This window comes from Nicotiana tomentosiformis, chromosome 11, assembly GCF_000390325.3.
Source record: "Nicotiana tomentosiformis chromosome 11, ASM39032v3, whole genome shotgun sequence".
Classification (NCBI taxonomy): domain Eukaryota; kingdom Viridiplantae; phylum Streptophyta; class Magnoliopsida; order Solanales; family Solanaceae; genus Nicotiana; species Nicotiana tomentosiformis.
In genome coordinates, this window is record NC_090822.1 from 49,568,258 (window position 1) to 49,712,436 (window position 144,179).

A 144,179-nucleotide genomic window follows, 5' to 3' on the forward strand; every position below is an offset into this window, starting at 1 on the left:
TTAGCTTTTCTTTTTAGTAATCAAGCTACTATGAACCCTCGTTCTGCGATTATGACATGTAACGAAACCACTGAGTGCAATCTCCCGAATTATGAGGAGTATAACGAGAGCATGATGCCCGATAATCTCCCATCGGAGATCGAGCAGTTGGAGAGTCAAAAAAAGCCCAACCTCGAAGAAACAGAAGTGGTAAATCTTGGAAGTGAAGAAGATGTAAAAGAAACCAGAATCAACATTCACTAGAAACCGAGCAAAAGGAAAAACTGGTAGAGCTCCCCCGACAGTACATCGAGGTGTTCGCATGGTCCTATGATGACATGCAGGGATTAAGCACTGGCATTGTCTCGCATCGACTGCCCACCAATCCTACCAGACCTACGGTCAAGTAGAAACCCAGAAAATTCAAACCTGATTTAAGTCTGAGGATAAAGGAAGAAGTGACCAAACAGATAGAATCGAAAGTAGCAAGGGTCACCAACTATCCAAGTTGGCTGGCAAACATCATCCTAGTACCCAAGAAAGATGGAAAGATCAGAATATGTGTGGACTACCGAGATCTCAACAAAGCTAGTCCAAAAGATGATTTCCCTTTGCAAAATATCCACATCCTCATCGACAACTGTGCGAAGCACGAACTACAGTCGTTTGTGGATTGTTTTGCTGGGTACCATCAAATCTTGATACATGAGGAAGATGCAGAGAGGACGGCTTTCACCACACCTTAGAGAGTCTACTGTTATAGAGTTATGCCGTTCGGTCTCAAGAACACTGGCGCCACCTACATGAGGGCCATGACGACCCTCTTTCACGACATGATTTTTAAGGAGATCGAAGTGTATGTGGATGACGTCATCATAAAGTCTCGAAAAAACTCAGCGCCCTTGGACGACTTGAGGAAATTTTTCGAACGCCTGCGAAGGTACAATTTGAAGTTGAACTCAGCAAAGTGCGCGTTCGGAGTCCCCGCTGGAAAAATATTGGCTTCATTGTAAGCAGGAAGGGGGATAAAACTAGAACCATCAAAAATCAAGGCCATTCAGGAATTAACGCCATCAAAGAGCAAGAAAGATGTCATGAGTTTCCTGAGTAGATTGAATTACATCAGTCGTTTCATAGCCCAGTCCACGGTAATCTGTGAACCTATTTTCAAACTGTTGAAGAAAGATGCCGCCACAAAATGGACAGAAGAGTGCCAGAAAGCCTTCGACAAAATCAATGAGTATCTACCAAACCCGCCAGTGTTGGTTCCTCCAGAACCAGGGAAGCCATTATTGCTCTATTTGTAAGTCTTGGATAACGGCTTCGGCTGTGTGTTGGGGAAGCATGATGAAACTGGGAGAAAGGAGCAGGCCATCTACTACTTAAGTAAGAAGTTTACGCCATGCGAGGCCAAGTATACCCTGATAGAACACACTTGTTGAGCTCTAACTTGGATTACTCAAAAATTAAGGCATTATATGTCGGCACACACTACGCATCGGATATCTAGGCTCGACCCGCTCAAGTACATTTTCCAAATGCCAATGCCGACCGGAAAGCTAGCTAAATGGCAAATTCTCCTCAGCAAATTTGACATTGTATACATAACTCGGAAGGCTATCAAAGAACAAGCTTTAGCCGACCACCTCAAAGAAAATCCAGTGGATGGTGATTACGAACCCCTTACCACGTATTTCCCCGATGAAGAAGTACTATTTGCCGGAGAGTATATTGTAGAATCATACCCTGGGTGGCGAATGTTTTTCGATGGAGCAAACAATTTCAAAGTAGTCGGAATTGGGGCAGTCCTGATTTCGGAATCTAGACATACTATCCAGCATCGTCAAAGATAAGATTTCCTTGCACTAATAATATCGCTTAATACGAAGCATGCATCCTTAGGATCAGAATGGCAGTCGAATGAATATCAAAGAACTTTTGGTCATAGGAAATTCCGATTTGTTGATACACCAAGTCCAAGGAGAATGGTCCCCCAAGAATGTCAAGATACTTCTATACATGCACTATGCGAAGGAGATGTGTAAGAAGTTCACAAAGATTGAGTTCAAGCACGTCCCCAGGATTCAGAATGAGTTCGCCGATGCCCTTGCAACCCTATCATATATGATTCTGCATCCGGACAAGAACTACATTGACCCTATCAAGGTAGAGATCAGGGATCAACATGCCTATTGCTTCCATGTAGATGAAGAACCAGGAGGTAAACCATGGTATCACGACATCAAGAGATTCCTTGCAACCAGAGAATAACCGGAAGATGCTATTAATGGTCAAAAGCGAGCCCTCGGGAGGCTGGCAAACCATTTTTTCCTCAATGGGGAATCCTGTACAAGATGACCCGAGACATAGGTTTGTTGAGATGTGTAGACGCTGCTGAAGCAACAAGACTATTGGAAGAAATACATGCAGTGACGCGCGGACCCTACATGAATGGGTTCACATTGGCCAAGAAGATTTTGAGAGCTGGATACTTTTGGATGGCTATGGAAAGCGACAGTATCCGCTACGTGCAGAAGTGTCACCAATGCTATATTCACGGGGATTTCATCCAGGTTCCACCAAATGAGTTAAATGTAATGGGTTCACCTTGGCCGTTCGCCACCAGGGGTAGGGACGTGATTGGACCTATAGAACCTACCACATCAAACGGACATCGTTTCATTGGTAGCTATCGACTATTTCACCAAATGGGTCAAGGCATATACTTACAAGGCCCTCACGAAAAAGGTAGTGGCATATTTTGTCCGTAACAACATCGTCTGCAGATTTGGGATACCAGAATCTATCATTACTGACAATGATGCTAACCTCAACAGCAACCTCATGAGAGAAATCTGTGAGAAGTTCAGAATCATCCACTGCAATTCCATAGCCTACATACCACAAATGAATGGGGCAGTCGAGGCAACCAACAAGAATATAAAGAGGATTCTGCGAAAAGAAGGAAACAATCACAGACAATGGCACGAGAAACTACCTTTTGCTTTATTGGGTTATCGGACTACCTCTAGGGCAACGCCGTACATGTTGGTATACGGCACTGAAGTTGTGATACCCGCATAGGTTGAGATACCGTCTTTAAGAATGATTCAAAAGGCAAAATTGGATGACGCAGAGTGGATACGGGTCAGACAGGAATAACTCATGCTCATTAATGAGAAAAGAATGGATGCAGTATGTCATGGTCAGCTATATCATAACAGGATGTCCAGCGTATTTAACGAGAGAGTGAAGCCTCGCCAATTCACACCGGGGCAGTTGGTTTTGAAGAAACTATTTCCCCATCAAAAAGAAGCCAAAGGAAAGTTCACACCAAACTGGCAAGGTTCTTACGTGGTTCACCGAGCATTGTTGGGTAGAGCTCTAATCTTGGCAGAAATAGATGGAAGAGTCAACACGAAGCCTATCAACTCAGACGCAATCAAGAGATACTATGTCTGAAGATAAATAGAGTTAGGTTTTAATGTAATAGAACTACGTTCAACCTGACTTTCCACTGAAGAATACGAAGGCAACCCACATAGGGTTCGGTTTCTCTCCCCCTTTCTCTTGTAATAGAAAACCCAAATATCACTTTTGTACGTTGCTCAGGAACTATGCCAACTTGATTTCCTTAGAAAAGGAATGCATAGGCAATCGTCATCGTATTTAGTCATCTTTTGTAATTGAACTACGTTTTGGCCTGATTCCACTTGGATACATAGGTTGTCTAAGTCAGACTCGGCCATTTTCATTCTTAATCTCATCATTTCGCATATGTTGTAATCGAACTACGTCTTGACCTCATTCCATTTGGATACGTAGGTTGTCTGAGTCAGGCTCGATCATTTTCACCATATTTCATCATAATCCACAAACTACGTTCATACTTGAATCCATTTCGGATACGTAGGCAACCTGAAAGGGTTCAGTCATAACCTTAGGAAAAGCCTTGTAATGCATTAGTTCAAATTAGGACGTAGTCATGACAGCAAGCAGCAGCTTTGTCAGAAGCATCACGGAAGATCGGTATCAACAGGACAAAGGCTTCAAGAAGATACGCTCACGTGTGGAGAACCTTTCGTAACATGTCATAATCCGGAATGATGGCATTTGCCTTAAAAAACAAGCTATCTTCAAAATGTTTTCTAAAACAAGATATACCTATACAGTAAATTGTTCCATCTACCAAACTTCACGGCGTAATCATGTCCCAGGTCGGGACAAACCAATACTGTGGTCGACACAAACCACCCCCCCCAACCACTAAGAAGTTTTCTTTTAGTGCAGGGTCGACAAGGAGTAAGGAAGCACTAGGACCACACTAGGGCAATGATATATCCGCCACTTGCCTAAGACTATCTCTTTTCCTTTTCTCTTAGAATTTTCTAGTACAGCTAAAGCTAACTTTTGAATCCTTTACAGGTACCATGGAGTCAGACCGCTGATACGGGAAAACTTGTACATAGCAAACCGCATGTCAACTAATCAGAGCACCTTGTACAAATGAGTCGTCGGCTTTGCCAATTGAAGTCTTGTATATAGGAAATCATCAGCTCAATCGGAACGCCCTGTACAAATCAAACGTAGACTTTACCAGTTGAAGTCATGTATGTAGCAAACTGTCAGCTCAATTAATCGGAGTGCCTTGTACAAATCGAACGTCGGCTTCGCCAATCGGAGCCTTGTATATAGCAAACTACAAACTTTGCCAGCAAAGCAATTCGCATCGCCGCTCTATCGCAACGGATGCCAGAATTGACAATCGCAAACCTCGTCGCCGATGTTCTGCCAATCGATGGCCGCAACTTAGTTTCGCAGTCAAGAGTATCTCTTGGGCATGCTTTCATTTCATTTACAATTACCTTGAATGTTTTAACATTTTGCTCATGCAGCTTCAGGCATGATTACGGTAGTCAATCACTCCCAAGCGGAGATTACTTTACATTTCAGTGTAAAGATCTCCCAACAAGTGACGACGCACTTTACAAATCAAGCTCTCCCGACAAGCGGAGACATTTCTCAGTACAAAGCTCTCCCGACAAGCGGAGATATTTCTAAGTACAAATCTCTCCCGACAAGCGGAGACATTTCTTAGTACAAAGCTCTCCCGACAAGCGCAGGCGCACTCTACCAATCAAGCTCTCCCAACAAGTGTAGACAATTTTCAAATGCTCTGACAGCTGCGGAACGGTACACATCCAAGCTAACAAATTGAGTCAAGACCAAGTATCCCATCATCTCGATCCCAAATAACGACTCGCCGACAGCCATGCATCATCATTCCTGCATCATTTACATTGCATCTTAATATATTCTACATTACAATATATTGGTATGCGTGTATTTTATTTGCTTTACAGTAACAAACACCGCAACGTGAAACTTTTTCTTAGCAGCAGACCAAACTACAACGGTATGGGGATAACCAACCCATTAGCGGGCCTAAGATCCAAGCTCAAGACGATCAGTGAAACTCAAAAATTTCAATTCCTTCAAATCAAGCCGTAAAATTCAAGCTATCATGAGTGCCCAATCTTCCGTCTCATCGTATCGTCATAATACGATATTGGGTCGATTCCTACGAGTGTCGCTTTCTCAAAGTCTTCACTCCAAAACTATATGAGGCTTGATCCTCGTTAAGCCCGAGGTACGTAAAAGCAATTCAAAGCCAGAATTTGGCCCCAATATCTCACAAAGATTCCCCAATATTACCAAAATCTTCCCAGATTCTTCCTTAACTTAATCCTGCAATTCACCATCCCCACTTCCTGCAATACGTGCTTAAAAGTCGGGACAAAATTGGCTTTGATTCCATTTCTTTGCCCAAAAACTCTTTCATCGTCTCCGGTCAAAGAGGGGCAGCTGTTGACGGTCAATTTTGACCCTCCCTTTTTAAATTAATTTATTTATACTTAATAATTTAAAATAAATATTTTCAAAGTGTTTTCTAGTAAAAAATACTTATTTTTATAAATTAATTAAATATTAGTTTCTAAAATTAATCTTGTAGTATTAACATTATGTAATTACAAATATATTTACAATAGTTTAGATTATTAAAATAATTATTATATATACATTATATAGGTCCTATAATTAATTTGATAAATTACTCTTTAATTTTTAGTTAATTAGATTATTATGTGAAATTTGAAATTAGTGTTGATATTTAGGAAAAACAAAGTGTTTTACAAATAGTTAATTAAATAATTAGTAGTATATATATAGTAATTATAATTTTTACTATATTTTATTAAAAATTGTTAAGTTTATTTAAATTAAATTCAAAAGGCGTTAAAAGACTAAAGGGCCACAATCGCAATTCTCAAATCAAAGACAAAGTGGCCATTTTTTAAATTATTTTTGGCCCAATTAGCAAGCCCAGTCCGAAAATACACCCAACCCAAACACCCATCTCTTTCCACTATGGTGATACCAGCCACTCTCTTTACATCCATCGGCTTGTGACACGTCACCCTCACTCTCAACTCACCGAACAAACATACCCACATCTGAGTTGTTGATCCATCTGATCAATGGCTCACGTTTATTCTATGATTTTTTCTTTTGATCTAAATACCCGCCCCCATAGATCTAATCTCAATCGTCCAAAACCCTATTATCTAATGGTCGTCGATTTTCCCACTTGAATCATTTCTACAAAACCTAATTACCAAATAATCGGAGTCGTTGATCAACAGATCCAACGGCGCCCGTTCCGTCTCTCATCTTTAAGCCAAAAGACCAAATTAACCCCCCTAACCCACCCCCACCCCCAGAAACCCTAATCATTTTCCCTCACTCGGCCGCCCTAGTTTCCCAAAATGCTCTCCACTCTCCTCTTGCCCTAACCCATCAGTCTCAAAGACCTTGCACAAAATTATGCAAGGGAATCTCAATCAAAGCCTGAAATGCCTATATGTCCTCTACAATCCGCGAATCCTGCTACTCTTTCCCATTTTCACCGATAGAATTCAAAAACCAAATCAAACCCTAAGACCCCAAATTATGTTACTGAGTTTGCATATTCCTTCCTTTGTTCTTTCAAATCCATGGCATGTATGGTTGAATCTCATCAGCACCATCATCATTATTCTTGTCCAAAGGTCAAACGCAATGACCTCTGGGCATTAGGATTTGTCAGTTGGTTCTTTGCGTTCAATGGGCGATCCCTCCTCTCAGGTAAACTCAACACTATTTTCCCCTCCTTTTATTTTTGATTTCACTCAATCTTGCTATCATCACCGAACATGCGTCCCTCTCCACTACTGATTCAAATTTGTGAAACCCTAGAGCCTTAAATGGTACTATAAAAGGGGCCTTTAATGTTCTCACCAAACACACGAAAAACACACACCTAACACTGAAGAAAAACAGCTTCACTATCCTCTAAAAATAATTCTGATTTTTGAAACCTAGGGTTTCTTATTGAATCATGTTCTTTGTTTCTGAGTATTATCGTTGCTTCGAGCTTGAAGCCTCTAAGGTCTAAAGCACTAAGAGAGATCCTCGGTTGGTCTGTTGCCCTCAAAAAGATCAATATATTCCTCGTTTCTCTCTTTTGCTCATCTCCTTTAAATGCTATAAATGTGCTAGTTATCTTCTGAGAATTACAGTAGTTTATGATGTTTGTAATTAGTATGTGAACTCTTATGTTCTGATTATGATAGTATATTGTCTGCTTGTGATCATTGGTCATGCCTTTTGAGTCTTTAATAGATGATTGATCAAGTAATTAAGTGATTCTCGATGGTTTTTGTTTCTGAGTTCCAACAGTCTACATGTTTAAGTTGTAATGTGCCTTGAGTGACTGCTCATGTCTTACTTGAACTTCATAATCTTTCATTAATGATTCTATTGTGATCTTCACATCTGCGTATTGTTTTCCCTGTGTTCCGTTTGTCATATGATCGAGTATATGATTTAATAGTCCTAATTGAGATAAACTTGAAGGTTCCTGAGTTCATATCACCTACAATTTAACTTAAGCATGAAAATCTAAGTGTTTATATGCTCTTCCTCTCTATACTAGTATCTGTTAACTTTGAAAACAACTTCTGGGTTGTTACTATGGCATTCACATGACTATACCTAACTGTTGGATGCATTTGCATGAAACAATCTTGTTTGAGTTAAACTGTCTTCTTTTCATGAATCCCAATAGTGATATTGTATACATTTTGTTAAGATGGAGTTATCCTTTCTTCATAAAACAAGTCATGATCATGTTTTGTTATAAGTGATTGATAATTGTTGTACAACTAAACTTAGTTGTCTCATGATCAGTTAAAACCTGCAGTTACATGTTCAATTCAAAACCTACTTTGTGCAGTACTTCCTTGTCTTTAATCTCTTTAAACTACTGCTCACTTTGTGAAGCTTGCATGCATTTATCTTTAAGATTATCTTCCATAAAAGTAGGACTTAGTTATTCTGTTATAATCAAGTGATATTTTTTTTTTTTAAAAAGCTGAAGCATGACTACTTTACACTTAGATACGAAGATAGACTTATGTCTAAGTTAAACTTGTTTTGATACAATGCTTCCTTTATCTGTAACTCCCTCTCTTCATGACATGTTTAACTTAATCTTGTAATGTGCAAGGCTCCCCCTGTCTATATGAAGTCATAACCTCACTTGAAGTGTTCATATAACTGACTGAATACCATACGTTCCTGTTTGATTCCTGATATCATGCTCTGTCCCGAACCACTCTAGTCCTTTCCCTATTGTTAATTTGAAATTGAACCTGATTCTTAAAACTTATGAGGTCCTTTGTTGATACTGTCTGAACATGATGACTTGTTAAGGTTAATATTGTTAGGAGTATGACTCTGTTGAGTCCTTAGGGATTCCATGTTCAAATCTGTGAACTTCTAGTCATGTTGAGAGTTCAATCTTGTTTCTGATGTCTTCTGTAAAAGTGGCCAGTCATAACTATTTGTCTGAATCTTTATTCATGAACTTGAAAGTGCTAAGTAGTGTCGTCAACCCATGAATGTACTAGAAGCAAACCAATCAGTTCACATTTGGTTTGCCAGGGACATGAGCATCTGTATCTTTGTGTTGTTGCCAATATGAACCCTGTATAGCTTGCCTTAACTTTGAGTGTGATCTTCCCTAATGTTAGTATGCTTGTGATGTGTCTGCCCCTCCCTTGTGTGTGTTTGAAAGTCAAACCTTTAAATTTGCTTGATATGTATTCCTTTATTTGGTATCAAATGTAGACTGTGTGTTCTTACGTTAGGAGGGAAGGTATATTTTTGGGGGTTAGTAATGCTATAGCATTTAATTTACATTGAAAGGGCCTCATTGGCATTTAAACCCATAGGGAAAATAAGTCATTAGTGGTTAAGGGTATTTGGGAGTGGAGTTTAGCTCTAGGTTGGGTAGCCCTCCCCGGTACAAGCATTGCCCTGGGCCTTGAGTCCCTTGGGAACTTTGAAGTGTCGGGGGATTTAAAGGGGGCATCGACCTTGAGTAGAGCTTTCTTCTTAGCCCTTAGATCATTGACACTTTGGGTTCTTTAGGGGTTTAGTGTTTAATGACAACGAAAGGTTTTCGATGCAAATTATTTGCCATGTATAACCACCACATTGGTATATTTTCCCATAATATTTAAATATTGATAATTTGTTGTTCCAGTCATCTGTTTATATATGTTTCATGCATGTTTGAATATGTTGAAAATATGGAATATACATCTAATGACTTTCTTTCTTTTTGGGCATGTACACATTAGGGCCTGCTAAGTTCCTAAGGAACTCAGACCCAAGCCAGCCTTGTTGCATTTTTTCTGGAGGGTCCAGTCAGCTGTAGTCGTATCTTTCAATTGTTGGGCCTTCCTTCTTGAGGCCCAACCATCAGAGTCCAGTCTTCTTTCCCTCCTTTCCTTCGTTATTATTTAGTGCTTCCTTAATCTAGTTTACTACTTCATTAATTTTACCTATTGCCTTATCGGTATATCATATTTTGTTATCAGGTATTTAACACTCATACTTTATCTTCATGCTTTAATATCATATGAAATATAGGCAAGTTTTAAATAATATTGGATTTAAAAGAAATTAGTTAGTAACTAATCCTCATTTCACTAATTATAATCTTCCCGTACCATTTTAATCTCATCGCTCACTTGCCTCTCTAAAAAGATTTTTGAAGCCCAGATTTTAGTCATAAACAATGACCCCATTTTTTCAGAAAGAAAAATTAGAAAAGAATTGCCAATTTTACTAAACAAGGGGTAAAATAAGATTTTTATAAAAAAAACGGTGAAGTATTATCGCCCAAAATGGATTTCTAAAAGACCGCCTCTTTTCAGATTTTAAAATCAAGGTAAATTTATGTTCACTTTCTTACAAATATCTTTTAGAATTATATAAACACTCATTCCCTAAATCAACTGCTTTCACAACTTAATCTCATTTTTACAAGCCTTATAAAATATGGACTACTTTCAAAACTCTTTTAACCTATCTCTAGACCCTTTTATAATTTCACATCCCTCTTAAGTCTTACATCCCTTATATATACCCTCCCTTAATATATATATATATATATATATATATATATATTAGAGTAAGTCATGCTCTTAATAGTAATTAAGCATAGTATAAATAATTGATTCCTTAAAATTAGTCTAAGTCATATGGAGCTACCTGAGGTAGATTTCAAGGGGTGCCTAACACCTTCCCCGTAGAAGAATAAGAACGCTTGCCCATAATCTCACCGCTAGCAGACCAATAAAAATATAACTTAGTAATTAAATAAGTACCCTAGTATACCTTTAAATATTAGGTGGAGACTTTCTTTCATCAACAACAGAGAAATCACAAGTTGAAACATGTCTTGACTAGTGCAAAATAGGGTGCAACAACATGGCGACTCTACTGGGGATTCACACTTAGGTTCTGAATTTAGGAGACTTAGACTAATTTGGCATCAAGATTTATTTATACATTTCTTTAATTATAGATAAATTTGCAATTACATGCTTACCTGCTTTATTTGTTCTTTATAGTTATTGCCTCTACACCCTTGTCTGTTACTGCTTTATATACAATGTCATTACATTTCTTCCTATCGAGTCTTGGTCGTACACTATCACACACAAGCCCCATTATCTCGCCGCATGTGCATCAATAAACATCACACTTATGTCGTCACATGTGCATCTCATTCACAACACAACAATCAACCTACAAACCACGCGCACATATGCCACAACATCGCCTAGACAACAATACCAAAGCCACAACAATATATAGCCCACAACTCAACAATAATGTGTATAAGAATCACAACAATAACACAAGGGTAAGGGGAGTGAATCAACAATAACACATGCTTCATATATTAAACAATTCCAAATCAAGGGATATTAATAGCCTGAGTTCTAATATGAACAATTGCCACATATACGCCCGTGTACATAGTCATCATCTTATGTACATATCGTTTCACATAGTACAAATAATGCAAATAGACCAAATCCTAAGGGGTACTTTTCCACACAAAGATAGGCAAGATACTTACTTCAATTAAGCCAATTCAATTCTCTAAAAATGTCTCTCCTTTAAAATTCACCTCTACTCGGTTCAAATCTAGCAAAAAATGACTTAATAATATTAAGCAATGCAAGAGAAACCAATTTCGATTAATAAAGTTAAGACCTTTACCCAATATTCCAAAAGTTAACCCTGGGCCCACCCGGTCAAAACTCGAGTCGAAGGGTAGATTTCGACAACCCATAATCCCACGAGTCCATTAATGTGTTTGATTTTCAAATCCGAGTCCGATTCGACTCTCAAATCTCAAATTTTCATTTTTTTCAAAACATAGTAAAACTTTCCCAAATTTACTCTTCAAATCTCCTGATTTAGATGTTAAAAATCATAAACAATCATGTTATATAATTGAGTCAAAATTACTTACCCAATAACTTTGTATGAATATATCCTCCTAAAATCGCCTCCCACCGAGTCCAGGACTCCAAAATATGATAAAATGAGATTAAGTCCCGAAATCTCATTCTTTTGTTCAGCTGCAGATGTTGCAAATATGACATGGGGAATGTGACCCCACACAAATGCATAAAAGGAATCGCAAAAGTGACGCCTGAGAAACCCTAAGAATGTCGCAAAAACGTCTATCTCTTCGCAAATGCGATGACAGACCCTTCGATAAAGCAACCGCTTGATCGCAATTGTGGACACTCCCTGCCCAGATGCCCCATCGCAAATTGCGATCCAAAAGTTTGCAAAAAGAGAACATACCAGCACCAGCCTACCTTACAAATACGAGGTCCACAAATGCGAACATGATCTCGCATTTGCGAGACCTGCAGCATCAGCCAAAAAACCAGCAAACTGAAAACATCACTCAAATGATTTGAAATACGTCTGAAATTCACCCAAGCCCCCGGGGCCCATACCAAACATCCACACAAGTCTAAAAATATCATAAGAACTTGTTCGCGAACTCAAAACGCTAAAATAATGTCCAAAACCACGAATGGGACACTAAAACACAAGAAAATTACAATGAAACTCAAGAATCGCTAAAATCACAATCAAGCGTCTGATTCCTATCAAACCAACTCAGAATGACACCAAACTTTACATACAAGTTCCAAATGACAAAAAGGACTCATTACAAGTCCCAAAACTAAAGTCCTAACCCGATAGCCATAAAGTCAAACCATGGTCAAACTTAAGAAATTTCTAAACCTTCAAATTGCCAACTTTCAACAAAAGAGCCAATTCAACCTAGGAACCTCCGAATCCAATTCTGAGCATACGCCTAAGTCCAAAATTACTATATAAACCTATTAGAACCACCAAAATACCGTTTCGAGGTTTTTTTCACAAAATTCAAACCTCGGTTAATACTTCCAACTTAAGCTTCCAAACTAAGAACCAATTGGTCCAAATCAATCCAAAAACTCTCAAAAATTAAACCAACCATCTCCGCAAGTAATAAACTATAAATGTGCATAAAAAAAGCTTTAAAAGAGGAAACAGAGCTCAAATACACAAAATGACCGATCGTGTCGTTACACATTGAAGCAAGAGGATAATTGTGTCGTGTATAAGTCAACAAAATGTGTGACTATGGTTGTCTGAATAATGGCGGGATCACAAGTCCAATTCACCATTGTATCAAAAAGCCCAAGGATATAATTTCTGCGACGTTGTTGAGTGGTGGAGATGTGGAAAAACATGTATAAACATCACCATCATTAATCCATTGTATTCTAGATTTAAGCTTCTAGAAATACTCCTCATTTTTTAGAATAGTATGAAATTTAGTGAGCAGTTGATTTTTAAGATTGTAGTGAAAACTATTTTTGAGGTTCGAATCTATTTTTTGAAGGCCATGTAGTCGTGCTAAAGTAATTTTTTTTTTTTGTAAAAACTATTTTCTAAAGTATGTTTATTACAAAATTGTGCATGTGTGGTAAAAAGTTGTGGGGCTAAAAAGTAGTCATTGTTGTGGGACCAATTGGAGGCAACAACAGATTGGAATTTCAGATGATTAAGCCACATAGTTTCAAATTTAAAAATAGGTGGTAGTCTTGAGGTAGCCCTAGTGAGGTTAAGAAGAATGGGGCAGTGATCTCATAGAGTGCAGGGTAAGTGTAGCACACTGAAGTCGTGAAAAAGATCTAGTCTCATTAGCGTAAAAGTTGCCTAACTGTTCCAAGATTAATTTATGGGTTGCAGTACGTTTGTTAGTCCATGTAAAACGGGAGCCCGTAAAACCCAAATCAATCATATTAATATATGAATACATTTAAGGAAAGCATATATTCTAGTTGTTTTGATGGGTTTACCTCCAAACTTTTCTGCACTTGACAATATTTCATTAAAATCTCCACATAGGAACCAAGAAGCTTTATGTTTGTATGCAAAGTATTCTAGATTTTTTCATAAAGTTTTTCTAGATATATATGAAGTACTTGCATATACTAAAGAAATAAGCCAAGGTTGGTACCAGAATAGAAGCATGCAACTCCTAAGTAATGATGGCAATGGGATCAATAGTTAGCTCATGAGCTCGCCATAAAATGACAATGCCACCTGAGTATCCCTATGTTGCAACCTGGATAAGGTCAGTGAAGTAGAAAGCATCAAGGAGAGAAGTGTGATCATCCATCTTAGTCTTAGTGAGACATAGTACAGTTGGGTTGTTCCAGTTGAGGAAAAACTGTAGGTGTCGTTAGAATTCTAGACTGTTGGCCCTACGATAATTCCATAGCATGATCTTCGTGGATCTATTGGTGGTGGGGGGTGAGCTCCCTCCCGGAGCTAGTGACATGGCCAAGTGCATGGTGAGATGATGTTGAGGTATTTCCAGTAGTGGGCCTGGTTAAATCGTATGGATCAGGAGTATTACATATTTCAGGTCCACAAAGTAAGGGTCTAGGCGGATATTCAAGGAGGCCCCCTGTAGCGTTAGTGGAGCAAGTATTAGATATCGTCTTTCGATATTTTCGTGTATGGAAATGGTTAGTAGAGTTGTCAGAGTGAGCATTTCCATGAATGCCTCTTGGCGAGGTGGGTCATCCTCGATTATTGGGGCGTCGCCATCCAACGGTGGTGATGGTGGTAGGGGTATTTCTTGGTGCTCCATTGGTGGTGGAAAGGGTGGCAGTTGTTGTGATAGAGGAGGAAGAGGTTTTTTTAGCTGTTGAGTGTTGATACCCAATTTTGCCCACATATTTTCTAAAAAATATATATACCTTCAAAACATCATTTTTACATTATTATTTAGTTTGCAAATCTATACAATCATTTTTTTATAATTTTCTATAATTTTTAGAGCTTTAAAATTAATTTTTCTGTATTTAAATTGCTTGAATATTTATCAATTACTCCTTTAAATTATTTTATGATGACTTAACTACTTAAAGTTATTATTTTTGCATCTATAATACATGTTTCAAATATTTTACTTCATTTTATGTAATTATATTAATATTTTTAAGTTATTGGCGTAATTTTGCAGTAATAGCATATACCTGTACAGAAATGCTCTTTATTTATATTATTTATGTCAAAATAGCATTTTATATTTTTTATAATACAAAGTTATTATTTTTAAGCATTTCAGCGTATAAATAATATTTTTACTTATTTGTCGAGCATTTGTATAAATTATTTCGTGTATATATATAATAGCCTAGTTTTAAACTAATTTTTGAACCAAATTGGCCCAATATCCTTAGCCCAATAGACCCCAAGCCCAAACCAGGCGACCCTTGTATAATACCCGGTCGGTACCCGTTTTTATGACCCGCCCCGTTCGTTTTTGAATCCCAGCCGTTGATCTCTCAAGATCAACAACCTTCGTTCACTCTCCTTCTTTAATTAACCAAACCCGCCCAAACCCTATCATTTTCTCTTAACCTGCCGCCCCTAAATCCTCTCTACTCTCTCTTCTTCTCTGAGAAACCCTAGCCGTTGTATCGCTCAACTTCTCCAAATCCGGCTCTAAAATAGAATCAATTACTGATTCACTTACCTTATTGGTCTCCTCTCACTACTGGTCGTCCGTTTGTGGTGTTACCTAAGTGCTTGCCTAAACATGGAAAGCAATAATCTCTAAAATTGAACAAAAAGGGGGTTCGAATCTTTTATTTTGAGCATTGTTTTGCCTACATACGTTCAACACTATATTATGTGGGTCCGATTTCGTTTGAATTTCTATAATTTACACTTTCCCTTAAAAAAACTACGGTTTACCGGATTTCTCTCCTAAATTGATTTCGAACGGATTTTGCATGCCTTCTTTCCTTATTCTATGATTGATTTATTTTGTTTCCTTGTTTGTTCGCTTAATTTTTACTGCTATATAAACCCCTCCCCATTCCCCTTTTAGGACAGACTTTGGAATCGATATACTTTCACTAAAAAAATAGAGCTTTGTTTTGTGATTCCCTCATTCTCTTGTTCTATACTTCATTTTGGTCGGCTGAAAGCCAAGGCCACTGAGATTCTGTTATTCGAACTTTCTCATGGTGCGAGCATTGCCCGGAGTTCTTTTGAAGCTCTTGGGAACTTTGACGCATTGCGATTCTGGGTTCTTGTGGAATTCTGCTCTTTACTATTCTTCGCTTAACTAGTAAGTTACTTGACTTTTGCAATTTCATCCCTATGTGTCTCTGATTGGCATGTGTTCTTACTTCTGAAATCAATGGCTTAATGTGTTTCTGGGTTACCTTTATGCACCACTCTGTTAACTTCACACGTATTTTAAGTATATTTAGCATTTAAATACTCCTAATGCTGCTAGTTTTGAGATTATCTATGTCTAACTTGGATAATCTGAACCTTCCTAAGCTCATTTAGCTAGTGTATTGACGCCTGAATGTTCATGACTATGCTTACCTGCTTGGCCCTGAATCTCTGTAACGAATGCCTCATATTTGTAATAACATGTGTTAAGACTTTCGTTGTTAATTATAACTTGTCTCTCTGCTATTGTGTCACTCAGCATGCTCACTCGATCCCATACCCCTTTAGTGATTGCTTGTGATTTAGAACATTTATCTCGGCTTGTTTCCCCTACCATGTTTGAATTATTGTTTCATGATATTAGGATGAATCCTTTGTATAACTTGGACCTTCTTTACTTAATTAGTCTACTGCATCAAAGCCTGAATGCCTACATTTGCTATTTGACATGAGTTTACTTTCCACTTTGTTCTGAATCTCTGTAATGATAGTCTTGCATATGTAATGTGTTTAATTTGTGTTGAGACCTTTCTATAGACTATGATCTTGCCTCTCTGCTAATATGTCCCTCAGTATGTCTTTGACTCACGTGATGCCCTATTCCTTCTGTGATTACTTGGCTCATCACAATGCGTGTTCCCCATCATGTCTAAATGTTGTCATGTTTCCTAATAATGACACTATGATGTATACTCAGCATAATTTGAACCTCTCAGGTTTCAACTTGTTTAGTATTGAGCATATGTGCATGATAATCTTTGTCAATCCTGCAAACTTGTTCTTTCCTTAACTCTTTCAATATGTGACTGTCTATGTGTTAAGTGTTGAACATGCTTCTAAGTCGTGTGACCTGTTTGATTAGCTGCTTTATATGCTCAACTTTGCTATGTCTATTTTAAGTTATAAGTGTATCCCTCAATTCTTGTCCCTCAACCATTGTCCACTCTCCCTCATTTGTTACCTATGTTATCTTGAACCTCTCATTCTTAGCCAGCTGAAAGCCAAGGCTGCCAAGGCTCTTACTACTGACCTCCCTAATGTGAGCACTACTCGGGATTCATTTGAGACCCTTGTGAACTCTGACACACTAGGATTTGGGTTCTTAGTCATTCCGTAAAACTTAAACTACCCTCATTCAACCCCTTTCTTTCTATTATCTTTTGTACATCTAAGTCGGTTGGTTTAAATGATGCAATGCTTGGCAATATGGTTATATGAATTGACTTTGGTCCCTCTATGGATTCTAGGGTTGTGTTGATGAATACGGCTCCTTGTTAGAAGTCTGGGTATGCTGTGTGAGAATTGCTGAAGGCCCAAACAATGTTGGGTATTTCATTTGGGCCGGCTGTGGTCCTATTGTCATTATTTGTATAACATTTGTATCTTACTCATTAATGGGCATGTAATAACTTTGTATAAACAATTTGAGTGTTAATAAAGTGGGGAATGGGTAGATTTCTAATATTTGCATACCAAATGGGTAGATAATATGCCTATAGGACTTAGTGATTTACTTGTTATATATATGCTATTCCATCACTATGTGCACCTATAGAAATTATGCCATTAGGGGAAATACACACACATACACAGTCTGCTAGCAAACATGAATTCAAAGTGCTGCAATTATGCTTACTGCTACGTGCTACTAGAAAACTTGCCAATAGGAATAAATGTCATTGATTTCAATTCGCATCAGCATTCACTAGAAATCATGCCTACAGTATTCTGACTATTCCGTTTGCCATTGTCACCTAGAAAATATGCCTATAGGATTAAGGTATGACGATAAAATCAGCTCTAAGTGCTGAACGTTAGAGATCCTGCCTATAGGATATAATTACTTGCCATAATTTGTTAATGTTAAATCGCTCAAACATTATTTAACGTATGTTATTGTTAGAAAGCATGAATAATTCTGGGCTTTCCTCCAATAGATTTCATTGTCACTTAGTGATTCACACCTAGACACGGCATATATAGGTTAAATAACTGGAAATCTGCAATCTTAAATCAACATGCAACAATCGTATAATTATTTGGAGATAAGCATCGCCTAGACTTTGAAACCGCTTATATGTTTTAATGCATAGTCACATAGAAATCATGTTTATAGGGCTTAAGGTTCTTAATTCTGAAACTGCCTAACATGAAAACCTGTTTCGCGTGCATTTATTACTTAAGTGTGGAGGCTAACTTGAGCCCCTAACTACCATATTTGAAGTCCAATATGTGTTTTGTTTGTTGCCTAGTTTTGCATTTTTGAATAGCCTAGATAAGATCTAGAACCATCCAAATAGAGGTCCAAAACCTCTTGGACCATAGGTATGGGACGGGTAGTGCACGCGTAGGGTACGACTTAGAATTGAATTAGAACGCTCTTAGGTAAACAACTTTAACATAGTAATCGGGTAGCAGGAGATGATAGTTTGTGCCCGCTGGATAAATATGGGTAACACCCTATCTCAAGGGAGTTACGAAATATTATTTATGTTGCACGGGGTGATCCTTTAGGCTAAAAAACTTAGGACCCCCCCCCCCCTTTTCTTTCTTTTCTATTAGAATGAAAAAATAGTTGCACCTCCCTATTCAAGATCTCTTTGTAATAAAATTCTTAGATTTTGTACTCTCTTTGCTTACTTGATCACATAGACTAATCCATATTATTTAAGTTCGGCTGGGACCCACAGTTGTGGACCTCGAGGAGTGCCTAACACCTTCTCTTTGAGGTAACTTGAGCCCTTACTCGATCTTTGGTAGCGTTGACTAGTTAAAACCGAGTTATTTGCAAATAGGTGTCCTAACACACCTTAAAAATTGTTAGGTGGCGACTCTACTCTTTTAATACCTCCTTAAAAGAGTTGTCACATATCGAAACCCGATTTTGCGAGAAAAAGGGACGCGACAGCATGGCGACTCTGCTGGGGAAACTTAGGCTCTTACCATAATGAACTTGGCTTATGTGGATTAGTTTTGTTTGTTATAAAATGCACATTCCTTTTCCATCTTTATTTGTTAAATTTTCCTATTACATGCACATCTCTTTCCTGTTCATTTTTACTTGTTTAAACCCGTTATAACATGCACATCCCTTCCCTTCTCCACCTTTATTTGCTTAAATTCGTTATAACATGCACATCTCTTTCCCTATTCGCCCTTAGTTGCTCTAATTGCTCTTCATTAGCTATATCATGCCTCTCCCGTCCCTACTCCCTTGCTTACTTTATTACATTCCCTATATTCCACGGACTAACTTCTTCCTTTGTCTTTCTTTTATGTTTTTCATGTTTTATCTTAATACTGTATTTACCTCTTTTTACATATTTATCATGCAAATACTTGGCAATGTGTTATTATCTCTGCATAAAGCATGCTCCACATCATACTCCACTCGTGCCAATTATCCACATAGCGGCGCTTGATGAGTATCCGCGCTCTTCCAAAATTACCCTTCTAAATCGGAAAGGCTTATTTGCGGTAGACTAGTCGATCAACGGTGCAGTCGACGGTCCCGTGCCTTTCCCTCTCAAGTTGTCCAGTTGGGAGTACCAGTCTAGGCCATTCTAGAAACCTCACTTCAACATTAAATGTACATGTATCATGTTAAACCTAGTACGGGTTAGAACATTGCTAACGTGATAGCCCGCTAAGATAAGCCTTGTCCAAAGTCCAGCGGGATTTCCATAATCTCAATGAACACCATCACGTTATGTGCATTACTTGGAGAAACCATGCTGGTATGTTGATCATTAATGTGTAAATAGTTAGATCCAGAGGGGTAAAGGGCTAACTCTATTTGTTTGCAGAAAATAAAGCACAAAGTCCCCAGGTTTGGCATGGTTCAAAACATCCCACCTTTGCAGCTTGATTGGTGGAAGAACCTCTCACCTAGTGACAAGAATCGTGTGAGAAGGGTCCTTGGTAATTTGCCATCCTTGTTAGACATCCGACCGAATAGAGCATTGATTGAGGCCGCTACTATGTTTTGGGATGAGAAATGGGTCATCTTTCGCTTCGGTAACATAGAAATGACTCCTCTCTTAGAGGAAATAGGAGGTTTTGCTAAGCTGTCGTGGGATAGTCCAGGGTTATTAGTGCCAGAGAACCGCACCCCTCGCGGTTTTCTGAAAATGCTAAGTTTTAAGAAAAATGATGAATTGCTTTGTTTGAAGAAGTCATACATCCCATTTGAATTCCTTTACGAACGTTATGGGCATAGCAAGTCATATCGCCTTCATCGTGATGAACTTGCCATCACTTCCTTAGGTTGGACGCACCGCCGAGTTTTTGTGTTCATTATCTGTTTCTTGGGATTGCTGATATTTTCGATGAAATGGGGAAGTATCCACACTCGCTTAGCCATGGTCGCTAGGACTTTAATGGAAGGAATCGAGGGACAAACTTACATTATCATCCCCATGATCTTGGCCGAAATGTATCGCGCTTTAGATCGATGCAAGCAGGGGTATGGACACTTCGAGGGTTGTAATCTGTTGTTGTAGGTTTGGTTATTAGAACATTTCCAGAGAGGTGAATATCGCCAAGAGCTTCTGCGATGACCATTGAATGACTACATAGCTTACCATCATCCAAAGAGAATGACATTTATCCCAGATAGGTTTGCGCAACCTGGAAGTACTGTGAGCTGGGTGCGTTTCTTCATCAATCTGACTGACGAAAAGGTACATTGGATATTTAAATGGTTCCCTAGCAGTGATTTCATCATCAGATCAAGAGAAACTACTCATATAGTGTTGATCGGGTTAAGAGGGATCTATCCTTATGCTCCTATAAGGGTAATGAGGCAAGCGGGAAGAAAATAGGTTATACCTCGGGTTTCCAACATGGTCCAATACAAAGCAGATTTTAAAGGGAACATCATTCCGTTCAAGTTCGAGGCACAACATATGTGGAATTAAAAGGTCATTATGGAGAAAGATACTATCGAGCCAGACAGGTATCATCTCGGCCATGTGTACTTCTACCCATCATGGTTGGTAGATGATATAGCGGGGGATGTCAAGCCAGGAATTAATCTGAAAAATAGGGTTATAGATAACGCTGTTGAAGCACAAGTCAAGTATAGGATGCTGTGCAAGAGGGTCTTCGAGACTGAAGCTAGGCATTTGGAACAACACAAAGTGGATATGGAAGCGATCAACGAATGGAGAGAAATTACTACTAAATCAACAGAGAGATTGGAATATTTGGAGCAATATGGAACTTGAGGGAAAGATGAGAAAGAGACTCTCGGATTGTCAGAACACGGAAGGTAATGAAGGAGGGCATCTAGCAAGGGCTTACTTACTATTGGATATGCGCGACCTGGGGAATCTGATCGATGGATCCAAGAAGGCCAAGCATGAAGAAGGTCCTTCTGGGGCCAAATAGATTAGGAAACAATGTCTTTATTGCTTTCTAGATTCGTTCAAATTTTTTAATTGTAATAAGGCAAATGCCATTGGTGACTTTCTCATTATTGTCGTTTTGGTAAAGATTTGACTCATTTTCGCATTAATGAAATGACATATTGGCATCAATTGTCTCCAAGTCTATGTGTCGCTTAGGACTACCTCGGGCACAATGAGGTCCCTCAAATTAGGACGTGAATTTATTAATTCTGCAATACATGTTCAATATCGCAAACATTCTTTTAATACTCCTTACTTACTTGGTTACCTTTTTGTTTTTTCTTTTCTTTAGTTTATACCCATTCCCCAAGGTTGGTTCGTGCATACTGCATCGTCAGCATATCATACTAGATCCAGAGGTCCTCCACCTCCTCCTCCACCAAGTGATCCCAATAACAAAGGAAAAGCGAAAATGGATGATATGAGTGGTATTAGAAAAGACAATGTTACCCACGCAGAGAACATTCAAACTTTAGACGGCCGGAGTATGCCAGCACAGAATGATTTGGTCCTACGTCTGGAACAGAAAATATTGGAGCTACAAGGGGAACTTGAGCAGGTTCGGAACTTGGCAAACCTTTCCCTCACCCTAAACGTCCCCGACACCAACCAACAAAACACAAACGCCCAAAACCCGGTACCTTCCCAAAACACACAAAACCAAAATCCGCAAAATCCTCCCGCACCTCATCAATACGCCACACCTCCTCAAAACCATAATCCTCCATCGATACCTACCACTCCACAACACCATCACCATCTGACTTAAAATCCATAAACCACCACTTATCACACTCCTCAGAATGCACCACAGCCTACCCCTGATCCCCAAAACTCAACCAATGACCACCATTATGCCCATATTCCCGGAGTCCATCAAAGCAATTCCATATATGTGGAAACTTTACCCCATACCCCACAACAGACCCTATATATACCCGAATTCATCGAGAAAGACCTGCTCATCAAGAACATGGCGGAAGAACTCAAGAAGCTTACTGGCAGAGTTCAAAGTGTCGAAGGTGGCAAAGGCATTGAGGGTTTGAATTATGAGGATTTGTGTATTCAGCCAGATGTAGAACTGCCAGAGGGTTACAAACCTCCTAAGTTCAAAATGTTCGACGGAACTGGTGATTCGAAGGTGCATTTGACAACGTATTGTGACAAACTTGTAGGGGTTGGCAAGGATGAACGAATCCGTATGAAGCTGTTCATGAGGAGCCTCACCGGAGATGCCTTGTCTTGGTACATCAGTCAAAACCTAAAAGAGTGGGTTAATTGGGTGAGCATGGCGTCAGATTTCATGGATCGGTTCAGGTTTAACACAGAAAACACACCAGACATTTTCTACATTCAGAATCTCAAGAAGAAACCAACGAAAACTTTTCACGAGTATGCTACTCGGTGGAGGTCTGAAGCCGCAAAAGTAAGGCCGGCACTTGAAGAACAGATGAATAAGTTCTTTGTCAGAGCTCAGGACCCGCAATACTACGAAAGATTGATGGCTATTGAAAACCATAAATTTTCTGACATCATCAAGTTGGGAGAAAGAATATAAGAAGGAATCAAAAGCAGAATGGTGACAAACTTTCTAGCACTCCAAGCCACAAATAAAGCTTTGCAGTCATGAGGTATCTCCAAGAAGAAAGAAGTAGGTGCAGTAATGGTAGCCCAAGGTCCAAAGTCTCATCTCACATACCAAACACCTCCACCCACATATCAGCCTTCACCTCCCAGATACCAACAACCCGCCGCGACTTACCATATCTATAACACCCAAACCAACATACTACCACTCACCACCAGCCCGCCAAAATTACCAAAAACCAAGACCAAATTTCGACCGCAGACCACCCAGACAATACACTCCAATTGTTGAACCCATAGACCAACTATATGAGAGGCTAAAGGCTACCGGTTATGTCACTCTCATTCCCGATGTTGCTATGGAAAACTTCAACAGTGGATTAACCCAAATAAGACAAGTGCCTATCACTCAGGCATGAAGGGTTATATTATTGATGAGTGTCGCACTTTGAAGGATAAGATTCAGACATTAATTGACACCAAAGTCATATAGGCAAAGGAGGCTGCACCTAATGTCCGTAACAATCCTCTCCCGGATCACAGGTGTGAAGGGGTAAACGTGATAGAGACCGATGAAGAATGGGAATTGGAAGGGTCAATTGGACTCATTCGAGAAGGGGATAATCCTAAAACATCTCCAGTCACTCTCACACCTATCGTGGTACAAACTCAGGCACCAATTGAAGTTGAGGTAGTCGTACCAACTCCGTTTGAGGTTGAAGTAACAACAACATTCACTGTGATGGTAGCACCTACGCTGTCTTATAAGTCTAATGTTATACCATGGGATTATGTTGCGGAAGCAAGAAGGAAAGAAAAAGCAAAAATGGAAGAAACAGGTGCAGCGCAAGGCATGAACAGAACTGGTATGGTTTATACACTCGAGCATTTAGGAGGAACGAGCAAAGAAGCTGCATCTAAGCCGCCTGTCATTGAGACTAGCCCGGATGACCTTTGGAGAAAGGTGCAAGCAAGAGAATATTCTGTGGTTGATCATCTGAATAAAACCCCTGCTCAAATATCCATTTTATCACTGCTGCAAAACTCCGAGGCACATAGGAATGCCCTGATGAAAGTGTTGAATGAAGCCTATGTACCCAATAACATCACCAGTGGAGAAATGGCCAACATGGAAGGGCAAGTGTTGGAAAGCCACAAGATCACTTTTCATGAAGACGAGCTGCTACCGGAAGGATTAAGTCACAACAGGGCACCGCATATCACAGTGCAATTTGAGGACAAATTCATTGCCAGAGTCCTGATAGATGGGGGTTCGAGTCTCAACATATGTCCACTAACTACTCTAAAAAGATTGGGTAAAGGCCTGCACGAGATACGAGCAGGAAGTATGAATGTGAAAGCATTTGATGGGTCTCAAAGGGATACAATTGGGGAGACCAACCTCAGCCTACAGATGGGCCTAACCTGGTTTGATGTTGAGTTTCAAGTGTTGGACATATCTGCTACCTACAACCTATTGTTGGGACGACCTTGGATACATGCTGCTGGGGCCGTAGCTTCTACTCTACATCAGGCCGTGAAGTTTGAGTAGAACCATCAGGAAGTGATTATCCATGGAGACGGAAGTAATCCCATTTATACCAATCAGACTGTTCCGCTCGTCGAGAATAGAAGGAAGTTGGGTGGAGAAACATACCATCGCATCGAGCACGTTAACGCAATTGAGAAAGACAAATGGTGGAGCAGTAAGATAGAAAGCATATTGTCATGGACATGGTATGAACATGGCAAGGGTCTCGGCAAGAATCTTCATGGGATTACCAAACCGGTAAAGTTGAAGCATCATGGTACAACTTTTGGTCTTGGGTATGAATACACCTGGCAAGAGTGTTAGAATTGGTCGCCACCATGGCATGGTCCTTATTATCCGTTGGAATAACCGGTACCACATTTACACTAGACATTTCATCAAGCCGACATGATGTGGGGGTCTGAAGAAGATGAAGCTCTAGCTGGCATAAGAAAGTTATTTCTGGATGATGAAGACATAGACTGCAGTGTGATAGTTGAGGAGGAAGAGGAGGAAGGCCTTATTATTCAAACCGTGGAGAAGGGAGTTGTTCTCAAGAACTGGACTACTGTACCATCAAGGGCCCGTCGAGTTCCTGGGTAGCCTGGCAAATTAGCATGAATTACTTTTAAAATAATTTTGAGCATTTGAGACATTTTTCAGTATTCTGTTTTGAAATAATTACTCGAGCCATCAAGCCACACTTGTTGACGTTTTTAAGATTTTTTTTAATGCATTACTGCTTTTCGTATTTATTAATATTTTTACATTTTTCTTTTCAGCATTATTATTACCTATCCCGATGAACCTACGGCTGTGACATGAAATGAGAAAACGCAACATGAGGATAGTGATTCAATCAATCATCACCGACAATGCCGCCAACCTTAACAGTGATTTGATAAGATCCATGTGTGAAACCTTCAAGATCAAGCATAATAATTCCACAACATACAGGCCGCAAATGAATAGAGTTGTAGAAGCCGCCAATAAGAACATCAAGAAGATATTAAGGAAGATGGTAGATAATCATAAGCAATGGCATGAGAAGCTACCATTTTCCCTACTTGGATATCGTACCACGGTTCGCACATCAACCGGGGCAACTCCTTATTTGCTGGTCTATGGTACTTAAGTCGTTATTCCAGCCGAAGTAGAAATTCCTTCTTTGAGAATCATACAAGAGGCTGAACTCAGTGACGCAGAATGGATACGAAGTCGCTATGAACAACTGGCTCTCATTGATGGGGAAAGAATGAATGTGGTATGTCACAGTCAACTCTACCAGAACAGAATGTCCAGAGCTTTCAACAAAAGGGTCAGGCCTAGACAATTCACACTGGGCCAGTTGGTGCTAAAGCAGATCTTCCCGCATTAAGATGAAGCCAAAGGGAAATTTTCACCCAATTGGCAAGTGCCCTACATGGTTCATAGAGTACTAACAGGAGAAGCACTCATACTTGCAGAAATGGATGGAGAAATTTGGCCAAAACCTATCAACTTAGACGCAGCCAAGAGATACTATGTTTAGACTGTTTACATTTCTTCATCTGATATAACTGAACTATGCTTGACCTGATTCCCATTTAAGAGGGGATATGTAGGCAGTCATGTGGGTTCGGTCACATCTTAATAAAATCTTCATTTTTGCCATGGTCAGAAACTGGGGCCGAATTTTGAGGAGGACCCTCAAAATTCTAAAGCAAGGAGGTCGCAATGTCTCTAAAAATATCACAGTCATTGGCTCATCTAGATTACTTAATATTGCCTACTGCCATATTTCAAATAACTACACTCATCAAATGTACGCATATTTTTGGAAAAAACTTTATTTCTATAACAGCCAGATGCTGCCCAGGGTAACTCAAACAGGATCTCAAGACAGGAGCAAAAGCAAAGCAAGAAGGTGAAAGCATATACCAACCTTCCCCCACAAAACTCACAATCTTTCTTTGGATGTAGGCACAGTAAGACAACAATATCTGCAGACATATCAGGTCACTACCTTCAAGACAACAAATTATCTATCACAAGCATCTCCAGCTAAGAAATACTCTACTTTCTCACTATCACTCATCGTTTTTTTTGCATGAGGCTAAACACTGCCTCCTTAACTGCATAATGCTAAGTACCAACTAAGCAGTGCCTCCTATTTGCATGAGGCTAAGCATTGCCCCCCTAATTGCATAAGGCTAATCATTGCCTTTTTTCCGCATGAGACTAAGCATTGTCTCCTATTTGCATGAGGCTAAGCATTGCTTCCTTAACTGCATAAGGCTAAGCATTGCCTTTTCTGCATGAGACTAAGTAGTGTCTCCTATTTGCATAAGGCTAAGCATTGCCTTTTCCTCATGAGACCAAGCAGTGTCTCCTATTTGCATGAGGCTAAGCATTGCCTCCCTAATTGCATAAGGCTAAGCATTGCTTTTTTCGCATGAGACTAAGCACTGTCTCTTATTTGCATGAGGCTAAGCATTGCCTCCTTAACTGCATAAGGCTAGACACTACCTTTCTTTGCATGATACTAAGCATCATCTCCTATTTGCATGAGGCTAAGCACTGCCTCCTTAACTGCATAAGGCTAAGCACTGCCTTTCTTTGCATGCGACCAAGCATTGTCTCCTATTTGCTTGAGGCTAAGCCTTGCCTCCTTAATTGCATAAGGCTAAGCACTGCCTTTCCTGCATGAAGCTAAGCACCACTTCCCTTACTTGCATGAGACTAAGCATTGTCTCATATTCATGCATGAGGCTAAGCATTGCCTCCTTAATTCCACAAGGCTAAGCACTATCTTTTCCTCGTGATTAAATGTTATCTCCATTACGCCATCTAAGAACTAGCATTGTCCTCTACTCACTCATGGCTAAGCATTGCCCTCATCTTACCCAAGACTAAGCCTTGTCTTGTCTCATTTCGCATACGGCCAACATCATATTTTGCATTTCATGGGCTGAAATATCGCCATTTTGTCCAAAGGCGTCATGGTCTGAAGGCATCATCCTCATAACCGGAAGACACTGTTCCATGGCTCGAGGATCTCTTAAAAATGCACATCATTATTCAAAGGCGTCATGGTTCGGAGGCACCATTCTAATGGCCCGAGGACATCATTTCATGGCCTGTGAATCCCTTATCACATGATCCATGGCCCGGGACATCATGGTCTAAGGACACCATCCTCACCGTCCAAAGACAACCCTTATGGTCCGGAGGGAATCTGCATCATGTTTAAATTCTTGCAATAATCTATATATACTTGCATGCATCGTGTTTTAAGTTTTGCAGGTAATCCAAGAAGTAACCGTTCTCCTAACGGGATCAATCTTCGCTCCAGTTTTCGTTCAATGTTCACATCCTGCAATTATTTCAAACGTAACTAACCACCATCAATTACCCCACCCTTTTACTCTATGACCGTTCAGATATTTGCTCAGTGATACATCCATAACGTTTCAAATTCGCATTTATGACTTTGCATAAATGCATCCAATACTGTCCTACCCAAAGGAACCCTTTCCGAAACATACGACCATTCCTATAACAACTCCATCAGTTCCGTTCACCGTTGGATCCAGAACTACACACGGCCTGATCCCCATAACATCAGGGATATGTAGGCAACTCAGGAACCAAGGTTCGGCCCTCACTTTTTCCAAATCACATCATCCCTCATTTAGTTCGGCCAAAATTGGTCATCATTTTCTTTGCCCGACAACACTTTCATCATTCCCGGGTAAAGAGGGGCAGCTCTTTCTCATATTTTTCTCAAAAATATATATACTTTCAAAACATCATTTTTACATCATTATTTAGTTTACAAATCTATACAATCATTTTTCTATAATTTCCTATAATTTTTAGAGCTTTAAAATTGATTTTTCTGTATTTAAATTGCTTGAATATTTATCAATTACTCCTTCAAATTATTTTATGATGACTTAACTACTTAAAGTTATTATTTTTGCACCTATAATACATGTTTCAAATATTTTACTTCATTTTATGTAATTACATTAATATTTTTAAGCTATTTGCATAATTTTTGCAGTAATAACCTATATTTGTATAAAAATGCTCTTTATTTATATTATTTATGTCAAAATAGCATTTTATATTTTTTTTATAGTACAAAGTTATTATTTTTAAGCATTTAAGTGTATAAATAATATTTTAACGTATTTGTCGAGCATTTTTATAAATTATTTTCGTGTATTTAAATAATAGCCTAGCTTTAAACTAATTTTTGAACGAAATTGGCCAAATATCCTTAGCCCAATAGACCCCAACCCAAACCAAGCGACCCTTGTATAATACCCGGTCGATACTCATTTTTATGACCCGCCCCGTTCATTTTTAAATCTCAGCCGTTGATCTTGAGAGATCAACGACCTTCGTTCACTCTCCTTCTTGAATTAACCAAACCCACCCAAACCCAATCATTTTCTCTTAACCCGCCGCCCCTAAATCCTCTATACTCTCTCTTCTTCTCTAAGAAAACCTAGTCGATGTATCGCTCAACTTCTCCAAATCCGGATCTAAAATGGAATCAATCACTGATTCACTTACCTTATTGGTCTCCTCTCACTACTGGTCGTCCGTTTGTGGTGTTACCTCAGTGCTTGCCTAAATATGGCAAGCAATAATCTCCGAAATGGAACAAAAAGGGGTTTGAATCTTTGATTTTGAGCATTGTTTTGTCTACATATGTTCAACACTGCCTCACATTTGTAATAACCTGTGTTAAGACTCTCGTTGTTAATTATAACTTATCTCTCTGCTATTGTGTCACTCAGCATGCTCACTCGATCCCATACCCCTTTAGTGATTGCTTGTGATTTAGAACATTTATCTCAGCTTGTTTTCCCTACCATGTTTGAATTATTGTTTCATGATATTAGGATGAATCCTTTGTATAACTTGGACCTTCTTTAGTTAATTAGTCTATTGTGTCAATGCCTAGATGCCTACATTTGCTATTTGACATGAGTTTACTTTCCACTATGTTCTGAATCTTTGTAATGATAGTCTTGCATATGTAATGTGTTTAATTTGTGTTGAGACCTTTCTATTGACTATGATCTTGCCTCTCTACTAATATGTCCCTCAGTATGTCTTTGACTCACGTGATGCCATGTTTCTTCTGTGATTACTTGGCTCGTCACAATGCGCGTTCCTCATCATGTCTAAATGTTGTCCTGTTTCCTAATAATGACACTATGATGTATACTCAGCATAATTTGAACCTCTCAGGTTTCAACTTGTTTAATATTGTGCATCTGTGCATGATAATCTTTGTCAATCCTGCAAACTTGTTCTTTCCTTAACTCTTTCAATATGTGATTGTCTATGTGTTAAGTGTTGAACCTGCTTCTAAGTCCTGTGACCTGTTTGATTAGCTGCTCTATATGCTCAACTTTGCTATGTCTATTTTAAGTTATAAGTGTATCCCTCAATTCCTGTACCTCAACCATTGTCCACTCTCCCTCATTTGTTACCTATGTTATCTTGAACCTCTCATTCTTAGCCAGCTGAAAGCCAAGGCTGCCAAGGCTCTTACTACTGACATCCCTAGTGTGAGCACTGCTCGGGATTCATTTGAGACCCTTGTGAACTCTGACACACTATGATTTAGGTTCTTAGTCATTCCGTGAGACTTAAACTACCCCCATTCAACCCCTTTCTTTCTATTATCTTTTGTACATCTAAGTCGGTTGGTTTAAATAATGCAATGCTTGGCAATATGGTTATATGAATTGACTTTGGGCTCCTCTATGGATTCTGGGGTTGTGTTGATGAATACAGCTCCTTGTTAGAAGTCTGGGTATGCTGTGTGAGAATTGCTGAAGGCCCAAACAGTGCTGGGTATTTCATTTGGGTGTGAATCTCCCGTGCTGCGATGTCTTGGAGATAGAGTATCTGCATGACATGATCCTGGTGTAGGTGATTTGATACGCCATCTTTAGATAAGAGTCGTTAGCAAATCGTTATTGTCTAGTATTGTTGTTGCATGCTGCTGCAGTAGTGGTAAGTTCCATGGAAGGTGAAATAGGGGGGATTGTGTTGGTGAGATAATGGTTGAAGGGTGTTGGTGATGGTGGAAGTAGGTGTTGTGGAGCAGTGGTTGACCCATGAGATAGGGTGCATATGGTAGGGGTTGGTGGAGTGGTTGTGGGAGTGGAAGAGCATAGTGGTTGATTTGTATGCTGTTTATAGTTCGCCTGCCTTGAGGGTGGTGATGATGAGGCAGATATATTGCGGTGCATAGGAGCTGGTGGACTGATTTCTGGTGATGGGAGAGGGTGATGTGAGGGATAAGGGTGAATGGGGGATAAGGGTGATAGGAGCTGGTGGACTGCCTTGGTAGTGATGTTGTGGACGTAAGGCGTTTGTGAGTAGCCTGATATTCAGAGAGAGGGGGGTCATGATGATTCTATGTTTGGGGGAGTGGCATGGAATGGTTTTGTGGTTTTAGTATTGTAGTGTGTAATTGAGACAAATTATGAGCTGGTGTATTTGAAATTAAAGTGGGCTAGATAGGAGAAGTAGTAGGTGGTGGGGCCTTTTTGGTATTAAGGATTTTTGCGTGCGATGTAGTAAGGGTAGTGGGTGATGTAGGTAATTTGTGTGTAGTAGCAGTCGTTTAGAGATAAGGATGGGGATTTGATTTTGGAGATCTTTGATGGTACTTGAAGTGGAAGTGGCAGGGTGGACATGTGGGGTAGGGGAATGTTAGTAATCATTAGGTGTGGTGCCTGGGGTAATAGAGGGAAATGTGAAGCAGTTTGTTAGGGTAAGTAATGGTGTAGTGTATGTTGCTAGGTTATGGGGTGTTTGTGTAATAGTTAGTGTTTCTTGAAGGGTGAATTTGGGTGTTACAAATATAGGGGTTGTAGCTCTTGAATGAACCAAGGTTTTCCTAGAGTTTTTAGGGTAGACAACAGTGTGCCATTGTCAGCGGGGGGAGATGAAGAAGTGGACGACTTAGAAGAAATGTGCAAGGAACATGGGTGAGTTAAGGCAGCCACATGTTTTGCACAAGGAAGTGGTGTCTTCATAGTGGATGGGTTGTAGGTGGTTTCCTAATAAATTTTTAGTAGGAAGAGGTGTGCCTGGAGCGGCAAGAATACATAATCATGCATATCACTCCCTAATAGCTTGACCGGTACAATTATCAATTTTAAGTAGGTGTCCGATGAAATTGTCAATTTTTTGTAGAATTTGTAAGTCATAAAATTCAGTGGTAATTATTGTACGCAGATCCAAATAGTAGAGAAGTTAATATGTGTTGCTGCTGGGTTAAACTTAGGTTCCCACTAACGAAGGGAAAGGTATTGGGCGCTAATGAACCATGGTCCTTGTTGCATTACTTTAGTGTAGTTTTCTCTTAGGGTAAATTTTATTAGGTAGTAGTCATGCCCAAGATCAATGAGAGTGAGCAGTTATGATGGTTTCCAAATGGTGTGTAGTTTAATTCTTAGGTGGCTGTAGGAAACCCTTTGTCCAAGGAGTTTGATAATAACTACTTGGGTCCAGGGGAGATATAAACGAGTTTTGTCCATTTTTGAAATGTGAATAAAGTAAGGGTGGTTTAAAGGGTTGTCGTTTTCATCACCAAGGCTTAGTTTATGGAAGAAGTCAGTTTCGTAGTCGATTGAATCAGAGGGAGGAGGGAGAATTGATTTGGCTCTATTACTTACTTGATCTGATATATCAGAGTTGGTGTTGGCGTCCTTGGGTTTATTGGTACTTCGTGCAAGTTGATCTTGTTCTTGATCAGTGAGCTCAACATCCAAGGGTGAAATTATTGATGATGGATAATAGATCTAGGAAGTTGTGATTTGGAGGTATATGTTGTGTATAAAATGAAACAGTAGTAGGTATTTTCTCCCTCTAAAAGTTAGAGAGAAGGCGGAGAAACATGAACACACTATGAAATAAGAAAGAAGCAAACGAATCAAACGCGGTTCATTTTACACCAAAGTTTAGTCAAGGTTTAGTATTTTCTTTAATTATAAATTAAATATTTTGATATACTAATTACTTTTCCACTCAAGTATCAATTCTCTCTTCATCTTTTTTTTATATGTAATATTTTTAAATTACACTTAATAATGAAAAGGAATAACACATCAAACATCTATAGTCTAATAATATTTATATGATTTTTGAAGTTTGATACTTATAGCTTGTTTGGATAGTTGTTATATATTGTATTGTATCGTATTGTTACTTTAAATACAATATTTATTTTGATTATTACTTAAATTTTATTATATATCGTATCATTACTTTACTTTTTTCCCTCATTTTGCCTTTTCTTATTATTAAATAAGTATGTTTTATTCTTTAGTCTATTTTTTTATATAGTAATTCTATTTCGTATTTTAATTTTTTTTTAGTAATATTATAAATTTATTATTCATATTGTTGGTGCGTTAGATCATGAAACGCAAATGATACATTAGTGAAATATACGAAGTGTACCCTTTTATTACCAAAAAAAAAAAAAAGAAGAAAAAAGAAGTGTACCCTTTAACTAGTTAAATCAACGGAAGAAAAACAAAGAAAATAAGAAAGGAGAAAAAGAATAAGGACGAGTACTTGGGGCCTCCTTTCTTGTACGCACTGGGTCCGAGACACGCCGGTGTTAACACGACTCATTCGCTCGCTAGGGTTTATATTTGTTTTTTGCAGTCTCACTCTTCAATCTATCTCTTCTCAGCTTTACTGAATCTTCTTTCAGGTAAATTCTTTATATCCATCTCCTATCCCTGCTCCAACTTATATTGTCAGTTTTTTTTCACATTCCCTACAAGTCCATAGTTGGTTACCAATTTGCTGATTTTGCAAATTTTGTTCCTTTTTTTTTTTTCTTCTTTACAATAGTTTTAAGATCACCATCGATTCACTTTGGTGCAATTTTTGTTGTATCTGAATTGACGAGTTATATAAATTTTGTTTTTGACCTCTGTTTTTTAATTTATAAACTTTTTGTATAAAAAACAAATGCAAGAATGTCCACTATTGATTCCCGGGGGTGGGGTTGGGTTTGGGGGGGGGGTTGCCGTGTTGGTATAGTATGATGTAGGAGCCATATCGAATGAAGAAAAAGAGTTATAGTATGTTACTTTTTGAATATGTAAATTTTATTTTAAAACATTTGAGATGAATGTCCAAACTTACTCCAAAAATTAGATGATTTAACCCTTAATACTCCGAATCGTGTCCTTTTAGGTCGGAGGGAGGGTTGATATTTGCTTTTGCTAATCATGTATTTGTAATGTGCAGTTTTTTGTGGATAGTTATATATGTGCAGACATGGCCAGTAATCCTCCGCCATCTGGTCCACAGGTAATTTCTCTAGGTGTATTATCTTTGTTGTTGAAATATCTAGTATGCAACTTATTTTGCTAAAAAGAGTATGTATTGCTGCACATCATCTGGAAGGGAACTTTAATTTAGTGTTGCTGGCAAAACGAGTTACTTAAAGAACATGCCTAACAAAAAGCATGAGAATAGAATAATGAGAAGAATGTGGATGATTCTGCTAAAAGACGATTAAAGAAATGAAAGTGGAATACATATTTTTAACTTGAACATATTCAGCGGAATGTTGCAGAGTTGTGTCCTCAATTGTAAGCTTGAGAACAATTTTTGCCTGCCAAATTGTGGCTCACTAATTTTAAGTCTTATATTACCGTTTTAAGGTTATCTGGAATTCTGTGTTTACTGTAACATTTTTAGATGGTTGACATACCACTAAGAGGGTGTCAAACTGGCTAAGCTTATAAGCTGGTCAAACTAGCTTATAAGCACCTTTTGGCTTATCTACGCGTTTGGTAAACACTCAAAGTGCTTATAAGCCAAGTGCTTATAAGCTAAAATCAGCCACAAGTCATAAGCCGGTCACCCCCAACTTATGGCTTTTCAACTTATAAGCACTTTTAGTTTGACCAACACTTTTACTAGTTTATCCTTAATAATATTTTCTAATTCACAAAATACTTTTCCCAAAATAAATTTCTTAACTTTCTCTTCATTCCATATTCGTTATTAATTCTTTTCTTTACAAAGAAATTTTTAATTTATAATCTTTTGAAAAAGATTCAAGGGTATTTTAGTCATTTTAACAAAAGAATAGCTTATCAGCATTTTTTAATCAAACACATCATCTGCTTATTATCAGTTTCAGCACTTCTATCCAAACACGTAAATGCTTATTTTAAAAATCAGTTTCAGCATTTAAAAAAACTTTTCAGCACTACAAGCTTATCAGCTATTTACAATCAGCTAATCCAAACGGGCTCTAAATGCATATCATCCCTAACTTTTGTGATTAACATGCTAGTCATGCAGCTAAATGTTTATCATTTTTATTTGGAGGTCTTAATCTTCAAATCTTGGTATTTCATTTTACAGCCTCTTTGGCCTCCTTCAGTTGGATCCACACCACCTCAAGGTTTTGGTTCATCATTTCCCATGCAAGTATGCTATTGAACTTGCTTTGTGCAAATATTTTATCTGTTTCCTTGCAAGACTGTTATCCTAAGTGCATCACGAGTGTGTCTGATATCACAGTTTCGACCTGCTGTATCAACACAGCAAGGCCAGCCCTTTGCTTCATCAATTTCAGCCTCTCCACAATATCGCCCTATTGGACAAACACCAAATGCTGGAATGCCTCCTGGTCATGGTCAAATACCCCAGTTTTCTCAACCAATGCAGCAGTTTCCCCCAAGGCCCAGCCAGCCGGGCCATGGTATACTTTCATCTCAGGCAATTCAGATGCCATTTATCCAATCAAGTATGCCACAGCCTCAACAAGTCATTCCGCCTTTGAATAGTCACATGCCTGGTGTTAGTGGTGCTGGAAATCCATTCTCATCATCATATACGGTAAGAAATAGCACAAGGTTCCTTGAACTTATGGCTTGGCCTACTTTTGGCTTCTTTATATTGTTAGTGATTATTTTCAGTTTGCACCACCTCCTTTTGCCCAGGCACTAAGTGGCCTGAACATGCCCTCTCAGGTTCAATCGTCATCCCAAATGCATGTTCCTCCTTTCCCTTCGGGGGGACAACCTTGGCTGTCATCTGGAAGTCAAACCACACCAGTGGCTGCCCCTACTTTACTGACCAGTCAGCAATTGTCAGCTATAGCTCCATCCGTTCCGGTATGCTTGTTTCCCATAGCGATTTGATTTTTTTTTCAACATTACTCAATTAAGAACAAAAATTGGGGCCTCTGAATTACCATATTCTTGCAAAATGTCGCTGTTTGTCTGTTCTTTTCTTTCAAGTAAGCATAGGGTCTTGGCTATGTTTGTATGTTCGTTTATGATCTGTCATCTATATATTAGTATATCTTGTATATATTTGCAGCAAAAAGGTGTTGCCAGTTTGTGGATATCGATTGATTTACGTGGAAAATGTCTATGCAGCATCTTCATGCATGTTAAATGGTAGTATCATCTTTTTTCCGGAACAGTCTTGAACTTGTAGCCAAATCATCCAAAAATGCGCATGCTAATGTTTTTCCCCTTGTTAAACTTGCAATGGAGGAGTCTTCGTCTGCAATCTGATGGACACCTACTATCATTGATAACTTCTTTTAATAAGTCCTATTATCATCGATCATATTGTTATTAGTATCGCTGCTCAGTGATGTGTCAATTGCTGAATCTGAATAAGATGAGATCTTTGTGCATTCCTCCAGTGGTTACTTGATAGGAGATTTCAAAGTATGATTTCCTATTCAAAGTCAAGACTTAATACTTAAGAGGAAGGACAGCTAAGCAACTATGCTATTATTGGCAGCCTAAACTAAAAACTACTGCTGTATAACTGACTTTAGAGTTCCATTATGATCATAACTCATTTTTTGGGGAATTTTATTGACCTAGCATATAGCATGAGGAATCTTGTTAGAGTCGTATATAAGAATAGAAGAGTAAAATACCTAACTGGACAGTATTCTAGAGCAGATGCTTAGCAAGTGACAAGCTTAAGTAAATAAGTTTCTTTAGTTACTTAATTTTAGTGGTAAAAATGTTTTTGTTCTTCCGTTCCCCACCCTATAGCTTTCAAGATTAAGTTATTGAGATAGGTGAGAGGTGCAAGTATGTGAAGTGTGAAGTATCGTACTAAAGACAATGAAATTATTTAGATAATAAGAGATTTATAATAGATAAGTTAAGCACATTGTTGCAAAACAACCCTGAATGACAAGGATGAGATTTTTTCTTGAAGAAAGCTTCGTGCGCAATTGCATGCGTATCAATCGGAATGAAGCATTGCAGATGCTATCACTGGTTTTTTTTCCCTGTCCCATCTATTTGTATGTGGTTTGTATTGTCCTCATCTTTAGTAGGACTGAACTAATTCAGGCTGACATTGGCGGGAAAGCCATTGTTTATAACAAGAGGATTGCACCACTTGTGAAACAAATCTGACAAAAGTTGCCAAAAGGAGCAGAAACAATAGTTTCCAAAAATCCGTTTCTATGTCTAGTACATGCTCGACTTGGTTGGCAATTATCAATTAAATGGATGCAAACCTTCCGACCAGGGCTCAGATTCCAATAGAGAAAAACATTAGGTTGGCCTTGATACCGTCGTATTTTTTCTTATGTGTATAAGCCTTGGTGGGGACAGAGCTACTTAGTACCTACACGGGTAGGCAGGAGGTAGTTGGTACCTAGTGGAATAATTGTAGTTTTTTCAAGTTGGCTTGGATACCATCGTATTTAACAAAAAAAAAAAATATAACATGCTTGATACTAATGCTTATTTGAAAATTTTCTAGTATTGTGGGATATTAACATGTATAATCATTTGAAGACATGGAAACTAAATCACAACTATGAAAAAATAAAAAGCCCACGTTGTTATTGAACCACAATCAGTGAGTTTTGTGGCCGTGAAAATAATATGCTTCCAAAATTTAGCTTTGAGTATTTATCCCATTGGAAACAACCTCTTTACCTTCACGATAGGGTAAGGTTTGCCTACTTACTACCCTCCCCACACCCCACTTGTGAGATTATATTGGGTTTGTTGTTGTAATATTTATCCCATATTTTGTATTTTCTTATATGTACCCGTGACCCCTTCCTCAAAATAAGAGCATCAGGGGTGAAGGCTTGTAGTAGCATCTGAATCACTCATTTCCCCTTCCCACCTTTTCACCTTAAACTTACCTTTTCTATTCGTGCTGGCCATAGCCATCTACAATGTTGTTTCTAAATTTTTTGGTAAGATAATGGTATTTGTTAAAGCTGGCAAAAGTACATAAAGGGGTATTATATCGTCGACAAAATAACATTCAACTAATAGTTTATGTGAAAAGTAAAGGCACGGGAAAGTATTATTAAGATGCGTAATGCTTTTGTATTATATTGAGCCTTATTTATACCTATATTTTATACCGTACATAATACATCTTTTCCAATGTGGACACTAAGGCCTCATTTGTTTGCACTTAATGGAGGTTTGAATCTTAATCTTTCATATATCAGATATTAAGTGCGTTTATTTTTAAAGTCTGAATCTTAATCATTCAGATCTTACTGATTAAGTGTGTGTCTTTTTAATTCACAACCACTTAATGGGTCTGAAAAGGTATGTATGATTAAGATATATAACCAAGACTTAATTTCATTAAGATGCTATCATCCACATTCATTACTAACTGCTGGCACCGCCTACCATTATCAACTACCGCCACTGCCACCACCACCACCACCACCATCCTCAATCATAGCCGCCACCACTACTCCCCCCACCCCCACCACCATCATCTTTAACCATAACCACACACTCATCCATCTCAACTACCACCACTAACCACTCCATCACCATCAATAATCATAGCCGGCACCGCCCACCATTATACTACCACTACCTACCATCACATTACTCAGTCACAACCACCACCACCCCCACAATTATTAACTATCAACACCCACCTCCACCATCATCAACCATAAGCGCTATCGCTACCAATCACCACTAGCTACTGCCCAGAACCACCACTATCAACCAAAATCACCACCAACCACCACCCCGGTCGGGACTCGCAAGCACCTCTGTTAGCCATCACCACCACCTACTACCACATTAAAAAAAAAATAAAAAATAAATATATATATATATATATATATATATATATATATTATTAGAGTATTAGATTAATTAGTATTTTATTTGAATTTATGTTTATTAATTTTTAATGCTTTTCTGAGTCGAGAGTCTATTGGAAACAACCTCTCTATCCTAGGGGTGAGGTCTGCGTACACACTACTCTCCCCATACCACACAGTGTGGGATAATACTGGGTATGTTGTTGTTATATTTATTAATTTTTAAATAAAGATACATTTTATATATTCAGATGTTTAAAAAATAGTCTTAATCATTTAGTATTCAGATTTTAAAACACATCTTAATATTCAAATGTGTATTCATTTAGATTAAGATGTCTTAATCTTAATGCACATCTTGATATTCAGATATGTATTCAGATTCAGACGTCTTAATCTTAAAAAAACAAATGAGGCCTAAGTCTTCTATATAGACATTAACTAACTAATACTCCCCCTCAAGCTGGTGCATATAAGTCATATGTACCAAGTTGTTACAAATGCAACTAATACAAGGAGTAGTGAGGAACTTGGTGTAAATATTTGCAAGCTAATTATTTGACTTAACAAATTTTATAACAATATCTCCTGAGAGTATCTTTTTTCTAATAAAGTGATATTTAATCTCAATGTGCTTAGTCCTCTCATGGATTACCATATTTGACGCAATTTGAAGGGCCGCTTGATGATCACACATAAGTTCTATCTAATTGATTTCTTCAAAGTTTAATTCTTTGAGCCATTGTTTGATACAAACTAGCTCACAAGTTGCTATAGCCATTGCTCGATAATCTGCTTCTGCATTAGAGTGAGCAATCTTCCATTCCAACCCATCAAATTACCTCATACTAAAACACAATATCTAGAAGCAGAACATCTATTAGAAGGTGATTCCCCCAATCATCGTCCATATATTCAATGATCTACTCATAGCTCGATGCTCAAAGAGTAATTCTTTGCCTGAAGCTGATTTTAATTTAAACTATTGCATCTCAATGACTATTTCAAGGAGAATCCATAAATTGAATAACATTCGTAGGAAAATAAATGTCAGGTCTAGTCATTGTAAGGTAATTCGACTTAGCAATCAACCCCTTATATCTTGTAGGATCACTACGGGGTCATTTGGTTCAGAGATAAGTTATGCAGGGATTAGTTATGTAATTATTGGTTATGCAGGGATTTGTTATGTAGGGATTATTTCTTTTTGAATATTTGGTTTGTTGTATTAAAAAATAGTACACATCATATAAGTTAAAATATACTCCTTCCGTTCAAATTAGATGAGTACTTTCCTTTTTAGTCTGTTCCAAAATAAAGGATACATTTCTTATTATTATTTTTTTTTAGAAATGTGTCCTTTATTTTGGAACAGACTAAAAAGGAAATAATTCAACTTTAAACTCTTCATTTTATCCATAATGAGAAACTTTTATAACCATATAAATGTCATGGCCCCACAATGCTTTTACCCCTTAAGCTTTTAAGACCACAAGTTTTAAAAATCTTCTTCTTTTTTCTTAAACTCCGTGCCGAGTCAAACTACCTCATCTAAATTGAAACAGAGGGAGTAGTAATTTTTTGTAAAAAATATTTGTTACTATTATACCCTTGACCATCTTTAGCTTTGTATAATTTCTTTGCAAAGCTTTATCTATTCTTTTGTGTTTGGAAAAAACTTTTAAGTTAATCTCACTTAAATTATTTTTGGGGTAATCAACAAGAAAAAACAAACAAACATTAAGCAAACAAGCAGATAAACCAAGATGGAAAATTTTGGGTGCAGAAAAGGTTAAAATGTTCGAGCATCCCAAATACACAATTAGTCGAAAATGCTAAACCTAGAAAGAAGCATATATTTGTTATATTCCTTACTAATAAACTATCGTGTCTAGAGTTCAGACAAAATAAGGAGTCCATTAGATTCATGATGAAAGAACGCATATCTGGAAGACAATGGGCATAAATAATTGACAATCCATCAGCTAAAATTGGCTAAAAAATTAGGTAACCACGAAATCAGATCAACAAATCCTGCACCTGCCAAAATTGTAAATTTATGAAAAGATAAGTTGTGACAAAAAGATTGACACTATTTTCTTATTAGTCCGTTTCAAAAAGATTAGCACTATTTTCTTATTAGTACGTTCCAAAAAGATTGGCACATTCTTATATTTCCTTAATTGGAAGCATTTATACCGTACAAATGCTATGACTAGTTTAAGACCACAAGTTTCAAAAGCTTTACAACCACACAAATGTTATGGCATGTTTAAGGTCATAAGTTTCAAAAGTCTTTTATCTTTATTAAACTTTGTGCCAAGTCAAACTAGGACAAACAAATTGAAACTGAGGGAGTAGTAGAAAACTAAGAACATTAGAAAAAAGGGTCCAGTAGCAGCATAAGCATACTAAGACTTTCAGAATTTTCTTTTACTGCTTTGCGTGGAGGTAAAAAAGGTCTTGTCATTTTGGTCTACTCAGTGTTGTGAAAAACGCTCGCTTCAGCGCTTAAAGCGCGAAGCGAGACCTCGGGCGCTTCTGTGATGTGAAGCGTAGCAGGTTGAATAAAGCGAGCGCTTCTGCAAAAAAAAGCGAGAAGCGTAAAAGCGATAGAAGCGAGCGCTTCTACATATTAAGGGCTGCCAACGTTAAAAATTTAAAAAGTTTATCAAGTTCAAGCCCAGTTATGTGATTTCTTCCTATCCTCCTCCTCCTTTCACTGTTTCAGTCCCAAAATAGTAGCGAAGTGCTGACAATTTTTTTTTCCCTTCAGTTCTTTTTCTCTTTCATTTCATCTTCTTCTTTTTCTTTCACTATTTCAGTGATAAATTGCAGCGAAATGCTGCCCAATTTTTTTCGTTTCAGTTACTGCCATTTTTTCCGTATACTTGCTGCCATTTTTTTCGTTTCATTTAATCTTGTAGAAGAATAGGATGCTCATTTTGTGCTTTAATTGATGCTACTCTTTAGTTTTTACATTGAAGTATTGAACATTTGCTTACAGTTACCTGTGTTGTCTATGCAGTATTTATTTTATTTTTTTTTAAAAATTCCGCTTCGCTTCAAAAAAGCGAGCTCTTCGCTTCTCGCTTCTCGCTTTAAGCGAAAAGGAGCTTGTCGCCTTTCCTCGCTTCACGCTCTTCACAACACTGGGTCTACTCAAACATGGAGAGCATTTCTGTATCTTGGATATTGAGCAATGTAATGGTTGTTGGATGTATCGTTTCATCTTATTATCTCAAATAACGTAGTTTGCCATGAAAAAAGATTGTGCAAGGTTTTCTAATGCATTGCGAAGTTTGTTGTACCTTGTAATTGCAAATGGAGTTTCAATACCATAACTGGAAGTTAAACTATTCTCTTTCTAAGCACTTAACTTTGACCCTCTCTGTGGCTGACATCTGTACTGGCTTTAGTCTTCCTGTTGTTATTACCTTACCGATTGCACTGTGATTAGGCGGGCACAGCTTCACAGCAGAATGCGTCTGACTGGCAAGAGTATGAAGCTGCTGATGGGAGACGGTGAGTTGGATTTTTGGCATTCTTTTTTTAAGACTTTGCCGTTCATCAATTAAATCATTTTACCTAACCATCTCTCAGAAGTCAAATTGTGCTGCTTGCAGTGCTAAGATATAGCTCTTCGACGGTTCCATTTCTTCCCGGCTTATTTAGTTTGGGATTGAGATGTATAGTTGACTGATTGATTAATTTGTTGGCTTATTTAGATATTATTACAATAAAATTACAAAGCAATCAAGCTGGGAGAAGCCTTTGGAGCTGATGACAACTTTAGAGGTTAGTCGTACTCTTAATTGCTGTTTCTTTGATTATTGAAGTCTTACGCACAGTTCATTAGAGTGCGCTTTTCATTTGCTTCTCAAAATCTGCAATATTGTTTCCTTTTTGTGGATGTTAACAACTGCTGTAGAAGTTAACTAGTTCAAAATCGTTTTATGTGTATTCTACTTTTCTTTGCATGTTCTTCCACTGGTTTGTAGATGTCATGGCAAGTCATGGGCATATAAACAACTGCGATTAGTGCTCAAAGTGAAGGTGCTTTCACTTTCTCAAGGCAGGCAACAATTTGTTAGTCCATCTTATGTTGCAATTTATTAACTTGATATTATGTGGAATTGGTCATACATGTTGGTTGTTATAAATTTCCTGTCAAAACTGAAGCTCCATTTCTGTGTATTCACTGAGCAGGAAATTCTCAGACTTTTATCTTATCTTGTTGACATTCATTGATGTTTATTGAGGAATTTCACAGCAGAAGTTTGTTTTCCCCTCCTGTTCTTAGTAGCTTCTCCTAGTTTCTGTTGTCATAGATTGGATTTATCTATTTTTGTTTGGATAATTTAATTTGTGAAGAGGAGCACAGCAGATGAGCCTCAAGTAATAACCAGAATGCTTCTGCCCTTTCTGGCAAGTGAAAAACCAATTTGTGAAATGTGACTTAGCTTAACAACTGTTGACCCCTGTAAAAGGACCAGGCTCCGAAATGAAAAGGTTTGGTTCGAGATATCACTCTGCTGCGGAGATAAGGCAGCTATCTCTATGAAAGAACTTAAGCACCCAACCCAAAACCCTAAAACAGAGGCTGGACCAACGTAAGAGCTTTATAAAATCCTTTGGAAGCCCTCATGCATATCATGTGAGACAACTATTTAATCAACGCTCTCCCGCACGGTTACACGATTTTGGGTTTCTCACGTGAACTTCAACGTAAACTTACTAGTGTGATAATGATGTTACCAAATGTTGGCTCTGATACCATGTTGAATTATGTAACTCGCCTTATCTCAAAGCTTAAGTTGCTAGAGAGGATACATTTCTACTAATTAATTACTGTCTTAACAAGCCCTCACTTTTGGGTGGTCTGTTTCTGTTGAGCCAGGAACAGGGGTGTACTTTTTGGTAATGGGTGACAGTGAGACTTGAATTTAGGATCTTTGATATCATTTGGACAGATTTAAGTTCATTTTTCCTTTTTTCTTGTAAAATAAGCAAAAGTTTCTCTTCTTATTAGGCACCAAGAAGGTGCATTCATGTACAGAAGTGTTGTTGGACTCTTCTCCTCTAAAGATGGAAATATTCTAGGATGTTCAGTATGATATGCCATTTTTTGATAAGGTCAATGTTATGTCAACTCATTTACTGTTTGAGATCCACTCCAAAATAACAAAGCATTAACAGATCTAGCTTTCAGAAAAAGGAAAAATGGATTGCTTTCCCTTCAAAGCATCTGTGGTTCCTCTCAAGCCATATTCTCCAGAAAATGCACATTGGAATGGTGCTCTAGGCCTTCCGCTATATTTCACCCTAATACTCAGTCCTTTTCTCATCCTAACCCTATGCTAACTTCTTAGATCCATTCCGGGGTTAGGGTAAGCTGTCCAGTGAATCCTGAGCAGGTTTTAATGTGTTCCATCTAATACATTGTTTACTATTGTCACCCTTCCGTTGAGCCATCTTATTAACTGAAAGAAGTTAAGCATCCAACCCAAAATTTTGAGGCAATGGGTGGAGCAAACAGGACCTCTATAAACCCTTCTGGTATCTGTTACACAATTCAAGGTTAACTATGTAACTCAATTTCTTTTTGTAGAATCTTCCGTTATGGATTCCTTCTAATTTTGTACCCTTTCTTGTGTCTTAACCTCAATTCTCTGAATTTGGTTGTCCTTTGTCCTTTCTTGGCTCCTTTTCAATATTTTGATAATTGTCATGAACTTCTTTCCATTTTCCTGATCAGATCCAAAAATACACTTTGGACATCCCTAATTCCTTTATCTTCCTGACTTATGTCCCTCAGGAGATTTATTTGTCTCCATTCATATTAATGGACTTAATTAGGTAATTGGCTTCTCTTTCAAGTACTATTTTACTTCAATTTGCCAACCTGGTTGTTGGTTCTCCTCATCCAGCCATTTTCTTCACGAGTGGTATTGCCACTTTTGTGAACACCCCTGCTTGCTTGATTGACTTAAAAGCACTAGGAAAGTGAAGATTGCTGCTATGTGAGCCTCTCTTTGGTCTCCAATGCCTGTCTCTCCATGTGTTACCTTGCTCTTCTTTTGGTATCTAATCCTCTAAATTTTCTCTCTACTGTCTCTTCCAATTTGGAGGAGATTTTGATGCACACCTTTACCTCTCTAAAAAGTGTGTGAAGGTTGCCATCCAATTGAGGATAATTAAGAAGGCACAGGGGAGAGAGACGGCCCGGGGAGGGGGGGGGGGTGACAAGGGGGAAGAAGGAGCGAGAGATGCTGACAGAGATTTTAGTTGTGTATATTAGATTTTTTTCCTAGTGCTTTCCTCTCCGTATGTGGAAAACTTTCCTTACCTAACAAATTCATCCGAGATAGAATTTGTCAGATCTGTAAGCTGGGAACAATTTAGTTTGATCATGATTTTTTTTGTCGAAGTTGGTTCAGATGCGTAAGTACTTCATTAACCTTTACTTCTTGATCTGAAATCTGATCATTGTTGATTATTACCATTCATAAAAAAAGGCCAATCCGGTGCACTAAGCTCCAGCTATGTGTGGGGTTCGGGGAAGGGCCGGACCGCAAGGGTCTATTGTACGCAACCTTACCCTACATTTCTGCAAGAGGCTGTTTCCACGGCTTGAACCCGTGACCTCCTAGTCACATGGCAACAACTTTACCAGTTACACAAGGTTTCCCTTCAATGAGCCAGTTTATTTCAGTTCTTTGTGATTTCACATCTTCTCTTGATGTTTATGACCTTTCTAGTTGACAGGTAGAACTACTGTTCTCATATCCTCTAGTAAACATATAATTTTACATGGAGTGAATGTGCTTTTGTCTTGGAATATTTTGCAATAATTTCCTTGTGTTTCTTTCATCTATCTTTACGGGTGTATGGCTTTCATTTAATGGTTAAAACACCCTTTTCTACTTGATAAGAAGTATCATCTTTTGATTGATACTAAACTGATTGCCACAACTGAAAAGTACAATTAATGGTTGAATTCATGTTAAAAAAAGGTGCGATTAACATAAAGTGCTAGAGTTGTAGCTGAACCAACCAGCTTGGAATTAGATGGTGATTTGTTTTTGCCAGATGATGTTGCTGTTTTAACATTACGTGCTACAGTTGTACTTTAAGCACCCCAGCAGTTTTCTTCAATTGAGTTTCAAAGTTGGCTGCTTCTTTGGATTTGTCATTTCTCCATTGACAGTACAGTTCTTTTGCTTATTTCATCCAATTTTTTTGAATTTGTGCCCTTTCTTTCCTCTGCTCAAAATGTCCTCTTTCTGCAACTAGTAAATATATTCCTCTAAATAATTGTTACAGAAGTTTTTTTTAATTTGTTTCTTGATAAAAAGGTTCGACAGAGAGTTGTCGTTGGTGAGATATTTGGGTATCTTTTATGTTGTTAGACCAAGTTCATTTGATTCTTTTCCTGATGAATCATTCAAAATTTGTGGCAAGGTATTTAAAAGCTGCATGCATTTGGCAGATTGTGATATCACACCTGGTAGCATTTACCTCACTAATTATCACGTAAATTTATATGCCTATGACAACTACCTTTTTTATGTCATTGTTTACACTATCATATAGGGCTGCCTTGCCTATTGCTAATTGAATTTTAAGTTCATTAGTACTGGGCTTGCTCATGTTTATTCGTTCATTAGTGCCTGGAACAAGAACGTTGGGAGACTTTTAATGCTATTCAGATGTTCATTATTGCCCTTTTAGTTTGAGATGTACATTTAAACTGTAGCTGAACCAACCAGCTTGGAATTAGATGGTGATTTGTTTTTGCCAGATGATGTTGCTGTTTTAACATTACGTGCTACAGTTGTACTTTAAGCACCCCAGCAGTTTTCTTCAATTGAGTTTCAAAGTTGGCTGCTTCTTTGGATTTGTCATTTCTCCATTGACAGTACAGTTCTTTTGCTTATTTCATCCAATTTTTTTGAATTTGTGCCCTTTCTTTCCTCTGCTCAAAATGTCCTCTTTCTGCAACTAGTAAATATATTCCTCTAAATAATTGTTACAGAAGTTTTTTTTAATTTGTTTCTTGATAAAAAGGTTCGACAGAGAGTTGTCGTTGGTGAGATATTTGGGTATCTTTTATGTTGTTAGACCAAGTTCATTTGATTCTTTTCCTGATGAATCATTCAAAATTTGTGGCAAGGTATTTAAAAGCTGCATGCATTTGGCAGATTGTGATATCACACCTGGTAGCATTTACCTCACTAATTATCACGTAAATTTATATGCCTATGACAACTACCTTTTTTATGTCATTGTTTACACTATCATATAGGGCTGCCTTGCCTATTGCTAATTGAATTTTAAGTTCATTAGTACTGGGCTTGCTCATGTTTATTCGTTCATTAGTGCCTGGAACAAGAACGTTGGGAGACTTTTAATGCTATTCAGATGTTCATTATTGCCCTTTTAGTTTGAGATGTACATTTAAACTGTGCATATGTTTTGTGCTTTAACAGAGAGCTGATGCGTCGACGGTATGGAAAGAATTCACAACTGCAGATGGTCGAAAGTAAGATTTACCAGTACAAGCATTTTGGTTCTTCTTGGCTGCCGTGATATACTCTTCAACTAGTATTAGTTACCGCGCGATGCGCAGATTGACAGAATATTAATCTTATATCTAAGATATTATTTTATGTTAGTAAATATTAGTTACTATTTTATTTTTTAACATAGTGTACAGAAATATAATAAAATTTATATAAAATCAAAGAATACACATTATATAGTAATCAAATTAATTATATGTTCCTTATTTATTCTTTATTAAATTAGCAAGTACTTTGTACTATATAATAAATTATTTGTTCCTTATTTTTTTAAATTAAATTAGCAAGTACTTAATACTATACAATTTATTTATTTACATCTTTTCCTTCTTTTTTAATAATAGTTTCCTTAAAAATATATAGATATTTAATTATTTTAATTTAAATTCAAATAGAGTAACCAAATTAATATTTGTTAGGCTAACTAATTTTGTCTTAAAACTACTACATGTCTTTCTACTAATATTTTAAATAATTATTATTTTGTGTTATATATATAATATACTTATCTTATGTATAAATATACTAATAATATCTTTATATTTTTGTATATTTCATTATGAAATTATAATTTTTATTTATTAACTAAAATTTCCTATATGAGAAATTTAATAAGTATATACATGTTTACCCTATCACTTGATTTTTTTTCATTCTTTCTTTATGACTACTTGTTTATTATAATTTTAGTTATGTGTATAAGTACGACTTTTCTCATCATAATTCTAATAATCATAAGTCTTATATTTTTATATTTTTCCAAAAAATTATATTTTTTTGTTTCTTGCTTATCTAATCGTATTATCCATTACTTAATATTATTAAATTTTCATCTGAATTTTTAGTAAATTACCAGTTTAATATAATTTAACAAATATAATTTTGTATTACTTTTGAAATTTAACTTCACTTTATCTTGTATGCCTTTCTCATAATTATTTCGATATTTAACTTATCAATAATGAAGGGGAGCCTTGGCGTAACTGGTAAAGTTGCTGCCATGTGACAAGGAGGTCGCGGGTTCGAGCCGTGGAAACAGCCTCTTGCAGAAATGCATGGTAAGGCTGCGTACGACAGACCCTTGTGGTCCGGCCCTTCCCTGGACCCCGCGCATAGCGGGAGTTTAGTGCACCGGGCTGCCCTTTTTATTTAAATTATCAATAATATTTTTGAGTATTATTTGTTCACTTAATTATATCAAATACATTTAAAATGTGGATAGAATCACATTATATCTATTCTCCTCTTTATACATTAGTTTTTGTTCTACAATATTTTAATTTTTTTCATTTAGGGTTTATCTACAATACAAATATTATTATATTATTCTTCAAAGGTTCAAAGGTTAAACAAAGAAGTTCTATTATTATATGTTATAAATCTAGTAATATTAACTTCTTCCATAGAATGTTTTGTCAAAATGATTGAGCACCCTTGCTTTATAGCGCCAATTACACTTGCAATGCTATGCCGATTAAAAATGTCGAAGGCTTCAACAACCTTAGACTCGTTATTGTTCGACTTCAAAGTTGGCTACATAATTAAGTTTGACATCAGAAAAAAAAAAACTTTTAGCTTATTGTCCCATGATAGTGTTATGACTTATTAGTATCTTTTACTTTAATATGTAAATGAAAGTAAATCGTCCTTGCATAATTTTGTCACCACATGATTCAAAGTTCATTCTCACTGTCCAATTCCTACTTTGAGTTAAAAAACATGTAGATGATCAAGAATATATACATTTAAAAAAAAAGTGAAAAACAAAAGGGAGTATTGCACCTGAGATGCATAATTGCAGAATGATTCAGACGCTTAGCAATTTACTGATCGGCCATCTCTGACTTCTGCATTATGACATACTAATTGAACAATGAAAAATCACAGAGAATGATTTTGGGGTGCAATTTTCCCCGGCAAATTTTGCGATGAGAGTAAAAAGGGAACTGTACGTTTTTTTAATCTAATATGCAAGAGGAGAAATTCAGTTAGTTTTAAAACTGACCGTGAGGAGGGGGAATGGAGGAAGTGGGAGTAGTTGGCGGTTTCTAAGTCTTCTTTTATGTTTTTGGTTCACATTCAAAGAAAAGAACTGCCCATAAATAAAATTTAAAACTACCAGCAGATAAAATTTAAAAATATCAGTTATTTTTTTAAAAAAATTAAAAATTCTTTTTGAACTGAAAAAAAAGTGTCCTTTACAATTTTTAAAAATAAATTTGTAAATCCAACAAAGTTGGAGAATTGTCCAAAAAATTTACATGTGTCAATTTAATGTTATCCCACTTGTCATCATAACATTTCTTTGCCTACAACAACAATCCAGTATAATCCCACTAGTGGGGTCTGGGGAGGGTAGTGTGTACGCAGACCTTACCCCTACCCTGGGGTAGAGAAGCTGTTTCCGATAGACCCTCGGCTCCCTCCCTCCAAGAACTCCCCACCTTGCTCTTGGGGTGACTCGAACTCACAACCTCTTGGTTGGAAGTGGAGGGTGCTCACCACTAGAGCAACCCACTCTTGTCTCTTCTATTATATATAAATAGATTCTGTTTTAATGATTATGTATTATTGGGATCTTTCAGGTATTACTACAACAAAGAAACAAAGCAGTCTAAGTGGACAATACCTGAGGAACTAAAGGTTCGTGAAGGATATATTTCCTTTATCGGATACTTCTGTTTTTTCTCTATTTGTTATGGAACTAATTCATCAGCATGTACCATCAGTTGGCTCGTGAACTGGCGGAAAAATCTGCTGATCAAGTAGTTCAGACCGGAGCAAGCACAATTTCTGGTGTGCAAGTCACTGCAGCTGTAACTTCAACAGAACAACCATCTGCTGTCACCCCGGTTAGCTCCACCCCTTCTTCAACGGTTTCTGGAGTAGCTTCAAGCCCTGTTCCAGTTACATCTGCTGTTTCTGATCATGCTTCTCCTCTGGTGGTTTCTGGATCATCAGCCATTCCGGCTGTGACCCCTGCGATGCCAAGTTCATCTGGTGTCTCTTCACCTGCTGTTTCAGGGAGTACAGGATCTGCTACTCTGGCTAATGCCAGTCAAAAACAAATGTATGGACCCCTTTCATTTTCTAACAGTGGCTTCACTTTGTCTGTCATGCCTTTATGTCTGACATTTCAAGATGACTCTTCAATAATTTCTAGGAGTGGCTTTGAAAATTTATCTCCTCAAGTTGCTAGTTCTTTAAGTGGAGCTTCCATTCAGGATATTGAGGTATGGCCGAGTCCTTCAGCAGCTCTAATTGAAATTCGATTGTGCTGGCAAATCCGTTTCAAAAGGACTTGCCCTTTCTTCCCCACCTGCCGCTGCCAGCAGGGGCAGAGAATATGCTCCCACCTCTTTTACATGAGCTCTGTCATACCTTGGAAATGCTCCTCCTCTCTGTCCAATTGTGGGATTCTTGTGCATAATAGATTGAAATAAATTATTTCTGTCTTGTTAAATTTATTGTTTAAAACGTGACTTATAGGAGGCAAAGAAGGGCATGGCAGTTGCTGGGAAGGTTAATGTGGTACCTGCAGAGGAGAAAACAACAGAAGAAGAACCTTTTCTATATGCGACCAAACAGGTAAAATGAAATTTTTAGGAGTACCAAGCAGGTAAAGTGATAGTATGTGTTTCTCTAATTATTTTTTTGCTTTGTGCTTAATATTCCACTATTACTTATTTTATATCTTTTAGGAGGCTAAAAATGCGTTCAAAGCGCTGCTAGAGTTTGCTAATGTTGAATCTGATTGGACATGGGAGCAGGTTAGTCGGACATGCTATTTTAGTTTAGAATCTATTTATAAACACGTGAGACTGATAGTGAACTATTATACCAGACAATGCGAGTAATAATCAACGATAAGCGATATGGCGCTCTGAAAACTCTTGGTGAGCGGAAACAGGCATTCAATGAGGTAACCACAGGGTTTTATAGTTGTTAAACTGTCCTCTTCCCTCCCCCGGTAGAAGTTTTGCTACTGCTGTTTCATGTGTTGGGATGTGATGTATGACATATCAATCATGATATTGTCAATCTGGAGTGTAAAAATTGAAAGGTATTACCAATCGGTTTTTGAGTGTTGATCTACTGCCCAACAGTACTTGATGCAAAGGAAGAAACAGGAGGCTGAGGAGAGGCGCCATAGACAAAGAAAGGCAAAAGAAGAATTCACAAAGATGTTAGAGGTAAAAAGTTCTCCTTAAAGGTCCTGATATGGTTTTCATGGCCGGTTCTGCTCTTACCTCTACTTTTATTGTTAGTAAACATGTACACAGAATACTTAAAAAGGTTTCTTCGGACCGTACTGCCTGTAAAATAATCCTTCATCTTATGCTTGCTCTCAAGATAAAGTTTCTAATGGCTGAGTCCCATTTTACCTTATTAACAAAAAAAGTTGAATCCCATTTTATATCCTACATATAATTATTGATTATACAGTCAAACCTCTCTATAACAGCCTCGTTTGTTCCGAATACTTTTGGATGTTATAGCGAAGTGCTGTTATAGAGAACATATATTATAACATAACATAAAAATTGGTTCCGAAAAAGCTTGGCTTTTATAGAGAAGTGTTGTTATATAGGGATGCTGTTATAGAGAGGTCTGTATAGTATTGGAATGAAATGGGCCTCAATAGAACGGAAGGATATAGAGGATTTATGTAGCTAATCGTAACTTAAGGCCATAGTTTATCAATTAATTGAAGCATGTTAGTAGCAATTTCTTAAAACTCGCTATAATTCCTTTGCTCTAAAGAATCTTAATTAAGTGATAATTTTGCTATAAAGAAGAAAAGTTAGCCCAAGAATTTGTTATCACTTGTGCATCTATCGTGACATGTCAGACATCATTTATTGTCTATAACTATGTGATAGAGTTTTAACCTGGTTTTACTTTAACTGTCCCAGGAGTCCAAGGAACTCATTTCTTCTACTAGATGGAGGTAGGTGACAGAAGCTCCTCTTCAATTTATACGTGCTAACTGAAGTAAGGGAAGCAGCTTTCCCCCCCTTTAACCATCTCCTGTGATATTGTAATAACCAGTAAGGCAGTAACCATGTTTGAGGATGATGAACGGTTCAAGGCCGTTGAACGAGAGGCTGATCGTGAAGATCTCTTCAGGAACTACTTGGTGGATCTTCAGAAAAAGGTAAGCTGTTGCAATTCTCACTTTTGTAAATGCACACAATATGCATCGCCCAGATTTTTGAAACAAGACATGAATCACATAAAATCTGTTCAAGTTGACAACTGTATTGTTGCTAAATAAGCGAATAAAAAATAAGCAACGGAAAGAGAAAAACCCTGTGTATTTCTTATCAAAAATTTGTGGTTTGGTTAAATGCGCCCAAGCTTGGCTGAGGAAGAGTTACGAGGGGTAAAACAAAAAAAATACGCTGATCGGACGTACTATGTGTTATGATTCCCTATTCACGATAAATAATAAATAAAAAAAGGAAAAGAAAAGCCATTCCATTTCGACAAAAGACGCTTCTGGTAAATCAAAAGGTAATCTTTCACACTTGGCTAGAGAAGAAATTAGAAAAGCGATAAACTCGATGGGTTGACGCCATTTATTCCAATTCCAAGAGCTCGGATCGAATCGGTGATATACCGATTCTATCCGAGCTCTCTTATTGAGAATGCTCATTCTTTTGTATTCATCTAAATCCTACCAAGTAGCACCGTGTTTCATGAGCGCAGTTCTATCTTTTGTCCTTACTTGATATGTTATTCCAGGAGAGGGCAAAGGCTCAAGAGGAGTATCGACATAATAGATTGGAGTACAGACAATTTTTGGAGACTTGTGGCTTTATCAAGGTATTTGTTACGCCCTCTGTTTCAATTTAAATGACACACTTTTCTTATTAGTCCGTTCCAAAAAGAATGACACATTTTTACAATTGAAAATAATTTAACTTTAAACTCTTCATTTTACCCATTTTATCCTTAACTAGTGTTAGAACCCACACGATGCGCGAATAATTTGACAGAATATTAATCTTATAAAATTATGATATAATATATCATAATTATTTTAATAAATATTAGTTATTATTTTATTATTTAATGTAATGTATAGAAATAATAACAAAATCTATACAAAATCAAAGAATACACATTATATAGTAATCAAATAAATTGTTTGTTCCTTATTTATTCTTTATTATTATTAAATTAGCAAGTACTTAGTACTATATATTTACTAATATGACTTTTTATTAACTTGTCAATTGGCTTAATATTTTGATACTGCTTCTGTTTTAATATAATATAGATATATATTTTCTTACTTTGGAAATATTTATATATTTTTAAACATATGTTATACTGTTCAAAATTCATCAATTGTCTAAATTTATCAATAATTTTCGTGAGTGTTATTTATTTATCTTTTATTTATTAATTAATTCAAGATATGAATATCATAAAATTATTTTTATCCCCCACTTTTCGTACATTCTTTTACCCCTTAAGCTTTTAAGACCACAAGTTTCAAAAGTCTGCTTTTTTTTTTTCTTATACTCCGTGCCGAGTCAAACTATCTCATCCAAATTGAAACGGAGGGAGTACTTTTAAAGCCTTTCTTCACCCCGCTCCCCCAAGTAGATCTGGTAGTTGTATCTTTCTATCACTTTCTCCCTTTTGTCCCTTTTATTTCCTAGGAGTTCGTTCTTACTTGGTTGCATTGGAGCCACAGGTAGATACCCAGTGGCGCAAAGTCCAAGATCTTCTGGAAGATGATGAAAGATGTTCGCGCCTTGAAAAAATTGATCGTTTAGATATTTTCCAGGTAAATTTTTTATGCAGGCAAGTTACTGGAATGGAGTGCAAAGTCTAGTCAGAAAGAAGTTAACTTTTTGAAATTTCTAAACAATATTCGGGGAAGTTACTGGAATGGAATGCGGAGTGTATTAAGAGAAACAGGGATAATTTATTCAAATTTGTAAAGGATAATCCACACAATTGACTTTGAATGTACACGTTTCTTTTAAAGTTCAACCAATTTATGCCGTAAAGTTTCTGTTGAGGTTTCCACTCTCTATCTTCTTGTCCTTTTTAAAAGAAAAAAAATACCATTTTTACTAGTAGATTATCCTGATATTTTTGTTCTCTGAAGGAATATATCCGTGACCTGGAGAAGGAGGACGAAGAACAGAGAAAATTGCAAAAGGTGCTTTCTGAGGCCTCCTTTTTTTATTTATCATGGGGTGCTGCGGGAGACAAAACTCCTCTTTGATGTTTCTTTCTAGGTGATCAACTTGTTTAAGTGTGTTTTTTTATCAAATTTAAGGAACAACTGAGGCGCACGGAGCGTAAGAACCGGGATGCATTTCGAAAGATGATGGAGGAGCAAATCGCTGCAGGCACGCTTACTGCGAAAACATCTTGGCGTGATTATTGTCAGATGGTATTCGACTTTGCTAACTTTAAAAAACGATAAAAATAGGCTCTTTATTTTAAGAAAATGTATTCTCAAATACCATATCATTTCATTATGCTTCTTGTTAATTCCACCTTTCTCGACCGTTGACTTGTGGTTGTGTGGAAATGTAGGTTAAGGAGTATGTGGCTTATCAGGCTGTTGCATCAAACACTTCTGGTTCGACACCAAAGGATTTGTTTGAAGATGTCGTTGAAGAGTTGGAAAAACAGGTCCCAATATGCTGTAGTCCCGCTATTTGCCTTCTTTTATGATTGATAGGTTACATAGCATTTTTTAATTTGCCTTCTTTTATGATTGATAGGTTACATAGCATTTTTTAATTATTAACCGGTAATTAATGACTTTGTTCTTCCTTCTAAAAAAAAATAAATGATTTCGTTCTTTCTTAAATGCTGTTGCTGGATGCATTAGATGTCAGAGACCACTGTCTGTCGTATGAAAAAATAGAAGTCTAATTGTTGCTTCGGCAGTTTGTTGCGTCACTTGATATTGGGTGAACACATCACACGTGTGGTGAGAAATAGTTACCTCATATGTTGCATTGAGCACTGTGTCTTCTGAGTTGGGTCTTGCATATATGCGATTTGTTTCTTGGAAGTATTTTTTTTGCGCTTTAATTTGAAGTGTGATAGTCATGCTCTTTCCACTAACTTTGTGTTTTGCTCATGTAATAGTACCATGAAGACAAGATTCGAGTAAAAGATGTAGTTAAGTCAGAAAAGGTGGGGTGTGTACTGTTATTTGCTTTTCCTCACAAATAGCTGCTGGTGTATGATTTTACGTCTTTTTGCTTTCACTATTTTCAGATCACGATCTCGTCAACATGGACATTCGAAGACTTTAAAGCTGCTATTTTGGAAGGAATTGGTTCCCCATCCATTCATGATGTTAATCTACAGGTATTAATTTGTGTGCCCCCAAACCTAAAAGGAAGTGGACGTTTTTTGCATGCTTATTTTCGTAGCCTAATGAACTGAAGGCAATCCCCTTTTCTAATTTATCATTCAAAACGTGTTATGTTCAGGATAGTTTAATAGGACGTACATTTGCTGTTTGTTTGTGGAGATAGAGATTTTGAGGTCCTTAGTTTTTGGTTGTGGGCAAGGCACTTTCAAATGATTTAATTTGGTGTTAAACTTGGAACTTGACTGCTTCGCAAGTATTCTGTTTTAGTTTTTATATTATGATATGTGGGATTATCATATATTTTGCAGGACCCAAACTAGTTTCTATTTTCTGTCCGTAACATGGAATATGCGTTCCTACGTTGTATGTAGAGCAGTTCAACTAAACTTTGAAAATCCACAACCTTCCAACCTTAAAGGTAGTCCTAGTGATTTTCCCCTTTACGCAGCATCCGAGCCTGTTGGACTGTCATCTCATTGTGGCAGGAATTCTATAGTTGTTAGGAATTGTGAATTTCAATGCATCATCCCCACACTACCTGTGCCTAAAAGATTGGCCCTATTCCCTTTCTCTACCCTAAGGAGTTGTTTGGTTTAAAGACAAGTTATGGAGGGATTAATAATGGAGAAATTATAATGTGGGGACTAGTAATACAGAGATTGTAGCACCCAAGGGTGTGGCCTAGTGGTCAATGAAGTGGGTGAGAACCATGAGGTCTCAGGTTCAAATCCCAGCGGAGACAAATACTAGGTGATTTTTTCCCATTTATCCAAACCTTGGTGGATAGAGTTACCTGGTACCTGTTGCTGGTGGGAGGTGGCAGGTATCCTGTGGAATTAGTCAAGGTGCGCGCAAGCTGGCCCGGACACCACGGTTATAAAAAAAAAATAGTAATACAAAGATTGTAATATAAGGATTAATAATGTGGGGATTGTAATACAAGGATTAATAGCACATGAATTATAATGCAGGGATTAAAACATATGTTTTGCTTGCTTTTTAAAAAAGTTAGTTAATAAATAACTAAATAAGGTGTATTTTGGTCATTTTAGCTCTTTTAATCCCTGTATTACTTAGTAAAATTTTATCCTGCACCAAGAATACATAGATTCTCACATAACTTATGCAGATACTCCCTCCACATAACTTATTGGTCCAGTTGGTGGACACAAGATGTATGAGTCTTGATCTTGATGTTGAATCTTCTGCCTTGGCCCAAGTGAATATAGCTCCTAATATTGGAAGGCCAATAAGAAGATGGTTATCAATAAATTCGAGAACTCCTCCATGGTCCTTGACACTGTCCTACATCCCTATCTCTTCTGGTGGCACCAAATAGTATTGAAGTTGGCCATGCTATCACCTATGGGATCTCCTACTCCATCAAAGTATCTGCCATCTTCTCCCCCAAAACTCACCTTAGACCCCTTCCCCATTGGTTCATGTACACTCCCAAAACCCCCCTCCACCCTGTCCCCATGGTTTCTTAACCGAGTATCCACAATGAATTCTCCTTTCTTTATCTCCATTACTTCCAGTTTTCGGTCATCCCATTGAAGTAGAATTCCCAGTATTTCCATGAGCAGGAACTAGGTCATATTTCACCCACCTTCCACCCCCCACACTACTCGTAATGCCATCAGATACCACATTTTTTAAGCCTTTTGCGAAACTCAAGTTACTTTTTATAATAATGTAAATAATTTTATTAACAATGAAAACCAAAAGGTAAAGAATCTACAACATAATATGATTCTCGACGAATGACACCCTATCTTCTATACACACTGGAGCCTCATGAGTGCACGGAAAAAAAAACTAGAAATGAGAGGCTATTAGTCAAATATACATAGGCGATCTCTATCCCATCAAAAACTCTCCTATTCTTTCATTCCAAGGACCACACGTGTACAAGTGAGGCAACATCTCAGGCTCTTCGACATTGCTTCCTTATTCTAAATTTTCAACTGAGTGCCTCCCGCACTATGCCTGAAAGGCAACAGTTATTACCTTCACTGCGTAAGCTGGGGGGATGTTCAATTCACGAGTCCAGAAGGGTAAAAGATTTAACTGGTCATTTATAATGCCTCACTAGCAATTGCTTATCTATTATTGATTGATATATTAGTCTTCTATTATTGGAAGCAGGACACAATAAGGTTTGAAATCCGCAATTCTCTCTACTGGATCTAACTAGGGGATTAAGAATGGATTGAAGTTCATTATCTTGTGTTTGGTGTGTTTGTTCGTGCAAAGATGGTGGGTTCTGTAGGGGAGAGAGAGAGATGAAAGAGGAAGGGAGACAAATGAGGATGGGACTTGGCGCAATCATGAATAAGGGGCAACAAGGACATTTCTGATTTCACGGGCTTAATACCTAGTCTGCTTGTTTGGGATATCCTGAACATGTATAAAGCTGCCTAGTAAATTTTATCTGGGGATTATGCTTATCAAATGTCTCTGTCTTAAAGTCGCAGATCTATTTAGTTACTTGCGGGAAACTGAATGCTATTCCCATCTGTAGTGCGTTTCTGGTGTAGAGTCTGTATGATGTCTTAACAGTCACATAGTGACCAGAATATACAGCCACTTGTTCCAGCTGCTTCAACTATTAAATAACTATAAAGGAATAGCTTCTTTATGTCGGGGCAGACTATTTAATAGATCATATGCCTGTGAATTTCCCTCAGTTGACTAATTTAATTTTTTCCATAAAGGATGAGGTCTGTTTAATTTCCCTCAGTATGGTCGTCCTGGTAATATATTAGTGTGTGTATGTTTACAAAGTGAAGGAATTTGCTGATGTTATGCTGTTTGCCAAATATCTTTGTTGCTTGATTGCAGCTCATTTTTGAGGATATAATTGAGAGAGCAAAGGAGAAGGAAGAAAAAGAAAGTAAAAAGCGTCAAAGGCTTGCAAAAGATTTCACTGATAAGCTTAGTACCATTAAGGCATGTGGAATCTCTTGGCAAGGATTTACATCTTATATTCCAACTTCACCCTTGTATTTGTTGCTCACTTTGTGATCTGGGACCTTATAGGAAATAACTGCTTCCTCTAGTTGGGAGGAGTGCAAAGAACTTGTGGAGGACAGCTCAGAGTTCAGGTGACTTCTTTTCCCCCATCTTAGTTGCTTTATATGGGTGCTCTTTTTTGCAGTACTCCGTTTTTGGTTTCAGCTATATTGATCATAATACCTTTTGTTAATTTCTCTTCTTTCAGAGCTATTGGTGAAGAGACAATCTCAAGGGCAGTCTTTGAGGAATATGTTGCATGGTTGCAGGAGAAGGCAAAGGAAAAAGAACGCAGACGAGAGGAGGAAAAGGTAATTCATATAATAATGTACTCGATATCTGAATAATAGTATTGTGTAAGAATTAATGACATATCTAGTTGTTAATTAAAGAGTGTTTAAATAATGCCATCCATGAAGATGAAATCATATGTGCTTTCTTCGTCAATTTTAGCGTTCAATCTATACCTTCATCATCTGTGCACCTAGTATTCTCAAGGGCATCTTTGGACTTGGTGCAATCTTGATCCTTGTTTATCTAGCTCATATTTACTGTATTAAATATAACGAAAAGAAAATACAGAGAATTAAAATTTCTCTGCGGTATTAGCGAATTTAGAAGGGAAAGTTACATTCATCTGGAGGTGCATGTGGAATAGAAGAAATTGGTGTAGCACTTGTAACTTAAGAGGAGTTGATCCATTCTATAGAAATTAATAAAGGTGAAAGTTGGAGTTCATGAATAGGAGGTAAGCTGTTTGAATCAATTGAGAGTGGAAATGTAGCTGGTAGGAGAAACAAACACATCTAAAGTGGGAGCTTGATGTAGAATGGCGTAAAGCATAAAACAAAACCCATGAGGAGGATCAATGTATATTGTTTTTAACATGATTTCTCAAGAAAATATCTCGAGGGCCTTGGACTTCATACTTGGAAGGAGTTTCTTCTTTGGGTATTGGATTTCTTTTCTGGGCGTTGTACACTTTTCACTATGGGTAATAAGTGTTTCACTTATCCAAAAAAAGGGGAAGGTTAGATAACAGATATCGAGGCTAGCCTGTAATGTGTCCAAAGTCTCCTTGTAAAACTTTTTAACTCATATTACCGGATAACATTCAGAAAGACTCTTGATTAATACTCAATCCTAAATACACTGTCCACCATGCCTTCACTGTCAAACTCAAAACAATGTTCACTTTTCCTGAAAGTATTAATACATTTTGTATAACACAAGCAATAGTAATACAAGACCTACGTTTACTATTTTCATCATAATTCTTTAATATATTCTTTGAAAACCAAAAGATAAACATATGACACTTTACGTTCTCCAGAGAACTAAGGTGCTTGGACTCTGGTGCGGATCTAACGTTCGGATCCTTCTTGATTAAATTTTAAGATTTGGGGGCACAGATCCAAATAAGGATACATGTGCATGGATTCGGCTAAAAATAATTCAAATATATAAAAATAGAGTAGCCCTCCCCTCACTGAAGAAAGCAAAATCTTTCTTATCCAATACCAATCCGGGAATACTAGGCTAAGCATGTAGCCTAGCCGCGTCACTCGGCAAAAACAGGCTTAGTTGAATGGTACTAACTAAGAATGCTATTGGATGAGGAAATTTTGACTCCGGAAGACCTGGAAAGACGGAACTACTTTCGGCGGGTCCTTCTATTATCTCCTTCACGCTACCCAATCCGAACTAATGAGTGCCTGTAGCAACACTGAGTGATCCCCTTCTCCGACACCGATACCCTAGGGATTACATATTGTGCCAACTCCCCTCTGCTGCCTCGCTCTACAACCGGATATTTTTCTTGGCACAAGTTGAATTACTTGGAACCCTAAGAAAAGATCGACTGTCTCTCGCTTTACCGGTAAAGCATTTCTTGCTAGATCGGATTGAGAGTGACTTCTTCCGCTGACTAAAGTGTTCCGTTTGTGCCTTTGCAACATTCGAAAGGAAAGCCGTCTCTCTTCCATTCGGAGCAAGCATAGTAATCGTACCGCTATAAAACAATCCATAGGAAGCGGAGTAAAGATATATCTAAATTATGAGACAATATGTGAAAAACTTAAAAGGTATTCTAAGAAGGAAAAATATTGATCAAGAGGAGAATCAGAGGAGATAAAAGGAAAAGGACTGACATAAAAATTTCTATATACAAGGTATTTTGTTTTCTTCAATTTGATTGTGAAAATCAATGTATCTGTTCCGAATTTCTCTGTCGATTTTGGTCAAAGTACCCAAAATCGGTTGACCAGATCCGGTACAGATTCCACACCTACACTCACGTCATGTCAAGACGGGTGCAGCACTGAAAGTGAAGAGTCCGAACAACTTAGCTAGAGAATACATATTACTCCTTCAATCCGAATTTATGTGATAGTATTTGACTGAACACAATTAAGAATGAAAGAAAGACTTTTGAAACTTTTTGTCTAAAACAATTTCAGTGGCTATAAATCATCACATTAACTGTAAAATGGGATGCTTAAAGTTGAATTGTTATTAAATATAGAAAGATGTCATTAAAGAGTTGATACCCTAAAATTCTCTTAAACTATCTAACTTTTGTTAGTTTCCTATTTAACTATTCGGTGTCCCCAAAACCTCCCAAAACTAAATCTTTATATTAAAAATCCCTCATTAACTATATGGCATAATGTGTGAAATAACTTGCAAAGGGCACATGACTGGTGAATAAAGACGTCAAAATGGCCCCACCTGACCGTGTGTAATGACTAATTAGCCTAACCCTTTTAAATTTTTTTTCTTCTTATTTTCTTTATATTGTAGGCTTTCTTCCTCCTTTTTTCACTTTTCTTATTTATTTTTCCACCTTTCTTTTTCATTTCTTCCGCTGGTTCCTCTGAAATTTTTCTCCATCTCATGTTTCTTATGAATTTATTTAACCCCTTGTTTTACTCTTCTTTCATTTCTTAACCATGTCCCTAAGGTGAAATCTCTTGGGTTGGTTGAATGATTTTGGTCATGCTCATGCACAATGTCCCTAAGATGAAATCTCTGTGATCGTTTCTTATTGGCCTCTAATGAGGATTTCTGTTTAATTTTTTTCTTTAATTGCAATTCTAAAATGCCCTTGTAATTTGCTAGTTGGGTTTGATACAACCCCTGTAACTGTTGTGTTCAAAATAAACTTAATGAAGTTGTCTTCCGTTCTTGCTATTCATTACTTTTACTCTAAGTTGCTCGGACTCTTCACTTTCAGTGCCGCACCTGTGTCGACACGACATGGGGGTGGGTATGGGTGTGGGATCCGTGTCGGATCTGGTCAACCGATTTTGGGTACTTTGACCAAAATCAACGGAGAAATTTGGGACAGATACAATGATTTTTGAAAACATATCAAAAGCTAGGGTGATATGGAAGAAAATGGAATACCTTGTATATATAAATTTCTGTGTCAGTCCTTTTCCTTTTATCTCCTTCTAAAATTCTACTCTTGTTCAATATTTTCTCCTTCTCGGAATACCTTGTAAGTTTTCTACATAATGTCTCATAATTTAGACATATTTTTATAACTCTATTTTTAAATAATTGAATTATTTTTAGCCGAATCCCCGCACCTGTATCCGTACCCCCAAATCTTTAAATTTAGATCATGAAGGATCTAACCTCCAGATCCGCACCCTTATCGGACACCCGCACCCGAGTCCGAGCAACTTAGCTTTTACTGACTTGAATGAAATTTTCTGTAATGTATTAGGTTTTTCCCAAAAAAGGAGTTTTTTTTCTTCTTTTTACAGATCTTGATTTATTCTTTGAAGTATTCACTTTTTCTTGAAAGAGTGATTTATGTGTAAGAGAAGAAAAGAAAATGGAAGAAAGGAGAAAACGTTGCTGGAAAAATCGTCTGCAAACTCATGTTTTTTGATGGGAAACATGACGTTAGAGTAGAAGAGAAAAGAAGAAAAGAAAAAAAAGGAAAAAGAAAAGAATAAAGAAAAACAATTAAACAGGTTTTTACATTAGGCTGATTTAAATAGCCACGTATCATGCCATATGACATTTTTTTATTAATTAAGAGCGTGTACCAAAATCCCAACGAGATAGTTTTAGTATGAAAATGAATACAGTTGAGGGGGGTTTTGGGGACACCAAATAGTTAAAGTAGGAAACTGACAATAGTTGGATAGTTTAAGGGGGTTTTAGGATATTAACTCTTTTTTTGGGATTGACCGAAAAGGGCAGAGTGTCGCATATATCGGGACAGAGGGAGCAAATCATTTATATTTTCAACTTATCTTACACAACTGAAGAAAGTCATCTAGAGTGCCTCACGCCCAGGCTAGACATCTAGAGTGTGGACAATTTAATATGGGGGCCCAATTTCCGGAAACGAGAATTGGGATGGGTCTTGCTCTGATACCATGTTAAATGGACATTGGGCCTAACTCAACCCTAAAAGCTTAGCTCATGAGATGAGGATTGCCCAAGCCATATTTAGGAGACCACCAATCCTTTAAAGCACCAATGTGGGATTCGTTAATCACATTAAAGACTTCTGCTTTTCGCTTAGAACTCAAATAAGCCTTTTGGTGAAGTGACTACGTTCCTAGTCTTCCTATTCCCTTTAATCCCCAGCGGCTGCCTCTGTGGCCCAAGCACTGTTTTAAGTCTGAACAAATTATTGATTTAGATTTGAAATTCCTCTTTCGAGGTACCAAAAAAGTACGGTACAGAGGAGGTTGTCTTTATCTTTATTGTTAATTTATAGAAATATCATTTTGGTTCTAGAATAATGTTCAGGAACACTGTTGGTTGTACCACTTGAATGAATTTGTTTCTGAAATACAGTTCTGAGAACTTTTTTTTCCATCATTCAACTGATTTAGGTTGAAATGCGACCTTTATAACAATGCAAGTGTATAAGAGCCTTATATGTGCACTTCGTGAAGTGTCTGGACAATTGAGTTACTATAAGCGTGTCAAATGTAGTTGCATGGGCAAACCTTTATTTTCTCTTGATGTTCTCGTAAGTGCAAAAGCATTCAATGATTTATGTTGGATCTAAGTGTAGAACACATATTAACAATTTTCTAGCATTAGAGTAGTACCAAAGGGTAATCTCACAATTTTTATTTCTCCAAACTGAATAAAAATTGTATCAGAGATGTACTATGTTATAACCGTTCATTTTTTTGGGTGTGCTACTTTGCAGGCCAAAAAGGAGAAAGAAAAAGAGGAGAAAGAGAAGAGAAAGGATAAGGAGAGAAGGGAAAAAGAGAGAGAGAAGGAAAAAGAGCGTGAGAAGGAAAAAGAAAGGGGAAAAGAACGATCAACGAAAGATGAGGCAGATAGCGAGAGTATGGATGTAACAGATAACTATGAGCCCAAAGAAGAGAGAAAAAGAGAAAAAGACAAAGAGAGGAAACATCGGAAGCGACACCATATCTCTAACGATGAGGTGACTTCTGACAAGGATGAGAAAGTGGAACCTGAAAGAGACAAGGAAAGGAAACACCGGAAGCGACACCATAGCTCTAACGATGAGGTGGCATCTGACAAGGACGAGAAAGAGGAATCTAAAAGGTCCCGCCGACATAGCAGTGATCGTAAAAAGTCAAAGAAGGTTCTAATCTCTCCATTTAAATTTTGTTCTCTGTCCTGATTATGCTCTTTGGCGTTCTGCAATTTTGATATTCTTTTTCTCTTTCTGACAGCTTGCACACTCACCTGAATCCGATGGTGAAAGTCGGCATAAAAGACACAGAAGAGATCATAGGGATGGATCACGTCGAAATGGTGGTTATGAAGAGTTAGAAGATGGGGAGCTTGGTGAAGATGGAGAAAGTTGAGTACTCAAAAGTTTTACTAGCATACTGACTCCTGCATCTGACATCTCATAATGTTTTTGATGTTAAATATTTTACTGGGCAACAATGTTTATGTATCTAAAAGCACTGTTGTTAAAACTGCTGTAGCACTAAGTAGTTGCAATTGGAATCTGGAATGGTTATGGTGCTCCAAATTTTGGCAATTGCCCCTGAACTTGTATTGTCAGCTGCTGCTTTCATCTTTAGAAGATGAAAAAACAGGAAAGGGAAGATAAAGCCGGTTAGTAGTTGGGTATCTTCCCTTGCACTTGTACTCATCTTTGGACAGCAATTCCGTATTTACCCGACCTATAATAGCCTAGAAGAAATTTTGATGGTGGCAGTCTGCGGAGGACCCCCCTCCCCACCTCTCTCTCTCTCTCTCTCTCTCTCTCTCTCTCTTACGTATCTTTCAAGTTGGCAAATGTAGATATAAACTCTTCATTTGTCCGAGGCTAGATATTTGGTGTATGAACGTCATGGCCTTGTGTGGTGAGTCCGCTGTCATGAATTTAGGTTGTGTTTCTAGCTGTAACGTCAGCTTATTGTTGACTCTAAGAAAGAATAGGGAGTCGGAATTTTGTACAAACATCACGTAACTTTGCTGCATGCTCACAGTGAGTTGTCCATTGAGGTTTTTATTCTTCATTGCTGATTGGTGATCATGCTTCATTTTAGTCTTAAAAAGAATAAGCGGTCATTGCAAATATTTTCGGCTATAGAGCCCGAAGTTGAATCTCACAAAGAACTAAAGCTTACCTACAACTATTTAATCTCACTAAGAAGACAAATTTGGATAATTGTCGGCTTACAAAGATTGTGATTTTTATTATAAACTAATTGATTAGCAAATATTAAAAAGCAGAAAAATTATTAACTAAAGAGAATGAAGTTGGAATAGGAGTAAAAAGCCTAGGGTTGTGATTTCTCCAATATCAGGATGAATTTCTAATGTGTTTACTATAATCTCACTGAACTATTCTTTACTGATTGTGAGTTGTCTATTTATTGCAAATATAGTAATTTTTTAGAATTATTCTCTCGAACTAACCCTAGTTGGCAATTCAAACAACTCACAAGGATCGCGTTAAATCCTTGTTATATCTAATATCACCTTTAAATCTAAGTAATTACACTCTTAACTTACTCAAAAGTGGCTCTATTCAATAACCTAATCATATAATCTCTCTCAAGCCATACAAGATATAACAATACAGATAATCGATGACCATTCAATTAATAACAAATAAAATATAGTTGAACAAATAGATTATAAAAACGGCTCTATTGTAGATATATTCTGTCAATAATTCATCCAATAATTAGTTCCATCAAAACCCTACATGGGAATTTAGCTACTGTCACGACCCATAATCCCCCCATGGTCGTGAAGGCACCTAACCTAACCCGCTAGGTATGCCTCACTTGAAAAAAGCCAAGTAAAATACATGCATGATATTCAACTGTCATAATATAAATAGAGCAAAAATAAGTCTAACATCATCACCAAAATACGGAAAAATACTACAGAGCCATGAGCTACTAAGATGAATACAATTGAATCTCAAAATACAAGAGTACTGTCTAAAATAAGATAAATGGTATGAAAGAAAGGAACTGAACTGCATAAGCTGCGAGTCTGCCATAACAGCTCACCACAGAGTCTCTAATAGTCAAATTACTAAGCACCCTCCTGGACAGCGCTGGGTCCAACACTAATATCTGCACAAAATATACAAAAGTATAGTATGAGTGTAAAAATCAATATATATTCAGTAACTATTAAGTTTAATCGCGAAGTAGTGATGAGATTTTGACAAAGATATGATTATCAACTTCATAATCTGAACAGTTCATAATAGTAAGAAATAATAGAAAATAACCAAGAACAACAGATATAATAATAAGGTGCATCGACCAGAGATAGGATAAGCATACTTTTCAAAACAAAATAACCAAAACATATTTCAATTTCCATGTCTGCATATAAAAATAATATGCACCATGTAGCACCAATATGAATGCTTTTACATGAGTCTAGGATATTTATGCATGTTCAAGACTCAATCATAACTAATATCCAGCACATCCCATGTGCTACAACATGATTTAACACATCCCACGTATTCCAATACGATATGCGTATCACCTGTGGTCACAGGGCCCAAAGTAACACGGGTAATCACCTGACTCCAGAGGGATGAATCTATTTCCAAGCGCCGCACAAAAAATCATTGCCATAACATATCAATCCGCTCATAATGCCCAATGTAACATAATCATATCAATCCATATCAAGATTTTCATCTCCAAGAATATATGCATATATTTAAGAGATAATAATAAACTGCACAATGACATAATAAATAGGGATGCAAATGAGTGTTCATAATATAAAGTATGACTACAACTAATTCAAGTATATCAATATCTTAAGAATAGACCATCATGCCCAAATGTAGTAACCACCCCCAAGTTCGATTGATATTTTTAGTGTGAGAAGCTATCACATCTCACTACGCATAGAATGGAGAATACAACCACACCAACCAACATACCCCTGGAACCACCAGACATTAACCCCATGCATGAAGATACTAACCCAGCGCATTCCTATAAGGAAATGCTATTAGACAAGAAAGACACAACCCAAACGGAATACTACGCAAATGAGCTTGGCATAACAGAAAGAGATGAAAAGGGTAAGGAAAACCTAGGCCCAATCATCCTCTCTCAAGATGATAAAACCCACCTATATGAACCATAGAGTTTCTCAGTTATTATCAAAATCTTTGGTAGAAGAATGCCACATCATCTCCTTCAGTCCAAACTAATTGATCTATGGAACCCCTCCGAACAGTTAATCTTGATTGACTTAGGATGAGATTTCTTTATAGTCAAATTTGGAAAGGAGGAGAATCTGATAAAGGCATTACACCAAGGACCATGGTTCCTATCCGAAAACTTCCTCTCAGTCAGAAGGTGGGAACCAAAATTTGTCCCACAAGAGGCAACATTGTCCTTTACTGCTTTATGGGTGCGGTTGCCAAAATTACCAACTGAATTTTACGACAAAGAGAAATTTGAGAAGGTTGGAAGGAAGCTAGGGAAACTACTCAAAATTGATACGTGCACATCAACTACATTAAGGGGAAGATACGCGCGAATTTGTATACAAATACCACTGGAAACACCAGTAGAAACATCCATCACTATTGGGGACCATAAACAAGCGGTGGTATATGAAGGAGAAAGTATCTTATGCACATGCTGTGGAAGGATAGGACACACCCTACAATCGTGTACTCACAGACAAAAATTCCCTCCTCCAACCCAGGACCAACCTGAGTTTTTCTCTTCAAAAGTCAACCCTGATGAGGGAGAGTAATGGAAAACAATTATCTTCCCCAGAAGAAGGAAACAAAGACACCCCCACCATAGGACCAAACTACAACACCACAGGAAAAGAAGGAGAAAAACTCCACTCCAACTAGGGGTATCCAAGTCAGAAAGTTTGATGCAAGCTCTGGTAAGTTTCTTGAAATCAAGACATTCCAATACAACTCTAAGACTAATCCCATACAGGCAATTCTGAACTCCCTACCAACACAAATCACGGGCCAAGGAAGAATAATCCCCTCTCAAAGAGCCAGCACACCCGGGAACAGCCCATGTGGGAACAGGCCAACACAAGCACAAACAGGAAAGCGGGCCAAACAGGTGAAGACCCAACTCTTAGCAAAGAAAAGGGATCTACAAACTCAAAAAGTCAAGTCCAAATGCACCCCCAGAGAAAATAGAACAACAGACGCAAAGGGAAAGGGGTCTGTCAAATCAACAAAACACGACCCACCAAGATCCAATTACTCCTTCCATCACAGGGGCCCATACCCATTTGGAGAACCCCATTACCAATGATGCCCCCTACAGAGCTACATCACCCATACCAAATAATTCTGCAAAAAACAAAAACCACCTCCATGGATAGTCAAGTGCCATATCTAATAAACCACCAAAGTTCAGGTGATTTGGAACTTTCCGTCAACTCAACCGAATACACATTTAATTCAAAATCTTAAGTATTAGACACAGTTTATGAAACCCAAAACACGGGTGATGATTTAACCACGATACAAGTGATGACTACTGATTATCCCCAAAACCCCTTAATTAATACCAGCCCAAAAAAGGGAAAACCAAATAAACCCAAAAATTGACCAACCTACCAAACCCCCGGTCGTTTTGACTTCCACCCCGCCACCACCAGACCATACTCTGGCGTCTTGGCTGGAGGTGGCATTCCAAGGCCAGGGCCTGTGCTACAATTTTTAGATGGAAAATCAGCCAATCACCCTCATCATCCAAAACCCGATTGATCTAGCAAAGGTTACAACAGAGGCCTTAAATAGGTGTTTGGCAATATTTGGAACCCAACTCTAGCAATCGATGATTCTGTAGAGCAGCTTCAACCCACTGAAGCCAACCAACGATGCTCCATCAGTGCATAACCTTATGCAACAAATCTTCAACTCGATACCCTTCTTCCCAGACCCAACGGAGACACCACACTTCTCAGTGATAGAACAATGGCCTTAGCCGGACCCTTCATCTTCAGCACCGGAGAAACAAAAATCACCACCACTGGGGAATATCTTGAGCGAGATAACAAAAGCACTAGAGATACTCAATGGATAGGAAGCCAACAAGGAGGTGGAAAACCAGAACTCCTATTGTTCACTGAGGACAAACTCCCTATGGCTGGAGGCAGTAAGGGCAGTGGAATACAGTGTGGACTACAGCGAGACCCTAATACTACTATGCCCCAAAACACTTGCCAGATGTAGATTGAGCCTGAGTTCTCATCAGAGCCAGGGAGTGCTGAAACCACTGCTGACTGACTCCAATCATGAGATCACAAATACCAGTAGCAAGGAGGAAGGAAGTGATGCCTACCCAGGGGAAGGAAAAGGCACCGACAGTGGCTCCTTAAACAAACCACAACCCTCTAAAGAACTTTATCATATGAAATGTTAGAGGAACAAACATTGTGGGGTTCAGGAGACATTGCTCAGAGATGATCAAAATTCACAAGCCGGCCATGTTGGTGCTGCTCGAGACAAAGATGGCAGACCACAAGAAGCTTACAGATGAACTACAATATGACATGCATATCCATTTCCCAATAATTGGTCACTCTGGAGGCATCGTCATCATGTGGAAAGAAAATGTCCTCCAGGTAGATGAAGTATCAGTCACACCCCAAGGTATCCATGCAACGGTGAAGGTACTACCCTCTAAACCCCCTTGTTTATTCTTTGCTATTTATGCAAGTAACTATCTAGAGGATAGGAAAACCCTGTGGGGAAATCTGATAGATATTTCAAATAGCACAAATGGTAGTTGGTTAGTGGGTGGGGATTTTAATGAAGTTTTAAAAGCAAGAGACAAGTTTGGTGGAAATTGCATTAACACAAGCAGAAATAACTTATTCCGGAACTGGAACCAGTGTTGATTAGTTGACCTAAGCTACAAAGGTAGTAAATACACATGGACAAACAAGAGATATAGGAACAGGACTAACCTAATCCTAGAAAGAATTGATAGGTGTTTTGCTAATAACTGCCGGATCAATGAATTTCCTGAAGCCTATGTAACCCACTTACCTAGGACCCACTCTGATCACTGCCCCCTTCTAGTTAAGTTAAAAAATGGCCCCTAAAATGTTAATACAAGGCCTTTCAGATTCGAGTCTATGTGGTGCAGTCACCCTGCTTTCCCTAGGCTCATTCAGGACTCCTTCCCACCACACTCTACCTTACTTCCCTTATTTCAAATGTTCAAAACTAATGTCACTAATTGGAATAAACACACCTTTGTCAACATATTCCACAAAAAAAGAGACTGTTGGCCAGGATTGCTGGTATCCAAAAATCTCCAAACTACCAGTTTAGTCAATTCTTCCTGAATTTAGAAAACTTCTTAATCGAGGAATTAGACTCAATCATAAAAAATGAAGAGGATTTCTTGAAGTTGAAATCTAGAATTAACTGGCTTTCTAATGGTGATGCCAATACCAGATTTTTCCACACTTCTACTCTAAGTAGAAGGAGGAGAAATATGATCCTCTCGCTCTAAGATGAGGTTGGTAACGGAAACATGAGCCCCATGAAATCAAAGAATCCATGACCAGATTCTTCAATGCTCTCTACACCTCTTCACACACCAGTCTCCCATCTCTACCTCTAGCCCAATCTCACAGAGTCATACACTATCCATAATTCAAAAGTCCAATCTGTCTCTATCTCTCAGAGACAGTGAGATCAAAAGAGCAATCTTCTCTTTCAAGCCCTTTAAAGCTCCAGGGCTTGATGGATTGCACCCCTTCTTTTACCAAAAATACTGGGACATTGTAAGGAAAGATGTTATCCAGTTCTGCAAAGATTGCTTCTCATCCAAAACAATGCACCCCAAAATGAATGAGACCCTCTTATGCCTCATACAAAAATGTCCCTAGGCCTCCATGCTAAAATATTTTTGGCCCATAGGTCTCTGTAACACTGTCTACAAAACTATGATAATAATTCTAGTGAATAGAATCAAGCCCTACCTGACTCATATAATTGGTCCCAGTTAGGCCAGCTTCATGTCCAATAGGAGAGCTTCTGACAATGCTATTATTGTATAGGAATATATCACCCACTTTGGATAAATGAGAGGAAAAAAACCTCATATGATCCTAAAGACTGACTTGAAAAAGGCTTTTGATAGGATTGAGTGGTCCTTTATCAGGGACACTCTCCATGCTTTCAACTTCCCCACTGACATTATCAATCTCATCTTGCCTTGTGTAAGCTCCTCCTCCATCTCAATTCTGGTTAATGGGGACCAAAGCCCTCCTTTCAAACCATCAAGAGGCATAAGACAAGGCGACCCTCTTTCCCCTCATCCGTTCATCATGTGTATGGAAAGACTTTCTAGGCTAATTGATGAAGCTGTTCAGACTAAGGAGTGGTGCCCAGTCAGCATCAACAGGTCTAGACCAAATATATCTAATATGTTCTTTGCTGATGACCTAACATTATTTGCCAGAGCTGACCAAAAAAACTGCTCCACAATCATCAATACTTTAAACTCCTTTAATCAGGCTTCTAGCAAAAAAATTAACCTTACAAAGTCAAGAGTCTTCTTCTCTGCCAACTGCCTACCCTACCAGATAAAGGCTAACTCTACCAACTTATCCATCCATGCCTCATCTACCTTTGGCAAATATCTAGAATTCCCCATCTTCCATAAAAGGCTAGTTAATAGTGACTTCCAGTTCATCATTGACAACATGCACTTCAAACTGGCTGGATGAAAAACAAGCTTCCTAAACATGACTGGGAGAACTACCCTAGCAAAAGCCTCTCTGAATACCATACCAAACCATGTTATTCAATTCATCAAGCTCCCCTAAAAAACCACAAAAGTAATTGATAAAATTCAGAGGAACTTCATCTGCGATACTACACCCGATAAGAAGAAAATGCACCTAGTAGGCTGGGACACTATTACCAAGCCTAAAAACCAGGGAGGGTAGGGAATAAAAAAAGTTGAGTGTAAAAATAAAGCTATTCACTCGGGCCTTGCATGGAGAGTGTTTCACAACACTTCCACTCCGTGGGCAAAGACCCTAATTGCCAAGCACTGTAACTGGGGTCACCCTCCCCACCAAAAAGCCAAATCCTCTACATGGCAGTGCATTCTAAAAGGTTGGGACACATGCAGGAAAGCTATAAGATGTGTGGTGCACAAAGGTGACAGAGTAAGCTTCATAAATGACTCCTGGATCCCCAACTACCCACCAATTAGGAACATGATTGAGGGTCCTCTCTCTCAAACTGACCTCTCAGCCAAAGTAGCTACCATTTATAACAATAGGGTTTGGGATACCTACTTTATATCCTTGAGCACCCCTCCTAATATCATTGACCTTCTCAACTAATTTCATCCCATCCAATCCCATAAAGGAGGACAAAGTGATCTAGGGCAAAACTAGCAATTTTCTCTTCAACATTAAATCAGCCTATATCCTCCTTACTAACAAATCTCCCCAGAAGGTGGAAGAGGATAATAATAGCTATATGTGGATCTAGAAATTGAAAGTCCCTAACAAGATCAAAACCTTCATCTTATATCATGGAAGGCTTCCCATAAGGGCCTATCTCCACAAAATTAGGGTTCATTGTTACCCAATGCGCTGCTTCTGTGCTACTGCTATTGAGACCTCTGCCCATATCTTCTTTGACTGCCCTAATGCAAAATCACATCAGCTAACCTCACAAAGCACCACAGCAACCCAAAGTCAACCTCCTACATTCACTAGTAGATCCTGGTCTAACAGTTGCTTAACCCTTAGAAGAAAACCATTCAACAACGTTCTTAGTTGGGAAGGCCTCTTTCCCTTTAGCTTCTGGCAGCTCTGGATTACTATGAATAACAACCTCTTCAAAAATAAAAAAGTTCCTATTTCTGTTGTATTGGCTAAGGCAACTGAGTATATCACTATCTCAGTTAACCAAACACCCATAAAAGAGAAGACCATCTGGGTCAAATGGGTTCCCCCATTAACATGTCATTACAAGCTCAACACCGACGAAGCTGCTTTAGGGAATCATGGGAAGGGTGGTACAGGAGGAGTTTTCAACGGCAACTTGGTGCTGGAATTTATGGGAAGTATGCCTCACACCACAAACACCCAAGCTGAATTACTTGCAGTGCTGCAGGGATTACAAATTGAAAAGCAAAGAGGTTTCACCCCCTTGAAATCAACACAGACTCAACAGAGGTAATAAGAATGCTTAACTCGGGTAACCATGTCTTTGACTCAATTATTTTTGAATGCAGGTCAATCATCCTAATATTAAGAGACGTGGTGGTGAAGCACAACTACATGAAGACGAACAAAGTAGCTAACCTAATGGCAAAGGAGGCTGCAAACAAAGACTTTTTTGGTAGAACAACAACTATGATAGTTCCTCCGGTGTTTGCAAATGAAGTTTTTTGGGCAGACATCTTAGGAACTGTTTTTCCTAGGAAGATTTTGGATTGTAATATTAATACTCTTGATCACAGATCAGGGGTTAATTCATACCCCCTGAAAACAATGCACTTGTTTAGCAATAGTTGATATATATATATATATAATCATCTCGTTAACCCCAAAAAAAGACCATCATGCCCAAATAATATTTCATAAGCCTAAACAAGATCTTTAGCATGAATATATATGCTCACGTAGTCATACACAATCAAATAAAAGGTAAGTCAAGAAGAACATACAATCAAACAAGGCATAAAGAAGTCTAAAAATACCCCAAACACGGTATAACCTTAGTGTACATGTATATACTCATCATCACTCATATGCGCCACCCCTAAATCACGTAAGATGTAACATATAAATCTAATTTTGAAGAAAATTTCCCTCTTAGCAAGGTTAGACAAGAGTCTTACCTTCTTCCGAGATAACTTCAACCCTCAAATACCATTTTCCTATGAAATTCTCCTCCAAATATCCCAAATCTATCCAACAACACCTAAAGAAGTCAACGAATACTTTAGGAATCAGTTCCAATTCAAAAATCTTTAATTTTTAATGAATTTAGAAAAAGTCAATAAAAGTCAACCCGAATTTACATGCCCGGAACCCGAAATGGACCAAAATATGCGATTACCCATGACCTTATAAGTCCAAATATATATTTTGGTTCCAAATTCAACCTCAAATCGGTGTTCAAAACCCAAAAGAAAATAGTAACTCTTTATGCCAAAATTCTCTTTCTCTTTCTTCTAAATCCTTAGATTTAGATATGAAAATCTATGGGTATTCAATATCTTCAGTCAAATCCAAGTTAGAATTACCAACCTTTGAAGTTGAGGTAAACATCTCTTCAAACATCGCCTTATCCCGAAATCCAGGTCTCAAAAATGGTAAAAATATGAAAAATCCCGAAATCTACGACTTAAATATCCCTTGAGATTCATCCTTCTGCACGATCACGACAGGGCTCACGGAATCGCGAAGGCCAACTGGCCTGACTCTTATGTAACCGCTATATCTTTCACATGACCGCTCCTATGTGCACAAGCTGACGACCCTACGCTATCACAAACTACCTCCATACGATCGTGAAGTGCAAATCTTACCCTAGTCCAATTCCTTATCGCGATCGCGATGCACTGCCGTGCATAAAAAAACCACCAGCAGCAATATATTCCAAAATACTCCGAAACCATCTCAAACTCACCCGTGCCCTCCGGGACCCTGTTCAATCATCCTAATAAGACTGTATATCCTATAAAAACTTATATAAAGACTCGAAGCTCTAAAACCATCATCAAAACCAAGAATCAAGCATCAAATCGAACACCTCAAACTTTCTTAAGTTCAAAATTCTAACTTTCGACTAAAAGTGCCGAATCAACCCCGGGTCACCCGAGACCCGATACAAATATACATACGAGTCCAAAATTATCATACGAATCTGCTAGAACCTTCAAATCATCAATCCAATCCCGTTAACCCAAAATATTGATCTTGGTAAACTCTTCTAACCTTAAGCTTCTAGTTAGGAACTAAGTCTTCTAAATTACTCCCAAACCCTTTGGGAGACGAATCAACCATACCCAAAAGTCATAAATTATCAAAGAAACCTACTGTAATGACCCGACCAATTTTTTTTGAGTATTAGACTTCCATTCGGTGGTTTAAGGTCTTGAATAGCTTCCTATGATTTATTATGACTTGCATGCATAGTTGGTTTTGATTTTTGGGAAGTTCAAGAATTGTTCAGAAGAGTGATTCTCAATTTGGAAGATTTAAGTTAGAAGAGTTGACCAAGGTTTTGACTTCTGAGCAAACGACCTCAGATTCGTGTTTTAATGGTTCCCATAGGTTCATATGGTGATTTGGGCGTATGTATGAATTTGGATTTGGAGGTCCCTAGGTTGATTTGGTTCTATTTGGCAAAAGTTGAAAATTTATAGGTTTGGAAGGTTCACAGGTTTGACCAAAAGTTGACTTCGATGTTATCGGGTTCAGATTATTGTTAGGGGAGTTGGAATAAGTTCGTTATGTCATTTAGAACTTGTGTGCAAAATCCGAGGTGATTCCGAGTTGGTTAGACGTGGTTCAACATGAGTTTTGAAAGTTGGAGGTTTGGTTAGTTCATTAAGCCTGAATCAAGGTGTGATTTGTAGTTTTGATGTTATTTTATTTTATTTGAGACTTCATGTAGGTGTGTGTTAGGTTTTGGGATTGATTGGTGTGCTTGGACGGGGTCCAGAGGACCTCGGGTGAGTTTCAGATCATTTGGGGGTTGATTGGCATGGCTTGTTCTGGTGTGGTCGCACTAGCGGCCTTATGTATGCATCTACGGTGTCGCATTTGCGACTTGAGCATCAGAGAAGTGATGTGGGAGGAGACCTCAGGAGAACCCCATCTGTAATCAGGTCCATCCCCTGTTGCCCTGACCAGGCCTAAAACAGCCCTGATAGCTGTGCACTAACTGAAGACTGAGCAAAGGACTAGGATGGACATGATGACCATCCCCTAAATGTCGACCTAGCACCACCATCATCACCACCAGAAGAACCACCAAAGTTGCCCCGGGACCGGGCCTTATTGCTACCCTCTCGCTCCATTCTATTCTCCAATTTGCGGGTCTCCGCGGCTTGAGAAAATGCCACAATCTTCCCATGGTTCATATCAAAATTCAAGGCAGCTGTAGAGGCCTCATTAATAACCAAGGGTCTGAGGCCCTGCACAAACCGGCGCACTCTAGCCTCCATTGTGGCAAAATGTAAATAGCATACTTGGATAGGCGCGCGAATCTCATATGGTACTACCACATGCTCAGGCTACCTTGTCTCAGGCTTTCAAACTCAGCGGCATGGGCTGCCTTAGTCTCGGCAGGCAAGAAATGATCAATGAAGGCATTGACAAACTCACTCCACCTTGCCGGAGGGCTCCCCTCCTCACAGGACTCCTCCCACAGCTCAAACAAAGAATATGCCACCTCTTTCAGATGGTAGGAAGCCAACTCCACTGCTTCCGTCTTAGTAGCATGCATAACTCAGAGAGTTTTGTGCATTTCATCATTGAAGTCTTGGGGGTCCTCCTCAGGATTAGTACCCGTGAACACTGGAGGATCTAACTGAAGAAACATGTTCACCCTGGAACTAGCAAAATCCCCTGGCTGACTGGAAGAAGTAGGTGCAACATTCGATCTCTGGACCTAGGAAGCCACTATCTGAGCCAACATCTGTATGGATCCCCTAAGGTCCCCATCAGAAACATTGGGACCGGAAAATGAGGCTGGAGGTGGAACTGGAATATCAGCTGTAGGAATCGTTGTACGCTCAGTAGGTGTAGGAATTGGTGCAATTTGAGCAGGAGTAGTAGAATCATGTGGTGTAGTAATTGGGGGACTATCCTCACCCCTCGGGTGCTCACCCACATCGTCAGATATAGAATCAATTGCCACTCCTGGGGTGGAATTAGCTCCTCGGCCAGTTCTTGCCTTCTTCGTAGGCGCCATGTACTGAAAATTAGAGTAATGCACGAGTTAAAGGAGGATCAGTCTTACGATCAGCTCTATCGCATGACCTAGAACATCAAAGAAGGGTGTTATTCCTAAATTCCCAAGTAGCCTCCTAATTATAGATGTGGTCGACAACACATCGATGAGAAGGACTCTACTAGACACGGTTCCAAGACATCCTAGGACACTTTAAAACCTTAGGCTCTGATATGAAGTTTGTCACGCCTCGACCTCGGGGAGCACGACAACCGAGATAACCCGGTCAAGCAAGCCTACTAGATGCTTTCTACCCGAACTTATCCATGAATAAATAATAAATCTAGCTAATTCTACATCGTTGGTACTTATTCCCAATCGTCGTTGGTGCACTATAAAGTCTTAAATCATTAGCTAATTCTACGGTACCTTGCATGTTATGACTTCAAGTCATGTTTCAAATGATAGTTATTATGCCATATTGTGGAAGAAAACTCAATGTGCTTAAGACTCTTAATTTCTCATATGTGTACTCAAGGTCTTGAATAGAAATTCTTTGTTGTTGATGATCCGTGATGATGTTTTAAAGTGAAAGAGGTGAGCATGAAATATGAGATACAATCAACATGCCAAGAATGATATTACATTTGGGGCTACTAGTGCCAATGAAACTAAGATACGTGTAAAATATGTTGAAATAAGCTGTAAATCCTTTAAATAATAAACACTTTGGGAGTATCGTTAGTCACCGAGGAAGGGTAGGTTGAAATAGCCTAACCCCGAAACTACACGTGCCGGTGTATGGGTAAATTGTGATTATTCCCCTTATTTAGGATGGGATTGAAGTGATGAGAATATTCCCCTTTATTGGGATGAGATGATTGCTAGAAAAGGGTGATGTCGATCCACACGGCATTGTGGCGAGACGGCCTAGCCGATCGGGACGTGACCGAACGTCATGCCACACACATGGTGGTGATTGTGCTTGAGATTGTGATTGAGATAATAATTGAGATTTTGATAGTGTTTGTGATTGTGGTTGATGTCTTTGAGTGAGACGACATAGATGATCGGGCCATGATCGAACTCCGTGCTAAAATAATGGTGGTATATCGGTGCTAAAGATCTCCCAACCTATAATAATGGAAATTTACTTGAAAAACTATCTTGCTCCTAACTTGATGTTTTAGTATTGTTTGAGGCTTTCATTGATTTTATGACTGTTCTTCCTTGTATTTTTACATGTTCTAATGAGAGGGTGTTTAGTTATACATACTAGTACTATTCCATATGTACTAACATCCCTTTTTCTGGGGACGCTGCATCTTTAATGGATGCAAGTGGTACCACATCAGGCGGAGTTGATCTGTGATAGAGGTACACCTTCTTCCCAGCTGACTTGGTGAGCCCCACTTCATTTCAGGGTCGTGTATCTTTTGTCCCATGTGTTATATTTTGAGGTATAGCCGGGGCCTTGTTGCCGGCACAATCATAGTACTCGTTCGTATCTTTTAGAGGCTTCCTACACATAGTGTGGGTGGTATGTTGGTGTTGTGAAGGTCAAACTAGTAATGTTGTATTTGTACCACTTTTTCCACTTCAAACTATGAAAGAGTATGTATTTTGAAACTTATAAACGATGTAACTAATTATAATGAATTGGTATTGTTCACCTGATCCCCATCATAGTCTAATTAATGAAATGGTTTAATCTTTATTCACGAGTGATATCGGGTAGAAGGTATTGTACATGCTTTCTCGGCCGGGTTATATCGGTTGAGCGCCGGTCGTGCTCTCCGAGCTCGGGGCATGACAAACTTGGTATCGGAGCCTAAGGTTTTAAAGTGTCCTAGGATGTCTCAGAGCCGTGTCTAGTAGAGTTCTTCTTATCGGTGTGTTGTCGCCCACATCTATAATTAGGAGGCTACTTGGGAATTTAGGAATAAATACCCTTCTTTGATGTTCTAGATCGTGCGATAGAGCTGATTGTAAGACCGTTCCTCCTCTAACTCGTGCAGTGCTCTAATTTTTAGTATATGGCACCTAGGAAGAAAGCAAGAATTGGACAAGGAGACAATGCCACCCTAGGAGTGGCAGATGATTCTTTACTTGATGATGCGGGTGAGCACCCGAGGGGTGAGAATATTCCCCTGGCTACTACACTGCCTGATTCTACTACTCCTAATCAGACTGCACCAGTTCCTGTACCTAGTGAGGGTGTAGCAATTCCTCTATCTGATATTCCAGTTCCATCTCCAGCCCCAACTTTTGGTCCGGGTGTTTCTGAGGGGGATCTTAGGGGATCCATATAGATGTTGGCTTAGATAGTGGCTTCTCAGGCCCAGAGATTGATTGTTGCGCCTACTTCTTCCAGTTAGTCAGGGGAATCTGCTAGTTCCAGGGTGAACTAGTTTCTTCAGTTAGATCCTCTAGTGTTCATGGGTACTAATCCCTAGGAGGACCCCCAGGACTTCATTGATGAGATGCACAAGACTCTTCGAGTTATGCGTGCTATTAAGATGGAAGCAGTGGAGTTGGCTTCCTACCGCCTGAAAGAGGTGGCATATTCTCTGTTTGAACTGTGGGAGGAGTCCCGTGAGGAGGGGAGCCCTCCGGCAAGGTGGAATGAGTTTGCCGATGCTTTCATTGATCATTACTTGCCTACCGCGACTAAGGTAGCCCGTGCCACTGAGTTTGAGAGCTTACGACAAGGTAGCCCGAGTACGTAGGAGTACCATATGAGATTCGCACGCCTGTCCAAGTATGCTGTATACATGTTGCCCACTATGGAGGAGAGAGTGCGCCGGTTTATGCAGATCCTTATCCCCTTGGTTATTAATGAGGCCGCTACAACTTCCTTGAATTCTGACATAAACTATGGGAAGATGGTTGCATTTTCTCAAGCTACAGAGAACCATAAATTGAAGAATAGAATCGAGCGAGAGGGTAGCAGCAAGGCCCGGTCCGCGGGAAACTTTGATGGTTCTTTTGGTGGTGGTGGTGGTAGGTTAACATTCAGGGGAGAGTCATCAGGGCCATCCCTGTATTTTGCTCAGTCTTCAGTTAGTGCACCGCCATCAGCACGCAGTCAGCAGTAGTGGAGTCATTTTAGGCCCGGTCAGGGCAACATGGGATTTTACCAGCAGGGTCGGCCTGGTGGGAGATTCCAGTAGCAGTGGAGGCCCCCATGCCCTAGGTGTGGGAAGGTACACTTAGGAGTCTGCTAAATAGACCTACCCATATGCTACGGGTGAGAATTGAGGGGTCACATCCAGAGAGATTACTGTTCGTCCCGCCAGAGTGTGGGCAGGGGTACAACACAGCCAGCCAGTTCTACAACTACTACATCCACAACACCTCCTCCAGCTCGAGGCACTCCAGCACGCGCAGGGCGTGGAGCAACTAGGGGTGGTGCACAGAGTTCATGAGGACTCAGCCGTTTCTATGCTATGAGTGGTTGCCAGAGTGCAGAGGCTTCCCCAGATGTTGTCATATGTATATTGAATGTCCAACCTCATGATGTATATGCTCTTATTGATCCCAGTTCCACTTTGTCCTATGTCACTCCTTATGTTGCTATGGAATTTGGGATATAAACAAAACAACTTCATGAGCCGTTCTTTGTATCTACTACGGTTGGTGAGTCTATTGTGGCTGCGCGGGTTTATAGGGATTGTGTTGTTACGATGCATGGTCGGGACACCATGGCCGATCTCATTGAATTAGGGATGGTTGATTTTGATGTAATCATAGGGATGGACTGGCTTTATTCATGTTTTTCTAAGCTTGATTGTCGAACCAAAATCGTTAGGTTTGAATTTCCAAATGAGCCAGTTATTGAATGGAAGGGGGATGATGTAGTGCCGAAGGGTAGGATCATTTCTTCCTTAAGGCCTCGAAGATGATCAACAAGGGGTGTATTTACCATTTAGTCCGGGTTACGAACACCGACGCCGAGGCACCTACACTTGAGTCTGTACCAGTTGTGAATGAATTTTTGGAGGTCTTTCCGGATGAGCTCCCTGGAATCCCGCCAGACAGGGAGATTGATTTTGGGATTGATGTGATGCCAGGCAAACAACCTATATCTATTCGACCATACAGAATGGCACAAGTAGAACTGAAGGAGCTAAAGGAACAATTGACGGATTTATTAGAGAAGGGTTTCATCCGACCGAGTGTGTTGCCTTGGGGCGCACCAGTCCTCTTTGTAAGAAAGAAGGATGGGTAACTGAGAATGTGTATCAACTATCGGCAGCTCAACAAGGTCACGATCAAGAATAAGTACCCACTGCCAAGGATAGATGACATGCTTGACCAATTGCAGGGTGCTAGGTACTTCTCTAAAATTGATTTAAGATCCGGGTATCACCAATTGAAGATCAGGGAGTAGGATATTCCGAAAACAACTTTCAAGATCCTGTATGGGCACTTTGAATTCCTAGTAATGTCTTTTGGGCTAACAAATGCCCCAGTAGCTTTCATGGATCTTATGAATAGATTCTTCAAGCCTTTTTTTGACTCCTTTGTGATAGTGTTCATTGACGATATTCTGGTATATTTACGAAGTCAAGAGGACCATGGCTATCATCTCAGGGCAATTCTGCAGACTCTGTATCATCACCAGTTGTATACAAAGTTTTCAAAATGTGAATTTTGGCTTGAATCTGTCACATTCTTGGATCATGTTATCTCTCGAGAAGGAATTAAGGTTGATCCTCAGAAGATTGCAGCGGTGAAGAATTGGCCTTGACCTACAATCCCAACAGAGATTCGCAGTTTCTTGGGCTTAGCTGGATATTACAGGAAATTTGTAGAGGGGTTCTCTACCCTTGCCTCTCCGTTGACTAAATTGACGCAGACATCGGTTAAGTTCCTATGGTCAGATGCTTGTGAAAAGGGCTTCCAGGAGTTGAAATCAAGATTGACTACGGCACCGGTGTTGACTCTACCAGAGGGTACATATGGGTTTGTGGTATATTGTGATGCTTCAAGAATCGGACTTGGGTGTGTATTAATACAACATGGCAAGGTGATAGCTTATGCTTCTAGGAAACACAAGAATCATGAAAAGAACTACCCAACACATGACTTAGAGCTTGCGGTGGTGGTATTTGCATTGAAGATTTGGCGTCATTATTTGTATGGGGTCCATATGGATATATTCACGGACCATAAGAGCCTCCAATATATTTTCAAACAGAAGGAATTAAATCTGAGGTAGAGAAGATGGCTTGAGTTTTTTAAGGATTATGACATCGATATCCTATATCATCCGGTGAAGGCTAATGTTGTGGAGGATGCTCTTAACCGGAAATCTATGGGTTGTTTGTCACACTTGGAGGCATATCAAAGGCCGTTGGCCAGGGAGGTTCATCGGTTGGCTATTTTGGGAGTTTGTCTTACAGATTCTAGAGAAGAAGGGGTGATTGTGCAAAATAGGGCTAAATCATCGCTTGTTGTGGAAGTCAAGGAGAAGCAATACGATGATCCATTGTTGGTACATAAACATAAGACCACCGCTTTTTCACTTGGTGTGGATTATGGTACACTAAGGTACCAAGGTCGTTTATGTGTTCCAAATGTAGACGGTCTCCGGGAAAGAATCATGATCGAGGCTCACACTTCTACGTATTTCGTGCACCCAGGCTCTACAAAGATGTATCATGATCTTAAGGAAGTCTACTGGTGGAATGATATGAAGAGGAATGTAGCAGACTTTGTGGCAAGATGTCCAAATTGTCAGCAAGTAAAGGCCGAAAACCAAAGGCTCGGTGGGTTGGCACGGAATATAGAAATTTTGATGTGGAGATGGGAGATGATCAATATGGACGTTGTGGTGGGACTGCCTCACACGCCTCGCAAGTTCAACTCAATTTGGGTGATTTTGGACCGACTCATGAAATCAGCACACTTCTTACATGTTAAGGCTACCGACACCGCGAAACAGTATGCTTAGTTGTATATCAAGGACATAGTCAGGTTGCATGGCACTTCAGTTTCTATTATCTAAGATTGAGGGGCACAATTCACGGCTAATTTTTGGAAGAAATTTCAGCAAGGTTTGGGTAATCAAGTGAACCTTAGTACATACTTCCATCCATAGACCGACGGGCAAGCAGAGTGAACCATTCAGATGCTTGAGGATATATTGTGCGCTTGTGTTCTTGACTTCAAGGGTAGCTAGGATGATCATTTGCCTCTCATAGAATTTACCTACAATAATAGTTATCATGCTATCATTCAGATGGTATCGTTCGAGGCTTTATATGGTAGGAGATGTAGATCTCCTATCGGGTGGTTCGAGATTGGGGAAGGAGAGTTGATAGGACCAGACCTCGTGCATCAGGCTGTAGAGAAGGTTAATATCATTAAGGAATAGTTGAAAACTGCCCAAAGTCATCAGAAGTCCTACTCGAATGTTCGTCATAGGGATTTGGAGTTCAAAGAGGATGATTGGGTATTCCTGAAGGTTTTCCCCATGAAGGGTATAATGCGATTTGGTAAGAAAGGGAAATTGAGTCCGAGGTATGTCGGATCGTACAAAATTATTCAGCGGGTTGGTCAGGTAGCTTACCAACTTGAGCTACCTCTAGAGATGTCTTTAGTACACCCGGTGTTCCATGTATCCATGTTGAAGAAGGTGGTTGGAGACCCGACACTCATTGTTCCGGTTGAAATTATTGAGGTTAATGAAGAATTGACTTATGAAGAAATTCTAGTTTCCATTCTTGATAGGCAAGTTCGAAAGCTGAGAAATAAAGAAATTGCTCCCGTGAAAGTACTATGGCGAAACCAACAAGTTGAAGAGGCCACCTGGGAGACCGAGGAAGAGATGAAGAGGAAGTACCCTCATTTGTTTGAATGACTATGTATTTAGGTAGTTGTGTTCTATGAAATTATTAAGAGTTTACCTTCTATGAATTATGTATTACTTGTACAGTTGATATTAGGGGTGTTCCTTTCTAGTAATGTATTGCTTATGAGGCCAAGGTTGGTGTTGTTTTCATGTTATGTTACGTCATTGGGTTATGTATATGTTGTTAATATTGATTTCTGGGATTCTTGATAGGCCAGTTATAGAGGAAACTCTGCCGAAATTTTTGGAGATTTAGGGAGTTGGTTGAATTTAGAACTTCTGGTGTGTGAATAGAGAGTTGAGTCACATTGGGTGTCTATAGCGAACTTTAACCCTCATTCGAGGATGAATGATCCTAAGCGGGGGAGGATGTAAGGTTCCGTAGAATTAGCTAATGATTTAAGACTTTATAGTTCACCAACGACGATTAGGAATAATATATTTTTTGAGTACTAAAGGAGACCTTTGGGGTGGAGCCACATTATTTTGTCATTAAAAGTGTTTCGTAACATATTAAGGAGGTTTGTAAGTGGGAAGAAGTTACTTGGAATGAGTTGGATATATTAAGTGGAAAAGATGTCTAAATTTTTGCACTACACTTGACTTTGAATGGGTATAACTCTCATAATAAAAAGGTAATTTCCATGAATTTTTCCTCTAAAGCGTATCCCTTTGAGTCTTGTTTCTAGCGCATCAATCCTTTTGTCATTGGGACATTCCTACTAAAAGTTATGATCAAATTACCAAAGTCAGACCACCCAGTTATTTTGGCGGACAGCGAAGCAAGGCTCGCTTCGCTAGATCGGGCGCGGATCCTGTCTTCCCTTGTATGCCGTGGACAAAAAAGTGAGGCTCACTTCGCGAGACTGGGCGCGCCCAAGCTTTAGGTCCTTTTAAGTAACTTCGTGGGCTCATTTGCCCCATTTCATTTGGACCAATTTTGGAGCTTTCCTCCACTCTCTCAAGACCTCCAACTCCTCCCATCTTCAAGTTAAGAATTCCCCTTTTATCTTGGTGTGAATCCTATCATTTCCAAACTAGAACTAACTCAATCCACCATGAAATCCTTATATTTTCAAGAAATTCCTTCAAGAACTCAAAGGAGGGTTTTGCAAGACTTCTTCCAAAAGGTAATCCTACACCCTTAGACTTACATGCATGGATTTATTATGGGAATATGAGTATGAATTAAGTATTGGAACTCATGGGATTGTGATTGGAAGCCATAAGTTCCCAATTTAAATACATAACCATTGTAGAGATTGAAAGGTGATTATTTGATGGAATTTTGTTGGTTGGATGTGGATGGATGGTCATGCATGTGATGTTGGAAGTTATAAATTGTTTAAGAATGATGGTGGGATAAATTATAGGTAAATGGTGGTAGTTGGATGAACTAATTCTATGGTTAAGAGATGTAGAGATTTATGCCTATTAGGTGTTTGATAAAGTGTCTAAATGGCCTAAACTATGGAATTTGTTACTAATATTGGTCCCTTGGATGTTGTTATTGTAGATTGAAATTTCTTAGTGTAGTGGAACGTTGTAGTATCATTAAGGGGTGGATTTGAGGTATGTTGGCTAAACTTCTCTTAGAATTGAATCCCACGATGTCCTTGTAAGTCCCGAGTTGCTCATTATAACTTGACTATTCCGAGTAAGCTTTGTGTCAAAAGATATATGTTCAATATATATTCTAAATGCTCTTGTCACGTTGTGTTACTATTTGAGAATGTGTTCAAAGTATGGGTTGTGTATCTAAATGTTATGACTTCAAGTCGTGTTTCAAATGAAAGCTATTATGCCAAATTGTGTAGAAATCTCAATGTGCTTAAGACTCTTATTTTCTCATATGTGTACTCAAGGTCTTGAATAGAAATGCTTTTTTGTTGATGATCCGTGATGATGTTTGAAAGTGAAAGAGGTGATCATGAAATATGAGATACAATCAACGTGCCAAGAATGATATTACATTTGGGGCCACTAGTGCCAATGAAACTAAGAGACGTGTAAAATATGTTGAAATAAGCTGTAAATCCTTTAAATAATAAACACTTTGGGAGTATCATTAGTCATCGAGGAAGGGTAGGTTGAAATAGCCAAACCCCAAAACTACACGTGCCGGTGTAGGAGTGAATTGTGATTATTCCCCTCATTTGGGATGAGATTGATGTGACTGGACGCCATGCCGCACACATGGTGGTGATTGTGCTTTGTGATTGAGATAATGATTGAGATTTTGATAGGATTTGTGATTGTGGTTGATGTCTTTAGGTGAGACAGCCTAGCCGATCGGGCCGTGATCGGACTCCGTGCTAAAATCACGGTGGTATATCGGTGCTACAGATCTCCCAACCTATAATAATGGAAATTTACTTGAAAAATTATCTTGCTCCTAACTTGATGTTTTAGTATTGTTTGAGGCTTCCATTAATTTTATGACTGTTCTTCCTTGTATTGTTACCTGTTCCAATGAGAGGGTGTTTAGTCATACATACTAGTACTATTCCATATGTACTAACGCCCCTTTTTTCGGGGGCGCTGCATCTTTAATGGATGCAGGTGGTACTACAACATGTGGCGTTGATCAGTGATAGCGGTACACCCTCTTCCCAGCTGACTTGGTGAGCCCCACTTCATTTCGGGGTCGTGTATCTTTTGTCCTATGTGTATTATGTTTTGAGGTATAGCCGAGGCCTTGTTGCCAGCATAATCATAGTACTCTTTTGTATCTATTAGAGGCTCCGTAGACATAATATGGGTGGTATGTTGGTGATGGGAAGGTCAAACTAGTAATGTTGTATTTGTACCACTTCAAACTATGAAAGTGTAAGTATTTTGAAACTTATAAATGATGTAACTAATGATAATGAATTGGTGTGGTTAACCTGATCCTCCTCATTGTCCAATTAATAGATTTCCTCTTTATTCATGAGTGAGATCGGGTAGAAGGTATTGTACATGCTTGCTCGTCCGGGTTATCTCGATTGAGTGCCGGTCGCGCTCCCTGAGGTCGGGGCGTGACATTACATTTTAATACACAACCCACACTTTGAACACATTCTTGAAGGATAATATCATATGATAAGAGCATTCAGAACACATTTTGAACATATATCTTTCGACACAAAGCTTATTCAGAATAGTCAAATTTATAATGAATATCTCGGAATATGAGAAATAAGAACTTGGCCCATCATACTTTAGACTTACAAGAATATCGTAGGATTCAATTCTAAGAGAGAAATTTAGCCAACATACCTCGCTTTGAGCTTCCTTTAAATTACTACAATGTTCCGAAAATCCTAGCAACTTCGATCTATTTAGAGACATAATAAAATTGAACCATAATTAGGAAGATATTCGTGGTTTCAGCTCATTTAAGTATTTTATCATACACTAGGTGTGCATTATGATTTCAAGGTTCTCCTATGGTGGATTGCTTCATCCCACAATCCAATGTTTATCCATTTGAGCTCAACAACCTTCCCACAAACCTTGTTGGTACATGCATGCATAGATAACACTCTCATACCCAAGAATCACACTCCCCATTATCCATCTTCTACCCCAAATTCGAAATTGAAGACTAGGGTATGGAACCTTACCTCTTGGATGAATACCTTGTGAGTTTTCCTTGGGAATTCTAAAAGACTTGAGCAATGATTGATGAACAAAATGCTTATAGATTCCTCCTCTCTCTCTAGAACACTTTCCTCTCTCTAAATAGCAGTTGGAACCCTCTAAAATAACCCCAAGGTCGTTTTATAAAAATGGGATCGGGTGAAAATTTTCCAACTTAAGCTTACGAAGCCGGGTCTATGGTCGCAGACTGGACCGCAAAATGAGTATGCGGTCCGCAAAGGGGACCACAAAAATGGTCCCAAAAACTGGGCAGGCCTGGTCAGGTCTGCGGCCGTTATGCGGCCCATAGAACAGTTATGTGGTTGCATAACGCACCGTGAAATCTCCCTCCGACAATCTTTATGCTGGTTCTGCGACGGATTGTGCGGCCCGCAATATGATTATGCGACCTCGTACTTGACCGCAAAATGATTTTCAAAAATTGGCTCAAGTTCTGTTGCACTCTGCGGCCGATCTAGGTTCCGCGAAGAGGTTCTGCGATCGCATATTAGATCGCAGAAATGCCATATTCTGCAAAAGATTTCCTTCAACTCCCTTATGTACTGTACAACCCAAAATGTTCGTACCATGGCGAGCTTGAATTTCTACAATCCTCAAACACATTAGCCTACATAGGCACCGCAAAACCCCGGGTTCTAGTAAAATTTTACGGGGCCTTACAATAATGTTGGCTATGCCGAGGTTACCAAGGTTGGAATGGAGGGGTTCTCTTGGTCATACCCCTAGTAGGATGATTTCATTTCTGAATGCTCAGCGAATGGTTAAGAAGCGGTGTTTGGCGTATCTAGATTTTGTTAGGGATGCTAGTTCAAAGACTCCTACTTTTGACTTGATTCTAATAGTGAAGGAGTTTCCAAATGTGTTTCCTGCAGACCTACCGGTCATGCCACCCGATAGGGATATTAGTTTTGGTATTAATTTGGTGCCGGGTACTCAACCCATATCTATTCCCCCATACCGTTTGACAGTTTAAAGAGTTGGAGAAGCAGTTGTAGGAGTTGTTGAATAAGGGATTCATCAGGCCAAGTGCTTCTCTTTAAAACCGGTGTTGTTTGTGAAGAATAAGGATAGTTCCAGGAATATGTTGTTTTAATTATAGGCAGTTGAGTAAGGTCACTATTAAGAACAAGTATCCATTACCTCGTATTGATGGTTTTTTGATCAACTTCAATGTGCCAAGTTGTTCTAAAATATTGTTTTGAGATCGGGTTATCATTAGTTGAAGATTAGGGCTTCAGATATCCCTAAGATAGTTTTCAGGGCTCGTTATGAGCATTATGAGTTCTGTGTGATGTCTTATGGTTTGACTAATTCCCCTACAACTTTCATGCATTTGATGAACAATGTGTTTCAGCATTATTTGGATTCTTTTGCCATTCTATTCATTGATGATATCTTGGTATATTCCCGTAGTAGAGAGGGGCATGAGCATCATTTGAGGATTGTGCTTCAGATTCTAAGGGAGAAGAAGCTGTATGCTAAGTTATCTAACTATGAGTTTTGGTTGGAGTCCGTGATATTCTTGGTCCATGTGGTGTCTAGTGATGGTATCATGATTGATCCAAAGAAGATTGAGGTGGTTCAGGGTTGGCCTAGACCTTCTACAACTATAGAGATCAGGAGTTTCTTGGGTTTGGCAAGTTACTACCGTCGCTTTGTGTAGGGATTTTCATCTATTGCAGCACCATTGGCCACCAAGTTGACTCAGAAAGGTGTTCCATTTGGATGGTCTAATGATTGTGAAGAGAGCTTTCAAAAGCTCAAGACTGCTTTGACTACAACTCCAGTTTTGGTATTGCCCTCAGGATCAGGATGTATACTACATATTGTGATGCTTCGCACATTGGCTTTAATTATGTGTTAATGCAGGATAGTAGGGTGATTTCCTATATGTTGTGCCAGTTGAAGCCTTATGAGAAGAATTATCCGATTCATGATTTGGAGTTAGTAGCTATTGTGCATGCGCTCAAGATTTTGAGGCACAACTTTTATGGTTTGTCATGAAAGGTATACACTGATCATCAGAGTCTTCCAAATTTGTTCAAGCAAAAGGATTTGAATTTGGGGTTACAGAGGTGGTTGAAGTTGTTAAAGGATTATGATACTACTATCTTGTATCATCCAGGTAAGGCAAATGCGGTAGTAGATTCTTTGAGTAGGAAGGAAGAGAATATGGGGAGTTTATCAGAGAGACCTTTGGCTATGGATGTTTAGGCTTTGGCTAAGAAATTTGTGAGGTTGGATATTTCTGAGCGTAGTAGAGTTCTTGCTTGTGTTGTTGCACATTCGTCCTTGTTTGAGCACATTAAGGTTAACTAGTATAATGATCCTCAATTTCTTATCCTTAAGGACACGATGTTGTGAGGTGGTGCTAAGTAGGTGGTCATTAGAGATGGAAGTGAATTCTGACTTCGGAGTCGGATTTATGTTCCTAATGTGGATGGTTTGAGGGAGTTGATTCTTGAGAAGGCTCATAGTTCGCGGTATTCTATCCATCCAGGTGCATGAAGATGTATCATGATTTGACGCAGCAATATAATGGCGGAGGATGAAGAAGGACATTATTGGACAGGTTTCATGGTGTTTGAATTGTCAGCAGGTCAAATGTGAGCATCAAAAACTAGGCGATTTGACTTAGAGATTAGTAATACCGGAGTGAAAATGGGAGCGCATTACTATGGACTTTGTGGTAGGATTACCACATTGAGGAACTTTGATGCTATTTGAGTGATTATGGACAGATTGACTAAGTTTGTGAATTTCATTCCGTTCATGACTTCTTACACTTTTGAGAAGTTGGCTCAGATCTACATTAGAGAGATTGTCCATTTGCATGGGTGCCTGTTTCTACTATTTTGAATCGAGTACTCAGTTCACATCACTTTTTTTGGAGAGCTATTCAGTGAGAGTTGGGCACGTAGGCAGAGCTTAGCACCACATTTCATCCGCAGATGGGTAGGCAGTCCGAGCTGACCAATTAGATCCTTTAGGATATATTGAGAGTGTGTGTTATTGATTTTGGAGGCCATTGGGATTAGTTTCTACCATTAGCGGAGTTTGCTTACAACAAGAAATACTAGCCCAATATTTAGAATGAGGCCTTAGGTGTCATTCTTCGGTTGATTGGTTTGAGCCTAGTGAGGGTTGGTTGTTGGGTGCAAATTTGGTTCTTGATGCTTTGGAGAAGGTGAAGTTGATTCATGAGCGGCTTCGTACATCGCAGCCCAAGTAGAAGAGGTATGCTGATAGGAAGGTTCGTGATGTGTCTTTCATGGAGGGTGAAAAGGCTCTTCTTAGAATTTCACTATGAAGGGCGTAATGAGATTTAGAAAGAAGGGCAAGTTAAGTCCTCGTTACGTTGGCCCATTTGAGGGTTTAGAGAGAGTTGGTGAGGTGGCTTGTAGTCTTCCTTTGCCATCCAGCTTGATGGGCGTTCATTTGGTATTTTATTTTTCCATGCTTCAGAAGTATTATGAAGACAAGTCAAATGTATAAGATTTCAGTTCAGTACAATTGGATGAGAATATGGCTTATGAAAAAGATCTAGTGACCATTTTGGATAGGCAGGTTCAGAAGTTGAGGTCGAAAGAGATTGCATCAGTGAAGGTTTAGTGGAGAGGTAAACTGATCTAGGAAGTCATTTGGGAGATCGATCATGATATGCGGAGCATATATCCTCATCTTTTTGGCATTTCAAGTATGATTTTAAACGATTTTGAGGGCAAACAATTTTATAAGAGGGGGAGCATGTAACGACCATGTCTGTCGTTTTGTGTATTAGATACCCGTTCTCCTATTTGATGCTTCTGGTCGAGGATGGTTGTTTTGGTTTTAGGAAGGCTTAGGAATGAATTGGAACACTTAGTTCTATTTTTAGGAAGCTTAAGTTTAAGAGTTGACAAAGGATTAATGTTTGAGAAAATGACCTCGGAATTGGGATTTGATGGTTTCAAGAGGTTCGTATGGTGATTTTGGACTTAGGCATATGGTTGAATTTGGTTTGTATGTTCCCAGGAGATTTTGACTCTATTTGTTAAACATTTGCAATTTAAAGAATTAGGGAGTTCTTAAGTTTGATCGATAGTTGACTTTGATGTTATCGGGCTTCGATTGGTGTTTTAGGACTTTGGATAGATTCATTTGGTTGAATAGAACTTGTGTGCGAAGTTTGGTTATTTTTTGGAATGTCTAAGTGTGATTCAGACACATTCAGTGAAGTTGATATATTTTAAAGTTAAGATACAGATTTAATCTTTGATTCCAAGTTTTGTTGTTGTTTGTGATGTTTCGAGCCTTGGGACATGTTTGTAGAAAGAATATGGACTTGTTGGAATAATTGGACGGGTCCCGGGGGTTCGGGTGTGATTTGGGGTGGTTTCAGACCAGTTCAATTGATTTTCGCACTACTGGTTTGTTGGTGTGCTACAGTGCTTCGCGATTGTAGAGCTGAGTCTCATGATCGTGGAGAGGGAAGTTTGGCTAGAGAGGTTTTACACTTCGTGATTGCAGAAGGGGCTATGCAACCACAGAAAAGGATTTTGGCCGGCTGGATTTTGTGCATCGTGTTCGCAAGCTGGTGGTCGTGATCACATAGTTTTGTGGAGATGGTCTTCACGTTCGTGTGGGTGAGTTGGCTGGGGGATTTTGTCCTTTTCATTCGTGAAAGTATTGCTTGCGTTCGCAAAGGTGTGGGGGTTGTTGGCTTTCGCGATCATGTGGCTTCAGTCACGATCACTTAAAAGGGATTTCAGGCAGCAGATTTTTGTGCTTTGCCATCACGGAGTAGTGTCTCATGATTGAAAAGGGTATAATTAGGTAGAATATATAAGTTGTTAGTTCGGAATGTTTGCCTATTCACTCATATTTTGAACCCTAGACTTGGAGAGAGGCGATTTTTCAATAAGATTTTCATATAAGGCAAGAGGGTAAGTGATTTCCACTCATTTGTGATTATATTTCAAGAATCTACATAGATTTAACCTCTAAATCAAGCATTTGTGATTATATTTCAAGAATATACAAGGAATTTAACCCCTGAATCAAGGATTTAAAGCGTAGAAATTGGGAGTTCTTGGTATGAACTTAAGAGAGTGAGTTGGAGGGTTTTTATTACGAAATTGGAACTCGATTTTGAATATAATCATATATTTGGAATCGTGAGGTTATGGATATACTATATCTATGATCAATTCCGGATTCCGGGTCCGAGGCCCGAGATTCAATATAATTAAAGTTGGTTGTTGTTGATTGAAGCTAACTGGGAAGTGGCAAGTCTCTAGTCTATTCTTGTAAGAGGGAATTCTCCCCATATGTGAGATATTTGCTACTTGTTGATTGATTTAAGAGCTACGTATATGCGAGGTGACGAGCATATATGCATAACTAAGTTATGACCATATCCGGCAGAGTTGGCTTATGATATGCCTTGTTTGGACTATGTGAGTTTATTATTCATGTTTTATTGATTGTATGACTACGTGGTGACTCTTAATTGTGATTTAAAAGCATGCTTAAGGTTATGACTTGTTAAATTGGGAATAAAAGATTGTTTTACCATGTTTAGCTTTCTTATTAAGCCGTAGTCATACACTTGTCATAGTTTATTCATGATTGATGGTTACATGGTGGGAATGGGTGAGTGGGTGTACCAGAAGAGATAAAATTAGGAATAAAGTTATTCGGGGCAAAGTGAGAGTGGATTCCGTGGAGGACAAGATGAGGGAATCGTGGTTAAGATGGTTCAGGCATGTTAAGAAGTGGATCATAGATGCTCCTGTTAGGAGGTGTGAGAGGTTGGCCATGCCGGGTTTAAGAAGAGGTCATGGTAGGTCGAAGAAGTAATAGGAGAGGTGATTAGGCAGGACATGATATTACTTCAGCTTACTGAGGACATGACCCTTGATAGGAAGGTGTGGAGGTCGAGTAACAGGTAGAAGGTTAGTATGTAGTTGTAAGTTTCTCCTTTTCGTACCAGTAGACTTAGTAGCACTCATGTACCTTCATACTCTTATGTCTATGTTACGTCATGTTGTTGAGTTCGCTTTAGTTATAGTCTTTTTGCTGTTGTCACTATTTGGTACTACTTATTCTTTTCTTCCTCTTGTTCTTTTCTCTTCCTTTTCTTTCTTTTCTTCCTCTTGTTCTTTTTTCTTCCTTTTCTTTCTTTTCTTCTTCTTCTTCTTCTTCTTCTTCTTCTTCTTCTTCTTCTTCTTCTTCTTCTTCTTCCCTTTCCTCCTCCTCCCTTTCCTCCTCCTCCCTCTCCTTCTTCTTCTTCTCCTTCTTTTTCTTCTCCTTCTTCTTCTTCTTCTTCTTCTTCTTCTTCTTCTTCTTCTTCTTCTCCTTCTCCTCTTCCTCCTCCTCCTCCTTCTCCTTCTCCTGCTTCTCCTTCTCTTTCTCCTTCTTTTCCTTCTCCTTCCCCTCCTCTTTCTCCTCCTCCTCCTTCTCCTTCTTCTCCTCCTCCTCCTGCTTCTTCTCCTGCTTCTTCTCCTTCTTCTCCTCCTTCTTCTCCTTTTCTTCTTCTTCTTCTTCTTCTTCTTCTTCTTCTTCTTATTATTATTATTATTATTATTATTATTATTATTATTATTATTATTATTATTATTATTATTATTATTATTATTCTTCTTCTTCTTCTTCTTCTTCTTCTTCTTCTTCTTCTTCTCCTCTTTCTCCTCCTCCTTCTTCTTCTCCTGCTTCTCCTCCTCCTCCTCCTCCTCCTCCTCCTCCTCCTTCTCCTTCTCCTTCTCCTTCTCCTTCTCCTTCTCCTTCTCCTTCTTCTTCTTCTTCTTCTTCTTCTTCTTCTTCTTCTTCTTCTTCTTCTTCTGAGCCGAGGGTCAATTGGAAATAACCTCTCTACCTTCACTAGGTAGGGGTAAGGACTATGTACACATTACTCTCCCCAGACCCCACTTGTGAGAATATATTGGGTTTGTTTTTGTTGTTGTATTGGTGGTTACATGGCTTAATTTATTCATTTTAAATATTATGAAAAGATTTTTGAATGTTAAAATTGCTTATTGAACTGTTGACATAAATTGAATTACATGATTAGCCCTTTTAGCCCTAGGACATTTTATCCGCATATCTATTGTTATGTCCGATACTTCTTAATTATATTATTACACACACATATGCAGGAGTTGAAGAGTTTGATATTGTGGCAACTTGAGAAAATTGGCATTACAGACTATATAAGAGAATATTGATTATTGGTTATTGATCATTGATTGTTAAATGATCAACGTTTGGACATGGATCCATCCCTCCGGAGTCAGTTGATTAGCCATGTTACTTTGGGCCCTATGAGTGTAGGCACTCAGATTTTGGTGCTTGGCTTGGACACATGGCCTGTGTCAGGCACATGGATTTGTGCTCTGTGAGGTTTGAGAAGGGATCCTGAGCATGCATATTGACATATCTTAGACTCATGCAATGATTTCTATACAAATGTTGGTTGAGTTACATTAAGGCTTTATGTGAGGATTGGGGCATTTGACACGTGATTTGATCTCCTACATCTGTAAAGCATGCCTAAATTCCACATGTGTTGTCTCTCTAGCTTTCGTACTTATTTGATGATACCATGTCTTATTTCGCATCTTGCTTATGCTTTCACCTGATTATTGGACTGTTAGTAAGTGTTGATCTCGACCCCTCATCCCTACTACTTCGAGGCTAGATTTGATACTTAATGAGTACCGTGGTTTTGTCCTCATACTGCACTTCTACACATTTTACTACAGTTTCTGAGGCAGGTACTAGTGGTACCCATCCGGCTGAGTAGGGGTGTATATAGGAGACTTCGTGGTGAGCTGCTTTACTTAATGCGATCCGTAGCTCATGGAGTCCCCCTTCCCCACTTATCTATCTATCTCTATCTATTTATTTTCTTTCCAGACATATGTTATTTAGTTGAGACTATTTACTCTTATTAGATGCTCATGATGATGTGACACCGGGTTTTTGGCCTATATGTGATTTAGTTGTGGGCCTATTTAGACCATGTCATTGGTTTATGTATTCATGATGCTATTTTAGAGAGAGGGGAGTATCTTAGAGAGAGAAAAGGAAGCCCCTGCCCCTTTGCTCATCAGTTATTGCCCCAATCTTGAAGATTCAAGGGAATCACTCACTAGGACATCAACTATTCGGGTAAGACCTTGTTCTAAAACCTTCATGCAATCGTTATGAGTTAAAGTAAGTCGTAGAGTTGGAGTTAGGCCATGCATGTGCCATTATGGGGTAGTATATGGGGTTGTTGAACTATTCCGAGTAGATTCTTGTTAATATTGATTGAGGGAGGAAAGGATTACCATTGTAGAAGCCTTGTATTCAATTTTGCATGATAGGTGTTCGACGAAATTCCCTAGAGACTTATATAATGAAAATCCTTCTAATTTTGATTCGATTTTATCATCTTCCTATAGATTGAATTTTCTAGGATTTTCGAAATATTATAGTAATTTAAGAAAAGCTCAAGCGAGGTATGTTGGCTAAACTCCTCTTGCTAAGAAAAGCTCTTACTAGGAATTTCATGATGTCCTCGTAAGTTGAAATTATCATTGGCTCAAGTTCTTATTCCTCATATTCTGAGTCCTTCCTAATAATTTGATTATTCAAAATAAGTGTTATGTTGAAAGAGGTATGTTCTCAAACTGTGTTCCAAATGTTCGTATCATATCATGATCTCCTCCGAGAATGTAACCAAGTATGACCAATGTATCAAAGGTGTTGTGATTTAAAATCATGTTTGAATTGCAAGTTATTATGCCTAATTGTGGAAGAAAAACTCAATTTTCTTAATATCCTTATTGCTTTTATATATATATATATATATATATATATATATATATATAAATATATATATTTAATGTCTCGATTGGGAATGCCCTTATTGTTGATAAACCATGATGATGCTTGAAAATGAAAGGAGTGTGTATGAAATATGAAATACGACCGACGTGCGAAGAACGAAATTACACCTGTGGCCACTAGTGCCAACGAAATGAAAAGAAGTGTGATAGCTTATGAAATAAGCTGTAAGTCCTTTGTATAATAAATGTTTTGGGAGTATCGTTGAGTCACCGAGGAAGGGAAGATTGAAATAGCCTAACCCCGAAACTACACGTGCCGGTGTAGGAGTGGTTAAGGGGTAAAATCCCCGTGTTGATGTGATGAGATTATTTCCCCTTAAATGGGAGGAGATTGATGTGTTGAGATAATTCCCCTTAATTAGGATAAGATGATTGCTAGCGGAAAGTGATGTCAACCCACACGACATTGTGGTGAGACGGCTGTTACACCCTATATTTTCGTATGTAAAAATGCGTCGTAAGCAAACTAATGTAGGACAAAAAAATGAGATAATATTTAAAAGTATATAAAGTAAGTTAATCATGTTACCTCTGAGGTTACAAATATTGAAGATCATGAACAACAAGTACAAAGAGGGTTGGACAGTTCAGAAGCTAAAGCAATTAAATAAAACAATGTTTCATCGAAAGTCGACAAGTTGGGAATGTTATAACATGTACCTTTGGGGTGAGACTAGGGTGATTAACATGATAAAGAGATTATGTTATGATTTATATTAGTCGTATTACATCCGTGTGTTATGTTTTTAAGTCAAGCGAGTTGTGGAACAAAAGTCGATGAAAGTCATCACAAGTTACATTCATAAGTTTTACTGAAACTTTGGGTCAAATGTAACTGCAATTTTCTCCCAATATACTTAGAGTTATGGTGTGTTCCACCTATCAAATTAAAGATCTATGAGTCTATTTTCCAACGCATTAAACCATTTGTCAATACGACATCGGAGTAGAGAGATATGTGCATTTGTGCGATACTGCGCAAGCTGCTAGGTGACAAGTAGGTGTGTCACCTACTTGCTTAAATGAAAGCCCAAAAATGGGCCATTTCGGGTCGTCCAAAGAGGCCTTTTAAGGGCCTATTTTCTTCATATATTAGACTTAAAATAGAGCATAATAACCAGACATAAGCTCTGCAAAGAATCCTCCCAAAAATTTCCCACAAACCCTAATTGATTTTCTCTCCCTTTCAAGTTCCAATTGGAGGTAAAACTTAGAGTTTGAAGAACCAAGATAGGAGCTGAGTTATCCAACAAATAAGGTGAGTTTACTGCTCTCTTTCATCCAGTTTTTCTTCTGTAAATTCATGGTAAGTCGTTCTATACTTGTAAGAACTCACGGGACGGTGATCGGAAGCCGTGAGTTCGAGTTATTCACTTGTAGCGGACTGTTTTGTGGACTGTTTTGTGTTGCTGTTGGGCTGCGTGTTTTATTACTATTTTGTGGAGTTTTGGAGGAGGAAGGGGGTTTATAAACACCATATAAATGTAGGGTGGTTGGCTGGTCGTTCGTCATAACATTTTCGGGTCGTTTGACACTACTACGGTGGTCGTTTTGTGTACGAAGAGATTGGGGTGTGTTGGGCTGTTTTGTAGTATTTGATGGTGTATATAGGGCTGGAAAATGATGTATATATGTTGTTATTGTTCTGTCCTTGTATTGTTGGTGTTATCTTGAAGTTGGAGGAAGGGCATATTATAAGGGAGATGCTGCCCGTTTTAATACAAAATAGGTTTGTCGTTCGTTGTGCGATAGTTGTACCTTTCGTAACTTAACGATAGTATTATTATCATTCTTGTAGATTAAGGTGCGAAGAGGTGAGTTCAACTTGGTGATTGAAAAGATTGTGATAAGGTATGTTAAGGCTAAGCCTTCCTTCATTTTGGCATGATCTCGTAGCTACATGTGTTAGTAATGAGACAAAAAGAGAAGTTCATATTCATGAATTTATTCACACTATTCTAGTCTCATAAGTTACAATATTATTCCTTATCGAGACTCTATATTCAATTTTAGTATTGTCTTCTTTCAGTCAAGAGAGCAGCAAGCCTATATATACAGTATTACAGTATTTTCATTACCATCGAGCTATAATCGATGGGCAGGCCCCTATTGGGCAACCTCTGATCAGATGGAAAGTTATATACCGAGCCTACTGTGGCCGAGCGCCTATGAGCGAGCCCAGCATGGTCGAGATACATAGCCTAGTATGGCCGAGCGCCTATGAGAGAGCCTACTATGGCAGAGCAGTTATATATATACCGAGCCTTATAAGGCCGTACAATTATTTTACTTACTATATTGAAGGAGTTGAGTCAGTATCAGCAGGTAAGTATATCTCCAGATCATCTTTGACTCCCAGTTAATTTCAGTTATCATATTATCAGTTCAGTTTCAGATTTCAGTTATTTTATTGCCTTACATACTCGGTACATTATTTCGTACTGACGTCCCTTTTTGGGGGCGCTGCATTTAATGCGTGCAGGTTCAGACAGACAGACGTGTAGACCTCCTCAGTAGGTGTTTTCCGAGTTCCGCCTGATCGGTAAGCTCCACGTCTTTCGGAGTTGCCAGGACTAGAGTTTTGTGTACATCTTATGTATATCTGTATATATGTTATGGGTAGGTCGGGGCCCTATTCCGATCACAGTACATCTATCAGTAGAGGCTTGTAGGCATATCCTGTTGGTTAGTGCAGTATGTTGGGTTTGTATAAATTGGTGGTTTGTCAGCTGTAGTAGCTATGACGGCCTTGTCGGCCTAGCTTTATATTGATATTTAGTTAGTGCTAGTTTCCATTCAGTTTTATATTTTGCTTCGCAAATTGTCTTGCAAGGTGGCCCCATGGCCAAAGTATGACATTATGTATTCAGAGTCCCTTAGTCGCAATTTGGTACGCCAGGTTAGGTGAGGCACGGGGTGCTTGTCTCGCTCCTAGGTTCGGGGCGTGACAACGGCTTAGCTGATCGGGTTGAGATCAGACGCCATGCCGTGCACATGGTGTTGTTGTGATTGGATGTATTTGGAGGAGACGGCTTAGCCGATCGGGCCGTGATCAAACTCCGTGCTAATAACACGGTGGTATATCGGTACTAAAGATCTCCCAACTTAAAAATATTGAAATTTACATGAATTTTACCTTTCTCTTAACTTGACACGTTAATATTGTTTGAGGCTCTCATTGATTCCATGTTTCTTTCTCATTGTACTGTTACTCGTTCTATTGAGATGGTGTTTAGTCTTACATACTAGTACTATTGCCTATAACTCAGTTCTGTAGCACGATTTAGATTTCAAAGAAGGGTAACCAACTCCTAAATGCCCTGTAGTGCCCTGCTTATATAATGTGGTGCACAACACATCTATAAACAAGACCCTACTAGACACGGCTTGTAGACTCCCTAGGACAGAACTGCTCTGATACCAAGTTTGTCACGCCCCGAACCTAGGAGCGATACAAGCACCTGGTGCCTCACCTAACCTGGCGTACCAAATTGCGACTAAGGGACTCTGAACACATAATGTCATACTTTGGCCATGGGGCCACCTTGCAAGACAATTTGCGAAGCAAAATATAAAACTGAATGGAAACTAGCGCTAACTAAACATCAATATAAAGCTAGGCTGAAAAGGCCGTCATAGCTACTACAGCTGACAAACCACCAAATTATACATACCAGGCCTACAAACCCAACATACTGCACTAACCAACAGGATATGTCTACAAGCCTCTACTGATAGATGTACTATGATCGGAACAGGGCCCCGACCTACCCATAACATATATACAGATATACATAAGATGTACACAACACTCTAGACCTGGCAACTCCGAAAGACGTGGAGCTTACCGATCAGGCTGAACTCGGGAAATACCTACTGAGGAGATCTACTCGTCTGTCTATCTGAACCTGCATGCATGAAATGCAGCGTCCCCGGAAAAGGGACGTCAGTACAAAATAATGTACCGAGTATGTAAGGCAATAAAATAACTGAAAGCTAAAACTGAACTGATAATATGATAACTGAAATTAACTGGGAGTCAAAGATGGTCTGGAGATATACTTACCTGCTGATACTGACTCAACTCTCTCAATATATTAAGTAAAATAAATGTCCGACCCTATAAGGCTCGGTACGTGTAAATGCTCGGCCGTAGTAGGCTCGCTCATAGGTGCTCGGCCATACTGGGCTCTGTATCTCGGCCATCCTGGGCTCGCTCATAGGCGCTCGGCCACAGTAGGCTCGGTATATATATAACTTACCATCTGATCAGAGGTTGCCCAATAGGGGCCTGCCCACCGATTATAGCTCGATGGTGGTGAAAATAGTGTAATACTGTATATATATATAGACCCTCTGCTCTCTTGACTGAATAAAGACAAAACTAAACTGAATATGAAGTCCCGATAAGGAATAATATTGTAACTTATGAGACTAGAATAATGTGAATAAATTCATGAATACGAACTTCTCTTTATGTCTCATTATTAACACATGTAGCTACGAGATCATGCCAAAATGAAGGAAGGGCTTAGCCTTAACATACCTTATCACAATCTTTCCAATCACCAAGTTGAACTCACCTCTTCGCACCTTAATCTACAAGAATGATAATAATACTATCGTTAAGTTACGAAAGGTACAACTATCGCACAACGAACGACAAACCTATTTTGTATTAAAACGGGCAGCATCTCCCCTATAATCCTTACTTCCTCCAAATTCAAGATAACACCAACAATATAAGAACAGAACAATAACAACATATATACATCATTTTCCAGCCCTATATACACCATCAAATACTACAAAACAGCCCAACACACCCCAATCTCTTCGTACACAAAACGACCACCGTAGTAGTGTCAAATGACCCGAAAATGTTATGACGAACGACCAGCCAACCACCCTACATTTATATGGTGTTTATAAACCCCCTTCCTCCTCCAAAACTCCACAAAATAGTAGTAAAACACGCAGCCCAACAGCAACACAAAACAGTCCGCTACAAGTGAATAACTCGAACTCACGGCTTCCGATCACCGTCCCGTGAGTTCTTACAAGTATAGAACGACTTACCATGAATTTACAGAAGAAAAATTGGATGAAATAGAGCAGTAAACTCACCTTATTTGTTGGATAACTCAGCTCTTATCTTGGTTCTTCAAACTCTAGGTTTTACCTCCAATTAGAACTTGAAAGGGAGAGAAAATCAATTAGGGTTTGTGGGAAATTTTTGGGAGAATTCTTTGTAGAGCTTATGTCTGGTTATTATGCTCTATTTTAAGTCTAATATATGAAGAAAATAGGCCCTTAAAAGGCCTCTTTGGACGACCCGAAATGGCCCATTTTTGGGCTTTCATTTAAGCAAGTAGGTGACACACCTACTTGTCACCTAGCAGCTTGCACAGTATCGCACAAATGCCCATATCTTTCTACTCCAATGTTGTATTGACAAACGGTTTAATGTGTTGGAAAATAGACTCATAGATCTTTAATTTGATGGGTGGAACACCCCATAACTCTAAGTATATTGGGAGAAAATCGCAGTTACATTTGACCCAAAGTTTCAGTAAAACTTATGAATGTAACTTGTGATGACTTTCATCGACTTTTGTTCCACAACTCGCTTGACTTCAAAACATAACACACGGATGTCATACGACTAATATAAATCATAACATAATCTCCTTATCATGTTAATCACCCTAGTCTCACCCCAAAGGTACATGTTATAACATTTCCAACTTGTCGACTTTCGACGAAATATTGTTTTATTTAATTGCTTTAGCTTCTGAACTGTCCAACCCTCTTTGTACTTGTTGTTCATGAACTTCAATATTTGTAACCTCAGAGGTAACATGATTAACTTACTTTATATACTTTTAAATATTATCTCATTTTTGGTCCTACATTAGTTTGCTTACGACGCATTTTTACGTACGAAAATATAGGGTGTAACATCACTCCCCCCTTGGGAACATTCGTCCTCGAATGTTTACTCTTAGAGACTTTGGAAAATTTTGCCAAAGTATCCTTCGTACACTAGGTTAAAACCAACCTGCACGTAGCCAGAAACATACTATACATGCCACACATGGCCAATCTTTATAAATAGCAGCAATTTGCCTCACCGACCGTAAATCATAAATATTGAAAGTGAAAAATAAAAGCTTACCTGATGACCTGCTAGCCTACATAGAGCTATGTTGTAGCGTCCCATCTCGAACCATATCTTCAGTTTGAAATAGGTGGGGGTATTTAGACTTCATTTCTTCCTCCGATTCCCACGTCATCTCTTCTACATTCTTGCTCCTCCATAAAACCTTTACGGAAGCTACCTCCTTATTTCGTAGATTGCGGATTTGTCGGTCTAGGATGGCAACTGGAATTTCCTCGTATGACAAGTCCTCTGTAATCTGTACATCATCCGTGGGCACCACTCGGGTAGGATCGCCAATGCACTTCCGTAGCATAGATACGTGAAAAACCGGATGGACAGACTCCAATTCTGAGGGCAACTCTAACTCATAAGCTACTTGGCCCACTCTCCGAATGATCCTATAAGGCCCAATATACCGTGGGCTAAGCTTGCCTTTCTTGCCAAACCTCATCACGCCCTTCATAGGTGATACCTTTAAGAATACCCAGTCATTAATCCTGAACTCTAAGTCTCGTCGCCGCACGTCAGAATATGACTTCTGACGACTCTGAGCTGTCAACAGTCGCTCCCGGATAAGCTTTACTTTCTCTATGGCCTGTTGAACCAGGTCTGGCCCATATAACCCAGATTCCCCAACATCAAACCACCCTATAGGAGATCTGCACTTACGCCCATACAAAGCCTCGTACGGAGCCATCTGGATACTGGAGTGGTAACTGTTATTATATGCAAACTCGATAAAAGGTAGATGTTTATCCCAACTTCTTTTAAAATCCAACACACATACTCGTAACATATCCTCGAGCGTCTGAATTGTGCGCTCGGCTTGTCCATCAGTCTGTGGATGAAAAGCTATGCTGAGATTCACCTGAGTCCCTAGACCTCTCTGAAATGACCTCCAAAAATGTGCTGTAAACTGAGCCCCACGGTCAGATATAATAGAAACTGGTACTCCGTGTAGCCGCACTATCTCCTTAATATATAACTTTGCATAATCTTCTGCTATATATGTAGATCTGACCGGTAGGAAGTGAGCTGATTTCGTGAGCCTATCGACTATCACCCATATGGAATCGAACTTACGATTAGAACGAGGTAAACCCGTGATAAAGTCCATGTTTATCGCCTCCTATTTCCATGTCGGAATCTCTATAGTCTGCATTAGCCCTCCAGGCTTCTGGTGCTCTACCTTCACTTGCTGGCAACTAGTACACTAGGCGACAAACTCAGTAATGTTCTTCTTCATATCGTTCCACCAGTACACATCCTTAATGTCATGATACATCTTCGTCGACCCAGGATGGATGGAATACCATGAATAATGTGCCTCTGACATAATCCTGTCTCGTAGCCCTGCTACATCTGGAACACACAAACGACCCCTATATCTGAGAACCCCATCTCCCTTTAGCTCTAACAGTGGCTTCTTCTGCTGCGGAACTCGCTCTCTCAGCTCGACCAACTCTGGGTCCTCGTACTGCCTTTCCTTGACTTCCGCTATGAGGGATGATTTTGTAGTGTTTTGGAGTACAACTCCACCATCCTCAGAATCTACTAACCGAACCCCCAACGAAGACAATTGATGAATCTCTCTAGCTAATTGTCTTTTCTTGGGCTCTACATGTGCTAAGCTACCCATAGATCGGCGACTTAAGGCATCTGCTACAACATTAGCTTTCCCTGGATGGTAGAGAATGTTAACATCGTAATCTTTCAATAACTCAAGCCATCGCCTCTGTCGCAAATTCAACTCTTTCTGCTTGAAGATATATTGTAGGCTTTTATGATCAGTAAATACATCAACATGAACACCATATAAATAATGCCGCCATATCTTAAGTGCATGGACAACCGCAGCTAACTCGAGGTCGTGGGTCGGATAATTCCTCTCGTGCTTCCTCAACTGCCTTGAAGCATACGCAATTACCTTCCCATGTTGCATCAGGACACATCCTAACCCGACACCTGATGCATCACAATACACGGCATAACCCTCTAGACCCTCTGGAAGTGTTAGAACTGGAGCTGAGGTCAACCTGTTCTTAAGCTCTTGGAAACTCCGCTCACAAGCCTCTATCCATTGAAACTTAGTTTCTTTCTGTGTCAACTTCGTCAATGGTGCCGAAAGGGAAGAAAAACCCTCTACGAACCTCCGATAGTATCCTGCTAAGCCTAGAAAGCTACGAACCTCTGTCGGAGTGGTAGGTCTAGGCCAAGATTTCACGGCCTCAATCTTCTGAGTGTCCACCTTTATCCCTTCATCTGATACAATATGCCCCAAGAATGCTACAGACTTCAACCAGAACTCACATTTAGAAAACTTAGCATACAACTTACGATCACGGAGGGTTTGGAGTACCGCTTGCAGGTGGTCTGCATGCTCATCCTCTGAACGGGAATAAACCAGAATATCATCAATAAATACTATCATGAACAGATCTAAAAATGGTCGGAATAGGCTATTCATCAAGTCCATAAATACAGCGGGTGCATTAGTCAACCCGAAGGACATGACAAGGAACTCGAAGTGGCCATATCGGGTCCTGAAGGCTGTCTTCGGAATATCTTTTTCCCGAACTCTGACTTGGTGGTACCCCGACCTCAAATCTATCTTTGAAAAGCATCTAGCCCCCTGCAACTGATCAAACAAGTCATCGATCCTTGGAAGTGGATACTTATTCTTAATAGTTACCTTGTTCAGCTGCCTATAATCAATACACATCCTCAGCGAGCCGTCTTTCTTCCGCACAAATAGTACTGGTGCACCCCAAGGTGAGGTACTGGGCCTGATGTAACCTTTCTCCAACAAATCTTTTAACTGCTCCTTCAACTCCTTCAATTCGCCAGGTGCCATTCTATACGGAGGGACGGATATTGGTTGAGTTCCTGGAAGCAAATCGATGCTAAAATCAATCTCTCGCTCTGGAGGAATACCTGGAAGCTCATCTGGAAACACATCTGCATACTCTTTGACTACGGGAATAGACTGAAGTGTAGGTATCTCAGCATCTGCATCTCTAGCTCGCACAATATGATAAATGCACCCTTTTGCGATCATTTTCCTCGCCTTCAAATAGGAAATAAACCTACCTTTGGGTGTTGGTGTATTACCTACCCATTCAAGGACTGGCTCACCCGGAAAATGAAATCTGGCTGCCTTTGCTCGGCAATCAACTGTGGCATAGCAAGCTGCCAACCAGTCCATGCCCATGATAGCATCAAAATCCATCATCTCTAGCTCAACTAGGTCAGCTGAGGTCTGACGACTACAAATTGTCACCGTACAACCTCGGTAAACCCGTCTAGCAATAATCGATTCTCCGACCGGTGTAGATACCGCAAAAGGATCACTTAGTATTTCAGGCACTATACCAAACTTCCTCGCGACAAATGGGGTAATATACGATAAAGTAGATCCTGGGTCTATCAAAGCATAAGCATCGTGAGAGCAAATGGTTAATATACCTGTCACAACGTCTGGTGAAGACTCTTGGTCCTGTCGACCTGCTAAAGCATAGATACGGTTCTGATTACCACTTGAACTGGAACCTCTACCTCTGCCCCGACCTCTACCAGCCGAAGACTGAGACTCACGCCCTGAAGGATGCACGGACATAGATGATCCTGTTGCTGAACTCGCTGGTTGTGCCATTCCCCCCGAATCTCTATTTGGGCAATCCCGCATCATATGCCCTGGACGCCCACATGTATAACAAGCATCAGAACCTGCTCGGCATTGGCCCAAGTGTCCTCTACCACAGATGTCACACCGTGGAGGAAATGACCATGTCTGCGCAGATCCTCGCTGTCGCTGCAAACCCGACGCGCATGAGCTCTCACCTGGTCCTGACTGAGTATAGCGGTCATACCTGTAACCCTGTAACTGAGGTGGCGGAGGCCTAGGTGGCCATCCGAAGTACTGGGTCCTATAACTACCCTGGTATTTCTCCTGAGACCTGGGAAATCTCATCCTCTTACATTGCCCTTGCTCAGCCCTCTCTGTACCCTGCTGCCGACACCTACCCCTTTCTATATTCTGGGCGAATGCCTGAATCCGGGAGATATCCATACTATCCTGCAATGCAGCGGTGGCACATGCCTCGGTTAACTCTGGGGCTGACCCTGCTATAAACCTGTGAATCCTGTCCCGCATAGTAGCAACTATGAATGGTGCATATCTGGCCAATGAGTCAAAACAGAGACTATACTCTCGAACACTCATATTACCCTGTTTAAGGGCTAGAAACTGATCGACTCGAGCCTGTCGGATCTCCCGTGGTAAGTACTGGTCAAGGAAGGCATCTGAAAAATTCTCCCAAATAGCTGGAGGTGCATCACGTCCCCTGGACCTCTCCCATCCCTCGTACCAAAGGATGGCTATATCTCGGAGTCGAAAAGCTGCTAGCTCAACTGCCTCTTTCTCCGTGGCATGCATAACACGAAAGATCCTGTGAAGCTGATCTATGAAATCCTGTGGGTCCTCCCTCTGATCTGTCCCCGTGAACTCTGGGGGACTCAAAGCAATAAACTCTCGGACCCTTGAACTCCCAGACCCCTCAGAAGTTCCTGCACTAGCTGATGCCCTAGCCTGTTGCTGGGTAGCTACCAACTGTGTCAACAAATGCACCGCACTCCTCAAGTCCTGATCTGATGGAAGTGGAGGGGGAACTGGATGTGCGGTTTCCCTAGGAATCTCCGTAGTTGGTGGAGGAGCCGGTAATGGCTGAGTAGGGGTCTCACCTTGAGCCTCAGACTGGGCCCCATCTACTGGGGGTACCCTGCTGGTCCCCTCACCTACTGCTGTATCTCTCCTCTGGCTAGCCGTAGTCTTCCTAGTCACCGTCATCTGTGCATGCAAACACCAACACATAAGTTTAATTCAAATTTCCTATAACTCAGTTCTGTAGCACGATTTAGATTTCAAAGAAGGGTAACCAACTCCTAAATGCCCTGTAGTGCCCTGCTTATATAATGTGGTGCACAACACATCTATAAACAAGACTCTACTAGACACGGCTTGTAGACTCCCTAGGATAGAACTGCTCTGATACCAAGTTTGTCACGCCCCGAACCTAGGAGCGAGACAAGCACCGGTGCCTCACCTAACCTGGCGTACCAAATTGCGACTAAGGGACTCTGAGCACATAATGTCATACTTTGGCCATGGGGCCACCTTGCAAGACAATTTGCGAAGCAAAATATAAAATTGAATGGAAACTAGCGCTAACTAAACATCAATATAAAGCTAGGCTGAAAAGGCCGTCATAGCTACTACAGCTGACAAACCACCAAATTATACATACCAGGCCTACAAACCCAACATACTGCACTAACCAACAGGATATGTCTACAAGCCTCTACTGATAGATGTACTATGATCGGAATAGGGCCCCGACCTACCCATAACATATATACAGATATACATAAGATGTACACAACACTCTAGACCTGGCAACTCCGAAAGACGTGGAGCTTACCGATCAGGCTGAACTCAAGAAACACCTACTGAGGAGACCTACTCGTCTGTCTATCTGAACCTGCACGCATGAAATGCAGCGCCCCCAGAAAAGGGACGTCAGTACGAAATAATGTACCGAGTATGTAAGGCAATAAAATAACTGAAAGCTGAAACTGAACTGATAATATGATAACTGAAATTAACTGGGAGTCAAAGATGGTCTGGAGATATACTTACCTGCTGATACTGACTCAACTCTCTCAATATATTAAGTAAAATAAATGTCCGGCCCTATAAGGCTCGGTACGTGTAAATGCTCGGCCGTAGTAGGCTCGCTCATAGGCGCTCGGCCATACTGGGCTCTGTATCTCGGCCATCCTGGGCTCGCTCATAGGCGCTCGGCCACAGTAGGCTCGGTATATATATAACTTACCATCTGATCAGAGGTTGCCCAATAGGGGCCTGCCCACCGATTATAGCTCGATGGTGGTGAAAATAGTGTAATACTGTATATATATATATATAGACCCTCTGCTCTCTTGACTGAATAAAGACAAAACTAAACTGAATATGAAGTCCCGATAAGGAATAATATTATAACTTATGAGACTAGAATAATGTGAATAAATTCATGAATACGAACTTCTCTTTATGTCTCATTATTAACACATGTAGCTACGAGATCATGCCAAAATAAAGGAAGGGCTTAGCCTTAACATACCTTATCACAATCTTTCCAATCACCAAGTTGAACTCACCTCTTCGCACCTTAATCTACAAGAATGATAATAATACTATCGTTAAGTTACGAAAGGTACAACTATCGCACAACGAACGACAAACCTATTTTGTATTAAAACGGGCAGCATCTCCCCTATAATCCTTACTTTCTCCAAATTCAAGATAACACCAACAATACAAGAACAGAACAATAACAACATATATACATCATTTTCCAGCCCTATATACACCATCAAATACTACAAAACAGCCCAACACACCCCAATCTCTTCGTACACAAAGCGACCACCGTAGTAGTATCAAACGACCCGAAAATGTTATGACGAACGACCAGCCAACCACCCTACATTTATATGGTGTTTATAAACCCCCTTCCTCCTCCAAAACTCCACAAAATAGTAGTAAAACACGCAGCCCAACAGCAACACAAAACAGTCCACAAAACAGTCCGCTACAAGTGAATAACTCGAACTCACGGCTTCCGATCACCGTCCCGTGAGTTCTTACAAGTATAGAACGATTTACCATGAATTTACAGAAGAAAAATTGGATGAAATAGAGCAGTAAACTCACCTTATTTTTTGGATAACTTAGCTCTTATCTTGGTTCTTCAAACTCCAGGTTTTACCTCCAATTAGAACTTGAAAGGGAGAGAAAATCAATTAGAGTTTGTGGGAAATTTTTGGGAGGATTCTTTGCAGAGATTATGTCTGGTTATTATGCTCTATTTTAAGTCTAATATATGAAGAAAATAGGCCCTTAAAAGGCCTCTTTGGACGACCCGAAATGGCCCATTTTTGGGCTTTCATTTAAGCAAGTTGGTGACACACCTACTTGTCACCTAGCAGCTTGCATAGTATCGCACAAATGCCCATATCTTTCTACTCCAATGTCGTATTGACAAACAGTTTAGTGCATTGGAAAATAGACTCATAGATCTTTAATTTGATGGGTGGAACACCCCATAACTCTAAGTATATTGGGAGAAAATCGTAGTTACATTTGACCCAAAGTTTCAGTAAAACTTATGAATGTAACTTGTGATGACTTTCATCGACTTTTGTTCCACAACTCGCTTGACTTCAAAACATAACACACGGATGTCATACGACTAATATAAATCATAACATAATCTCCTTATCATGTTAATCACCCTAGTCTCACCCCAAAGGTACATGTTATAACATTTCCAACTTGTCGACTTTCGACGAAACATTGTTTTATTTAATTGCTTTAGCTTCTGAACTGTCCAACCCTCTTTGTACTTGTTGTTCATGAACTTCAATATTTGTAACCTCAGAGGTAACATGATTAACTTACTTTATATACTTTTAAATATTATCTCATTTTTGGTCCTACATTAGTTTGCTTACGACGCATTTTTACGTACGAAAATATAGGGTGTAACACATTAGAGGCTTCATAGACATAGTGTGGGTTATATCTTGGTTTTGGAAAAGTCAAACTAGAAATGTTGTATTTGTATCACATGTTCTGCTTCAAACTATGAATGTGTAATGTACTTTTTTTTGGGAATTATAAATGTAGTAACTAATGTTAATGGAATTGGTGTTGTTCATGAAATCCTATGATTGTTTAATTAATGGAATACATATTCACTTTACTCATTTTAAGGATGAGTAGAGAGCATCTAGCAGGCTTGCTTGACCGGGTTATCTCGGTTGAGCGCCGGTCATGCTCCCCGCGGTCGGGACATGACACCGGTCCTGTACTGGCCTGAGCGAACCACTCTGCAACTCTTGAATGCTGGGCGTAACCCAGAACATACACAGTCCAACATGGACGAACTCTATCACACTATAAGCTATGATGGCCAACATGGCCGCAACTCGTAATGTATCATAGGCGGGAAAGCTTCGTATCAGCTAGCCATCATATTCAAAACATTAATACATGTTCCGGCCGAGGAGGCCACTATGAGTATCAATACCAGACAACCCAAAAAGAAAACATAAATGAGGGCCGGCAAGGCCACTAACATACTGTACATATTGAACCTGTGTCTACAAAGCCTCTAAGAGTATCTAACATCAAAATGCCATCTGTACAGGGCCCCGACCTACCCGTAAATCTATAACAAAATCTGATATCATGACCTTTAGACTCGGATATACTCCGAAAGAGATTGAGTCTAACTGATTTCCCGCTGAATATCAATCCTATCTACTCTAAGGGCTCGTCAAACTGGTTACTTGCACCTCCAGGCATGAAGTGTAGTGCCCCAACAATGAGACGTTAGTACAATGAGATGTACCAAGTATGTAAGGTAGAAAACAATCAATATAAATAAATTCTAAAATCTGAAAAGCATGAATAAATAAAAAAATAGTCTGCTAAATGATAAGAATAAGAGTGGGCTTACCACGTACTCTAGATCAGCTTACTAGATCTCTATCGCTTGGACCACTTGGTCCTGCTATCTGATTGAACAACTCAACCTATCATAGGATTCTGAACTATTTCTACCAACCCTTGCTTAGAGATCTCTTGTTCCGTCATCATTGTTACTTATTATCAGAAAACAAAGTGGATCTTACGCATAGCAAGGTAGACCATCCATAAGGCACACTACAACATTACTATCTGGTGGCACGTACACGCAGTAAAGCATACCGCTTGTACGGCTACTCGGGTCGGACTATGCGTACACATGGGACTGCCATAGCCAACCTTTATCTTACTTATACGTTTCATAGACCGTCCATAGGTTAACCTTCATTATCCACCTACATTTTCATAGACCATCCATAAGGAACATACTTATGCATAAATAACATTACAACAACATGTAACAGTCAATATCTTACAAGCTAGGTACTCGTGTCTATAACATATAACTTCTTCTAGTACTTTCGGTAACTCTTAGTTTGTATTTGGCAACTCGTAATCCCTACTCATTATATTTAAGGAAACTCATAAATATTCTTAGATTTACATATCCGTCATGACACAATAGTAAAAGGCTTTCGAGATTCGCATAATATTAGCTTTACAAATTCATTTGGTACATCGTACGACTCATATTTCATATTGTTTAAAGCGACTCATCGCATTCGTTAACTCAATCCCTACTTCCTTTAACATATAGAATTTCATTACTATTTCACGCTATTATTCTATTAGGTAGTACAATGCATTTCATAACATATGCAACCTTACATTCTTCTACATACGTTCTATTCTTCATTCGTTAGCTTGCTCATTCATAGCCTTTAAATTTATGGGGAGGTTCTTGTTAAGCAACTTATCGCATATCTTAATTTACATCTCTCTATTATTAGCATTAGGGATCTTCCGTATCTACCTTCACTAACCAATGAAAACTACTTCGGCCATTTCTTAAGATAATATGTTCTATGCGTGATTTCTACTTGTGAGACATTTATAATATACCATTAAACGAAGGCTATACTTCTCACCGTAGACTCAACATAAGTTACTTGAGGTCTCTACTTTTTTCTAGGAATTATCCATGGATTGCAACTACGAGTAACTCATTTCTTATCTATATTCACCTTCGAACTATTAGAGGCTCTTAACCGGTCAGCATAGAACATACGCTAGGACTCGTCCCTCTGAACCTCTTATAAGGGTGACGTCACTACGACACATGCTGGAAGAAGAAAGGGAAAGCCTTACATACCTTTAAGTAGACCCTTCGACGAAGATGGTGGGAAAGTCTCCTCTTCAGTATAACCTACACAAATGAAAATAACACAACTATCAACAATAGCAACACATCAACTAGCCACCACGCGACAAGCTTGATCTACGTTAAATCGGACAACATCTCCCCCGTTTATTTCACCTCCCTCAAGGTCACAACATCAACAATAACAGGCCACCCCTAATCTATATATCCAGCACTTAACAACACGAGAACAGCCCAACAATACAATATAACAATAACAATAGGGCAAGCATTAAGCTTAGGAATTTCTAGCTTACGATACATCGAGCGACAAGCTCGGCCCTTAACTAGCAACAAAACACTCTTCCTCACTTCTTATTCTCTTCAAGTTACATATTAACAACAACAACAACATATACACATACACACACACGCACATATACACATACACACACACACACACACACACACACACATATATATATATATATATATATATATATATATATATATATATATATATCCCAAAACTCCAGTAGCAACAACATCATAAAAACACCTCAAAATAGTCCAACATGGTATCACAACTTTTATACGTCTTTTGACCATCAACTCATAACTTCTAGCTTCAAACAACTTAGCTAGGGCTTAGAAATGATCAAACTCATGTAGGATAAGAAGAGCTTACCTTTAAACAACAAGAAAAACTCCAAGAACAACTCTCCTTAAACTTAAAAGAACTCACAACACATCAACAACATCATATTAGTGATCTCCACCACTTCTACAACACTTTTAATGAAGAACTTAGGTGGTTTGGTCTTGGATTTGTGTATGAATCTTTAGGATATGCTTAGAGAGAGTTTAGAGGTTCTTGGAGGTCTGATTTGGTCGAAAATGAGACTTAGAGACGAAATCTACCACTTTATATAACAAGGTAAGCTTCTACCGACTTTGTGTGTCCCCAGGGAGCTGCTTACACAGTCTCGCGAAAATGCGAATATCTCTCTATTCCAATATTGCATCGACGAACGGTTTAATGCATTTGAATAGACTCGTAGATCTTCAATTTAATGGGTATATCACCCTGTAACTCAAATTATATTGATAGAAAAGCTCAGTGACATTAGAACCAAATTTAGGTCAAATTATAAATGTAACTTGCGATAACTTTTTCTATGTTTTGTTTTACAACTTGAATCAACTACCTTTGGACTAGCCAAAAATACATAGCAATGGACCGGTCCTCCATCTAACTAACTCCCCTCTAGGACAACCTCAAATAGAATGAGCTCCACCCCTAGCTGGGACAGTCCCTCTTGAGGTGACCTAAGTCTCTACACTTAAAACAACCCCTTTGTAACGATCCGACCGATCGTTTTGAGTTTTAGCATTCCATTCGATAGTTTGAGACTTTGAGTAGATTCATATGATGTATTATGACTTGAGTGTATGATTGGTTTTGGTTTTCGAGTGGTTTGAGATTGATTTGGAAGAATGACTTTTGATTTGGAAGCTTTAAGTTGGAAGAGTTGATCAATGTTTGACTTTTGGGTAAACGAACACAGAATCAGGTTTGATTGTTCTAGTAGGTTTGTATGATGATTTTGGACTTGTACGTATGTTCGAATTTGGTTTTGGAGGTTCATAGAAGAATTTGACACTATTTGTCAAAAATTGGCAATTTGAAAAACCTAAACGTTCATAAGTTTGACTAAGAGTTGACTTTGATGTTATTGGACTCCAATTGGTATTACGATACTTTGGATAAGTCTATAAAGCTTAATTGAGCTTGTGTACAAAGTTTGGAAGTAATCCGAAGTGTTTAAGTGTGATTCAGACGCTCTTTTGAAAGAATGAAGATTGAACAACTTACGAGAAATTCTATTCATTTTGAGCCTTGATTCTTTGTTATGATATTTCCGTGGGTGTTTTGAGGCTTTGGATAAGTTTGAATAATGTATTTTTACTAGTTGGTATGATTGAATGTGGTCCCGAGGGGCTCGGGTGTGTTTTGAATCATTGATTGAGAAACTAGTTAAGTTAAGGATTTTTTATAGTTTGACCATGGTCAATATCGGATCAAGATGACCTCTTTTCGGTGTTTTGAGTGCGCAAGAAGGTCCATAGTGTATTTTATGATTGAAATGCATATATGATTTGTGCCCGGAAGGTTCCGAATGAGTTTTGGGTGCTAAAATAAAGATTTTCTTATTGTCGGTTTTTTTCTGGTGTAAATAATTACGAAAATGCCATTTATCTCTCTGGAATTTTCACTTCCTTTTAAACTTCAAATCATTTTAAGACCAAATTGGGTGATTCAAAAGGCTATCTTGGGTGTAATCTCGCAAGGATCATGTTGGGCTTATCAAACGTGAGTTTCGGGATCATCTATGATTTGATTCCTGATGGGACAACTGCTGCATGTTTACATGTTTTAGAATTAAGTTAATTTTTCTCACAAGGTTTTGGAGCTGGGTTTTAGAGGGGATTTTCACTCCTTGGAATGGGGTAAGTATTTTTGGCTCGGATTTTTTTAAATTTTATGATTCCAACCTTGAATTTAGCGATTGATTAATGAAATGAATTGAAGAAATTGAGGATTTTAGTAAAAAATATTTTTAAATCATAAATTGATGATTTGAAAGCCGTTTTGAGGTAGGAATTGGATGAAATTATTATGGTTGTACTCATATCATAATGGGTGTTCGGAATTTGTGAGTGTTATCGGGTTCCAGGCTGTGAGCCCAAGGTTGACCTTTAGGGTTAACCTTTTTTTATTCTTGTGAAAAATCGAAGCTTTATTATTCGGAATCATTTTGTATGATTTTTATTTATGATATTAAGTTATTTTTACAAGATTCGAGCCGTACCGAGGTTGATTCACCCGAGAAGGACTTATTAAAGACTGATTTAGCTTTTTTGCGATAAGTATCTTGCTTAACTTTGTGTGGGGGAAACTATCACGCAGGATTTATTCTAATTGCATTATTTGAATTATGTGACGTGTACACGAGGTGACGAGTGTGTACCCGTGATTATATGTTGAAATTATCTGGTTTAGACTGTTAGGTTATTAATATACTTTTAATTGAAGATGTTATATGGAATATCTTTCATTGTCGATTTATTTTCCATTTCACTTTGTTGTTGTTGAAATTCTTGTATAATTGTTGTTGAGCCGTGGGCCATGCTTTATTATGATATTGGTATTGTTGTTTGGCAATATTGTGGCATATGTGGACTTGTTATGCGGATTGATTGTTGTTATGCTAAGTATAAGGGTGGCATTTCTCTGTTGTTGATTGTGCAGAGCGATACAGGTGGCTATTGAATATTTTCTGGGCAGAGTGATACGAGTGACTATTGATATATTGTATGGGAGGAGTGATATGTTTGGCTATTGATATATTATCTGGGTGAGGTGATACGGGTGGCTATTGTGTTATTATCAGGGCGGAGCGATACAATGGCTATTGATACATTGTCTGAGCGGACTGATACAGGTGGCTATTATGATATTGTCAACGCGATGAGATAAGGGTGACTATATGTGGAAGCTATGTGATGGCCTGGGGGCGTGTTGTTGATGAAAGAGGAGTATTCTGGTTGTTACTTTTGACTTCCTTGTGTGTGTCATGCATGTTACGTGATTTGTTGTGTTCTTCCCAATGTGCTACTTGGTGTCTCTTATATTACTTGATGATTTGAGTTGTGATAGTACACTTGCACATGCATAACACCGTAACATGTCATTTATACCAATCCAGGAGGATGAAACTTGTTGTTCATTGATTATGTACATGTATTCTTGTATATCTGCTTTCTCTGCGTATGGTTTGGACTGGTAGTCTGTGACCACGCTGGGTGAATTATGATATTGAGCCTGTGACCATACCAGGTGGATTGTGATATTGAGCATGTGACCACGCCGGGCGGATTGTGGTATTGAACCTGTGACCATGTGTCACGCCCCGACCTTGGGGAGCGGAACCGGCGCACAACCGAGATATCCTGGTCAAGCAAGCCTACTTGATGCCTACTGCCCAATCTTTCCCATGAATGATTTGAGAATAATTGACAAAAGATAGACAATAAGAGGATAAAAGTATACAACACCAATTTACATTACTTGAAGAAGCTTCGTTAATAATTACCAAAATATTACAAGTTCATAGTTTAAAAGTGGAAACGTGTCCGAAAACTACAACATTTTTAGTTTGTTTTCCCCAATCAAAATACAACCCACAGAACATCTACAGAGACTCTAAGTGAATATGAGTACAATATGGAAGTGCCAGTGACAAGGCCCCGGCTATACCTCAAAATACAATGTACAAGGATTAAAATGACACATGTCCCCAGAATAGAGGAGGGCTCACCAAATCAGCTGAGAAGAGGGTGTGCTGCTAGCAATGATCAGTGCCGCCTGCTGTGGAACCACCTGTATCTTGTAATGCCCTATAAAATTTTACCTAAAACTCGGGGTTTTGTGGTGCCAAGATAGATTTATGTGTTGATGGTTGTAGAGATTCTTCGAGGCGAGCTTGCTCGCCGTGGTGCAGATCTTTTGGGTTGAACAGCGCGTTGGGGAGTTGAAGAAATATTTTGGCAGTGTAGGGCATTTCTGCAGTACATTCTGCGATCGCAGAACTGATCTGCCGCAGAGTGAAGTAGAAAACTGGGTAAATTTTGGATGATATTTTGTGGTCAATTATGCAGCCACATAACTGTTTCGCAGACCGCACATTTGTCGCAGATCAAGCATGAGAAATTTCGGAAGGAGGTTCGGCGGTCCCTTCTGCGACCACAGAATTGGTTTGCAGACCGCAGACCCGTCATACATGCTCAGAAAGGCCCAGTTCTGGAGGGCCATTATGCAGTCCATTTTGTGGACCATAGAAGTGTTATGCGTTCGCATATGCGACCGCAGAATTGCATCAGAGCTTCATTTTTTCTAATTTTGTAACCCGACCCTATTTCGATATATAGTCATTGGGGACCATTTGTGAGGTAAAAATCAGATATCTTGAGAGTGGGGAAGTTCTCTAGAGTTAGAGGGGGTTCCTAAACTAATGGTTTACTAATCTTGGATCAAGTCTTGAAGAATTCACAAGAAAGAGTCATAAGGTCGTCATCCTAGAGGTAGGATTCTATACCCTAACCCTCAATTTCGAGATTTAACTGAAAATAGGTAATAAGGCAAGCAATTCTTAGATATGAGAGTGTATCTATGCATGCATGTACAATCATGAGTGCGGGAAGGTAGTTGAGTCCAAATGAGTAGACCTTGGGTTGTGGGGTGAGGGAAATCCACCATAGGAGAAGGTAGAAAACATAATGCCCACCTAGTGTTTGATAAAATGCTCAAATGAGCTGAAACCATGAACTCCTTCCTAATTTGGGTTCAATTTTGCCACATCTCTAAATTGATCCAAGTTGCTAGGATTTTTGAAACTATGTAGTTAATTAAGGAAAGCTCAAAGCGAGGTACGTTGGCTAAACTTCTCTATTAGAATTAAATCCCACGAAGTTCGTTTAAGTTCTGAGTGGTTCATTATAAACTTGCTGTCCTGAATAAACTTTATGTCGAAAGGTATATGCATATGTTCAAAATGTGTTCTGAATATTCTTATGATATTATGTTATTCTTGGGGGGCGTGTTCAAAGCATGAGTCATGCATTAAAATATTGTGACTTCAAGTCAAGTTCAAATGAAAGATGTTATGTCAAACTGCTTAAGAGATCTCCATGTGCTTATCACCCTTATTTGCTCACATGTATATTTAAAAGTCTAAATTTGAAGAGCCTTGTTGTTTATTATCCATGGTGATATTTGCAAGTAAAATAAGAAAGCATGAAATATGATGTGCGGCCAACGTGCCAAGAATGATATTGCGTTATGGCCATTGGTGCGCATTAAATGAATGATATGTAAAGGATTATGAAATGGGTGGTAAATTAATTTAAATAATAAATGCTTTGGGAGTATCATTTAGTCGCCGAGGAAGGGTAGGTCAAAATAACCTAACCCCAAAACTATTTGTGCCGGTGTAGGAGTGATTGAGGGGTAAATACCCGTGTTAATGTGTTGAGGTTGTTTTCTTTTATATGGGATGAGAATGATGTGTTGAGATGTTTCCCCTTGAATGGGATGAGATTATTGCTAGCGAGATGTGATGTGATGTCGACCCACACGACATTATGGTGAGACGGCTTAGCCGATCGGGCTGAGATCAGACACCATGCCGCACACATGGTGGTATTGTGAGTGGATGTCTCGGGGTGAGACAACTTAGACGATCGGGTTGAGATCGGACTCCGTGCTAAACACACGGTGGTGTATCGGTGCTAAAGATCTCTCAACTTAAAAATATTGAAACTTACTTGAAATTTACCTTTCCCCTAACTTGATTACTATTTGAGTCTCTTATTGATTTCATGTTTCCTTCTCCGTTTACTGTTATTCGTTCTAATGAGAGGGTGTTTAGTTTTACATACTAGTAATATTCCATATGCACTAACGTCCCTTTTTGCGGGGGCGCTGCATCTTTAATGGATATGGGTGGTTCCATAGCTGGTGGTATTTATCAGTGATAGCAGCACACTCTCTCCTCAGCTAACTTGGTGAGCCCCACTTCATTTCGCGGTCCTGTATATCTTGTCCTTTGTGCATAGTATTTTGAGGTATAGTCGGGGCCTTGTTGCCGGCACTGTCATATCACTCTTTTGTTTCTGTTGGAGGCTCCGTAGACATAGTGTGGGTTGTATTTAGTTTTGGGGAAGTTTAACTGAAAGTGTTGTAATTGTATCATATGTACCACTTCAGCTTTGAATGTATAGTGTACTAATTTGGAGACTTGTTAATGACGTAACTAATGGAAAATGAACTGGCGTTATTCATATGACCTCATACTGTCTAATTTATGAAATGTATCTCCTCTTTATTCATGGGTGAATTGGGTAGATGACATTGTGCAGGCGTGCTCGACTGGAGTATCTCAGTTGAGAGCCGGTTGCGCTCCCCGAGGTCGGGGCATGACAAGCTTGTTATCAGAGCCTAAGGTTTTAAAATGTCTTAGGTTGTCTTGGAGTCATGTCTAGTAGAGTCCTTTGATGTTCTAGATCGTGCGATAAAGGTGATGGTAACACTGTTCCTCCTCTAACTCGTGCATTGATCTAATTTGCAGTACATGATGCCTAGGAAGAAAGCATGAACTGGCAAGGAGCCAAAACCACCCCAGGAGTGGCAGTAGACTCTTTACTTGATGATGTGGGTGAGCCCCCAAGGGGTGAGAATATTCCCCCAACCACTACATTGCCTGATTCTACTATTCCTGATTAGATTGCACCTGTCCCTACACGTACTGATGGTGCAAAGATCCCTCCAACTGATATTCCAGTTCCACCTCCAGCCCTAGCTTCTGGTCCCAGTGTTTCTGATGGGGATCTTAGGGGAGCCATACATATGTTGGCTCAGATAGTGGCTTCCCAAGCCAAGAGATCAAATGGTGCACCCACTTTTTCTAGTCAGCCATCGGATTCCACTAGTTCCAGGGTGAACAAGTTTCTCTAGTTGGATTCTCCAGTGTTCACAGGTACTGATCCTGAGAAGGAACCCCAAGACTTTATTAATGAGATGCACAAGATCCTCCGAGTTATGCGTACTACTGAGACAGAGGGAGTGGATTTGGCCTCCTACTGCCTGAAAGGGGTGGCCTATTCTTGGTTTGAGATGTAGGAGGACTCCCGTGAGGAGGGGAGCCCTCCGGCAAGGTGGAGTGAGTTTGCTGATACTTTCATTTATCATTTATTGCCTGCCGAGACTAAGGCAGCCCGTGTCGCCAAGTTTGAGAGCCTGAAATAGGGTAGCATGAGTGTGTGGGAGTATCATATGAGGTTCGCGCGCCTGTCCAAATATGCCATCTACATGTTGCCCACTCTGGAGGCTAGAATGCGCTGGTTTGTGTAGGGCCTTAGTCCCTTGGTTATTAATGAGGCCACTACAACTGCCTTAAATTCTGATATGATCTATGGTAAAATGGTGGCATTTGCTCAAGCCATAGAGACCCGCAAACTGAAGAATGGAATAGAGCAAGAAGGTAGCAACAAGTCCCGGTCAGCAGGCAACTTTAGTGGTACTTCTGGTGGTGGTGGTGGTGTCAGGGCAACAAGGGATCCTACTAGCAGGGTTGGTCTGGTGGGATATTTCAGCAGCAGTGGAGGCCCCCATGCCCTAAGTGTGGGAAGATGAACTTTGGGGCCTGTTTCATGGACCAGCCCATATGCTATGGGTGTGGTATGAGGGGTCACATCCAGAAAGATTGCCGTTCGTCCCACCAGAGCATGGGCAGGGGTGCAGCACAACCAGCCAGTTCTACAGCTACTATATCCATAGCACCTCCTTAGGCTCGAGACACTCCAACACCCGCAGGGCATGGTGCATCTAGGGGTGGTGCATAGAGTTCGAGAGGACCCAGCAGTTTTTATGCTAAGGGTCACCAGAGTTCAGGGGCTTCTACAGATGTCGTCACAAGTATATTTACTGTCCAATATCATGATGTATATGCTCTTATTTATCCCGGTTCCACATTGTCATATGTCACTCCCTATGTTGCTATGGAATTTTGGCTAGACCCGGAAAACCTTCATAAGACGTTCTCTGTATCTACTGCGGTTGGTGAGTTTATTATGGCTGCCCAGGTTTATAGGGACTGTGTTGTCATAGTATGTGGTCGGGACACCATGGCCGATCTCATTAAATTGGGGATGGTTGATATTGATGTAATAATGGGGATGGATTAGCTTTATTCATGTTTTTCCAAGCTTGATTGCCGAACTAGGACCGTTAGGTTTGAATTTCCAAATAAGTCAGTGGTTGAATGGAAGGGGGATGATGTGGTTCCGAAGGGTAGGTTTATTTCTTACCTTAAGGCCACAAAGATGATCAACAAGGGGTGTATTTACCACTTGGTCCGGGTTACGGACACCGACATTGAGGCACCTACACTTGACTCTGTACCAGTTGTGAATGAATTTCTGGAGGTCTTTTCGGATGAGCTCCTTGGGATCCCACCAGATAGGGAGATTGATTTTGGGATTGATGTGATGCCAGGAACGCAACCTATATCCATTCCTCCCTACAGAATGGCACCGGTAGAATTGAAGGAACTAAAGGAGTAGTTGAAGGATTTGTTAGAAAAGGGCTTCATCCGGCCAAGTTTGTCGCCTTGGGGTGCACTGGTTCTCTTTTAAGAAAGAAAGATGGGTGACCGAGAATGTATATTGACTATCGGCAGCTCAACAAGGTCACGATCAAGAATAAGTACCCACTGCCAAGGATAGATAACTTGTTTGACCAATTGCCGGGTACTAAGTACTTCTCGAAGATTGATTTAAGATCCAGGTATCACCAATTGAAGATCAGGGAGAAGGATATTTCGAAAACAACTTTCAGGACCCGGTATAGGCACTTTGAATTTTTGGTAATGTCCTTGGGTTAACAAATGCCCCGGGAGCTTTCATGGATCTTATGAATCGAGTCTTCACGACTTTTCTTAACTCCTTTGTGATAGTGTTCATTGACTATATTATGGTATATTCACGCAGTTGAGAGGACCATGCCGATCATCTCAGGGCAGTTTTGCAGACCCTGTATCAGCACTAGTTGTATGCGAAGTTTTCAAAATGTGAATTTTGGCTTGAATCTGTCACGTTCTTGGGTCATATTGTCTCTAGAGAAGGAATTAAGGTTGATCCTCAGAAGATTTCAGCGGTGAAGAATTGGCCTAGACCTACTACCCCAATAGAGATTCGTAGTTTATTGGGCTTAGCTGGATATTATAGGAAGTTTGTGGAGGGGTTCTCTACTCTTGCCTCTCCGTTAACTAAATTGATGCAGAAGACGGTCAAGTTCTAATGGTCAGATGCTTGTGAAAGGAGCTTCCAGGAGTTGAAATCAAGATTGACTACGGTACCAGTGTTGACCCTACCAGAGGGTACAAATGGGTTTGTGGTATATTGTGATGCTTCAAGAATCGGACTTGGGTGTGTATTTATGCAACATGGCAAGGTGATAGCTTATGCTTCTAGGAAACTCAAGAATCATGAAAAAAACTATCCAACACATGACTTAGAGCTTGCAGTGGTGGTATTTGCATTGAATATTTGGTGTCATTATCTGTATGGGGTCCATGTGGATATATTCACGGACCATAAGAGCTTTCAATACATTTTCAAACTGAAGGAATTGAATTTGAGGTAGAGAAGATGGCTTGAGTTACTCAAGGATTACGACATCGATATTCTGTATCATCCGGGGAAGGCTAATGTTGTAGCGGATGCTCTTAGCCCGAAATCTATGGGTAGTTTGCTCACTTGGAGGCATATCAAAGGCCGTTGGCCAAGGAGGTTCATCGGTTGGCTAGTTTGGGAGTTCGTCTTGCGGATTCTAGTGAAGGAGGGGTGATTGTGCAAAATTGGGCTGAATCATCGCTTGTTGTGGAAGTCAAGGAAAAGCAATACAACAACCCATTGTTGGTACAATTGAAAGAGGGGATTCATAAACATAATACAATGGACTTTTCTCTTGGCATGGATGATGGTACACTAAGGTACCAAGGGTGACTATGTGTTCCAAATGTGGATGGTCTCCAGGAAAAAATCATGACCGAGGCTCACACATCTAGGTATTCCGTGCACCCGGGATCTACAAAGATGTACCATGATCTTAAGTAAGTCTACTGGTGGAATGATATGAAGAGGAATGTAGCGGAATTTGTGGCAAGATGTCCAATTTGTCAACAAGTGAAGGCCGAACACCAAAGACCCTGTCGGTTGGCACAGAACATAGAAATTCCAATGTGGAAATGAGAGATGATCAATATAGACTTTGTGGTAGGACTACCTCGCACTCCTCACAAGTTTGACTCGATTTGGGTGATTGTGGATCGACTCACGAAATCAACACACTTCTTACCTGTTAAGGCTACCGACACAACAAAACATTATGCTCAGTTGTATATATCAAGGAAATAGTCATGCTGCATGGCACTCCAGTTTCCATCATTTCTGATCAGGAGGCACAATTCATAGCTAACTTTTGGAAGATATTTCAGCAAGGGTTGGGTACTTAGGTAAATCTTAGTACATCTTTCCATCCATAGACTGACAGACAAGTAGAGCAAACTATTCAGATGCTTGAGGATATGTTGCGCGCTTGTGTTCTTGACTTTAAGGGTAGCTGGTATGATCATTTACCGCTCATAGAATTTGCCTACAATAATAGTTATCATGGTAACATTCAGATGGCACCGTTCGAGGCTCTATATGGTAGTAGATGTAGATCTCCCATTAGATGGTTCAAGATTGGGTAAGCGGAGTTGATAGGACCAGACCTCATGCATCAGGCTATGGAGAAGGTTAAGATCATTAAGGAACAGTTGAAAACTACCTAGAGTCGTTAGAAGTCCTATTCGGATATACGTCGTAGGTATTTGGAGTTCAAAGAGGATGATTGGGTATTCTTGAAGGTTTCCCCCATGAAGGGGGTAATGCATTTTGGTAAGAAAGGAAAATTGAGTCCGAGGTATGTTGGACCGTATAGAATCATTCAGAGGATTGGCTAGGTGGCCTACATGCTAGAACTACCCCCGGAGATGTCTTTAATGCACCTGGCGTTTCATGTATCCATGTTGAAGAAGGTGGTTGGAGATCTGTCGCTTATTGTTCCGGTTGAGACTATAGATGTTAATGAAGGACTGACTTATGAAGAAATTCTAATTGCCATTCTTGATAGGTAAGTCTGGAAGTTGAGAAATAAAGAGATTGCCTCAGTAAAAGTGTTATCGCGAAACCAATAAGTCAAAGAGGCCACCTGGGAGGCCGGGGAAGAGATGAAGGAGAAGTATCCTAATTTATTTGAATAGCTATGTAATTGTATCCATGATGTTAAGAGCTAACTTTCTACAAATTATGTTCCCCCTGTACAACTTATGTTAAGGATACTTCCTCTTGGTAATGCAATGTTTATGGCGTTGTTGCCAGTATTGTTTCCATATTGTTTTACATCGTTGTGTTGTGGTTATGTTGTTAGTATTGGTTTCTCGGTTTCTCTGATAGGTGGATAGGCCCACTTACAGGGGAGACTCTGCCAAAAATTTTGGAAATTTAGGGAGTTAGTCAAAAATAAAATAAAATTGGGGATTGTTGGTGTGTGAAGTAATAGCTAAATCATAGTGGATGCTAATGGAGGATTTTAACCCTTATTCGAGGATGAATGATCTTAAGCGGGGAAGGATATAAGGCCCGGTAAAATTTCACCAAAAACCCGGGGTTTTGTGGTGCCAAGATATATTTATATGTGTTGATGGTTGTAGATATTCTTTGCGGAGAGCTTGCTCACCGCGGTGCGGTCTTTTTGGGTTGAATAATGTGTTGGAGAGTTGAAGAAATTTTTTAGCAGTGTAGGTCATTTTTGTGGTCCATTCTGCGATCGCAGAACTAATCTGTGGACCGTAGATCTGCCGCGGAGTGAAGCAGAAAACTGAGCAAATTTTGGATGATATTTTGCGGTCAATTATGCGGCTGCATAACCGTTTCGCGAGCTGCACATTCATCGCAGATCAAGCATGATAAATTTCGGAAAGAGGTTCTGCGGTCCCTTTTGCGACTGCAGACCTATCACATACCTACTCAGAAAGGCCCAGTTCTGGAGGGCCATTATGCGGTCCATTTTGCGGACCATAGAAGTGTTATGCGGTCGCATATGCAATTGCAAAATTGCATCGGGGCTTCATTTTTTCTATTTTTGTATCCCAACCCTATTTTGATTTATAGTTGTTAGAGACCATTTGTGAGGTAAAAATCAGGTATTTTGAGAGTGGGGAAGCGCTCTAGAGTGAGAGGGGGTTCCTAAACTAATGGTTTACCAATCTTGGCTCAAGTCTTGAAGAATTCACAAGATCTTCATCCTATCGGTAAGATTCTACACCCTAACCCTCAATTTCGAGATTTAACTGAAAATAGGTAATAAGGCAAGCAACTTTTGGATATGAGAGTGTATCTATGCATACATGTACAATCATGATTGTGGGAAGGTAGTTGAGCCCAAATGGGTAGACCTTGGGTTGTGGGGTGAGGGAAATCCACCATAGGAGAAGCTAGAAAACGTAATGGCCACCTAGTGTTTGATAAAATGCTTAAATGAGCTGGAACCATGAACTCGTTCATAATTTGTGTTCAATTTTGCCATATATCTAAATAGAAAGTTGCTACGATTTCCGGAACTGTGTAGTGAATTAAGGAAAGCTCACAGCGAGGTATGTTGGCTAAACTTCTCTCTTAGAATTAAATCCCACGAAGTTCATGTAAGTTCTGAGTTGTTCATTATAAACTTGCTATCCCGAATAAACTTGGCGTCGAAAGGTATATGTATATGTTCAAAATGTGTTCCGAATATTCTTATGATATTATGTTGTTCTTTGGGGGCATGTTCAAAGCATGAGTCATGCATTAAAATATTATGACTTCAAGTCAAGTTCAAATGAAAGTTGTTATGTCAAACTGTGTAAGATATCTCCATGTGCTTATCACCCTTATTTTCTCACATGTATATTTAAAAGTCTAAATTTGAAAAGCCTTGTCATTGATTATCCATGGCGATATTTGCAAGTGAAAGAAGAGAGCATGAAATATGATGTGCGGCCAATGTGCCAAGAATGATATTGCGTTATGGCCATTGGTGCGGATGAAATAAATGATATGTAAAGGATTATGAAATGAGTGGTAAATCCATTTAAATAATAAATACTTTTGTGAGTATTGTTTAGTCACCGAGGAAGGGTAGGTCAATATAACCTAACCCCGAAACTACACATGCCGGTGTGGGAGTGATTCAGGGGTAAATCCCTGTGTTAGTGTAATGAGGTTGTTTCCCCTTATATGGGATGAAAATGATGTGTTGAGATGATTCCCCTTGAATGGGATGAGATTATTTCTAGCGAGATGTGATGTGATGTCGACCCACACGACATTATGGTGAGACGGCTTAGCCGATCGGGCTGAGATCAGACACCATGCCGCGCACATGGTGGTATTGTGAGTGGATGTCTCGGGGTGAGACAACTTAGACGATCGGGTTGAGATCGGACTCTGTGCTAAACACACGGTGGTGTATCGGTGCTAAAGATCTGCCAACTTAAAAATATTGAAACTTACTTGGAATTTACCTTTCTCCTAACTTGATACCTTGTTACTATTTGAGTCTCTTATTGATTTCATGTTTCCTTCTCCGTTTACTATTATTCGTTCTAATGAGAGGGTGTTTAGTTTTACATACTAGTACTATTCCATATGTACTAACATCCCTTTTATCGGGGGCGCTGCATCTTTAATGGATGAAGGTGGTTCCATAGTAGGTGGTATTGATCAGTGATAGCAGCACACTCTCTCCTTAGTTGACTTGGTGAGCCCCACTTCATTTTGGGGTCATGTATCTCTTGTCCTTTGTGCATAGTATTTTGAGGTATAGCTGGGGCCTTGTTGCCGACACTGTCATAACACTCTTGTATTTCTCTTAGAGGCTCCGTAGACATAGTGTGGGTTGTATTTAGTTTTGGGGAAGTGTAACTGAAAGTGTTGTAATTGTATCATATGTACCACTTCAGCTACGAATGTATAGTGTACTAATTTGGAGACTTTTTAATGACATGACGAATGGAAATGAACTGGCGTTATTCATATGACCTCTTATTGTCTAATTTATGTAATGTATCTCCTCTTTATTCATGGGCAAATTGGGTAGAAGATATTGTGCAGGCTTGCTCGACCGGGGCATCTCGGTTGAGCGCCGGTCACGCTCCCCGAGTTTGGGGTGTGACACATCCATTAAAGATACAGCGCCCCTTAAAAAAAGGGACGTTAGTATATATGGAATAGTGCTAGTATGTAAATCTAAATACCCTCTCATGGAATGGAATGCCAACGTAAAATGAGAGAAACATGAAAGCAGTAAAGAAATCAATACTTATTTAAAGGCCAAGTTAAAACAAAGTAAACCTTCAAGTAAGCATTAATATTTTATGTTGGGAGATCCTTAGTTACGACACACCAACATGCACGTGGCATAGAGTCCGATCTCCGCCCGATCGGTTAAGTCGTCTCACTCTAATGTATGTGGGTGGACATAGAAACATGATACCACCACGTGCGCGGCATGGCGTCCGATCTCTGCCAAATCAGCTAGGCCGTATTACCATAATGCCGTGTGGTTCGACATATCCTTGATAGCTATAAACTCATCCCAATCAAAGGGGAATAATCTCAATATAATATTATGGGGACTCACCCCTCAATCAACTCCTACACTGGCACATGTAGTTTCGGGCTTGGGCATTTATAACCCAGCCTTCCTCGGTGATCAAACGATACTCCCAAAACAATTTCTATATGTAAAATAAAAGTATGCATATCATAGCCTTTTTATAATTCTTTTCATTCCATTGGAACTCTTGGCCATACATGATATTCTACATTCTTGTCACGATGTCCCCATTTCATAATTCATATTGTCATTCCTTCACTTTCAAGGATCATCATAAGTCATCAACATGAAGAACATTTGGAAATCATGACTTTAAATACATGAGTAATAAGAGTCTTAAACACATTGAATTTTCTTCCCAATAGATATCATAATGATTTGCAATCGAAACATGAGCTAAAATCACAAGCATTTGGATAAATTAATCATAGAATCGATTTGGAACAATAGGAATAGAAACTTGGTCAAACCATAAATGAAGTTACGAGGAATTCGTGGAATCGGATTCTACGGAAAGGGTTTATCCAATATACCTTGATGGAGCTTTCCTTAGAATTACTACAACGTTCCATTACTCTTAGGAACTTCAATCTATAGAAACATAACCAAATTGAACAAGTATTAGGGAGGCATTCATAGGCTTAGCCATTATTGGCATTTCATCAAATACTAAGTGTGCAAATTCGACTACAAAGTTCTATAACGGAAGTCCTTCACCCACAACCAATTTCAAACAACAATCTACACCATGATAGTTGAACCACCTCCATATCACTTTCATCGATACACGCATGCCTAGCGACACACCCCCAATTCAAGAACCACACCTCACATTCTTCTTATACATCCCAAATTTCGAAGTAGAGGGCTTAGGCTTTCGATCACCATCCCATAAACTCCCAAATAATAAAATCTTACTCATAAATGCAAAATAGGTCATTGCATGTGAGCTAGGGATTAGGTTGTACCTCTTTAGTAGTAGGATTGAGAGTTTTCCTTCATGAATCCCCAAGATTTGAGCAATAGTTTGAAGAATAGAAATGTTGGAGCTTCTCCCTCTCTCTAAGTTACTCCCCTCACTCTAAAATATCCACTTATGCCTTCTAAATTGACCTAGGATGCCTTTTAAAAATGGGGTTGGGTTAGAAACATAAGGCCCCATAAGAATTTCACCTAAAACCCGGGGTTCCGTGGTGCCGAGGGAGGCTAATGTATTTGAGGCCCGCAGTACAGACTTTTTGGGTTGATCAGTGCGTTGGGGAGTTAAAGAAAAATTATTGCAGAATAGGGCATTTCTGCATTCCATTATGCGACCACAGAACTGATATGCGGACCACAGATCCGCCACAGAGTGAAGCAGAGAAATGGGCAAATTTTGGAAGTTTTTTTGCAGTCAACTATGCGACCGCATAATCGTTTCACGGGCTGCACATCCGTTGTATAACCAGCATGAGAAATTTCGGAAGGAGGTTCTACGGTCAATTATGCGATCACATAATTGATCTACGGAATCGCATACCTGTCGCATACCTGCACAAAAGTGCCTAGTTCCAGAGGACCATTTTGTGGTCCATTTTGCGGACAACAAAAGTGTTATGCGGTCACATATGTGACCATAGTCTTTATCGGGGCATCATTTTTCTGATTTTATAACTCGATCCCATTTCGTCTTATCTGGCCATATGGGTCATTTTTGAGGGGTTATCTGGTATTTTAGAGAGAGGAGAGAGCTATTCTAGAGAGAGAAAGGGGAGGATTCAAGGATTCCACTACTCAACTTGGATGAAGACTTGGGGTTTCATCAAGAGGAGCTTGCTAGGGTTTCTAAAAGGTAAGAATTTCTTCCCCCAATTCTCCAATTTTGGATTTTGTGTTGGTTATGGTTGATGAGAGTAGACATATCACATGCATGAGCTAATATGGATTGTGGGGAAGTTGTTGGACAATCTTGGGTGGTTTTGTTGTTGAATTGGTTGAGGAAAGGTTGGGTTGTCATTGTAGCAGCTCTTGCCATATGAATTCCTCTAATCGTGCTTGTAATTCTCCCCTCTTCTATAGATTGGCATCATTAGGAGTGTCGGGACATTATTGTTACACCACGGAAGGCTCTTTCGAGGTATGAAGGCTAAACTCTTCTTCTAGTATCAGAATTCCCGTATTCTTACAAGACTCCGTCGTGTGTAGTTTGAACTTGAAACACTGTTGAGGTGGGATATTCAAGCTAGTAAATGGATTCTCAAATTTCATAACGTGTCAGAACCGTCATGTGTTAATGATTCTCCATTTTGACTTAATTATGTTATACCCCTTTTGGGAAAACAATTTGTACGAAACCAATGTGATCGAATTCTTATTTCCCATAGGAAGAAATCTTATGAACTTATACTTGTTAAGGCCAAAGGTGCCAAATGGTTTGATTTGAAAAAGAAATCTTTTGTACAAACTATTATCATTTTGGGAACACGAATTGTGGCATTGTGATTACACCTCCACCCGCACACATTGGGGGTGAGGCTGTAGGGCCGCTTTATGTAGAGATTGTGGTATTGTGATTACACCCCACCCGCACACATTGGGGTGAGGGGGCAGGGATGCTTTGTGTAGAGATTATGGTATTATGATTACACCTCCACCCGCATGCATTGGAGTGAGGCGGCAGGGCCACTTTGTGTAGAGATTGTGGCATTGTGATTACACCTCCAGCCGCACACATTGGGGTGAGGTGGCAAGGCCGCTTTGTGTAGAGATTGTGGTACTATGGTAGAGGTTGTTATAGAGGATTCCCAACTTGAAATTTATAAATGTTATTGAAAGCTTTAAATGAATTTGCTATCATTTTAACGGCTACTTAAGCTCTTTATTGCCCATGATTCGTTACATTCATGTTGTACTTCAAATCTTTGAAGAGGGTGTTTGGTTTTCATAATAGTATAATTCGACATGTACTAACATCCCTTTTGCCAGGGGTGCTGCATCTTTAATGGGTGCAGGTGATCCCACAGCAGGCGACTTTGATTAGTGATAGTGGTACACACTCTTCCCAGATAACTTGGTGAGTCCCACTTCATTTCAAGGTCGTGTATCTTTTATTCCTTGAGTATTATGTTTTGAGGTATAGCCAGGGCCTTATTTCCGGCACTATAATTGTACTCTTTTGTATCTATTAGAGGCTCCGTAGACATAGTGTGGGTTGTATGTCGGTGTTGGGAAATTCAACTAGTAATGTTGTATTTGTACCACATGTTCCACTTCAAACTATGAAAGTGTATGTATTTTGAAACTTATAGATGATATATCTAATGATAATGAATTGATGTTGTTCACATGATCCTACTCATTGCCTAACTAATGAATTAGATCTTCTCTTTAATCATGAGGGAGTTTGGGTAGGAGGTATTGTACAGGCTTGCTCGGCCGGGTTGGATCAGTTGAGCGACGGTCACGTTCCCCGAGGTTTGGGCGTGACAAGAAAATTCTCAAAATTGACCATACGAACCAAATCCGCAATCACAGAATGCGCCACAGAAAGGTTGTGCGGTCCGCGAACTGGATAGCGAAATAGTCTTCAAAATCTGGGTTGGCATGTTCAGGTTTGCAACTGATTCTGCAGTTCACGGATTGATTCCATGGTCGCACACTTGACTATAGAATCTCCTTCCAAAATTTTCCATGCTAATTATGCGATTAGTATGCGGTCTACAAAATGAATCTTCGCTGGCACATTGGACTGCGAAATAGCCTTCAAAATCTAGCTTCTCCTGGTTCAGTATACGATGGTTCTGCGGTCAGTGGAACAGATCTGCGATTGCATAATAGACCGCAGAAATGCCATATTCTGTAATTTTTTCTCCAACTCCATAATGTATTGCACAACTCAAAAAGTCCGTACCGCGGCGAGCTTGAAATTATGTACAACCCTCCGAATACATTAGCTTACCTCGGCACCATAAAAACATAAATCCTTAGCTAACTTTTACGAGGCCTTACATCCTCCCCTGCTTAGGAATTCGTCCTCGAATGTGGGTTAGAGCTCGCCATAGACCCCAATATGACTTAACTCTTCATTCACACACTAGAAGTTCCAAAATTGTCTAACTCCCCAAATTTCCAAACATTTCGGCAGAGTCTCCCCTGTATTAGGGCCTATCCACTTGTCAGAGAGCCCCCAAAACCAATCCTAGCAACATATTCATAACACAACGACGTATCATAACATGAAATCAACACCAACCATAACATCATAGGCATTACATTTCCAAAAGGGTCTTTAGCATAAACTGTACAAGTTGAACATAACCCATAGAAAGTACATTTCTAACATTACTTTTAACACAACTATTTGTTTACACAAACAAATGAGGGTATTTTATTTTCATCTCTTTCTCGGCCTCCTAGGTGGCATCTTAACTTGTTGGTTTTGCCATAGCACTTTGATGGAGGCAATCCCTTTATTCATCAACTTTTGAACTTGTCTATCAAGGATGGAAACTGAGATCACCTCATACGACAATTCTTCATTAACTTCATTAGTATCTATCGGAACGATGAGCGACGGATCTCCAACCACCTTCTTCAGAATAGACACATGAAACACCTGGTGCACTAAGGACATCTTTGGAGGTAACTCGAGCCTATAAGCCACTTGACCAACTTTTTGCAAGATTTTGTATGGTCCGATATACATTGGACTCAATTTCCCTTTCTTTCCAAATTGAATTATACCCTTCATGGGAAAACTCTCAAGAATACTCAATCATCCTCTTGGAACTCCAAATCCATGCGATGCACATCCGAATAGGAGTTATGGTGACTGTGAGCGGTTCTCAACTTTACCTTAATGATCTTGAACTTCTCTATAGACTGATACACGAGGTCTGGCCCTATCAATTCTTCTTCTCCAAATTCAAACCAACCAATGGGAGATCTACATCTCCAACCATATAGAGTCTCGAACGGTGCCATCTAAATGTTATTATGATAACTGTTGTTGTAGGCAAACTCTATGAGTGGCAAATGGTCATTCCAGCTACCCTTGAAATCAAGAACATAAGTACGCAACATATGCTCAAGTGTTTGTATAGTCCGCTCTGCTTGCCCATCGGTCTGTGGATGGAAAGCTGTACTAAGATTCAATTGAGTCCCCAAACCTTGCTGAAATATTTGCCAAACGTTGGCGGTGAACTGCGCTCCGTGATCTGAGATGATTGAAATTGGAGTGCCATGCAATCTGACTATCTCTTTGATATATAACTGAGCATAATGTTTTGCTATGTCGGTGGTCTTAACAGGCAAGACATGTGTTGATTTTGTGAGTCTATCCACAATCACCCAAATCGAATCAAACTTTCCAGGTATGCGAGGTAGACATAATTCAAAGTCCATGTTGATCATCTCCCACTTCCACATTGGAATTTCTATATTTTGTGCCAAACCACCGAGCTTCTGGTAGTCGACCTTCACTTGCTGACAATTTGGGCATCTAGCCACAAATCCACCACAATATTAGCTTTTTACGGATGATAGAGAATGTCAATGTCGTAGTCCTTGAGTAACTCAAGCCATCTCCTTTTCCTCAAATTCAACTCCTTCTGCTTGATTATATATTGAAGACTTTTATGGTACATGAATATGTCCACATGGAACCCATACAAATAATGACGCCAAATCTTTAATGCAAACACCACCGCCGCAAGCCCTAAGTCGTGTGTTGGATATTTATTCTCATAGTTCTTGAGTTGCCTGGAAGCATAAGCGATCACCTTGCCATGTTTCGTTAATACACAACCAAGTCCAACCCTTGAAGCATCACAATATCCAACAAACCCATCTGTACCCTCCGGTAAGGTCAACACAGTGTCGTGGTCAACCTTGACTTTAACTCCTGAAAGCTCTTTTCACAAGCATCTGACCATTGGAAATTTGCTGCTTTCTACATTAATTTAGTCAATGCAGAGGCAAGAGAAGAGATTCCTTCAAAAAACCTCCTGTAATACCCACCTAAGCCCAAGAAACTACGAATCTCTATCAGAGTTGTAGGTCTAGGCTAATTCTTCACAGTTGTAATCTTCTGAAGATCAACCTTGATTCCCTCACTAGAGACAACATGACCCAAGAAAGTGACGGACTCGAGAAAAAATTCACATTTTGAAAACTTCGCATACAACTTATGCTGATACAGAGTTTGCAAAACTACTCGGAGATGATCAACATGGTCCTCTCGACTTTGTGAATACATATGAATCTCATTAATAAACACTATCACAAAGAGTTGAGGAAAGTCTTGAAGACTCGATTCATAAGATCCATGAAAGCTATTGTGGCATTTGTTAGTCCGGAAGACATCACCAGAAACTCAAAATGCCCATACTGAGTCTTGAAAGCTTTTTTAGAATATCCTGCTCCCTGATCTTCAATTGGTGGTACCCCATCTTAAATCGATCTTGGAGAAGTACTTAGCACCCTACAATTGATCAAACAAGTCATCTATCCTTGGCAACATGTACTTATTCTTGATTGTGACCTGGTTAAGCTGTCGATAGTCGATACACATCCTCAATGACCCATCCTTCTTCCTTACAAAGAGAATGGGTTCACCCTAAGACGACACACTCGGATAGATGAAACCTTTCTCTAGAAGATCCTTCAACTTCTCCTTCAATTCCTTTAATTCTGTCAGAACCATTCTATAAGGTGGAATTTATATAGGCTGCGTGCCCAGCAACACATCGATCCCAAAGTCAATCTCCCTATCTAGTGGGATTCCAGGGAGCTCATCAGGAAATACCTCTGGCAATTCATTCACAACCGGCACCGACTCAAGTGTCGGTGAATCAGCATCAGTGTCAGTGACTCGGACCAAATGGTATATACATCTCTTGTTGATCATTTTTGCGGCCTTAATGTAAGAAATAAACCTACCCTTTGGCACCACATCACCCCCTTCCATTCGATGACTAGCTCATCTAGAAACTCAAACCTAACGGTTCTGGCTCAGCAATCATACTTGGTAAAACATGAGTGAAGCTAGTCCTTCCCCATTATCATATCAAAATACACCATCAATAATTCAGTGAGATCGGCCGTGGTGTCTCCACCATGTACTGTGACAACAGAATCCTTATAAACCCGCGTGGCCACAATAGGTTCATCAATTGGAATAGATATAGAGAATGACTCATAAAGTTATTTTGGTTCTATCCCTAATTCCATAGAAACATTAGAAGTGACATATGAAAAGTTGGAACGAGGATTTGTAAGAGCATATACATCATGAGATTGGACAGTCAGTGTACCTGTGATGACATCTAGAGAAGTCTCTGAACTCTGGAGGCTCCTCATAGCATAAAATCTACTTAGTCCTCCAGAACCTTGTGCACCACTCCTAACCGCACCATGCTCTACGGGTGATGGAGTACCCCGAGCCGGAGGAGGTGTTGCAAAAGTAGTAGCTGCTGAATGGGCCAGCTGCGCCATACCCCTACCAGCACTCTGACGGGACAAATGGCAATCTCTCTAGATATGACCCCTAAGACCACATCCATAACATATGGGAAGGTTCATGTAGCAGACTCCTGAGTGCATCTTCCCACACCTAGGGCATGAGGGCCTCTTCTACACATGAAATCTCCCGCCTGACTGGCCCCACTGATAAACTCCCCTGTTGTCCTGACTGAGCCTGAAATGACTCCCCACCAAACATATTAGCTTACCTCGGCACCATAATAACTTGAATCCTTAGCAAACTTTTATGGGGTCGTACACCACACCGGGCGAATTGTGATGTTGAGCGTGTCTCTAATCTGGGGCTCCATCATGTTAGCCAATACGAAGAGTGGTTGTTTCTATTAATAGAGTATACCACAGCTAATGCACTCCACGATTCCGAATATACCTATAAGCTCGCCTCAATCTTAGATTTTTCCTTTATATGATTTAGTAGATAGAAAGACTCTTTGACGGGCTACTCTCCAAGCAGAACAACCTCACTGTCTCCCGAAGCAGCCTAGTCACATAATGCAGTTGGAGCTAGAGACGAGAATGGCACCGTGAATGCTTAGCCAGAATAGACCAAGCTAAGCAAAGAGGAACCTATCCCAAGCATAGAATCAACTATTATATCTTCCTCTCCCCCCAAACCCCGGTGAGTCCCGTCCTGCCCTGCATTGAACTAGAACTCGGAAACCAGGACACATCACTATAAGAGAGTAGTTGCCAAAACAAGCTCCATAAGGTCACACCTAAGATCTGAAGGAATCACTTGAGAACAACTTTACCTTCTATAACTTCCCTTATTTCTATAACATCAAATTTCTTTAAATCTCCTATTAAATAGGATTTATTTGCCACTTCTATAACATCAAATTCATTTATAACTTCTATAACATCGAATTCATTCATAGCATCCATAAGCCCCCGGGGCGTAAAAACAGATATAGAACCAGGTCGGATAAAAAGTTCTACGCATGGACTGACCCCTATTACATTACTTAAGCCTACTCTTTCTTTAAGATACAAAATGAGCAGCCAAAAATAGATGTCCCTATTGTATTTCAGATGGAGTCATCTACAGGGCTAAGAGCCGGGCGGATTGTGATATTGTTCCTGTGACTACACTGGGCGGATTGTGATATTGAGCATGTGACCACGATGGGTGGATTATGATAGTGACACGTGATTTGTCTGTGCAGCACGTGAGCTGTCCATGAAGTCGTGACTTATATTATGGCAAGGTCTTCGACGTGCGAGGGTGATTGATAATATGGGCACGAGGTGACATGCGTATAATATTCGTGATTTGTGACATAAGATTTGTGATTATGAGGTGTGGTGCCTCGGGGTGACTCTTGTTGTAAGTCCTATGTCGGAACGATTTGATGATTAGAATTGTCATTGCTGTCCCTTAATTGCTTTCACTTGTATTTTATCTGTGCTTTGATTATTTTGCTATTTTATCACATGATTACCCTTTGTTTCCATTTATTTAATTTGCTTTTTTAGATTTATATTGATATATTGCACATGTTGCTTGATTAGTGAATGTTGTGACTTGAACCTCATCACTACTCCACCGAGGCTAGTCTTGATACTTATTGGGTACCGACCGTGGGGTACTCATACTACATTTTTGCATATTTTTGCGTAGATCCAGGTATTGGAGCTAGTAAATTCAGGCAATGAGAGCTTCTTGATCTTGAATATTCAAGGTAGAACTGCCTCATCATCATAGTCCCTTGGAGTCCTTTCCTTACATTATACTGTCAATTCTATATCCGAATAGTATTATATTTTGAGTCTATGCATTCAGTAGAGTTCGTGACTCTGTACTACCTAGTCTTGGGGAATTCTTTGTGATTATTTTTGCGTAGGCTTGTATCACCTTTATTTTTGTATTTATATTAAACCCTGTTTTCATTATGTCATGTTTAATTGGTTTAACTGTTGTAAGTGATCGATTTACCTAGTTTTAGAGACTAGGTGCCATCACGATCCATAAGGTGGGATTCTGGGTTGTGACAAGTTGGTATCAGAGTCAGGTTTATAGGTTTTATGAGTCACAAGCAAGTTTAGTAGAGTCTTGCGGATCGGTACAAAGATATTTGTACCTATCTTCGAGAGGCTACAGAACTATTAGGTAATGCCACTTCTTTCATTCCTTATTGTGCAACATTGATTCAGCTTAAAGTGTATATATTGTATTCCCTTACATCTACTCGTATATGATGTTGCACACTCGGTATCAGTGATGCACTGATGACTTGTGATGTCGTAGAGGTTTTGTGAGGGCTTATGGATGCTCGATTATTTTATCGATGTGTTGTCCAGATTGAGCACGCAGATGTGATAGTAGACCTTTCAGTTGTTCGCGTATGGGATACATCAGGGTTTTATATCTGATTGGTGAGTATGAACAAATGAGGATTTAATTGATTTTGTATGGGCCTTTTATTCAGTGGAAGGTATATATATTATCAATCAAGGCACATAAGAAAGTTGGATTGACTGTCACCAGGATGAGGATGCACTTGGCAGAGTCTTCAGAGTGTCTTATGACTAGATTCACATGAGTTTATGAAGTATTTAGCGGGTTAACAATGCAAGACTAGGGCAGCTATGAAGGAAAGGTGTATGGGCTACAGACGGTGTGTTATAGGGCTTGGATCCAAGTGGGGGAGCCTGCCATCGACGATAAGATTGTATGGTCATTTGTTATATTAGCTCTTGAGCTAGGATGTGCTTACAAATTGGCTACGACTTGTGAAAGATTTTGTCAAGGGTGATTTAGAGCAAGGAAAACGACTTTCAAAGAGCTTCAAATAGGTTCCAGAGAGTTGCGATGGGGAGTTTGTTATGTGCTGTGATTTTTTCCTGGATGGGTTCATGAGTACTAGATAGCATAAACAGTTTAAAATGTTTAGAAGAATCTTGGCATTATCTGGTATCACCTGAGAAGGGAGCATATTTTATAAGGCGCACTGTGTTTTGATGCTTGACTGGTATTACAATAATCGCATAGTTAATCGGCTTTTGATGTTCATATTTTGCTATGTGGCACGAAAGAATTATTGAAGTATTTTCTTGTGAGATGATTATGTATGAGGGATGTGTCAGTCATTTGAGTGGTGGAGTTGGGATCATACATGGAGATTCTTGTATTCTAGGGGTTTGAAGATTAGGAGGCTTCTTAAAGGCAGATTGTTCCTTGGTTGCAGACGGTGAAGGTACGTTAAGCGTTGATGACTGATTGTGCGTGTTATGGAAGGTTATTGCAGACTTTTCGGAGGTTATCTTCCTATTTCCTGAGTATCATAATTGACTTGGAGGCCTTGGGTAGGCCTAATGAGAATGTGTATTCTATATCAGGTCATATTTGTATACTCAACACAACTACTATTGAGGGTGGTTTCATTGGTTAGAGTTGATCTTATTCGTGTTCTGATGTGTTCCATGAGTTACCCTCCAATGCTATTGTGAGTCGTGATGCTGTTGACTATTTGCACACATGATGGGGTACTGTTTGGGCCTTGTGGTGGAATTTGAGCGAGATGGCTCTTGGGGTGTTGCATGGTTGACTACGCCTTGGTTATGGTTTTCCTGTTTGTGGTACATTGTGTTATCTATTTTTTTCCATGGTTATGGTCTGCACTTCGAGTGTTTGCTGTTGATATGCACATGGTTGTGGATTGCAAGCATCATGGCTCGAGATGTCCCATGGGGACCAGTGTTTGGATTGGGTCACACATCGCAACGACGTTATGTTGGGATATGAGCCTTTGTATTTATTTAATGTGTTTTGGTTTCTCCATGTGTGATGGATTGATGGAATTGCACTTTGTGGCAATATCTGTTGAACTTGTGGGACGGTTCTCTCATTTGATTCTCTTCCCATCATTGGGTACATTCGAGTGGTTGCTTGTTTGGTGCACGAATTTCACGGTGTATGACTTGAGGTGGTGTTGGTGTGGCATGTCTTTCGAGCAGCTTGTACTAGGTGAGATGAGGTTATTGGACTGGAATGAGCACTATCAGATTTGATTAAGCTATGTTGGGAAGGATAACTATATTGGTTAGCTTAGAATTTTGTTATGGTTCTTGTTGGGCGAGAGAGCTCTATGACTTGTTGATATGATGAGTGGTTATGAGTATCTGTGTGTTTCTTTCATCATTGACAGTGTGCGAAGGTTCAAAACAAGGGTTTTTAGTTTATATGAGTTTTGTTACCTGTACCGAGTTTGTTATTGAGCAACTATTGTGGTCAGAAGTTATTGCTATGAGTATTCGAGTTATGTTAATATCATGTGATTATGTCTTGGAATATGGTTATAGATTTATACAACTTGTTCAGCCTTATACAGTGTATAGATGCAAAAATCGGGTCTTATAATGAGTTTCAGATGTTGGGGATTTGGGTTCTAAATTTTATGGACTAAGGTTGAAGTAAGGATCTTCAATTAGGTTATGTTGTCAGGCTTATATGGATTGGGGTGACGTGGGATCACCCATGGTTATGTGAATGTTGAGTTTATATGGTGAATTGATGGCTTTGGAATGAATCTTGGCATGTTCGAGGACGATCGTATGTTTAAGTGGAGGAGAATGTAATGACCTGACCGGTCGTTTTGAGCTTTAGTGTTTTATTCGGTAGTTTGAGACTTTGAGTAGCTTCATATGATGTAGTATGACTTCAATGCATGGTCGGTTTTCGTTTTCGAGTGGTTCGGGATTGATTTGAAAGAATGACTCTTGATTTGGAAGCTTCAAGTTGGAAGAGTTGACCAAGGTTTGACTTTTGGGTAAACGAACGCAGAATCGGGTTTTGATTATTCCGATAGGTTCGTATGACAATTTTTTGGACTCATACGTATCTTCAAATTTGGTTTCGGAGGTTCCTAGAAACATTCGACACTTTTTGTCGAAAGTTGGCAATTTCAAGAACCTACGCGTTCATAAGTTTGACCAAGAGTTAACTTTGATGTTATTGGACTCTAATTGGTATTCCGAGACTTTGGATAGGTCTATATAGGTGAATTGAACTTGTGTAAAAGTTTGGAAGTAATTCAAAGTGTTTAAGTGTGATTCTGGCACTCTTTTGAAAGAATGAAGATTGAGCAACTTAAGAGAAATTCTATTCGTTTTGAGCCTCGATTCTTTGATGTGATGTTCCTGTGGGTGTTTTGAGGCTTTGGGTAAGTTTGAATAATGTATTTGTACTAGTTGGTATGATTGAATAGGGTCCCGAGGGGATCAGGTGTGTTATGGATCATTGGTTGAGAAACTAGTTTAGGATTTAGAGTTTGACCATGGTCAATATCGCGTCAAGATGACTTCTTTTCGGTGTTTTAAGTGCGAGAGCAGGTCCGTAATATATTTTATGATTGAAATGCATATATGATTTGTGTCAGAGAGGTTCCGAATGAGTTTTGGATGCTAAAATGAAGATTTTCTTATTGCTGGTTTTTTTTCTGGTGTAAATAATTACGAAAATGCTATTTATGTCCTGGAATTTTCAGACTTCCTTTAAAACTTCAAACTATCACATCTCCCTCATTTTAAGACAAATTGGGTGATTCAAAAGGGTATATTAGGTGTAATCTCGTAAGGATCATGTTGGCTTATCAAACGTAAGTTTCGGGATCATCTAGGATCTGATTCATGTTGGGACAGCCGCTGCATATTTACTTATTTCAGAATTTAGTTATTTTTTCTCACAAGGTTTTGGAGTTCGGTTTTGGGCGATTTTGGAGGGGATTTTCAGTACTTGGATTGGTGTAAGTATTTTTGAATCTGATTTGTTTAAATTTCATGATTCGAACCTTGAATTTAGCAATTGATTGATGAATTGAATTGAAGAAATTGGGGATTTTAGTAAAAACTTTTCTAATTCATAAATTGATGATTTGAAGGACGATTTGAGGTCGAAATTGGATGAAATTAGTATAGTTGGACTCGTATCGGAGTGGGTGTTCGGACTTTGTGAGTTTTATCGGGTTCTGGGGTGCGGGCCCGAGGTTGAATTTTTGGGTTGACTTTTTGTTTCTTGTTCAAGATCGAAACTTTATTATTTGAAATCATTTCGTGTGGCTTTTATTTATGATATTAAGTTATTTTGGCTCGATTCGAGCCGTTTGGAGGTTGATTTAAGCGAGAAGGGTGTATTAGAGGATTTATTTAGCTTGTTTGAAGTAAGTATCTTGCCTAACTTTATGTGTGGAAAATTACCCCGCAAGATTTGGTCTAATTGCATTATTTGAATTATATAAAATACGTGTACACTAGGTGACGAGTGTGTACCCGGCCGAGCTTATATATGGAAATTGACCGGTTTAAACTCTTAGGTTATTACTATGCTTTTAATTAAAGTTGTTGTTATATGGAATATCTTTAATTATCGAGTTATTTCCTATTTTATTTTGTCGTTGTTGAAATTCTTGTATACATTGTTGTTGAGCTGTGGTCTATGCTTTATTGTGATATTGGTATTGTTATTTTGCCAATATTGTGGCATTTATGGACTTGTTGTGTGGATTTATTGTTGTTATGCAGATCATAAGGGTGGAATTTGACTGTTGTTGATTGTGTGATGCGATACTGGTGGCTATTGATATATTGTTTGGACAGGCTGATACAGGTGGCTATTGATATATGGTCTACGCGAAGTGATACCGATGGCTATTGATATACTGTCTAGGTGGAGTGATACGGGTGGCTATTGATATATTGTCTTGGTGGAGCGATACGGATAGCTATTGATACATTGTCTGGGCGGAGTGATATGGGTGGCTATTATGATATTGTCAACGCGGTGAGATAAGGGTGACAATATTGGGATATTATGTGATGGCCTGGGCACGTGTTGTTGATGAAAGAGGAGTATCCTGGTTGTTGCGTTTGGCTTCCTTGTGTGTGTCATGCATATTACGTGATTTGTTATGTTGTTCCCAATGTGCTACTCGGTGTATCTGCTATTACTTGATGATTTGAGCTGTGATAGTACACTTGCACATGCATACACCATAACATGTCATTTATATCAGTACAGGAGGATGAAACTTGATGTTCATTGATCATGTACATGTATTCTTTTATATCAACTTTCTCTACGATATGGTTTGGACTGGTAGCCTATGATCGTACTATGCAGATCGTGATATTAAGCATGTGACCATGCAGGGTGGATTTGTGATAATGAGCCTGTAACAATACCGGGAGAATTGTGATATTAAGCCTATGACCATGCCAGGCAGATTGTGATATTAAGCCTATGACCACGCCAGTCAGATTGTGATATTGAGCATGTGACCACGCCAAGAAGATTGTGATATTGGCGCATGAGTTGTCCGTGAAGCATGTGAGTTGTCCTTGTGGTTGTGTATTATATTATGGAACGAGGTCTTCCACGTGCGAGGGTCATTGATAATGTGGGCACGAGGTGCCATGTGTATAAGATTCATGATTTGTGACTTGAGATTTGTGATTATGAGGTGTGGTGCCTCGGGGTGACTCTTGTTGTATATCCTGTGTCAGAACAATTTGATGATTAGAACTGTCATTGCATTCCCTTAATTGCTTTCACTTGTATTTTATCTGTGCTTTGATAATTTTGCTATTTTATCACATGATTACCCTTTGTTGCCAATTATTTATTTTGCTTTATATTGCTAGCTTTATATTGATATATTGCATAGATTACTTGATTAGAGGTTAGTCTTGATACATACTAGGTACCGATCGTGGTGCACTCATACTACAGTTCAGCATATTTTTGTGCAGATCCAGGTATTGGAGCTAGCAAATTCAGGCAATGAGAGCTTCTTGATCGCGAGGATTCAAGGTAGAGCTGCTTGATTATCGCAATCCCTTGTAGTCCTTTACTTGCATTATTATTGTCAATTCTCTATCCGAATAGTATTGTATTTTGAGTTATATATATGTATTCAGTAGAGTTCATGTCTATGTACTACCTAGTCTTGGGGAATTTGTTGTGATTATTATCGCGTAGGCTTGTATCACCTTTATTTCTGTATTTATATCAAACCTTGTTTTCATTATGTCATGTTTAATTGGTTTAACTATTATAAGTGATCAACTTACCTAGTTTTAGAGACTAGGTGTCATCACGATCCTTAAGGTGGGATTCTGGGTCGTGACAACCTATTCTGACAAGGCTGGTACCTCTGTGACTACCCTAGGAACCTAAATACCCAATCGAAGAACCCTGAACTAACAACCTCTACTGTGATGTCGCTGGCCTACAGATAAGGCACCACCAAAACCACCTAAACCATGGGCCCTCTTGGAGTCTCGCTCCTCTCCGTCCTACCTATGAATATGCTCCAAGCACCTAACAATCTCAACAATCTGATGAAATATAGTAGTAGTCTCAGCCTCTCGGGCCATCCTATACCAGATCCCAAAGTTTAGGCCCTCAATGAACCTCCTAACTCTTTCCCTCTCAGTAGGGATCAAGAACACTGTGTTATGTGCCAGCTTCGTGAACCTCATCTCATACTGTGTCACGGTTATACCCTCCTGGAGAAGGTGCTTAAACTCACTGCGTGACTCATATTTGCAAGTCTGTGGAATAAACTTATCTAGGAAGAGAACTAAGAAGTGATGCTGCGCCAACTGGCCTACTGAACTCATAGGTCTGCCACCACCTGTAGGCTGACCCTGTTAGCTAGAAAGTAGTAAAGTCAACTCTATTTGAGTTAACT

At 39.3% G+C, this 144,179-nt stretch overlaps 5 protein-coding genes across 8 annotated transcripts; 3 read left to right on the forward strand and 2 right to left on the reverse strand.

The window, feature by feature from the left end:
• Positions 1-1,523: 1,523 nt before the first annotated feature.
• LOC138901415 (uncharacterized) lies at positions 1,524-2,250 on the forward strand. Its single transcript, XM_070189176.1, has 2 exons — positions 1,524-1,766; positions 1,882-2,250. The coding sequence occupies exons 1-2, from the start codon at positions 1,524-1,526 to the stop codon at positions 2,248-2,250; spliced, it is 612 nt and encodes a 203-aa protein (XP_070045277.1).
• Positions 2,251-33,352: 31,102 nt separating this feature from the next.
• LOC104100661 (pre-mRNA-processing protein 40A) lies at positions 33,353-65,038 on the forward strand. Of its 4 annotated transcripts, none has more exons than XM_009607935.4 (29): positions 33,353-33,493; positions 34,039-34,101; positions 35,170-35,235; positions 35,329-35,646; positions 35,727-35,924; positions 42,351-42,415; positions 42,619-42,688; positions 47,383-47,435; positions 50,061-50,118; positions 50,205-50,545; positions 50,639-50,708; positions 50,965-51,063; positions 51,177-51,245; positions 51,320-51,397; positions 51,582-51,668; positions 52,392-52,426; positions 52,528-52,633; positions 53,224-53,304; positions 54,185-54,277; positions 54,605-54,658; positions 54,779-54,895; positions 55,042-55,140; positions 55,606-55,653; positions 55,738-55,830; positions 58,682-58,789; positions 58,880-58,944; positions 59,061-59,163; positions 64,041-64,451; positions 64,543-65,038. In XM_009607935.4, exons 2-29 carry the CDS (start codon positions 34,069-34,071, stop codon positions 64,675-64,677), a joined length of 3,153 nt encoding a protein of 1,050 aa, XP_009606230.1. In that variant the 5' UTR covers positions 33,353-33,493; positions 34,039-34,068; the 3' UTR covers positions 64,678-65,038. The 4 variants fall into 4 exon arrangements, with proteins under 4 accessions (XP_009606230.1, XP_009606231.1, XP_009606233.1 ...); XM_009607936.3 differs by having other exon boundaries at positions 35,751-35,924; XM_009607938.3 differs by having other exon boundaries at positions 35,781-35,924.
• Positions 65,039-72,929: 7,891 nt separating this feature from the next.
• Positions 72,930-73,864, forward strand: LOC138901416 (uncharacterized). The gene is made up of 2 exons (XM_070189177.1): positions 72,930-73,522; positions 73,582-73,864. Exons 1-2 carry the CDS (start codon positions 72,930-72,932, stop codon positions 73,862-73,864), a joined length of 876 nt encoding a protein of 291 aa, XP_070045278.1.
• A 19,964-nt stretch (positions 73,865-93,828) lies between these two features.
• On the reverse strand, positions 93,829-120,110 carry LOC138901417 (protein PXR1-like). Its single transcript, XM_070189178.1, has 3 exons — positions 119,999-120,110; positions 112,659-112,712; positions 93,829-94,301 (listed from the first exon to the last, which is right to left on the reverse strand). Exons 1-3 carry the CDS (start codon positions 120,108-120,110, stop codon positions 93,829-93,831), a joined length of 639 nt encoding a protein of 212 aa, XP_070045279.1.
• Positions 120,111-132,340: 12,230 nt separating this feature from the next.
• LOC138901418 (uncharacterized) lies at positions 132,341-132,930 on the reverse strand. Its single transcript, XM_070189179.1, has 2 exons — positions 132,802-132,930; positions 132,341-132,691 (listed from the first exon to the last, which is right to left on the reverse strand). The coding sequence occupies exons 1-2, from the start codon at positions 132,928-132,930 to the stop codon at positions 132,341-132,343; spliced, it is 480 nt and encodes a 159-aa protein (XP_070045280.1).
• Positions 132,931-144,179: the final 11,249 nt, after the last annotated feature.

Excerpts from the sequence above, each read along its gene's own strand:
- LOC138901418 (XM_070189179.1), bottom strand. The coding sequence starts at position 132,930 with ATGGCACCGTTCGAGACTCTATATGGTTGGAGATGTAGATCTCCCATT. Across the intron at positions 132,692-132,801 it reads AGAAGTTCAAGATCATTAAG|GGTATAATTCAATTTGGAAA; the intron begins GTAAAGTTGAGA and ends TTTCCCATGAAG.
- LOC138901417 (XM_070189178.1), bottom strand. The coding sequence starts at position 120,110 with ATGGCTCCCCTAAGATCCCCATCAGAAACACTGGGACCAGAAGCTAGG. Across the intron at positions 112,713-119,998 it reads ATCAGTACGTGTAGGGACAG|GTTATACTGAAGAGGAGACT; the intron begins GTGCAATCTAAT and ends TCATTTGTGTAG. Across the intron at positions 94,302-112,658 it reads GTCGAAGGGTCTACTTAAAG|AAGAAGAAGAAGAAGAAGAA; the intron begins GTATGTAAGGCT and ends AATAATAAGAAG.
- LOC104100661 (XM_009607935.4), top strand. The coding sequence starts at position 34,069 with ATGGCCAGTAATCCTCCGCCATCTGGTCCACAG. Across the intron at positions 51,064-51,176 it reads TTCTATATGCGACCAAACAG|GAGGCTAAAAATGCGTTCAA; the intron begins GTAAAATGAAAT and ends TATATCTTTTAG. Across the intron at positions 51,398-51,581 it reads GGAAACAGGCATTCAATGAG|TACTTGATGCAAAGGAAGAA; the intron begins GTAACCACAGGG and ends ACTGCCCAACAG.
- LOC138901415 (XM_070189176.1), top strand. The coding sequence starts at position 1,524 with ATGCCGACCGGAAAGCTAGCTAAATGGCAAATTCTCCTCAGCAAATTT. Across the intron at positions 1,767-1,881 it reads ATGGAGCAAACAATTTCAAA|GATCAGAATGGCAGTCGAAT; the intron begins GTAGTCGGAATT and ends ATGCATCCTTAG.
- LOC138901416 (XM_070189177.1), top strand. The coding sequence starts at position 72,930 with ATGCGCTGCTTCTGTGCTACTGCTATTGAGACCTCTGCCCATATCTTC. Across the intron at positions 73,523-73,581 it reads TCAACACAGACTCAACAGAG|GTCAATCATCCTAATATTAA; the intron begins GTAATAAGAATG and ends TTTTGAATGCAG.